The sequence below is a fragment of the Oncorhynchus kisutch genome, linkage group LG4 (genome assembly GCF_002021735.2).
Source record: "Oncorhynchus kisutch isolate 150728-3 linkage group LG4, Okis_V2, whole genome shotgun sequence".
NCBI classification, from domain to species: Eukaryota; Metazoa; Chordata; class Actinopteri; order Salmoniformes; family Salmonidae; genus Oncorhynchus; species Oncorhynchus kisutch.
The window spans coordinates 60,851,858-60,996,036 of NC_034177.2; the positions used below are offsets into that span (position 1 = coordinate 60,851,858).

Sequence of the window (144,179 nt, forward strand, 5' to 3'; positions counted from 1 at the left end):
AGGTTGAACAGGCTGGTAATAGGGGTTGCGACAATGGTGGCAGATAGTTTCAGAAATAGAGGGTCCAGATTGTCAAGCCCAGCTGATTTGTACGGGTCCAGGTTTTGCAGCTCTTTCAGAACATCTGCTATCTGGATTTGGGTAAAGGAGAACCTGGAGAGGCTTGGGCGAGGAGCTGCGGGGGGGGCGGAGCTGTTGGCCGAGGTTGAAGTAGCCAGGCGGAAGGCATGGCCAGCCGTTGAGAAATGCTTATTGAAGTTTTCGATAATCATGGATTTATCAGTGGTGACCGTGTTACCTAGCCTCAGTGCAGTGGGCAGCTGGGAGGAGGTGCTCTTGTTCTCCATGGACTTCACAGTGTCCCAGAACTTTTTGGAGTTGGAGCTACAGGATGCAAACTTCTGCATCCAAACTTCTGCATTTTTTGAACGGAGCATGCTTATCTAAAATGGTGAGGAAGTTACTTTTAAAGAATGACCAGGCATCCTCAACTGACGGGATGAGGTCAATGTCCTTCCAGGATACCCGGGCCAGGTCGATTAGAAAGGCCTGCTCACAGAAGTGTTTTAGGGAGCGTTTGACAGTGATGAGGGGTGGTCGTTTGACTGCGGCTCCGTAGCGGATACAGGCAATGAGGCAGTGATCGCTGAGATCCTGGTTGAAGACAGCGGAGGTGTATTTGGAGGGCCAGTTGGTCAGGATGACGTCTATGAGGGTGCCCTTGTTTACAGAGTTAGGGTTGTACCTGGTGGGTTCCTTGATGATTTGTGTGAGATTGAGGGCATCTAGTTTAGATTGTAGGACTGGCGGGGTGTTAAGCATATCCCAGTTTAGGTCACCTAACAGAACAAACTCTGAAGCTAGATGGGGGGCGATCAATTCACAAATGGTGTCCAGGGCACAGCTGGGAGCTGAGGGGGGTCGGTAGCAGGCGGCAACCGTGAGAGACTTATTTCTGGAGAGAGTAATTTTCAAAATTAGTAGTTCGAACTGTTTGGGTATGGACCTGGAAAGTATGACATTACTTTGCAGGCTATCTCTGCAGTAAACTGCAACTCCTCCCCCTTTGACAGTTCTATCTTGACGGAAGATGTTATAGTTGGGTATGGAAATCTCTGAATTTTTGTTGGCCTTCCCGAGCCAGGATTCAGACACAGCAAGGACATCAGGGTTAGCAGAGTGTGCTAAAGCAGTGAGTAAAACAAACTTAGGGAGGAGGCTTCTGATGTTGACATGCATGAAACCAAGGCTTTTTCGATCACAGAAGTCAACAAATGAGGGTGCCTGGGAACATGCAGGGCCTGGGTTTACCTCCACATCATCATCCACAAATGTGAAAATGTAATTGCAGTTTCACATATAAGAAAACTCCACATGTGAAAATGTGGAGTAGCAATGTTTCCACATATGGAATTGCAACTTCTGCAATGGCATTTTGTAAAAAGGCAACTTAGCCTATCTGAGTATCACCGGAGGCTGCTGAGGGGAGGACGGCTCATATTAATGTCTGGAATGGCGTAAATGGAATGGCATCAACACCATGTGTTTGATGTATTTGATACCATTCCTCTTATTCCACTTCAGCCATTCACATGAGCCCATTCTCCCCAATTAAGGTGCCACTAACCTCCTGTGCTGAGTATAATAATTCAAGTGCCTACATTTTTTACTATTTCTTATTTCTTATTATTTGATTATTTCTGAGCCATCTGTTCAGTGTTACTAATGCAGGAATTACCCCGCTCTTCTTCTTCCATTGATGAGTGACCGTTGGACGAAGCCCAGCGAAAAGAACAGAGAAGCGAGTTATCCGTGTCTCCTTGTTTCTCCTGTTTAAACTCTCAGTCAATTTGATTTGACATCGCATGGTTGTTTTTAGCTGCATAGATGATGTATTTCTGTGTGTGTTTTGAACACTTTCAGACAATGCAATTTTTTGGTGGACTTGGGTTAACTGATGAACTCTTACAGGGCTAATATTAACCTGTTGAAGAAAGTGTGTTTATCAATTTACCTGAGTTCGCTAACCATTAATATTCTTAAATTGCTGCTCCATTTGAGCAAATTTGTTTGACAGCCCTAGTGGACCTTAAAATGTGAAAATGTACGTATGACAGTGTAGTGGACATGACTTGGCGATGAAGTAGCCCCGCCTTCGACTTAAAAAGAAATATTGGCACTCTTGGTCAAAATTGTCAAGATTTTGGCTTCTCCCATGGGAGACCCAGGTTCGAATCCCAGCAGTTACAAAAGCACACGGGAAATGTATAATTTTGGGAAACGACTATGTGTCTGAGTCATTTGAAAAATCCATGTGAGACTTCAGACGTGACATTTGTTCACATGTGGAAAATGGATGTGAAACGTCACATGTATCCGAAAACCACGTGTCTGACCTGGGATTTTGTATAACATTTTTTACATGTGATTTTTTTTCACATGTGTTCTTTTCACATGTGTTCTTTTCATGTGTTCTTTTCACATATGAGTAACTATCACAACTTCTGCCAAAGTCGTTGCCTCTCCTTGTTCGGGCTGGGCTTGGCGGTCGACGTCACCGGTCGTTTTGTCTTGTCTTCCCACACACCTGTTTTCAATACCTGTTGTGTTATTAACCCTCTGTTTCCCCTCATGTCTTTGTCAGAGATTGTTTTATTGTCAGTGTATTTTTATGTTGTATAGGTGCGCGTCGGGTCCTCGTACCCATGTTTGTTTATGTCTGTACATTTTTGTGTTATGGAGCATGTTACGTGGTCAATTATTAAAAGACTCCATTTACACTCCATTTTGACTCTCCTGCGCCTGACTTCCCTGCCACCTATACACACGACGCTGACAGTAATTGGGTAATTAACCTACTAGTAACCTACTAGTTACCTACGCTGGGTAATTAACCTACTAGTTTATCAAACCGGGGTATTTTTCAATCCAGCTATTCACATAACACAAAGACACATTACCGTTGTCGGGTCAAGCTAATTGTAAATCGTCACGAGTTACTACAGCCACAAAGTCATAAAGGCTGTCTATTTCTACAATTTCACTTTTTCAAATTTGATTTTAAACCTAACCTTAACCACACTACTAACCTTATGCCTAACTCTAATCTTAAATTAAGACCAAAAATCTAATTTTATTTTCACATTATAGCTAATTGACACATGGCTTTGGTAACCCTAAATCTATGCTTCACATATGTGGACTGACTGTAGCTCCAGACTTGATTAGGTTAAGGCCAGTGACGCCATTACAAATTGTTGTTCACTGTATTACTCAGACATGAGTTAGCTACCACCATAGCTGCATCCATTAATTCGCTTTGCAATAGACAATACAAAATAATATTGTATGAACTACGACCTAACTTGGTTGTAATGAGGTAGCTAGCTTGCTATGCTACTGTTAGCTGAAACTTTAGCTAGCCTGCCTTGCTAGCTAACATTAGCTAGCCAGCCTCGCTTTATCAGAAAGGTCCTTATATTGCCAGCAGCTTACCACCCTGCATACCACTGCTGGCTTGCTTCTGAAACTAAGCAGGGTTGGTCCTGGTCAGTCCCTGGATGGGAGACCAGATCCTGCTGGAAGTGATGTTGGAGGGCCAGTAGGTGGCACTCTTTTCTCAGGTCAAAAAATATCCCAATGCCCCAGGCATCTTTCAGATGGGACGTTAAAAAGGTGTCTTGACTCTCTGAGATCATTAAAGATCCCATGGCACTTATCGTAAAAGTAGGGGTGTCCTGGCTGAATTCCTAATCTGCTGTAAATGAATTCTCAGTCAATTCTCAGTCAACTTACCTGGTAAAATAATTAATGAATTAATATTCCAGTATCTATGGTTATACTTACCACGACTGGTTGTTGCACAAAAGCTAGTGTTACTGGTTGTCACGCCCTGGCCAGAGCCGCCACCGTGGACAGACGCCCACCCAGACCCTCCCCTATGGGTTTAGGTGTGCGGCCGGGAGTCCACACCTTTGGGGGGGGGGGGGGGGGTTGTGTTCATTCTAGGTGTTTGTGTAAGTCTATGGTTGCCTAGATTGGTTCTCAATCAGAGGCAGGTGTTTATCGTTGTCTCTGATTGGGAACCATATTTAGGCAGCCATGTTCTTTGGGTATTTTGTGGGTGATTGTTTCTGTGTCTGTGTTTGTTTCACCACACGGTACTGTTTAGGTTTTCGTTCGTTTCCCTTTTATTGTTTTTGTATCAGTTGTGTTCATGTTGAGTATTTCTTATTAAAAGAACCATGGACACTTACCACGCCGCACATTGGTCCTCCGATCCTTCTCGCCTCTCCTCTTCAGATGAAGAGGATGAAAACCGTGACACTGGTGCAGACTTGTGGGCCGACAAACTCCAAGCACCTATTTCGACAGCATACGAGGGTCATTTGGCAGGGCATGCAAACCATAGAATGTTGGCTGTGGCGGTATGGCCAATCTGTTTAATGCCTGTGATCATTTGAACGTGTTGTGGGCGATGAAACAAAAGAGCCCCATTTAAGCGAAGTGGGTGGAGGGGCAATTTGCAAGTGGAGCTTGGCACAAGGGGGCATGATTTATGGACATAAGTGTCCAATTCCAAACCTAACTTTCCAGTTCACTGATGTTCCAAACTCCACTTTAGACTAGACTGACTTTATGAGCAAAATTATCCTATTTACACTTTGTAGTCAATAAATGTTTCTGACTCACATCAATGCCACATAGGCCAATTTCAAAGTGATTAGTTGTTTTTTTAGGGGCAGCCGACCCTTTAAGTTTCAAAAGCTGGTAATTCCACTTTGTTCAGTGGGAGTGAAAACAGCTTGGCTATGCAATAGTGGTGGTTTAATAATGGAACCAGAGGACTCTGGAGACAAGCCTGTTTCTCTGAGCAACAGAGAAAGTCCATTACCCTCAGTTCAAACTCTTACTCGCTTAATTCAAAAACAGAGCTGTATTATTGCTCAAAAGACGGAGAGCATAGACACATCCAGAGTTGTTTCTTTCAGCTGCCTCACCTCTGGAAAAGACTATTCTGAAAATAATATACCCGGAAAATATGAAATTCCTTTGGGTAGTGTCTCCTGTTCTTTTGGGTAGATTGTTTCATATTGTGTCTTATTGCTTCCTAAGAGAAACCATCTGAATGTCGTTTTTTCCCGAGGAATAATTTATGCGTAATATGTTCTGAAGCCTTGTAATGCTGGTTCATGGTCTACATATTAAAAACACATTTTTATTTAAGTTCAAATGGGTGTAAATATCAGGCGCTTTCCAAAAAATGTAATTACATTTTTCAGTCATAGACCATTGACCTAAACAGTTATACATATGCAGTCATTACTGTTCTATTACTAAAACAATGCCTCAACATCAACCAATATGTTGGATTTTCTGCTGATGACTTTGAACAGTGCTTATGTACAGTATATGTGCATTGTTCTTCGGAGCAACATGATTCAGTTGCATAATCCAGGTTATTTTGGACACCCACAACAAGCTTTAATTAGCAGTATGTTTAGTGAAGACTGAATGAGTGATGAGAATGAACGGGAGAAGCTTCATGAGGTTACTCCTCAATTTTTTTCCAGCAAGCTTCACCTATGTTTGAATAGGTAGGTTACTTACTTTTCTAACTATGTTTGAAAAGGGGGCTGTCATGACTTCTAACTACTCAGGAATTCCTCATCTGTATGTGCTATATGTTTTCTAGTCAATGACAGCTTCACTGAGTGTGACATTGCTATATGATGATTTTCAATTATATTCAGCCTTGGGGAATGTGAACATTAACCATCATGCTCATGCAACGTCATCATAGCGCCTTAGAGGGTGGTCTCGGGGAGAGAGTGTGTGTGAAAAGTTCTGAATTTAAAGCATTATAATTTTTAGATTTTTCATCCCCCACCTCCTTCATTAAACATTTTTTCATGAAGGAGGTAGGGGGATGAAAAATCTACAAATTATAATGTACAGAGGCATATTCATGACTTCATTGAACTAACTAAGTGTGACAAGTATAGAGCAGGAGCGACTGAGGGCAGGAAATCAGTAGCACAAAAAGCCCTTGGCCACTCTCAAAGGACATGACTGCCCCTGGTGCTCATGGGAGTTTTCATCTCAGCATTCTGTTAGGATTTTTCAAAACGGTTAGAGGTACTGTACACAGCATGAGACATAATCTGCTACATCCACGTTAGCCTGAGTCAACGCTAATACACTACCGGTCCAATTTTTTTAGAACACCTACTCATTGAAGGGTTTTTCTTTATTTTTACTATTTTCTACGTTGTAGAATAACAGTGAAAACTTCAAAACTAAGAAATAACACATATAGAATCATGAAGTAACCAAAAAAGTGTTAAACAAATCAAAATATATTTAATATTTGTGATTCTTAAATGTAGCCACCTTTTGCCTTGATGACAGCTTTGTACACTCTTGACATTCTCTCAACCAGCTTCACCTGGAATGCTTTTCCAAAACACTTGAAGGAGTTCCCACATATGCTGACCACATGTTGGCTGCTTTTCCTCCCAGGAAATGGAGAGCCGTGCACGCTACGATTCACATGGACGGAGCTGAAGTGGAGCAGGTCGAGAGCTTCAAGTTCCTTGGTGTCCACATCACTAAGGATCTATCATGGTCCACACACACACACACAGTTGTGTAGAGGACAATGCTTCTTCCCCCTCAGGAGGCTGAAAGGATTTCCAAATGATTGTCCAAAAGTTCTAAGTAAGTCACCTGGAATGATTTTCAATTAACAGGTGTGTCTTCTTAAAAGTGAATTTCTGGAATTTCTTTCCTTCTTAATGCATTTGAACTAATCAGTTGTGTTTTGACAAGGTGTGTGTGTGTGTGGGGGGGGGGGGTATACAGAAGATAGCCCTATTTGGTAAAAGACCAGTCCATATTATGGCAAGAACAGCTCAAATAAGCAAAGAGAAATGACAGTCCATCATTACTTTAAGACATGAAAGTCAGTCAATCCAGAAATTTTCAAGAACTTTAAAAGTTTCTTCTAGAGCAGTCACAAAAACCATCAAGCGCTATGATGAAACTGGCTCTCATGAGGACCGCCACAGGAATGGAAGACCCAGAGTTACCTCTGGTGCAGAGGATAAGTTCAGTAGAGTTACCAGCCTCAGATATTGCAGCCCAAATAAAAGCTTCACAGAGTTCAAATAACACACACATCTCAACATCAACTGTTCAGAGACTGTGTTAATCAGGCCTTCATGGTCGAATTGCTGCAAAGAAAACACTACTAAAGGACACCAATAAGAAGAAGAGAGTTGCTTGGGCCAAGAAACACAGGCAATGGGCATTCGTCTGGTGGAAATTTGTCCTTTGGTTTGGAGTCCAAATTTGAGATATTTGATTCCAACCTCCGTGTCTTTGTGAGATGTGGTGTTGGTGAACGGACGATCTCCGCATGTATATTTCCCACTGTATGGAGGAGGAGGTGTTATGGGGTGGGGGTGCTTTTCTGGTGACACTGTCTGTGATTTATTTAGAATTCAAGGCACACCTAACTAGAATGACTACCACATTATTCTACAGCGATAAGCCATCCCATCTGGTTTGGTCTTAGTGGGATTATCATTTGTTTTTCAACAGGACAGTGACTCAACACACCTCCAGGCTGTGTAAGGTCTATTTTACCAAGAAGGAGAGTGATGGAGTGCTGTATCAGATGACCTAGCCTCCACAATCCCCTCACCCCAACTAAATTGAGATGGTTTGGGATGAGTTGGACCGCAGTGTGAAGGAAATCGGCCAAGTGCTCAGCATATGTGGGAACTCTTTCAAGACTGTTGGAAAAGCATTCCAGGTGAAGCTGGTTGAGAGAATGCCAAGAGTGTGCAATGATGTAATCAAGGAAAACTGTAGCTATTTGAAGAATCTCAAATATTTGTTTAACACTTTTTTGGTAACTACATGATTCCATATGTGTTATTTCATTGTTTTGATGTCTTCATTATTATTCTACAATGTAGAAAATAGTAAAATAAAGAAAAACCCTTGAATGAGTAGGTGTTCTAAAACTTTTGACTGGTAGTGTACATGGCTAGTGATCAATTCACTGCCTCTTTACAGTTTGATGGATACAGCCCAAGAGCTATGACCTACAGCACAAGCCTATAAATATATGGCCATATACTGTATTTTCATGAGTTTAGAAAGACATGTGGACATACTGTACTCCAAACAAGCAGAAAAAAAAAACATATATGGACAGTGTCTTTAGTTCTAGCCTAAATTATGGTGCATGTACCTCATGCATAAGAATAAACTTAAGATAAGGACGGCTATATAGTAGATTCGATTTCTCCCTCAGGCCATCAGGAGACCCAAGATCTTCTTCTGGAATGAACTTTTCCTCCACTATTTCCTTTTTTCCTTTCGGTTATCAGCTTTTTAGAATGATCAGGCTAAGTTATCCCTATGTACACTATGTACATGATCAAAAGTATGTGGACACCTGCTCGCCGAACATCTCAACGGTCCCCCTTCTGGGAAGAATTTCCACTAGATGTTGGAACATTGCTGCGGGAACATGCTTCCATTCAGCCACAAGAGCATTAGTGAGGTCGGGCACTGATTTTGGTCGATTAGGCCTGGCTCTCAGTCGTTCCAATTAATCCCATAGGTGTTCGATGGGGTTGTGGTCAGGGCTTTGTGCAGACCAGGCAAGTTCTTCCAAACTGATCTCGACAAATAATTTCTGTATGGACCTTGCTTTGTGCACAGGGGCATTGTCATGCTGAAACAGGAAAGGGCCTTCCCCAAACTGTTGCCACGAAAGATGGTAGCACATAATTGCCTAGAATGTCATTGTATGTTGTAGCGTTGAGATTTCCCTTCCCTGGAACCTAGGGGCCTAGCCCGAACCATGAAAAACAGCCTCAGAACATTATTCCTCCACCAAACTTTACAGTTGCCACTATGCATTGGGGCAAGTAGCCTTCTCCTGGCTTCCGACAAACCCAAATCCATCTGTCGGACTGCCAGATGGTGAAGAGTGATTCATCAATCCAGAGAACGTATTTCCATTACTCCAAAGTCCAATGGCGGCGAGTTTACACCATTCCAGCTGATGCTTGGCATTACGCGTGATTATCTTATGCTTGTGTGCGGCTGCTCGGCCACGGAAACCCATTTCATTAAGCTCCCGACAAACAGTTATTGTGCTGACGTTGCTTCTAGAGACAGTATGGAACTCGGTATTGAGTGTTGCAACCAACAACAGACTCGGCGGTCGCGTTCTGTGAGGTTGTGTAGCCCACCAGTTCGCGGCTGAGCTGTTGTTGCTCCTAGACGTTTCCACTTCACAATAATGGCACTTACCATTGACCGGGGCAGCTTTAGCAGGGTAGACATTTTACGAATTTATTTGTTGGTAAGATGGCATCCTACGACGGTGCCACTTTGAAAGTCACTGAGCTTGGGCCTCCTGAGTGGCGCAGCGTTTAAGGCCTGCATCTCAGTGTTGTGGCGTCACTACAGCCCGGAGTTCGATCCCAGACTGTGTCACAACCGGCCATGGCTAGGAGTCCACCCAAGCATCAAGATCAGGATTGCCTGATCTGAAGATGCCATTCTGTGTCAACATCAGTCTTCAGCCAGTTGTCTGCTGGCTGAAAATAATCCCTGCCCAGGAGGAGAATCAATCCCACACACATTGCCTATGACAAAAACACTGAAATCATGACTTTGTTTTAATGACCCTCTGCGTCATAACATCTCCAAATTCCAAAGCTGTATTTCCTTCCAGATGAATGCAGCCTGTTCAGAGTAGTCAACGCTGCGTGGTAGTGTTTAGGCCCGGCACCATGAGATAAATGTGAGATTTAAATCATTTGCGAGACTGCAGAGGAGGAGAGAGAGAGGCAGACAAGCTGACTAATAACATAGGACTCTGACTGCTCCAAAGGAAACTATTTCTCACTCCAGAAATACCCATGTCCCTACCAAAAGGACTTTCATCCTGTGGCAGGGGGAGGGTTTCAATTCATTACCAGCTTTTCTTGCTCCAAAACTGGAATAAAAAATATATTCATTGAAATTAATGACGGAGTAACATGTAAGAGAAATGTTGACTGTGAAGTTATAAATAGGGCTGTGGGTGAAATTAAGTATTTGACATCGGGAGGAATGGACATTGCACTAATCTTCAATATTATTCTATGCCAGGGCAGATATAATGTATCTGACCTTAAAGGGGCACTATGGGATACATAAGACACCCCGCCATTTTGATCAAACAGGTGAGGAATGAGACTGGAGAATTGTAATCACTCTCAAATTCGTAGAGAGATCTATGGATGAAAGGACTGACCATCCATGATATCATAATTATAGTTTTAACCATGTTTTTTTGGGCTATACAGTGTTTGTTTACATTTACGTCGTTTACAAACAATGGGAGTAAAACAAGCTTACATTTTGGGTTCTGGTGGAGTACGACTGTTGAACTAAGCACATGAGGCACATGAGGCATTTCTAAGGTATATTGTTATATATATATATGTCATCATACCCATTATACCAACAACAACAAAGAAATCCCTGAAATGTATGTAGCAATTCCAGATTTCCCCTTTAAAGACATACTACTATGTATATCGACCTGGGAAAGGGTTTTAGTATTATTAAGGTAGGCCTATTCAGTATTTTTTTAAGTCACACACGTCATTTGAGACACCCTTGAGTGAACCACACTGTTAGAGACAGGCAGTGTCATTTTCACAGCACCGGTTATCAGAATAACTCTAATGAGGCTATTTTTGACACCCTTGAGTGAACCCCACTGTTAGAGACAGGCAGTGTCATTTTCACAGCACCGGTTATCAGAATCACTCTACTGAGACTATTTTTTTTAATCACAGCACTTTTAACATGTACTGTTCTTGGGGTGTTTACATTAGCTAAATCCAGTCTGAGTAAAAACCATCCATCATCACTATGACAGCCTATATTACAATGAATTATCTCGCAAGAGCATCAATAGACCTACATTTGGCCACAATAAACAATAGTGATTGAGATGACCATATAATTTATAAGATACTATTTCGTATTGAAGAGTTTCAATTTATTTACACAAACCTGAAATGGTATGTGATGTATCCAATGTATTTTTGCTCCACTGCACACAATGAAACAGCTCTTTGTAGGCAGCATAACAACATTACCAGATCAAGTCCTTCACAAATGAGCTATCCTTGTGTATCCAACTGACATCATTTTCTTTCTTCAAATTAAAAGTCAGCTATTTCATATATAGTCTCTTGTGTCAGACTGTCAGCACTATCTTTGATTGAATATTCAACATGCAACAACTTCAACTGTATTATATTATTGTCCCCATCCATAGTTGTTTTGTCCAAGAAAAGGGCCTTGGTAGTATCACATGTCCACAAGTCCTAATTGTAGGCCGACGTGTACTGTCAGGCTCCTGACTCCATCTAGTGATCATTTCTAAGTATTGCTGAACGTAATGCACAAAGTCAAAGACAATTCAATAAGTAGGCCCACTGTGCAGTGTGCAGACACACTGATGTGATCACATGTAGTATAGGCCTAGTTTTAAACATATTTTCTTATTTAGAATTTCCTACAAATTACAGGGGAGGTATTTTCTCCCAATTCCCCTTCCTTGACATAGATACTTTTTGTTCAATGTCACACACCACTCGAACCAGCCCTGAAGGCCAATACACTGTAGGCCTAAAAAACCATACCTATAAATTCACTTGAAGTGTTTTATAGCTACACTATACAGTATACAATTGAAATAAATTGTATCTTATTATTATTATCTCTCTCTCTGATTAAATCAGGTAGCCTAGTGGTTAGAGATTTGGGCCAGTTACCACAAGGTTGCTGGATTGAAACCCTGAACTGACAAGGTCAAAATCTGTCGTTCTACCCCTGAACAAGGCAGTTAGCCCACTGTTTCCCAGTAGACAGTCATTGTAAATAAGAATTTGTTCTTAACTGACGTGCCTAGTTAAATAAAGGTTACATTTAATTTTTTATCCTTGACTTCATTAAATACTTGAAAGGCTGCTCATCTTTCCAAGTCGGTAATTTGACCCCAGCAACCAACAATACCAGTCTCCAGGAAACAAGAGACGCAGAACAGTCATACCTGCCTTGACTTTGTCATAGTTAACCAACAAAGGCTCTGTGACTCAAGCGAAAGTGGGACTAATTCATGTTTTCTGTCGATCTGTCACCCGGTGTCTGACTTGAACGATGCCTGGAATGTGCGTTCCATCTGCGCCATCCTCTGCCGACTGATCAAATGTAAACTAAGCTGGTGCGAGATGGATCCAGAGGCAAAGGAACTTGTCCTCGATGGGACGATATGACTTTAACAGCTTACTAGAAAAAACGGGTAGTACATTCCTGAAATTCAACCCACTGGCCCAGCCTTCTGCCCACAATGCTCTCTTGGCACCTTTACGAGATGAGGTCTTGCTGATTGATTCATGCGATGGGCATCTAAGGCTGCGTTTACCCAGGCAGCCCAACTCTGATCTTTTTTTTCCCTCACAAATCTGACCAATCAGATCAGCTCTGAAAAATATCTAATGTGAAAAGATCTGATGTGATTGCTGATCAAAAGACCAATTAGTGGAACAAATTGGGCTGATGTGCAGGGGCTGAGGTGGATTTGGCAACTTAAGGAAGACATCGATTTATAGATATCCCTTATATTCCCTCTCGGTTATGGGTCGCCCCTGGTTCCAGAGAAAGGCCCCAGACACGGCCATCATAGGGACTTGCGACCTGTCAGAAAACAACACCTGGACATAAAATTTGAAGAAATTTAAGGCTAAATGTGAAGTACACTTATAAGGCTGGTAATTACCTACCCATAGGATTTCTCAAATGTATTTATTTTTGTTATTAAGATTTTATTATATGTACATTCAACATTTCACTGTAGCTTATGCCAAATAGGCTTACAGTTTCCCACACTTTAATAGCCTATAATGTCGCTATGCCACCTGGTCTCAAAGCATTTCATTTTATCCCGAGACACTCCATGTAGTATGCAATAGCCCATCCGTGTTAAGGATTGACGAGTTGTGCATTCCGAGGTGCCGTTTTGCACGCCACTGTTGTACTACGCGGTTATTTGTCTGTTTGTGGTCAGCCTGTTAGCTTGCACAATTCTTGCCATTCTCCTTAGACTTTTCTCATCAATAAACTGTTTTCGCCCACAGGACTGCCGCTCACTGGATGTTTTTTGTTTGTCAAACCATTCTCAGTGAACCTTGGACAACTGTTGTGTGTGAAAAGCCCAGGAGGGTGGCCGTTTCTTCAATACGGGATCCGACGCGCATGACACCGACGATCATGCCGCGCTCAAAGTTGTTTAGGCCTCTCATTTTGACATTCTAACGTTCAATCAAACAGTATCTGAATGCCTCGATGCCTGTCCGCCTGCTTTATGTAGCAAGCCACGGCTACGTTTGTAGGAGCGATCTATTTTCGTGGAACGGGGTGGTGTACCTAATAAACTGTCTGGTGAGTGTAACTAGGAATTAAATGAAACCGCAACAGGATAGACAATAAACAGTAGCAGCAGAATATGTGATGAATAAAAAAAGTTAGTGCTAAAAGGGTCAATGCAGGTACTATTTAATGAAGCTGCCAGTTGAGGACTTGTGAGGCGTCTGTTTCTCAAACTAGACACTCTAATGTTCTTGTCCTCTTGCTCAGTTGTGCACCGGGGCCTCCCACTCCTCTTTCTATTCTGGTTAGAGCCAGTTTGCGCTGTTCTGTGAGGGGAGTAGTACACAGCGTTGTGCAAGATCTTCAGTTTCTTGGCAATTTATCGCATGGAATAGCCTTCATTTCTCAGAACAAGAATAGACTGACGATTTTCAGAAGAAAGTTCTTTGTTTCTGGCCATTTTGAGCCTGTAATCGAACCCACAAATGCTGATTATCCAACCCATGGTAGTGGGTACCAGGCGCACCGGTTTGTGTCAAGAACTGCAACGTGGGTCAGCTTTCAACACCGTGTAGAGGGGAGGGCAACTCAGTATTAGGAAAGTGTTCCTAATGTTTGGTATACTCAGTGTATGTGAAACAAGTGTATTTACCCCCCCCCCCATTCACATTGGACAAGGCTTACCACTATAATCCATTAGAGGGCATCCTAAACTCAATAACATAATGTGCCTCAGGCTATGACTATGACTGTAAACCCCAGGGGATCCATGGACTTGCTCGGGATTGCACTGACAAGTCCTTGAAAACAAAATGAACGTTTTTAGGAGTGTACAACCAGCTTGTGAGGGACCTATGGTACCTTTATTGCACAAATTAATATTGTGTTTTCCCCTTGAGTTATATCAGTTCAGAACCACAGCAAGTAACAGAAAAGTTGTTGTTGTTGTTGTATGTTTTTATTTCAATAATAATCCTGCAAAAAATCTATACATTTTCTGCTTAAAATAAATGAATAACTGCCGTAGGTTATTCTGACAGGTGTGATTCAAAATTAGTTCCAAAGTAGAAACGACAAACGTGAAATGAAAATAAGTTACATTTATGTTTGTTAGTGAACTGTGGAAATGATGTCTCAAATAGAGTTTACAGCCTTCCTTTTAATCTGAAAAAAGCCATATTACAACCTGTGTGTGGTGATAATTGCGTTGTTTGCTCTATAACCTGTTCATTCATATGCCTTGCAACTGTGATATATATAGAGGCCTAAAGGCAGAGACAATAAGAAGACACAGTGGCAGAGTAAATTCAACCACACTTTTGTTTTATCACAAAACCGGACAGCACCCTCTGCCAGTGAAGTCCACAAAGCATATCGCATGTACAGTAACAGACAGCCTCCACTATTCCAGTACCATTTCAACTTCAACATTTCAACTACAGTGACAACTAAAATATACCATAAACAAGCTAAATATGATGTGGCTCTCCATGGGTCTGATTTCTCTCTCTGTGTGTGTGTGTGTGTGTGTGTGTGTGTGTGTGTGTGTGTGTGTGTGTGTGTGTGTGTGTGTGTGTGTGTGTGTGTGTGTGTGTGTGTGTGTGTGTGTGTGTGTGTGTGTGTGTGTGTGTGTGTGTGTGTGTGTGTGTGTGTGTGTGTGCGTGTGTGTGTGTATGTGTGTTCAGGAAAGTAGAACTTGTAGAGAAACACCAATGCCATCCTCCTCTCTTTCATGTTTTTCATGTTAATGAAACGGTCTATCACTCTGTCATACAGTACATGCTTTAATTATTTGTTGTCCTAGGCTACCTGGCTAAAATGCTTGCTCGCTAGCCTAACTTCCATTCATGGGCAACGTTAGCTATTTAACATTAGCCCTCTACATCTAGCTACATATTGAACTTCCATCCTCTCAGGCCAGGGACACAACAATGTATGAATTAATGGTTGGATCAGAATCATTGTTATAATCATTTGCCAGTACGGAGAATTAAGTAAAACCACAAGTCAAAATCCCTATCTCCATCCATGGCTAATTTAGGAAAGGGACCATTTTAGCTAGCTGGCTAGCTAACCACCGGAGGACAACAGCACAACGAGATGCAACAATTCAACTGTTTCTGTCACTGACGTATGCTCTCAATGGGATTTGATAGGAGTGATGCCAAATCCGAGCTGACTTCCCTTGACACTTTTGTTTTAGTGTGCCGGGACCAATCAGCTCAGTGCCGATTGGCAAATTTTTTATGCTTGTTTTGTTAATGGAGGCCAGATGCTCGCTGGCTTACTTTGTCTTCAATGCTATGGGTGGCAACAATGTCATACTCGTTTGGACCAGACTGCATCAGATAGATGGCCTACAGGTACAGTAGGGAGACAGAGGGGCGCTGTTTCGCTCTCTCGGATGCTTTCTCTTGTGATACATTCAACTACTTGCGAATTGAAGATAAATTATGAAACAGAGAGAGAGAGAGACGAAAAATACATTATTATTATGAATGATTTTTTTGGTCAATTTTTGGGGGAAGCCTGGCTTCTCTTGGCATCCATGAATATACGCCACTGGAGCTGCCAGTCGTATCACACAGTTTTTTGGAATCCACAAGATTGGATCCTACATGGCTACTTCTTTATCTAATGGAGAATTCGTATATTGGCTCAAGTTTTCCAAGTCTTGTCATACCATAGCAATTGTCTCAGCCTCCAGTATTTATGCTGCAGTAGTTTATGTGTCGGGGGGCTGGGGTCAGTTTGTTATATCTGGAGTACTTCTCCTGTCCTATTCGGTGTCCTGTGTGAATCTAAGTGTGCGTTCTCTAATTCTCTCCTTCTCTCTTTCTTTCTCTCTCTCGGAGGACCTGAGCCCTAGGACCATGCCCCAGGACTACCTGGCATGATGACTCCTTGCTGTCCCCAGTCCACCTGGCCATGCTGCTGTTCCAGTTTCAACTGACCTGAGCCCTAGGACCATGCCCCAGGACTACCTGACATGATGACTCCTTGCTGTCCCCAGTCCACCTGGCCATGCTGCTGCTCCAGTTTCAACTTCCACCTGACTGTGCTGCTGCTCCAGTTTCAACTGTTCTGCCTTATTATTATTCGACCATGCTGGTCATTTATGAACATTTGAACATCTTGGCCATGTTCTGTTATAATCTCCACCCGGCACAGCCAGAAGAGGACTGGCCACCCCACATAGCCTGGTTCCTCTCTAGGATTCTTCCTAGGTATTGGCCTTTCTAGGGAGTTTTTCCTAGCCACCGTGCTTCTACACCTGCATTGCTTGCTGTTTGGGGTTTTAGGCTGGGTTTCTGTACAGCACTTTGAGATATCAGCTGATGTACGAAGGGCTATATAAATAAATTTGATTTGATTTGATTTGAATTAGCACAAAGCAGAGTTTGGATTTCAGAATGTTATAAACGTTTTCCAAAGGGTCTCATGGTGTTTTTATAGCTTTCACAGTAATGTTGCCAGAACACAATCTGGATGTTTTTAGGGCCAAGTCTCTGTGTCTTTTTGTTTTTTTCCTTTCAATTAAGACCTAGACAACCAGGTGAGAGGAGTTATTTAGTCATTTGTGACCTTAATTCATCATTCAAGTACAAGGGGACGAGCAAAAACACGCAGACACTCGGCCCTCCGTGGAATGAGTTTGACACGTGGTTTAAGGGATAGTGCGAGATTCTGGCAATTAAGCCATTGTTCTACTTATCTAGAGCATGCTAGCGGTACCCATAGACTTCCAGTCATTGTGCTAATGCTAGTTAGCATTGCCGATCGAAACTACCTCCAACTTTCTTCAAACTGCACGCAGAGACATACAAATGGTATGCACAAGTTCATCTGACTGGGTATGCAGAAAAATGGCTTAATTGCAAGAATCTTGCATCCATTTAATGTGTCCCCAATATACCTATAGAAGGGGGGGGGGGGGGGGGGGGGGGGGGGGTTGTAAAAAACAAGTTTTTTTTTCATTTCACTTCACCAATTTGGACTATTTTGTTTGTGTCCGTTACATGAAATCCAAATAAAAATCCATTTAAATTACAGGTTGTAATGCAACAAAATAGGAAAAATGTCAAGGGGGATGAATACTTTTGCAAGGCACTGTAGAGCTCACCAGTAGTGGGTTTGGCGTCGAAAAGAGGAATCATATACAGAAAAGAACCCCATGCTTACTGTAAAATATGGTGGAGCTTTGAGGTTTTGGGGCTATTTTGTTTCCACTGCTGAACGTTACCCATTACCAGGACATTGTAGCCAAAAACTTGGTTGTGTTTGCCAGGAGGCTGAAGCTTGGCCACAAGAGGATCATCCAGCAAGACAATAACCCCATGCACACATCAAAATCCACAACGAAATTGTTAATTGACCACAAAATCAAAATTTGCACTGACAATTTTGCCTTCTCCAGACTTGAACCCCATTGAAAACCTATGGTTTTTATTGGCACTCCATAATATACCAAAGGATATCAAGGATCTAGAAAAATGTAGCCTATATATTCCCATAGATTTACAAAGTAGCCTGCTAATTACCATAATTTCTGACAATTTCTGTAACTATGGTCAATTACCGGGAGTTTTGCAAACCTACGATTGCAACATTTCCTAAACAAAAGTGGGTTCCTCAAATGACTATATTAGTCTTTCAGGAAAATTCATAGTCCATTGTTCAGATGAACTCCATGTGAAGTTTTGCTTCCCATGTTTCTGTGAGATCAACTGTACAAGTTAACACTTGTCAACATTTGTGTCGCTTTTGGAAATACAGTTGGTGGCTAGCACATGACAGTGTCACCTAAAAGACTAACAACGACAGTTGTGACACAGGAAAAACAATGGTTGACATTAGCACAGAGGGAGCAGAACCACACCACGAAAAGAAGGAAGTCTGGGAGAAAAATCAGGAAGAAAGAACCATTCATCATACTGCCAAACGTATCCAAGTTGTTTAAACGTTTAAGCGTTTTTTAATACTTATACATCATTTCAAACTTTTTTCATAGTGACCGAAACATGTATGCACTTTGTATGTGGAAATCAACATGAAACTCAGGTACACAAGCTTAAACTGTACTCAAATGACAAAAGAAGAAGGCCTGAACATAAATAATGATTAGGATTGGAACCTATATAGAAGTATCAAATGGAACATGTATTGCACACTTTAGGCTACAATTACAAATAAGCAGAGGAAAACCATCCCCCCCAAAGTCAGGGAGTCTTGTGTGTTGTCGAGGATGTAAAACCTGTTTCCTAGTTGGGCCCCAGTTGAGCGAATTTTACTGGCTTTTGGAGCACCTCTCTCCAGATGGTTGAATCCAGAGCAGCTCGTGGTAATGGTGGTTTTTCACAACCCAGATCCATTTTCCTGGTGCCCGACACCCTGTGAGATCTGTTTCCTCTACTGATTAAGCTGGCCTCCCATCTTTTTCCCACAAAAAGGTATCAGATGACTGATTATCAACGCCAACATTCAGAGGCCTCTGGACTCTGGCCTATACTGTTGTTCTGATGTGCTTTTCCCCTCCAATTATTTTTACAGTTTTGCTCAATTGCGTACAAGTGAACAATGTTGTCGATTTTTTTGTACTCAAAACACAGAACTCTGTGGCTTTTTGCCAACAGTAAATGCATTTTCAAAATGTACAGTAGTTGCCTTCACAAAACATAAATGCATTCATGAAAACTACATGATAAAGTGTAAAGAGCAGAACCAACTCACCTGCTTTTTACACTGATTTGACTATTGGATGTTCAATATTATTTTGTGGGGAAAAGGAATTACAAAGGAATAGTTTTACCACGTTAGAGTTCAGTTCAGGTCACAGGGTTGACCTTACACCTGAGACGTCAATGTCCAATGTTGGTGAAGTGAGGACTGTAAACTTAAGATGAACTCCATGTGAAGTTTTGCTTCCCGTTCATCATAACAATTGATTATCTCTTGAATTGTGCAACATTTTATTTTGTATGGTCAGAAAGAGTCACAGTTAAGGGAGTATGTGTTAGCATTCTGCTGTTAATATTATTTATGTTCTAAAACTAATGGCCTCGGTGTTGATGTGTTTCACAGGACCACTCAGGATCGATGGAATCCTCCCACTCATGCTCGCACTGCACCCCTGTCCAGAATGGTGACAACTGTGCCTCCACGAAACCCATTTACGCACCCCACACAACCAGTGTTTCCTATCTAATGATTCCTCAAGAACACATGAGAAATATTAAACAAAGCATATGAGAAAGTTTGGAAGGTGTCAGTGGCTCTTTTATGCCATCCAATCTGTATGTGTGAATAGATCTATAATGATGTGATGTAAATGACTGATTCTGGCTGAGTTGGAGAATAATGAGAGGCCTCATTGGCATAATATCCCTGATTTAGATGAGTGGTTTTGTGAATTCAGGGCTGTGAGGTTTTTGCTATCATTGTCCTCTTAGATTCCAGTGTGTGTGTGTGTGTGTGTGTGTGTGTGTGTGTGTGTGTGTGTGTGTGTGTGTGTGTGTGTGTGTGTGTGTGTGTGTGTGTGTGTGTGTGTGTGTGTGTGTGTGTGTGTGTGTGTGTGTGTGTGTGTGAATGCGTATGTATGTGAATGCGTGTGTCTGTCTGTCTGTATGCCTGTCCGAAAAATAATAGCGAGGGAGAGAGGAATAGGAAGATTTTTTTGTTGTTGCAATTTCCTTATCCTAGTTGTGAGGTGAAACCAAACGCATTTAGCCTACATCATGACAACATCACATGTAACATGTAGCCTAGCCATGTCTACACATTGCATTTGGGCAAAACAATCTGCGTTTTAACCATAAATAACATGCAACTGTTGTTTCCCTTCTCAAAGATCATACAACACTGAATCATTGATTAACACCTCATTGAAATTTGCCATGGTAGCCTGTTCCACCTCTGGGCAGCCTAACTAGCACATGTGCAGAAGGTACAATTGTTTAGCTATCGGGAAGAGGCACCCAGTGAATACAGTCAACACAGCTACTCAGAATTGGGAAAAAACATTAATGTCACGTGCACAAGTACAGTGAAATGCCTTTCTTGCAAGCTCTTAACTCAACAACTCAGTAATACATTTCAATGTATTATTAAAAATAACATGGTAGAACAAAAACACACAAGAAATAAAAATAAGAAATAAGAAGAACACTAAAAAGTAAGAAGCTACATACAGGATCAGTGCAGGGAAACTGTGGATATCAGTGGAGGCTCCTCAGAGGAGGAAGGGGAGGACCATCCTCCTCAGTGAATTTCATAAAAATAAAAATAGTGAAATATTTATCCTTTTTAGATAAAAGTATACTAAATATATTCATGTCACCAAATAATTGTTTTGCAATGAAAGTCTACAGTAGCCTCAGCAGCACTCTGTAGGGTAGCACCATGGTATAGCCGGAGGAGAGTTAGCTTCTGTTCTCCTCTGGGTACATTGACTTCAATACAAAACCTTGGAGTCTGATGGTTCACACCCCCTTCCATAAACTGACACAATAATTATGACAACTTCCGGAGGACATCCTTCAACTTATCAGAGCTTTTGCAGCAAGAACTGACATGTTGAGAAAGAGAGAGAGATTCCTATTTCGTAGTATATTTATTTTCACTTTCACTTACTTATCTACCATTGGATGCAGCAACGTGTGATCAAGGGTCTATTCGTTGCGCCGATTTTGTTTGAAAAATGTTTCTTAAACGGAAACAAACGGATTGAAACAGGGATAAAAATACCTGAATTTGTCCAGTAGAAACTCTAGATCAGCTAGATGCAGGCAAGAGTGTGCAAGGCGGTACTGAATGTGTTACTGTCTGTCACCTTGATTACTCAAAATTCTCTTGACCTGTGCACCTACGTTGTAAACTTTAATTCATAGGCTAGGTTGTAGCAACCTCATAATGGGTACAGGGAAAAATTGTAGTAGCCTAAACCTATCAATATTACATTGAGCTGGGTGTATGGAATATGAATGACAGTCATCCAATATGCTGTAATAGAAATAAGACCATGTTAATTAATACAAATTATATTCCTCCCTCATCGTAATAAGGATCTGACCCCTTTTTTTCAATTTTCGCCTAAAATGACATACCCAAATCTAACTGCCTGTAGCTCAGCACCTGAAGCAAGGATATGCATATTCTTGATATCATTTGAAAGGAAGTTGAAGTTTGTGGAAAAGTAAAAGTATTGTAGGAGAATATAACACATTAGATCTGATAAAAGATAATACAAAGGAAAAAACGTGTTTATTTTTTTTAATCATCTTTGAAATGCAGGAGAATTCAATTCAGATAGTCCGTATAACCATTTTGTTAGCTATTTAACAGTCTTATGGCTTGGGGATGAAAACTGTTCAGGAGTCTGTTGGTGTCAGATTTGATGCACCTGTACCACTTGCAGTGCGGCAGCAGAGAGAACGGCTTGGGTAGCTGGAGTCTTCAATTTTCCGGGCCTTCCTTTCACACCACTTGATATAGATATATAGTGAGAGCACTAACCAAGACTCAGTTCTTTAGGAAGTGTGTCGTCTACAATGACATCCCCCAAAGTGATGACTTGTACTGTAGGTGGGGTAGGTGGGGGTGGCATGCAGGCATACCACTTATTCGGTTAAGAGTGATACAAAAATAGGGGTTATTTTTGAAGTGCGTGCTTAGATCTGCAGTAAGATGAAAAGGAGACAGAGTGCTGGTGCAGGTTCATGTGTTGACAGGAAACTGGGATGTGCTGCTTTCCTGTCTCTTCTCCATTGTCTACCGTATGTTTCTGCGTTTAAAATCGTCTTGCCAGGATTTGACTTAGTGAGAGTGACTCGAATGTGCATGTTGCTACGTCTCCAAAGTAGTACAAATCATTCAAAGCAGTCTGTTGCACAGGGGTAGAAGAAATTGTAGGAAGGTTTTGAAGAAAATCACTGGGAACGCACCCCTAAAAAACAACACACTTTTACACGTCAAAATGATTTTACTCAGTTTCCACATGTTCTGCCTCAATACCACCCATGGTTATGCGCCATAATAAATGAAAATATTTTTCAATTAAATAATCAAACAGTACACAAGGATAGTTTTTGATCTAGATCCCCATTAGCTGTTGTACATGCAGCAGCTACTCTTCCTGGTGTCCACACAAAACATAAAATACATGACAGAGTAAAATAGTTATAGACAAGAACAACATAAGATAATATTACATTAAATAAAACATTTAAATATGATAAAAGATTCATACATTGATTGTACAAAACAATAGGAACCCCTGCTCTTTCCATGACATAGACTGACCAGGTGAATCCAGGTGAACCCTATGATCCCTTACTGATGTCACTTGTTAAATCCACTTCAATCAGTGTAGATGAAAGGGGAGGAGACGGGTTAAGGAAGGATTTAAAATAGTTAAGACAATTGAGACATGGATTGTGTATGTGTGCCATTCAGAGAGTAAATGGGCAAGACGAAACATTTAAGTGCCTTTAAAAGGGATATGGTAGTAGGTGCCAGGGGGCAATGGTTTGTGTTAAGAACTGCCACGTTGCTGGGTTTCTCAGGCTCAACAGTTTCCTGTGTGTATCAAGAATGGCGCCGGGGGAAATGGCTGCCGTTTTACGGGCTCCTAACCAATTGTGCTATTGTGTGTTTTTTAGCGTTATTTGTAACTTATTTTGTACATAATTTTCTGCCACTGTCTCTTATGCCTGAAAAGAGCTTCTGGACATCAGGACAGCGATTACTCGTACTGGATGAAGATTTTTTCTTTAACGAGTCGGACGCAAATGATTTACTTCAGACACCGGACAGGGCCCTCATCCCCGTCATTCGCATGAAGAAGAGACGGAGATATCGGGGACGTAGGTCAGTGTGCCTTGTAAGGATCTGACGGAGAGTGGGTAATCCACCTCTACCATCAGTCCTATTAGCCAACGTGCAATCATTGGATATTAAAATGGATGAGCTCCGATCAAGACTAACCTACCAACGGGACGTTAAAAACTGTAATATCTTTTGTTTCACCGACATTACATGTTTCACCGACACAGACATGGATAACATACAGCTGGCTGGGTTTTTCGTACATCGGCAAGATAGAACAGCTGCCTCCGTTAAGACAAGGTTTGGCGGTCTGTGTCTATTTGTAAATAACTGCTGGTGCACGAAATCTAATTAAGGAAGTCTCAAGGTTTTGCTCGCCTGAGGTAGAGTATCTCATGATAAGCTGTAGACCACACTATTTACCAAGAGAGTTTTCTTCTATATTTTTCAGTGCTGACTATTTACCACCGCATACTGATGCTGGCACTAAGACCGCACTCAACGAACTGTATAGGCCATAAGCAAACAAGAAAATGATGATCCATAGGTGGCGCTCCTAGTGTTCAGGGACTTTAATAATGGAAAACTTAAATCCGTTTTACCTGATTTCTACCAACATGTTATATGTGCAACCAGAGGAAAAACAACTCTAGACCCCCTTTACCCCACACACAGAGACGAGTACAAAGCTCTCCCTCGCCCCCTGACCAGAATTCTATGCCCCGAATTCCTGCTTATAAGCAAAAACTAAAGCAGGAAGTACCAGTGACTCGGTCAATAGGAAAGTGGTCAGATCACGCAGATTCTAAGCTACAGGAGTGCTTTGCTAGCACAGACTGGAATATGTTCCAGGATTCTTCCGATGGTATTGAGGAGTACAACACATCAGTCACTGACTTCATCAATAAGTGCATCGATGACATCGTTTCTGACAGTGACTGTAGGTACCCCAACCAGAAACCATGGATTACAGGCAACATCCGCACTGAACAAAAGGCTAGAGCTGCCGCTTTCAAGGAGCAGGACTCTAACCCAGATGCTTATAAGAAATCCCGCTATGCCCTCCGACGAACCATAAAACAGGCAGAGCCTCAATACTGTCATGCCCTGATCTGTTTCACCTGTCCTTTTGATTGTCTCCACCCCCTCCAGGTGTCGCTTATTTTCCCCAGTGTATTTATCCCTGTGTTTCCTGTCTCTCTGTGCCAGTTGGTCTTCTATGTTTCCAAATCAACCAGCTTTTTTCCCTTTCTCCTGCTTTTTGCATTCTCCTTTTTCTAGTCCTCCCGGTTTTGACCCTGGCCTGTTTCTGGACTTTGTACCCGCCTGACCATTCTGCCTGCCTTGACCACGAGCCTGTCTCCCACTCTGTAACTCCTGGACTCTGATCTGATTTTGACCTTTTGCCTGTCCACGACCATTCTCTTGCCTACCCCTTTGGATTAATTAACATTGTAAGACTCCAACCATCTGCCTCCTGTGTCTGCATTTGGGTCTCGCCTTGTGCCTTGATAAATGCAGGACTAAGATTTAATCGTACTACACACACAGACACTCGTCGGATGTGGCAGGACTTGTAAACTATTACAGATTACAAAGGGAAGCACAGCCGCGTGACAAGAGCCTACCAGACGAGCTAAATTACTTCTAGGCTCACTTTGACGCAAGCAACATTGAAGCATGCATGAGAGCACCAGCTCTTCCGGACGACTGTGTGATCAAGAGCTCTGAAGCTGATGTGAGTAAGACCTTTAAACAGGTCAACATTCACAAGGCAGCAGGACCAGACGGATTACCAGGACATGTACCCGGAGGATGCGCTGACTAACTGGCAAGTGTCTTCACTGACATTTTCATCCTGTCCCTGACCGAGTCTGTAATACCAACATGTTTCAAGCAGACCACCATAGTCCCTGTGCCCAAGAACACCAAGGTAACCTGCCTAAATTACTGCCGACCCGTAGCGCTCACATCTGTAGCCATGAAGTGCTTTGAAAGGCTGGTCATGGCTCACATCAACACCATTATCCCAGAAATCCTAGACCCACTCCAATTTGCATACCGCCCCAACAGATCCACAGATGACGCGATCTCACTCCACACTGCCCTTTCCCACCTGGACAAAAGGAAAACCTATGTGAGAATGCTATTCATTGACTACAGCTCAGCGTTCAACACCATAGTGCCCTCAAAGCTCATCACTAAGCTAAGGACCCTGTGACTCAACACCTCCCTCTGCAACTGAATCCTGGACTTCCTGACGGGCCGAAACCCCAGGTGGAAAGGGTAGGTAACAACACATCTGCCACACTGATCCTCAACACGGGGGCCCCTCAGGGGTGCATGCTCAGTCCCCTCCTGTACACCCTGTTCACCCATGACTGCATGACCAAACACGACTCCAACACCATCATTAAGTTTCCCGACGACAAAACAGTGATAGGCCTGATCACCGACAACAATAAGACAGCCTATAGGGAGGAGAGGGAACACCCCCCTATCCACATCGATGGAACAGTAGTGGAGAGGGTAGTAAGTTTTAAGTTCCTCGGCGTACACATCACAGACAAACTGAATTGGTCCACCCACACAGACAGCATCGTGAAGAAGGCGCAGCAGCGCCTCTTCAACCTCAGGAGGCTGAAGAAATTCGCCACCAAAAGCACTCACAAACTTCTACAGATGCACAATCGAGAGCATCCTGTCGGGCTGTATCACCGCCTGGTACGCCAACTGCTCCGCCCACAGCCGTAAGGCTCTCCAGAGGGTAGTGAGGTCTGCACAATGCATCACCGGGGGCAAACTACCTGCCCTCCAGGACACCTACACCACCCGATGTCACAGGAAGGCCACAAAGATCATCAAGGACAACAACCACCCGAGCCACTGCCTGTTCACCCCGCTTTCGTCCAGAAGGCGAGGTCAGTACAGGTGCATTAAAGCTGGGACCGAGAGACTGAAAAACAGCTTCTATCTCAAGGCCATCAGATTGTTAAACAGCCACCACTAACATTGAGTGGCTGCTGCCAACACACTGACTCAACTCCAGCCACTTTAATAATGGGAATTGATGGGAATTTATGTAAAATATATCACTAGCCACTTTAAACAATGCTACTTAATATAATGTTTACATACCCTACATTATTTATCTCATATGTATACGTATATACTGTACTCTATATCATCTACTGCATCTTTATGTAATACATGTATCACTAGCCACTTTAAACTATGCCACTTTGTTTACATACTCATCTCATATGTATATACTGTACTCGATACCATCTACTGCATCTTGCCTATGCCGCTCTGTACCATCACTCATTCATATATCTTTATGTACATATTCTTTATCCCTTTACACTTATGTGTATAAGGTAGTAGTTTTGGAATTGTTAGCTAGATTACTCGTTGGTTATTACTGCATTGTCGGAACTAGAAGCACAAGCATTTCGCTACACTCGTATTAACATCTGCTAACCATGTGTATGTGACAAATAAAATTTGATTTGATTTGTACTACGTACTATTTAGCATGTAATGTTTATAAAATGATGCAGTATGCCACAGCCAAAACTAAAACAAATGAGATTAGACTGGGAAAAATCTTGACATCGGTGTCCTTCAGGTTGGAGAAGTCATGGCTTTAGGATGATGCCCGAGTTTCTGACCCAAGATTTAAGTGCCTTTCAATGGGGTACGGTAGTAGGTGCCAGCTCGCACCGGTTTGAGTGTGACAAGAACTGCAACGCTGCTGCAACGCACACAGTTTCCCGTGTGTATCAAGAATGGTCCACCACCCAAAGGTTATCCAGCCAACTTGACACAACTGTGGGAAGCCTTGGAGTAAACATGAGCCAGCATCCCTGTGGAGCGCTTTCGACACCTTGTAGAGTCCATGCCCTGATGTTTGGTATACTCAGTGTACTATATATTGTCAAGGCATCATGACAGAACAACAACAAATGTCGTATACACTATTCATATAAACATATTCATACAGTATTAGATTTTTAGAAAGAGGAGAGGTGCTGTGATACAAGTGCTGTGTTTTTTTTTTTATAAAGATAAACTTCCTTTTTGCCTGAGTAACCTCTGGTGGCCGAGCATTCCATGATGTCATGTCTGATGGGGTATGTCTGTTTGAATTGTATGCAAATAGATTATACAAGTGGTTAGGGATTTTCAACACACAAATGTTTTTCAAAAATATTCCAGGGGAAGTAGTCCATTTCTCCTCAACCCTCAACCAGGAAAGACTTTCATTCTCACTGAGATAGTGTTTCCAAACCCTGGTCCTCGAGCACCCCCAACAGTACACAGTTTTGTTGTAGCCCTTGACAAACACCTCTCATTCAACTCATTGAGGGCTTGATGATTAGTTGACATGTTGAATCAGGTGTGCTTGTCCGGGGCTACAATAAAAATGTGTACTGTTGGGGTTAATCGAGGACCTGGGTTGGGAAACACTGGTCTATAACATGCTCACACTGAGGTAGCGCATGTATCTTAGTGTGAAGACGGGTGGGGCCTTAACCGCTTGACCAACCTCAAGCACTTTTTTTCTGTATAGACTTTTCATTCAACATTCCCCATTCACCCTTGTGTATACTTGTTACTGAGACACTAATCTTGGTTAACCCAGAACTAAGATCTTGCGGAATTTGGTCAGATGCTCGATTAAGGTACCAGAATGTTTACCTAGTCTGTCAACCAGAGATCACTGAGACAGCGAAAGCAAAAGTCTTCCTCTGTGCAGTCTTCTGTGCTTGATGTTAGTTAATAGCTGTGCCACTCTGGGTGTGGGCCTGTCTGCTGGACAGTAATTGATACGTGTTAACCACCGTTCAACTGTAGGGTTCTGCTCTGTTCCTGTCTTTGACTGAGGGAATCAGATGTCTATGACTAGCCTGGTCCCAGATCTGTTTGTCTTGCCAACTCTTATGGTCATTGTCACAAACAGACCTGGGACCAGGCGTCTTTTGACTAATCAATATATCTCAATGTCACAAGTATCAGTCTGTCTTACTTGTATTTGATAGAACCGCTTTCCAATCACAATTTCACAGCTAGAAATGTAAATTTTTAAATGAAAAGTTTAAATGAGTTTAGACTGTTTTCATCCCGTTTTTTACTGTGCAGTTTGTTACCAACCGCCATAGTAGCAGTTTAGCAGCAGACACTACAACTTTCCTAAGGCTTCATATACCCAGGCATGCTTGAGAGGCTGTGTGCTGAGACAATAAAAGCCCTCCAAAATTTAGATTTAAAAAAATAAAAATATCAACATGCCTCTTCATTGCCAAGGTGCATATTGATATTTGTGCTTTAGATATAAAAACAACATTCCTTTCCCACAAGGTTGCCAATGGACTGAATGTCATTATTGGTCCCCTTTTCAAAACAGGGTTACAAACACAATGACTGAATCACCCATTATCATTCAGGATCTCCTCAATGCCTGCCTAGCCAGGAGATTCATTTCTCTAACCTCATGTACATTTTTTTTTGTCTTCATTTCTCTATACAGAGGCTAAATGTCAAGCTTGCCTGACTCCTTCTAGTGACACATCCATTCCAGCAGATAATTACCAAAAGGAAAGTGATGCTTTAGTGTGCCGAGGGGAATTTAATTTACTCTGAAATAAAGAGTTTTTCACTTTCCAATTGACGTTTTAGATACATGTGACTATTTAATTTGATTACCGGTCTTGAACATCTTTGACTTATTAAGGTGTTGAAACCAATTAAGGGCTACATGCTGTTCGTGCTTCCAGATTATAAACTGTGAATACTGCTTAAAGATCCATGAAATAAGAAACTGGCTGAATATTTTGTTCATTAGTCTGTTGGCCACATAGAGATGCTGTTATTATGAGGCAATCCAGGTAATGATGTTTAATTACAGCAAAATGCTTTACAAAACATTGAAGAACCTAAAGCAGTGTAGGATTGTGTTTGGTGTATGTCGTCTGGTCTATGATGATCATGTATGTTAATGAAAGCCACTGTGTGAAATAAAACATTGCTATGAATCAGGGTTTCCCATTTGGCAGCACATGGTCCAAATTTGGCCCTTGGGTGATTTTATTTGGCCCTCCAAGTTTTCTGAGCAAAAAAAAATATATAGATTTTTTTTACATCGTTGTACACCAACAAATCAGCTCCAAGTGATTTTAATTTGTAAATATTTTCCCATGGATAATAGAGAGATACTGTATATGTGATTGTATACAAATGTAAACAAGGTTTGAAATGATTGTGTTTTAGTGAAATATTATAACTGTTTGGGCTTCTCGCGGCCAATTTGCAGTCTAAACTTTTTTTTTGTAATTATGTTCCTGGCCACTGACCATCAGCGCAAGAAAAAATCATATTGTCACGTTCTGACCTTAGTTCCTTTTGTTTTGTCTTTATGTTACGTGTGTGCGTTTTAGGTAGAGGTGTGTCTTTTCTGGACTTGGCACCCTGTGTTTTGGGTGGTCACTTTTACTGTCCGCGCGCCCTGTGTTGTTGGGCTTGTCTAATTTTGTGTGCCTTATGAAAGAGCACTTTTTTCCCCGTGGAACTCTCTGCGCCTGACTCCTTCGTCACCCACCTAGTCCCGCGTGACACATAAGGTGTAGAAAATGTTTAACTGACTGAAAAGGGCTTTTATCCAGTCAGGATAAAAACCATTTGTTTAAATACCCATGTTTATTCAATGTCTTTACAATGCATTATAACCCCATCAAAACGCATTCTACCTGTTGGCTTTATTAACGTTACTGAAAGTTTCAAAAATAGTGGTGGTCAAAAACAAAACTGTACCACCTGCAAACATTGTGACACAAACATTGGATTCAACCTCTCTTTAAACTAGACTGTGTCCTTGTGTCCTGGTGTAAGCCCCACACACGTTGAGTGAGAAGATCTGCTGTGTCACTGGGATAGGTTGGTATCTCTACGGCTGGGAAGACCATGCTCCTCTGCTGGTTATGATTGGAGCGTGCGTTGTCATGGGTCACGCCTCTGATCCAGGATTCCCTCTGTCTGGCCTCAGGTCAGGAGTTGGGCTATGGGGGGGCCTTTAACGCCATTACACAACTATTAACATTGGCTTCTCACTCACAGTAAGTTCCTTACTTGACCTGTACTGTAGCTGAAGATACTTTTATAGAGGCTGGATCAATATAACTCTTTTGGAGACTGTTGTAATCCATACTGACATGTGGAAACAGTAGACCAAAAAACACACACTCCTGTGAAAAGTTCCTCTTTTGCACCATGACCAGACCAACTGCCTGTGAATGTTATGCTGTTTTGTAGATAAGGGCTGCCTTCCACTGTAGGTGACTCAGCTATCCAGAACACGCTGCATCTCCACAGATAATACCACTCAGAAAGGTCCGAAAATAATGGGATAATGGGGAACAACTGTCACTTTTCTCCTAGCATACTTGCAGTAAAGATTCCCTGTCCCCGAAACGTCATTTAAGGTATTATAATGACAAAACATGGCAGACAAAATGAGCCCACTTGTTTGAATAAAATAAGAGGTATATTACTCAATATTTATTGACAATTTATATAATTATTAATCCACAAAAGATTTGGCTTTGAATAATTTGAGGCAATATCCTATTTGTGCATTCAACACTGTAATAAACCAATGTTCTGAACATGTTAGTTTAAAAAATAATAACATTTGACAAACTACTATGAATTCTGAGAAAAAGAAGAAAAGTTAATGTTCCCTAAACTATGTTGGCTGAAATGTTTCTACTATGTTGGCAGACTATGAATTCAATGCACTAGAAACAAAAAAATGCAATTATAGAGCGAAGAGAAAGGCAGTACTTCAAGAATTCATTCACCCTTGTGCACAGTCTGCCTGTGCAGGGACATGCCGAGGTATCCCTCAACATGGATGCAGCTGATTTACAGAGACACAGTATCATTGCATCAATGGGATGCTTGTCTTTATGAGTCTGTTTCAATTCTAATTAGGTGTTTTCGCACGTTACTTTTCTTCCCGTTATTCCAATGGCAGTGCTGCTTGGAAATAAATCATGTCAAATGACACTTCTAGAACAGATCATTGTCCTCAAACTCATCGACCTGATCTAGGCAGAGCTCATTTTTCTCTCTTTTCCCTATTTTACCTCAAAGGCATCTGTCCTACTTGAAAGGATGTACACAACGTGAAAACTTGGGTGATAGCCTTTTTAGGCATATAAGCCTATTAGCTTACATTCCCGAAATGTCATTAAATTATGAATTTTTTAAATAATGAAATAAGTGTTCAAATAGTATACAAGTATAGGTAAGTATATGAGACTGTATTCATTTGTTGATACATAAGCAAAAGGAAGGATGCAACTTTCTACAATGATTGTCGGCTGTTGTCAATGTAAGCAGTCACAACAGTTGTTCGAATATAATCGGGAAACCAACACAGTTTGTTATTTTAATCGCACTGTGGCTATTATAGCATGCCAGGACAGGTGACTGAAGGGGCGCTGCCAATGCAAGTGAGGAGTCCCCATCCTTCTCTACGAAGTAAATAAATAAACAATGAATCGTCCAGTCTCCTGTGCGCCCAGCCTGGTGCGCCTCATCCCATCTCATGCATGGCTGCCAGTAATGGTCTACTGGGTGTCAGCTTTTATTTGCAGGACACAAAGCAAGTGCCAAGGGCTGCTGCATCGAATCCCCGAGCAGACTCGGCCTCTGGATAAAAGCAAGCAAAATGCTTCAGTCGAGCACAGAAACATAGAAATGTTAGGCTGGAAAGAGGAAGTACAGTGGAGAGGGGAGGGACCGAGGGCAGAGTTCCATGGGGCTGCCGCGGCGCTTCGAACTTCTGCACATGGAGCGGGGGGGAGTTGGAAGAACTTCATATTGCAAACTCAAGGAATAGCAGGTAGAGTAACTTTCACGATGCTTGTTAAGTTCAATGTCATTTAAAGTGTTTATTCGTATTTCTAAATGGTAAGAAATGAAATATCGTTACTCTTTAAAAAACGAACTATGTTAAACAGATTGGAAAACATTGTCCTGACGTCTGGGGCAGGTGCGTGAGTGTGAGCGTCTGAAATCCTGTGACGCGAGTGGTGAATGTAACCGAGTTGACTAAATGAAGGAACATTTTAATGTTACATGAATGTTATACAGTTTTGATACGCATTATAATTAATATCGAATGTTTTTTCTTTGGAAAATAATGGAATAATGGAATATTTTCCTCCTTTCCCAAACATATTTTAGGAGATCACAGGAATTGCTCACAATTATCTTAACCATATCGAAGCGGTAGGCTATATGTCTTGCCATTGACAATTAAGCCTATTGGAATTAGGCTCAACATAAAAACAAAAAAATACATTTCCTTGGTTTCAAAGTTTTCTATCGACTCGTTTCACTTTTAGTGCCAGATTGCCACCTGTTGCAACTGTGCGCATCCAGAATGCATATCTGAAATCTACCAACCATTTTACATCATGACATTCAAGCTAGTTCTTATTTCAGAAGTCCACTTTCCATTATTACAAATGAAACCATGTCAATTTAAATAGCATGTATAAAATTGATCTGAACACTCCTCAATGAAAGCGACAGGAAATAGGCTATAACTGCGTTGCCGAGAGTATGAAAAACGTAATCTGTTTCTATGCCCTTTTCAAAGTTACATGAAAAAGACACACACTTCAAAATTCCTTTTCAAGATACCCAAGACGGTCTGAATTATTGGTTGATCTGATCCGAACCTGACATGTGTGTTGATAGTATTGGTGGGCAGGGCTCAAGTATAGCCTACTGTTAACATGTTGTGAAACTGACATTCAACAAGAACACCATAGAATATTAATTGTAAGGGAAATAATGGGGAAACAACTCCACAATACTTTCCTCACACATTTGTGCGCTGGGACAACATTTTACAAGCTTCAACGCGTATGATATTTTATTATTGTTATGTAGAACTATAACCATAAACAATGAAAAATCCTACTCAAGTCGGCTAATTAATTTGGTTAATATGGAATAATAAGATATCATATTTTCATTACTGCATTGTCTAGATTGTCCTCACAAAACTTCAAAAGCAATGTTGATCGTGTTTTAATTTGATTTTAATTTGTTGTTAACAATAGTATTTCCATTTTGTTGACAGTCCAAACTGATTTCAAAATCTTTTTATGTCTAGACAGACATCAGTTTCTGATATTCCATGATATATTTTAATCAACTGGCTTGTTCTTGTGTCAGGAAACTATACACCACATGAATCAGAAAACACCCTTGGCCATTTCTGAACAACTCAAGATTTATGACCAAATTCGTAGTTACTGCGTTTTGCCTTTATAGGGCAGCATAGCCTACCTCCTCATTCAGCATTGACATTTGACAAGGTTAGGCTACTCACCTTTTTTTTTTTTTTTAGGGCAGCCAAACACTTGCATTTCAATTTGATAGCAAGGTTTGCTCTTTTCAAGCAAACCACTGCCACCTCAAAGGTTTCTGTCCTACGGAAAAGATGAGAAAACAATGTGAAAACTTGGGCGATGGCCTTATTATGGTAGGAATTTGCTGAGTTCTTTTTTGAATGAAACGTTCATTTTAAAAACGAATCCAAAATTAAAAACACAGCAACCTGTACAAATGGACTCACCCTCAAGAAAAAAAAACATGATATATTTCAATTACTATTAGTAAATTAAGCAATGAATTGCAACCCGTTGCTAAGGCATGAGTGAGTTGTGGCACAAATACTGTTTTGTTTCACACTGGAATGAATGAGGTGGGTCTCAATACACAAAAAGTAATTCATATTCATTTTTACATCTCAGTATCAAAATATATGAAATGAATCAAGCTGATTACATTATTTTGGGGGGATAAATTAGCAACAACAGTCACTGTTCTTAATTTGTTGTCTAAATGAACGATTTTCTGGAGAAACAAATTATGATTTTCAAGTACCGTCTTGAATCACACTTCTCACAGAAGCAGCATATACTTATAATAGTTTGAGGGGGGAAAAACATTTCAATAATGATATCTGATATGATATAATTCTTGTTTGACTAAAAAGTTATTAGAAACTTAGCCTAATGTTCTATATCACCCCTCAGATTGTATTGACTGTTTTATTCATTCACATAGACCCCATATTATTCACATATGTTTTATGTTGATATTCCTGACATTTAAGGAGAAATATGTGTTGCCAAATTATAGTTTACATTATAAAATCCTGTCAGTCGGTTTTTACTTCCTCCCAGTATCCAAAGTTTGCTGTTGTTGTGCACTTTGGCTGTTTAACGGTTTGACTGTTTCAGTCTCCACCCTGCTCCCTGTCGTGTGTTCGCACCCTGCTCGGCACAGCCCTTCCACCCCACCCGCCATCCATCCCACACACACACACACACACACACACACACACACACACACACACACACACACACACACACACACACACACACACACACACACACACACACACACACACACACACACACACACACACACACACACACACACACACATACACACACACACACACACACACACTCCCTTGAGTTAGGACTGGGGGTGTTGTGAACCCACAGCCCTCATCCTGCCTCTCCTCCCCTTACTGAGCGCACTCAGACCCACTGCCATGACTCTTCCTGCCCTTTGTGAGGCACTTTCAGAAAGCAGGTGTTGCCCTTAGTGCCTTGTTTTGTCATATTTGACTAAGGTGGTGTCATTCTGAAATAATGGCTGAATGAAACCATCCACAAAACACAAAATATATTGAGAATTGTCAACAAGAAATGAACTACAACATAACATATCATTAAGATATTCAACTAATTGGGTTTTGTCACAAACACCTGTGGTTTATAATGAACCAGGAAACAAAACGATGATAAAACAAATCAAATCAAATAAATGTAATCTAGCATAACTAAAAGGAATAACAGTGTTACTTTGAGTGAATATACAGCTTCCTGAATGCCTTAACAACTGTGTTGTGGTTAAACATGGGAATGCATTTCTCACTTCTGTGAAAGTCCCCCACCAACACGATCAGTATTTCCCTTCGCACCATCCGCCCAGAAAAAAAGGCACATGAGAATACCACCCCCTCCCGACCTCCAAACTCCAGATGCTAAAGAATGATGGTGCCGGCAGGGCCTCCTAGTCCTGTATCGACACACCAGCATCTAACACCCACTGTGCTCGCTGCGCCAGCATCTTCTGCACCAATGACCTCTGCCCTTCCTACCCCCTCCCCAACCCACCACCACCTCCCCCACTTGGGTCCTGGGTGTTCGTGGGTTGTCGAACCTCTGACTTGACTCGCCTGTCCGCTGAACATTGGGCGTTGCGACCGCAGCAGGGGCTGCTTGGTGGCTTCCCACTATTTGTTCCAAATGTGTGGAGCCATCTGTCAGTAAAACAGGAAGGCCTAGGTTCCCCTTCTCCCTCGGGCTCGCTTCGCTATTTTAGGGAGCTTCACTTCTCCCTGTGTGGCTGGCTGGGCCGGGAAAGCGGCTCCACCAAGGGCCTTCTTGAAGTGGCGGAGCCGAGGCTGAGGCTGTTGTGCCCATCTGCTGCAGGCTTGAGGTGGATGCATTATTAATGGGGCCACGCGCACTGGTGACTCCTCAGATATGCAGCAGGCCCCTGGCCAGGGGATGTGCTCTTCTTCACTAAATTCCCTCCTCTTGTGCGAAAGAAACTTACTTTGGTGCCCCTTGGCCTTCTCCTTCCTCTATCTCTCTCTCTGTCCCCTGGTTCTCTCTCTTTACTTTCGCTCTATGATACACTCCCTGTCTGTCTTGGTTCCCTCCCCTCTCTATCTCTGTATCCCCCCTCTCTCCATCTCTGTCTCTATCTCTCTCTCGCGGTCCCTCTCTTTATTATCTTTCTCTCTCTCATCTCTCTTTGTTTCTGATGGTTGCACCTCTCGCACACGTCTTTGCTCGGGTAGTGGCGCGCTCAGCGGTGCATGCTCAGTAAATTAGAGTGAACATGAGCGTCGATCAGCTGGGCACGACAAACAGCCGTATCCTCAGTGACCTTGGGCCACTGAATTTTCTGCTTAATTTTGCGGCAGTCAGTATGCGTTTTTGGATGATTAGGTGGCAGGAAATTAACAATAAATAACAAATGTGGTCTGAAAGCTCCTCATCACCATAGCCCGTCATGCAGGGCCAAGCCACTCTCCCAGCCCATCCTCTCTGTCAGACATGTAATGAAAATGTCTGTAATTCGTTGTAATGTAATGGGACAGCGGTGTGTCTTTCGGTGTGACAAAAGGGATCTTGCCAGGGTGACAGAGTTGTAAAGAGAGAGGTCATAGCTTTCGTCAGTTGTGGCTTTTTATAATGTTGTCTTTTTCAGCCCTGCTGTGCCATTGATACAATTTAAACACATCTACATCTCTGTCTCTCTCTATCCCATTAGAGTACCTGCACCGAATGGAGACGGAGGAGGCACAGGAGATGTCTCAGACGCCAGGTAAAAGCCACTGTTTTCAGACCTCAGAGTGAGATGCACAGAGCCCAAGTCGAGTGGCACAATTCACAGCACATATAATGGATTATAGATGATTACGGTTCTACCATATGAGCAATAACGAACCATGTTCTGGTGACTAATGGGTGTTTTCTGGTGTTTACCCATGCAGGCAGGGACAGCCCCCCTCCCAATGATGTGTCTGAGGACCAAGACGAGGCCATGCCCGTCCCAGAGGACCTGTCTGCCAGCTCCAATTTACAGCACAACAATAGGGGTGACAAAGGAGGCATGGGTGAGTGACAGTTCCTATAAGTCTGTGCCACATATGTTTAAATGTGCCACTCCCACATCAGTAGGCCTATAAACAGTTATTACACCTAGACCAGTATAGCCATCAAACCTTCACCCGTGTGCTCCAAAACCTAGCAGTTTCCATAGGAACTTCAGAAATATGTATACCATCACAAGGACAAAAGCAGTAGTATGGTCCATACTACTCATAATGAAAATAAAAATAACAATTATCATAATATATTAATAAATGCCATATGATGAATACATCTACAATAATTACATGCCTGTTACAGCTGCCTGCACTAGATATACAACAACAAAAGTTCCACCCTCTTATTTTTTTTTACGGTAAAATAAACCAAAACTACATTTCATAAAAACAAATGTGTCGGTAACTTAACTATTTTGTGTTAGTAAAATAACAATTTTGTAACGGTATCCCAACCAGTAGTTAGCACATGAACAACAAATCCCTTAGTTCCACTCATTAGTTGCAATCTAGCGCTTAATCGAGCTTAGTCCTTTTGAACATGTAGTCTTGATGCATTTAGGTCATTGGCAGGAACGGTTGGACATTTCTCTCATCCGTCACATGATGTGCAAAACCTTAAGGAATGGCTAATGTGGCCTTGATATGAGGATGTAACTAAATTAAGCCAGGGAATACCATTATCTGATCTACAAGTTAATTGAAACTCGGGACATGACTGGCATGTCAGGGGACACCAGGCAGCATTTACCAGATGAAGTTCTGGAATTCCATTTTTTTGCTTCATGAGAACATCTGTGAACCCCCCCCATATCATGTTGTATACGTAAAAGTACAACATCTCATACAACCAATATCTATGGTAGGTTTATGGGACGTGTTAGTGGTTGTGATAACTGGGGTACACGATAAGTGTTACTATAATTTGTGGTGTAAAAATGGAACGTCCTTTCATATTAGCTCCAGATAGCTGTGTGGTGTAGTTTACCCTTGTGCGTCGAGGCTGCATTTAGTCAGAAACAACATGTCGGAGCAGAGGAAACTGAAATAGGATGTGCAAGAGTTTCCTAAGAAGAACTTGCCATCAGGCAGTTTCAACACTCCAGGAGATAAAGACTTCAGGAGCAGAGCCAAGATTCGGAGATCAGCATTGCACATCACCAGTGCATCTCACCACCACACAGCCAGCGCACCTGCAAACACACTCACCACTTTCACTTCAACTGTCAAGCTTTTAACTCAGCAGCACACATAAGGAACTCCAACCCTCGCCAGCATGCCATAGTTTACGACATGCGCCAGGAATCTTTTGTAACTGCCCTGCTGACCATGAAGTGCACATTTATCCTCATCAAAAGTCACTTAGTCAATGTGACAACATCTGTCAGCATTGAGGTGAAATCATCGTAAAATATTTTGAGGCTTTCACCTCCTGCAGCTGCAGTTCCAAGGTTTATCCATGAGCCACCAATTGATTGACTTTCTGAAGCATTACATGGACTATACTTATTTTGTTTATCATAAATGCTCCTTTTGTAGGGCTTTGTGCAAGTTTGCAGTTGAGCTAGCGCTGGAAGAGGAGGCCATAGGTTCAGTCCAGTCAGGCTGTTCTTTCTCCATATGACTGTCTTTGTGGTTGAGCCATTTCACTCGCCGGATTTGACATAACTAGGGAAAACTGCTCAAATGACTAAAATATTCACTGATGCACAATGGGGACCATGCCATAGGGATTTCAGTCAGACAGTCAACATTTTTTACATACCTAAGAAAAATGTGTGTGTGTGTGTGTGTGTGTGTGTGTGTGTGTGTGTGTGTGTGTGTGTGTGTGTGTGTGTGTGTGTGTGTGTGTGTGTGTGTGTGTGTGTGTGTGTGTGTGTGTGTGTGTGTTTGTTTGTAAGTGTTTGTCTTTGAGTGTGGGTGAGTGTAAGTGTTTTTGAGTATGTGTTGCTCTGCACTCCCTAAAGATCTAATCACCACTGTGAGAGGAAGTGGCTGTTATGCTGTATCTATGCAATGCATCACTGGCTCTCTGATAAACCCCAAATGCATCAGGGAGTTATTATTATCTGTTAGGATCATGTGGTACAAAGGCTATTGGCCTGAAGTGCAGGACGCAAGCAGGACTGTGTAACTGAGACAAGGAGGCTGCAACTATAACGGAAGCTCAAGACCTCAAAGCCAGGTTGTTTGTTGCAGTTTTCCATTCACTTTCCAATGCTAACATACTGTAGGTTTGTCCTACACAGCTTCTCTAGTTTCATCCTACACAGCCTTCATCATACGATTCAAAAAGCCCCAAAAGGATTTCCCTTGTGTGGGAAGGACAAGACACATTGTCACAAAAGGTTGCCTTACTGAATGGAATTGTCTGAAAATATTTTTTGTCAGTACAGTCACACAGACACCTAGTTTCCTGAATCTGGGTCGCAAATGACATGTCACAGTATGCCTGTCCGGTGACACAATTTCTCTTTCAGTAGGTATGAGTAATTAGGGCTATCCAGTCTTCACTACAATCCTGTCTATTTCAGACTGAAGTGGTAAGCTTTTGAGTTCCCGAAAATGCTAGGTTAGAGTTTCGAAAGAGTGGGGAAAAGTACACTTTGTTTTTGGGGCTCCTTATCGAAACCGACACACCCAATGGAATTGTGTTCAGTATGGCGTCTACGTGGATTTACACACATGTGGTTGGTCCCACAGCGGAGTTAGCACACACTGGGCTATTTTCATCAGACACTGAGAAAAGCAGCTCTGTTGCAGGAACCTCCAACAGGCTCTTTTTAACTTCCACACTGCATAACTGAGCCATCATCAATGGCTTGTTATCAGTTACCTGTGTTTCCTTTTTTTGTTGTTGCTAGTTCAGTCAGAGTAGATTGTGCGTTTCAGTGGGTGGTCTCTTTTGTACCTGTGAATCCAATCAATGACACTGGAGCTGTCACTAAGTATATGGTAGCCTACAATGTTGAAAATTATGTCTTTAGTTAAACTTTTTTTATTTTATTTTATTTTTTTAAACTTCCAAGCAAAGTAAATAAGCCTAGGGTTTTGTCACAGAAGGTCTCTGGAAAGATACTTCAGTTTCAGTGGTCTACACCAACCCTCATGTTGTCATTCTGGCCCCTCTTTAACCCACCTCCTCATAGCTGAGCTAGACAGCGTTGACATCAGCAAGGCCGAGGGAACGACTGCTGCTGTGCTGCAACTTCTCAGGGACATATGGGGAAGTTGTGACTAAATTGGAGATGGGAAGAAGGGCTTGTACTTTATATCATGCTTGTCACACATCCTGATTTACTCGTTTTGGGAAGCAAGTGTCAAATCTCACAGGAAAGGACCAAACAAAGAGATAGAGCAATAAACCAACAACAGTGAATCACTAGATCCGACTCTCGATTTCAACGCCAGACATTTAAGTCGAATGAACGATGCATTTTTTACTATGAATAATATCGAACCAAAAGGCAACAGAAAGTCTCAGTGAGATTCTAAAGGGTAACACCACTGCAACAAGAGTACTTTCTGTGAGTGAAATCTTTTTTCTCTCTCATTACCGTAATCACATAGACGTTTAAAAAGAAAATGGTTGTGTTCATGTTGTAGCCAAACAACCCAGTAATCCTCAGGTCTATGATTCTGGCTGACCAGTAGGCCTAACATGCTTGGGGAGATGCAGGCCTTAACTCAGCACCTGTGGTTAGTGATAATATGCTCTTTAAGGTTATCAGTTATCAGGTGTTCTCTCTATGTCAGTAGTAATCTGTGCCTTTTCTGCTTTCATCTAGCTAACTTCCTTTGTGCCGGGTGTGCGATTTCTATAAGCATATGGTTTGTGTTTCCCTCATCTCGCCTGCTCGGCAGAAAGACATGTCGTGGTCTATGTGTCCACTCGCAAAGAAAAGTCGCAACAGGCAAACAGACAAAATGTTGTGTGGTGAGGGAGGAGCAGTTTCTTTTCACAAGGCTGCCCTGGACCTAGAGTATTTCAGCAGTTAGCATAACGTAAATAATTGTAACGTTATTTTGGTCTTTGGTCTGTCCACTATCACCAAGGTGGCGCTTAAGTGTATTATTTGAGTAGTTAGCGTAGTACTGTATACCAAAGGCTGATTTTATGCAGTATCACCAAGATGGTATTCAGTTAATACTGAAGTATCATCTGAGAGCAAAAAAAGAGTTCACCCAAGTTGCCTTTCCTATCTCACTGGATGAATCATGCATTACGGGAGCTTGTTCCCTAGGAGTGTCAGTGAAAACAAGAGTCCCCACAAAAGACGGTTTCAGTTACACTGTTTTACAATTCCTTGTCTGCGCTTCCCTTTCTGTCACTTCACCATAATGATTGGTATTTCAGTTAGGTAGGCCCTGTGTCTGAAGCTTCTCCTTTTTCCCTATAGATTCCTATATTTCATTATTTCCACTCCTTCCTCTTCGGGTGTACAAACAAGTTAGACACATGAGGAAATCAACCAACATGACATGCAAATCACAGGCTAATAGTTGAGGGATTGTCGAGGCTTTAAGTGGTTAAAAGTAAAGTCCAACAAATTGAGGAACCAGTCACTTGACCTGATATCCCTCCAATACTCAATCAGATGCCTGTCGTCACATTTCCTTTACATCTGCTGCTTTTTATAGTTGTGCTTATTGGGATGATAGATGTTGATTAAATTATGGTTAAACAAAATATTTGTGCAAATGGATTGTCATGCCATAGTCTGGTTACAAAGTTAGTGAAAAGAACAGTTCCCACTGGACAAAAAAACTGGTTGAATCAATGTTGTTTCCACATGATTTCAACAAAAATTGAACGTGAGGATATTGAATTAATGTGGGAAACGAATTGAATTCGCAAGACGTTAGCAGCATAAGGGCATTTCATCTTTTTTTCACCCAACTTTTAACCTAAATCCAATGACATGGTGAATTTCTTTGTTGATTTCACGGTGAATTCATGTTAGTTGACAATTAAACCAAATGTTAATCAAAACTAGATGTTGAACTGACGTCTGTGCCCAGTGGGTTATATCTATAAACCAAACATTGATGGTGTTACACTTAGAATGCAAGCATTTTTGGATTATCACTGACATTTTTTACATTTATTATTTCTCCCTTACTTGTTTGGTGTGCGAGTGTTAGTGTGTGTGTGTTTGTTTACCGTAGTTTGTTGGACTAGTTTACACCGCTGCCGTCCCTCGTTTCACACAACTTCCTGTGTCTCTGTTTCCTGTTTATCTTGCTGTCATTTTCACAGTGTGTGATGATGAGAGATGCAGTATGAGTTTCCCTATTTCCTTTAGCAAAAAGTAAAAAAAAAATATATATATATATATATATATGTTTCCTTCGCCCTAGTGTGCTCAGCCAATCAAGTTGAATTGAGGATAGCTGCACAGAAAGTGCTGATTTACATGCTCTCACTCTGCAATGAACTTTTGCTATCAGTAAGTTCATTGGAGGTGAGGTATACCACCACAGATACATATTCATAGACTAAAACAACCATTCAAGTAGAGGGAGAAACAGACACATGCCCTTAAACTAATAGTCACATATTGACCCATAGACAGTCAAAGATAAACATGTACTCCAATAGTAACATAGTAATGTACTCATATTTCTACACAGTAATGTAGGCTATAGTCCCCCAGAAACATGCTCCTATTCTAAACAGTGGCCCACTGCCCTCTTTTCCAGCCTGTAACATTAAAGTTGAGGCTCGCAGTGACGAGGAGAATGGGCTCGCCTTTGACATGATGATGAATGGCGAGGAGGAGGAGGAGGAGTGTGCGGAAGACTTGCGCGTGCTCGATGCCTCGGGGGCCAAAGTGAACGGCTCCCATGCAGGCGGCCCCGACAGCAAGGGCCCCTACTCCTCGGCCGGGGCTATTCGCCTGCCCAACGGGAAGCTCAAGTGTGATATCTGTGGGATAGTTTGCATTGGCCCCAATGTGCTGATGGTGCACAAGCGAAGCCACACTGGTAAGCCATCTGCGATACCCATCGCCCTTACTTTGCACCCACGCTCACTGGTAGGTAGCCTTACAGAGAGATCATGTGTATGTGGAGTGGAGAAGCTGAGATGGATTCTGTCAGTGTCTTTATCTTCACTTCAGACACTGAGAGCAGTAGACAGAGCACTGTTAGGGTAAATCTTTGCTCAAAAGTTTTACTCCAAAGTTGTCCGCAAAGCATAGGCTACAACACAAGTCATTGGGTTTTCACACTATTTTACAGAAATGAATTACATGCTTATCACCTAATAAGTATGTTTTTGTATATTGGAGAGCTAAGCACCACTAAGTAGGATACCATGCTACAGTGCTAGGTATCCACCAATTGTGTTGAATTCTGTAAGATAAGGACCTGGAGGTGCTAACTGTTACCATGTACTTTCTCAGTAAGTGAGGTGCAATGAAGCAGTTGAATACTCGTTTGGTAAAAGTTATTGCTTAACCAATAGGAGTTAATTGATGATGGAAGAGCTTAACATGAGGAGATCAATTCCATTTAGTTGATGTGGATAATATAGAGCTTTCGTTGGTTTGTAGTGGTCAAATGGGTTTCAGAGGTGTATTTTCACATAGTTACTGTGCTATAGTCAATATATTGGTCTGTAATGTTGGCAACAGGAGTTTTAGAGTAAAATATAGAAGTATTAGTTAAGTACGTCATGTGTCATGTGTAGTATCTAGATATTCTGTATGGGTGACTTTTGGGTGACTCATTCTCTGAGTGTCCTTCTAAATTATTACAAGAGAGAAAATGCTTGTGGTCGGTCTATTTGTTGTGTGATAAAATAAAAACGTAAGATGAATATAGTCCCTAAACATGACCTTAAATCACAGTTGAAAAACAGGATATCAGCAGCAATGAAAAGGAATCTTCACAAAATGGCAATTATCCAAGTATTACAACTTTTTCAAAATTCAAAATTGATATTCTATTGAAATGAACCCAAACCAGTGGGGGGGAACACTTTTTAAAAAGGCACTTAACTGCCAAGCTTTAGAAACTAATGAAACCCAAAATGGAAGAAAGGAACACTAGACTAAATGTAAATGCAAAAGAACGTATAATAAAATATATAATGAAGTGCCTCCTATTTAAATAGAAAATATTCTGTGGTGAGTCTGCTCCTGAAATGCATTTTTAATGAGTTTCCTTTTTTCTATATTTTTGCTGCTTCACTGGTGAGTCTTATTTTATGGGGGCCTTTTGAAAAAAAAAGCCATATTAAAACCTTCTCACAGAATGCCACAACACACGGAGAGGATGGATATTGGTTTATTCCAGAACCACTGATCAGGAAGACTGGCTCTCAACACAAAGTGTTTCCTTCGCTTTATTCAAATTAGCTTGAATTTGCATTGTGATGGGCCGCTCTTATTTTAGAGCCAAAGAAGAGGGGGAAAAAATTAGATTTTCAGATCAAATTGACCCAGGCACTGGTGCATTACGAAACTGGCAGCCTTAGTCTGAAAGGCTCTTGTTCGATCAGAGTGGTACTCGGCTCTGAGGTGCAGGGCCAGGGAGAGCACGGAGAAATGGAGTGTCACTCCGCTTTCAAACCCTCCTAGGCTGGTTGATTGGGTTGTGCTCCGAGTTCCTCCATCATCCACTGTGTTCAAGTACTCGGGATTCTTTTAGTACAGTGACCCCGAATTCACATCCACAGTGGCGCTATTTGGGATGCTTTAGTTCCTGCATCCACGTAGCAAAATTCAGACAATGGCTTTATACCTAGCCTATTATTGTCTGAGGAGTATCTGTTCGCGTTGAGCTGAGCTGACATTGGTGTATCTCAAAGCAAACTAGAAACTTCCAATGGTTGATAAACTGATACAAACTACAAATTGGTCCATCTCATGCTGTAGGATGACAAAAAAGAAAGCCCATTCGTACATTCACCTTACACTGTCAACACTCTGCATTAACCCTCGTTTATCTAAAACAAATAGAATTCCATTCATACGTCCACTTTGACATTATGGGTGTGACTCTTATGACTCTTACAAATAAAATACTCATTTGCTATATTATTGTAATTTTGTGTCTGAGCTCACAACACAAGATTTTGCTGAAAATGTTCCTATTTAATGTTAGCACCTACATAACTTACAGATGCCTATACTCCAGTTGTGTGTTTGTGAGATTACAAAAGTGTGCTTGTTAGTGAAAAATATCCAAACACTCATTTGCAATCTGCCAATTACATTTAAAGTGTTGATACTGTAGATGAGTGGCAGCTGTACCTGTGTGAGGGCCCTCACAGCGTGCTGTGTGGTGTTTCTTGTCCTCAGGAGAACGTCCGTTCCAGTGCAGCCAGTGTGGTGCTTCTTTCACCCAGAAAGGCAATCTGCTGCGCCACATCAAGCTCCACTCAGGAGAGAAGCCCTTCAAGTGTCACCTGTGCAACTACGCCTGTCGCAGGAGAGATGCCCTCAGCGGTCACCTGCGCACCCACTCTGGTGAGTTAGGAGGGTAGGAGTAGTGGTCAGTGTGCTGTGGAAATGGGCTGTGTTCATTAGGGCATGCATTTTTAAAACCATTTTGCAACAGAAAATGAATTTCTCTTATTGGACAAGTCAATGTAGTCCCTTCCTGTTTCAGTCAGTTTTCTTCTATTTAGGGCCAAATTAACACGGCCATGGTAATTACCAGGTGGAATTGTGAGAGAACACCTACAGCGTACTCTGTGAGATGGATATCTTGTCTTATTGTGGAGTGGGAGACATATCTGTCATCTGCAATGAAATGATTGTAAAACCATTACATTTATCATGTGAATGAAACATGTGCCTGGGTGTATTGGGGAATGAAAAACAACCCCGTCATAACTCAAAATACAACATACAGTACACACCACTCCACAATATGGACAGTACTATGGAACCGCTCACATGCACTTGAACACCGCTCTCAATAAATTGCTGTCAGTACTCACCGCTCTAGCAATGTCACATCTTACAGTTGGAAAGCCCCACAAGTGTGCCTACTGTGGGCGGAGCTACAAGCAGCGTAGCTCTCTGGAGGAACACAAGGAGCGGTGCCACAACTACCTCCAGTGTATGGGGCTGCAGAACAGCATCTATACAGGTTAGTGTCTGTCTCTCACCTCCGCCCACGCTGTTGACCTACTGTGCACTGTAGTTGACTCAGGACTCTCTCTGGTAGCAACGTTAATGAACCAACAATGTTGCAATTAGAACAATGCTCCTAGCAGGTCAGGACAACATTTTATGACATGTATCTGCACGATAAATGCTGTATCTCTATCAGTAAGGCTTCCATAATGCATTGGACAAGGGCTTTTGGCTGTTTCTGTTGACTCATAACCCAGTTATTCTAAAAGGGGGAGAAAAAAAAAAAAATATTCAGTAAAGAATACATTTTCTTGGATGCCGGATCTTTAGGTTTTACTACTTCATTCTGTGAATCAACGAACCATAAATAAGAGTCTGACGTCTTTTCCCTTGTAATCTTTTCAGTTCGTGTTTTGTAAAAATAAATAAAAATGAATGGACAGTTCTGCTTAAATCTAATAATAATTTCCTGAATGTGGAACATGGCTTAAAGTTAAGTATAGTGAGAGAATGTGGCTTTTGCTCACGTTAAAATACCTCTTATACAAATGATCCATTGAAGGTGGATGTACATGTAACCTACTGATCTGACAACATTAGGAAGTGGGCCGAGAGAGCAGAGGTTTGTATTATTATAAGAGGAAATTATCAGACAGGTTTATCACTCTCCTTTGCTTAGTCAGTGTGTGCCTTCAGAAAGTATTCACACTCCTTGAATTTTTTCACATTTTGTTGTTTTACAGCCTGAATTTTAAATGGATTAAATGGAGATTTTGTGTCACAGGCCTACACACAATACCCCATAATGTCAAAGTGGACATTTTTAGAAATGTTTACAAATTAATAAAAAAATGAAAAGCTGAAATGTCTTGAGCCAATCATTTGGAAGGTGTATCAATACACCCAGTCGCTACAAAGATACAGGCATCCTTCCTAGCTCAGTTGCTGGGGAAGAAGGAAACCGCTCAGGGCCAATAGTCCCTTTGAAACAGTTACAGAATTTAATGGCTGTGATATACTATTCTTCAGATATACAGTTCGACATATTCTATACATATACTGTCCATATTATCTATACATCCCATCACACACACATATACAATGCATTCGAAAAGTATTCAGACTCCTTGACTTTTTCCCAAAAAATTTATGTTACATTAAATTAATGTTTTTCCTCATTAATCTACAAACAATACCCCATAATGACAAAGTGAAAACCGTTTTTTAAAACATTTTTGTAAATGTATTAAAAATAAAAAACAGAAATACCTTATTTACATAAGTATTCAAACCCTTTGCTATGAGACTTCGAAATTGAGCTCAGGTGCATCCTGTTTGCATTGATCATCCTTGAGATGTTTCTACAACTTGATTGGAGTCCACCTGTGGTCAATTCAATTGATTGGACACGATTTGGAAGGGCACACACACCTGTCTATATAAGGTCCCACATTTGACAATGCATGTCAGAACAAAAACCAAGCCATGAGGTTCGAAGGAATTGTCTGTAGAGCTCTGAGACAGGATTGTGTCAAGGCACAGATCTAGGGAAGGGTACCAAAAAATGTCTGTAGTATTGAAGGTCCCAAGAACACAGTGGCATTCATCATTCTTAAATGGAAGAAGTTTGGAACCACCAGACTCTTCCTAGAACTGGCCACACGGCCAAACCTAGCGATCGGGGGAGAAGGGCCTTGGTCATGTAGTTGATCAACAACCTGATGGTTACTCCGACAAAGTTCTTCTGTGGAGAAGGGAGAACCTTCCAGAAGGACAACCATCTCTGCAGCACTCCACCAATCAGGCCTTTATGGTAGATTGAATAGATGGAAGCCACTCCTCAGTAAAAGGCACATGATGGGCCGGTTTGGAGTTTCCCAAAAAGCACCTAAAGGACTCCCATACCATGAGAAACAAGATGCTCTGGTCTGGTGAAACCAAGATTGAACTCTTTGACCTGAATGCCAAGCGTCATATCTGGAGTAAACTTGGCACCATCCCTACGGTGAAGCATGGTGGTGGCAGCATCATGCTGTGGGGATGTTTTTCAGCGGTAGGGACTGGGAGACTAGTCAGGACTGAGGGAAAGATGAATGGAGCAAAGTACAGTGAGATCCTTGATGAAAACCTGTTCCAGAGCGCTCAGGACCTCAGGCTGGAGCGAAGTTTCCTCTTCCAACAGGACAACAACCCTAAGCACACAGCCAAGACAATGCAGGAGTTGCTTCGGGACAAGTCTCTGAATGTCCTTGAGGGGCCCAGCAGAGCCCGGACTTGAACCCAATCGAACATCTCTGGAGAGACCTGTAAATAGCTAGCAGCAACCCTCCCCATCCAACCTGACAAAGCTTGAGAGGATCTGAAGAGAACAATGGGTGAAACTCCCCAAATCAAATCAAATTAGTCACATGCGCCGAATACAACAGGTATTACACTGCCATGCTTAATTACGAGCCCCTAACCGACAGTGCAGTTTCAAAAAATACGGACAAGAATAAGAGATAAAAGTAACAAGTAATTGAAGAGGAGCAGTAAAAAAGAACAATATATACAGGGGGGTGCCAGTACAGAGACAAATACAGGAGTGCCAAGCTTGAAGTGTCATAACCAAGAAAACCCGAGGCTGTAATCGCTGCCAAAAGTGCTTCTACAAAGTACTGAGTAAAGGTTCTGAATACTTATGTAAATGTGATATTCCCGTTTTTTGTTGTGGGGTATGTCCTTTGTCATTATGGGGTATTGTGTGTAGATTGATGAGGATTTTTTTTTTTAATTTAATCAATTTTAGATGAAGCTGAAGCATAACAAACTGTGGAAAAAGTGAAGGGGTCTGAATACTTTCCGAATGCAATAAATGTATTCAGTATATACAGTACCAGTCAAAAGTTTGGACACACTTACTCATTCTGGGGGTTTTCTTTATTTTTACTATTTTATACATACAATAATAGTGACGACATCAAAACTATGAAATGACACATATGGAATCATGTACTAACTAAAAAAGTGTTAAACAAACCTAAATATAGATTTTAGATTCTTCAATGTGGCCACCCTTTACCTTGATGACAGCTTTGCACACTCTTGGTATTCTCTAAACCAGCTTTATGAGGTAGTCACCTGGAATGCATTTCAATTAACAGCTGTGATTTGTTAAAAGTTCATTTTTGGAATTTATCAGTTGTGTTGTGACAAGGTAGGGGTGGTATACAGAAGATAGCCCTATTTGGTAAATGAACAAGTCCATATTATGGCAAGAGCAGCTCAACCCTGGAATGAGTAGGTGTATCCAAACTTTTGACTGGTACTATATATATATTTATACTCTTACTTTTTAGATTTGTGTGTATTGTTGTGTATTAGATATTACTGAACTTTTGGATCTAGGAACACAAGATTTTGCTACACCCGCAATAACATCTGCTAGATATGTGTATGCGACCAATAAAATGTGATTTGATAGGAGAAAACAGAGGATGGACTAACAACATTGTAGTTACACCACAATACTAACCTAAATGACAGAGTGAAAAGATGGAAGCCTGTACAAAATAAAAATACTCCAAAACATGCATTTTGTTTGCAATAAAGCACTAAAATAAAACAAAAAAATGTGGCAAAGAAATCAACGTTATGTCCTAAATATACAATGCTTTATATTTGGGGCAAATCCAACACATTATATCACTGAGTATCACTCTTCAAATGTTCAAGCATTGTGGGGGCTGCATCAGGTTATGGGTATGCTTGTCATCTGCAAAGGAGGTTTTAAGGATGAAAATAAACCAATAAGAGCTAAGCACAGGCAAAATCCCTGAGGAAAACCTGGATTAGTCTGCTTTCCAACAGACACTGGGAGACAAATTCACCTTTCAGCAGGACAATGACCTAAAACACAAGGCCAAATACACTGGAGTTGTTAACCAAGGTGACATTGAATGTTCCTGAGTGACCTAGTTACAGTTTTGACTTAAATTGGCTTGAAAATCTACAGCAAGACTTGAAAATGTCTGTCTAGCAATGATCAACAACCAACTTGAGAGAGCTTTAAGAATTTTTCTAAGTTGTAAATATTGTAGGAACCAGGTGTGCAAAGCTCTTAGAGTCTGACCCAGAAAGACTCAAATCTGTAATTGCTGCCAAATGTGATTCTAAAATGTGTTGACTCAAGGGTGTGAATACTTACAGTTGAAGTCGGAAGTTTACATACACCTTAGCCAAATACATTTAAACTCAGTTTTTCGCAATTCCTGACATTTAATCCTAGTAAAAAATTCCCTGTCTTAGGTCAGTTAGGATCACAACTTTATTTTAAGAATGTGAAACATCAGAATAATAGTAGAAAGAATTATTTATTTCAGGTTGTATTTCTTTCATCACATTCCCAGTGGGTCAGAAGTTTACATACACTCAATGAGTATTTGGAAGCTTTGCCTTTACAAACGTTTCGGGTAGCCTTCCACAAGCTTCCCACAATAAGTTGAGTGAATTTTGGCCCATTCCTCCCGACAGAGCTAGTGTAACTGAGTCAGGTTTGTAGGCCTCCTTGCTCGTACACGCTTTTTCAGTTCTGCCCACAAATTTTCTATAGGATTGAGGTCAAGGCTTTGTGATGGCCACTCCAATACCTTGACTTTGTTGTCCTTAAGCTATTTAGCCACAACTTTGGAAGTATGCTTGGGGTCATTGTCCATTTGGAAGACCCATTTGTGACAAAGGTTTAACTTCCTGACTGATGTCTTGAGATGTTGCTTCAATACATCCCCATAATTTTCTGTCCTCATGATGCCATCTATTTTGTGAAGTGCATCAGTCCCTCCTGCAGCAAAGCACCCCCACAACTGGATGCTGCCACCCCCGTGCTTCACAGTTGGGATGGTGTTCTTCGGCTTGCAAGCGTCCCCCAAACATAACAATGGTCATTATGGCCAAACAGTTCTATTTTTGTTTCATCAGACCAGAGGACATTTCTCCAAAAAGTATGATTTTTGTCCCCATGTGCAGTTTCAAACTGTAGTCTGGTGTTTTTATGGCGGTTTTGGAGCAGTGGCTTCTTCCTTGCCGAGCGGCCTTTAAGGTTATGTCGATATAGGACTCGTTTTACTGTGGATATAGATACTTTGTACCTGTTTCCTCCAGCATCTTCACAGGGTCCTTTGCCGTCGTTCTGGGATTGATTTGCACTTTTCGCACCGAATTACGTTAATCTCTAGGAGACAAAACGCGTCTCCTTCCTGAGCGGTATGACGGCTGCGTGGTCCCATGGTGTTTTTCTTGCAGACTATTATTTGTACAGATGAACATGGTCCCTTCAGGCATTTGGAAATTGCTCACAAGGATGAACCAGACTTGTAGCTGATTTCTTTTGATTTTCCCATGATGTTAAGCAAAGAGGCACTGAGTTTGTCAGTAGGCCTTGAAATACATAATATGTCTGTAAAGAATTTTGGGGAAAATGACTTGCACAAAGTATATGTCCTAACCGACTTGCCCAAACTATAGTTCGTTAACAAGAAATTTGTGGAGAGGTTGAAAAACAAGTTTTACTTGCTCCAAACTAAGTGTATGTAAACTTCCGACTTCAACTGTATGTAAATTTGATATTTCTGTATTTAATTTTCAATACATTCGCAAAAAAATCACTTTGTCATTATGGGTTACTCTGTGTAGATGGGTGAGATCAAAAAAATCGCTATAATAAATTTTGAATTCAGGCCGTAACACAATAAAACGTAGAATAAGTCAAGGGGGATAGATACTTTCTGAAGGTACTGTACACCAACTGTCTCTCAATAAAAGCATCCTCATCATTGCGCCCTGTAAGAAATCAACTTTCAGGGATGCTTAAGCCAATATTAGCAAGATCCTGTTATACAATAATCCTACATTTGATCGGGTCAGATTTTACTACTTTGATTCTGAAACCTACTTTTCTGTCTTGCTTTCCAGTAGTAAAGGAAGAAAGCAACCAGAATGAGCAGAGGGAAGACTTAAGCCAGACGGGATCTGAGAGAGTCTTGGTGCTAGAAAGACTAGCTAATAATGTAGCCAAACGTAAGAGCACTATGCCACAGAAGTTTGTAGGTAAGGGATAAAGTCTGCTTCCTTTGTATACCAACAAACATTGCTTTAACTGCAAAGCACACGACTTCGGTTCCTAATGTGAGAATTGCGTATTTCAGTTTGATGCATTCTGATTTGCCACGATTGTGCTGCAGAATATGCTATTTAATAAAACAACACATATTCAGCATGATCACCCTTGTGCCTGGAATCTGTTATCATTAGAACAATGTTTGAGCTTTATTTAAGTTGATCAATCATAATATTTCCATTGAATTCAACTTTAACGCTTTGTGTATTATACATTTATTTGAAGATGACTCTTACTTAAATTAAATTAAGTAAATATATTAATAAAAATATGCTGACAAAACATGTAAAAAATTACAACAAATAAAACAAAGTAATCAGCCATGAGACACTAAGGAGAACAATGTAAAGAATGGAAAACTCGAAATAAGGAGAATCACCAATCAATATCAGTAAAATTGTGACCAATCCATTTTGGGGCGGCAGGTAGCTTAGCATTGGACTAGTAACCGAAAGGTTGCAAGATCAAATCCCCAAGCTGACAAGGTAAAAATCTGTCGTTCTGTCCCTGAACAAGGCAGTTAACCCACTGTTCCTAGGCCATCATTGAAAATAAGAATTTGTTCTTAACTGACTTGCCTAGTTAGATAAAGATTTTTTTTTTTTTTAAATCCCAAAAATGTGACCCCTAGAACTACAGAGAAACATTAGTGTTTGATATAAGGGATCTGAGGATTTTCTATTTGAATTGAACATTGGTAATTCATCTGTTTTCCCTTTCTAATCCTCAGGTGGGAAGCGTCTCTCCGACCTCTCATTCGAGGGCAACCCCGGGGAACTGATGCAGCCTCATGTCATCGACCAGGCCATCAACAGCGCCATCAGCTACCTGGGTGCCGAGTCCCTGCGACCTCTCATCCAGACCTCCCCAACCTCCTCTGAAGTGGGGGGCATTGGCTCCATGTACCCCCTCCACAAGCTACCTCCAGAGGGACAAGGGGCGGGGGGCCACGGCCTGTCAGCCAAGGACAGAGCAGCTGAGAATTTGCTGCTGCTCGCCAAGTCCAAATCAGCCTCCAGCGAGAGGGACGGCTCCCCCAACCACAGTGGCCACGATTCCACTGACACGGAGAGCAACAATGAAGAGAGGGCAGGTGGCGGGGCATCGGGCCTCATCTACCTGAACAACCACATCACGCCTGTGGTGCGTAATGGCGTGTTGCCCCTGGCAAAGGAGGAACAGCAGCGGCAGTACGAGGCCATGCGGGCCAGCATCGAGATGGCCTCAGAGGGGTTCAAGGTGCTGAGTGGAGAGGGGGAGCAGTTGAGGGCATATTGCTGTGAACACTGCCGCATCCTCTTCCTAGACCACGTGATGTACACCATCCACATGGGCTGCCACGGCTTCCGAGACCCCTTTGAGTGTAACCTCTGTGGCCACCGCAGTCAGGACCGATACGAGTTTTCCTCACACATGACCCGAGGGGAGCATTGCTACTGAATGGCCCACTGAACACACACTACCACACGAACACACACACACACGCTCACACAGACATACCCCCACAAACACTTGCTTATTTGAAAGTGGCGATTTTTATACATTGTCAAGAAATTGCATGTTTGAAAAACAAAGAACAAGACTAGTTTATGTTAACTTCACATGTTCAGGAGGAAAAGGGAAACAATTCCTCCATCTGCTTTTTAGAAAACAAAAGGTGGTAAAATAACTGTTCAGTGAACAAAACAAACAACTTAAAAAATGATTGTGCTTCAGCAGTAAGTATCATGTGTCACATACGGTATAGTTTTAAGTCTTTGATCTACCCTTTGATGTCTGTATACATCAAATAAATGTCTCTGTTTTCTGATAGCCTACCTGGAGAAATATCTGATAGCCTACCTGGAGAAATATCTGATAGACTACCTGGAGAAATATCTGATAGACTACCTGGAGAAATATCTGATAGACTACCTGGAGAAATATCTGTATATTTTATTCTAAAGAATACAAACACACAATAAAGTTGTTTTTTAAATGGCAAGGTATTGCTTGACATTTACGTAAGGGATAATCAACAAGAGGCTATGCGTTCTATGGAAAATAATGAAAGATGTGGAAGGTGTGTTCCACAACGCGGCGGAGGAGTGGAACTAAACCTTCCACTGAGTTGCATTATTATCCAGAGAACGCATAGAGCACCAAGTTGAATATCTCTTTCATACCATCGCTGTAATTTAGCACATTTGACACAAGACATGTGTTACTTTGCAGGTAGAAATGTGTTCGACATTCACTGTAGATTTTACTATAACTACAGCAGTTGCTGTGGTAACTAAACAAACAGACTTTTAAAATTTAACCAGGCAAGTCAGTTAAGAACCAATTCTTATTTACAATGACTGCCTACACCGACCAAACCCAGACAACGCTGGCCCAATCGTACACCGCCCTATGGAACTCAAAATCATGGCCGGTTGTGATACAGCCTGGATTCGAACCAGGGTGTCTGTAATTAGACCCCTGCCCCACTCAGGAGCCCATGCTTGTTTAGCTAACCAAACCATCAGTCCTAGCTTGCTATTATGAAAATTGGGAATTCAACAATACCAACATTGTTTTCAATTTGACTTTTGCTTTCAAAATGAGTTCAAACAAAACATGCAAGAATGAACTATAGAATGAACTACATCCATAAGCAGTATATGTAATATACCGTGCATTATTTAACCAATAACAAAAAAAACACGCCCGAGGGGGTGCTATATATGGTCAATATACCACAACCCCCGAGGTGCCTTATTGCTATTACAAACTGCTTACCAACATAATTAGAACAGTAAAAATAAATATTTGGTCATACCCGTGATGTACCATGGCTTTCAGCCAATGAGCATTCAGGGCTCGAACCACCCAGTTTATAAAGGCAATTATAAACTGGGTGGTTCGAATGTTGATTGGCTGACAGCTGTGGTATATCAGTCTGTATACCACGGGTATGACAAAACATTTATATTTACTGCTCTCATTACGTTGGTAACCAGTTTATAATATCAATAAAGCACCTCGGGGGTTTGTGGTATATGGCCAATATACTATACCACGGCTAAGGGTTGTATCCAGGCATCCCGTGTTGCATCGTGCTTAAGAACAGCCCTTAGCCGTGGTATATTGGCCATATACTGTACCACACCCCCTCTGGCCTTATTGCTTAAATAATGCACGCTCTAGAATGCCCTTCAAGCCAATCAGAAATGAGAATTCAACAATGCCATGGTATAAAGTTTTTTATACATTATTTATGCTGTGTACACATGCATGTGTTTCTTTTTGTAATTTATTAGTTGGTGTTAGGGTTTCCTATGTTTGATTTGTTCAGTTCAAACATTCCCTACCATTAATCAAATGTGATAGATGGATTTGAGTTGAATAAATGAATGACTGAACTCGAGTGTTATTTACTGAAATATATTTTTGTTTGATATAAAGTATGGATGGTATTCAGTTTTGTCCCAGCTTTTGAGAAAATGTTACTCTCAATTTGAACTGAACTTTTAAAGTAACTTTACTCATACTGTATATCATGCTTGCAAATATCAATAAAGGATATTTTACATACCCCAAAATAATACTGATATTTGGTATTTTTTCATAGTAAGATTCACCAGTGGCAGGTAAAATAGAGGATGCATTGTATTTTCCCGCTGGACTCATGTCCATAGCAAACGTTTCACACTATTCCATTTCTACACGTGGATATTTGAATGAAAATGAATTGTAGTTATTAAAAGCAATTCAGAATCATCAGGGTGCAACATCTGGTACATTTATACATTTAAAGCAAATAATATTGATCTGACAATATACCGTGGAATAGAGAGTTGTGTTTGCTCTGTACATTTCACTCATTGAGAATAGCCTATAGGCAAAACTAGACGTGCAGTACATGACCCGAAACACTTGAGTGAGCAAACCTCTCAATACATTCATTACTGCCATGATAACCAAATGGATAAATACATTTATAGAAATATGAAATGTAATTGCACTTTCTCAAACGTTCCTAAATCGGTAAGTTCACAACGGGCCAGTCATTCAAAATGTAGCCACTACTTGTCACGGAAAAAAAGATTGAATGATTGACATTCATATTCCAGGTGAAAATATATATATATTTTTTCCAACGCAAAAACATTGCAGCCAACTTGAATTAATGCTGAATAAATGAATGCTTATTGTATTTAAACTACGCGCATGATACTTTTCATGACTTCTAACTCCAACATGGGCTTGCTAAAGGGTCCTGACTATATCAGGTTAAAATAGAAATAGATTAATGATATAATGAAACCACATGAACACCAAGCAGCGGTACACTAGGGCTTGAAGGACAGAGGATTTGATTAGGTCATTTACTGTAGTTCAAAAAGATCTAGCAATAGAGGAGTAAGGCTCAGAATTCAGGAAAATATCTACAAGGCAGGGCACTGAACACTGGACATGATCACCTGAGAGAAAAGAGTGCTTACACACAGAACCAGACAGAATGACTGCCGGGGTTGGGGGGAGGGGATGCTTACACACAGAACCAGACAGAATGACTGCCGGGGTTGGGGGGAGGGGATGCTAACACACAGAACCAGACAGAATGACTGCCGGGGTTGGGGGGGGGGGATGCTTACACACAGAACCAGACAGAATGACTGCCGGGGTTGGGGGGAGGGGATGCTAACACACAGAACCAGACAGAATGACTGCCGGGGTTGGGGGGAGGGGATGCTAACACACAGAACCAGACAGAATGACTGCCGGGGTTGGGGGGAGGGGATGCTAACACACAGAACCAGACAGAATGACTGCCGGGGTTGGGGGGATGCTAACACACAGAACCAGACAGAATGACTGCCAGGGGGGGGGGGGATGTTAACAACCAGAACCAGACAGAATGACTGCCGGGGTTGGGGGGGGAGATGCTAACACCCAGAACCAGACAGAATGACTGCCGGGGTAGGGGGGGGGGGGGGTGCTAACACACAGAGGACCAGAGAAAGGAATGCCAGGCCAGAGAGAAGATGTGGGTGAATGCTACATATAGCACAGAGATAACCTAGAAGAGTGAAATACATGACCAGGGGGGGACACAGAACAAGAGAGTGGACAACTAGCTAGCACACTGAGGATGAGGCAGTGGAGCATGAGGCTAGGGCCAGGGCTCAGAGGACCAGGCCTAGCTTCCTGGAGAGAGAGGCGAGGCCCAGCAGAGGAGCTCATCAGGGCTGTGCAGCGACAACGGTGTCCTTCCAGATGGCTACTATGTGATTCTGCAGAAATGGGAAGCAGCTGTGGGCAGCACCGAGGCTCCCTCCACGCTTCACTGGGACCTAACAGGGGAGGGAGGACATTTGCATAAAAGGGATAATCTGGCCAACACACTCCCCCCCCTGCCAGAATCCCAAATGTCACTTCCCCTTTCGGACAGTTTACTGAAATAGGCCTACTCTACCATTTAAGAATCAGTGAACTATTCCATTAGGGAGGATCCTATTTGACCATGCCAGATTATGTCCAGAGTAAAAGATCATGGAAAAAGCATCACAATTTAACATGCCCACAAGTCATATCTGTTAATCTTAGGAATTGTTGGGAAAGCGTTTATCCATGGACTGCAAATGTCATACTGGTCCTCACGGGTTTAGATTACATGCGCAGACCGTGGGCGACCGTGATCATAGCTCAAACTGGGACAAATAAAAGGGCATAATACTGTGAAACATGGATTTATGGGCCTATTTGGCCGTCAGCAACTAAAATAATACATAAGACATGTTTATCGCCAGTGTATCATCTTATATCCTCTTGACAGGGATAATTTTCCTTTGTAGCCTAGTACTGTTCAACTTCAATTCAAAGCCAAAACTCAACCCAACATTCCTAGACATATAACATAAGGTGTTAAAGATACATGACGGTAGAAGATGACATTATTCTTGGTGTCAAGTGGCTGGATCTGCCAGCGCCTGAGGAATTCTGTGCATCTGGCCCGGTCCAGCTGCGGGGAGCCCCGCTGTTCTGACAAGCTTCCACCAGCCCTCTGGGATATGCTCAGTACTTGCATTGCTGGCTAATTTTACAAAGTTTCAACACTGAAGCCAGCCCCAGAACTCTGAAATATTAATCAGCGACTTGACAAAAAGATGAAAAATACATGAAATACTTTTTTCATGGTCTTCCAGTTTTTCAAAGATTGTTTCATGAAAATTACATTACAATTTCATTTCATGTGTGCACAATCTATAATCGTCTACTCCTCGACCAGTGGCAGTCTATGTCCAGAAAGGCGTTCAACTGAAAAGGAGATCAACTACATTCAAAATCTCTGTTGACGCCTTGTGCATCTGGAGGACCAAGAATTGGCAGAGAAGGAAAAAAGTTGTGGCTTTCAGGAGAGGACAGTCTTGCATTTGGTGAAACCTGACTAAATAGCTTTGTGAGATCAGCAGGATACCAAAAGTACTTGTTTTGGGATAATTCAAATATGGATTCTTACACAAACATTAAATGAGTTTTCCTGTTTTGTCAAGTACCAGTTTAATAGCACATAGTCACTGTGGCAGGAAGAGAGGCAATACAAGGCAGATCTGTGGGCAAGCCTTAACATGAGACCAGGATACTCTCAGCGTTAACCAACTTCCCCAGCCATGGTTGGCACATCCATTAGTTAAAGGCCCCTTACGGTTATCTTTTTTTACAATGAAAATGGTCAAAAAAGGAGAAAAAAAAATGCTTCTTAGCAAAGACCAATTTCTTAAGCAAGAATTTAGCTAGGTCTGTCTGGGAGTTGTCTGAGTGAGAAGCCTAGTTGCATGAGCCTAATGGAAGGGATCAGTAACCTGAAAACTAGCTGTTATTGGTAGAGAGGTTTGAAACACTCTTTGTTATTCATCTATTAAAACTTTTTGGGCGACCGACCAGACTCACATAGAAATATGCGTTATAGATTTGTCATTCTAATTTAAAGTCTAAGAAGCAGTAGATCTGTTCTGTGCTACATTTCTATGCCTCTCATTCTTAAGTTTAATTTCTTCGTCTTTTACTTTCAGTTTTGTACACCAGCTTTAAACAGCTGAAAATAAATATTTTTTCCAAAACCAAAAATATTGTCACAGTGGTTTAGATGGCACAACAATTCTCTACACTAGACTTGTTTTGTCACAAACTGAAATTAGGCAAAGTATTAGAATTTTTAAAACCAGCAAATGGCAAGGCGATTTCTGCATAGTGTACCTTTATCTTATACCGCCTGGTGATCTCGCCAGGCAGGCCAAAACTCCACCAAACCAGGCTCAAATTTCAGGTGGTCTTCTCAAACAGCCTTTACACTAAAAGGGCATTATCATCATCTTCACAGTATTACTCCAACCCCTTAGTGTGGAAATATATATAAAACTCAGTAAATAGACCAATAAGAGTTTCAAACCTCTCTGCCAATAACAGCTAGTTTTCCCCTCCCCACTCAGACCACTCCCTGACAGTCCTAGCTAAATTATTACTTTAGAAATTGCTATGTGATAAGCGATCTTTATTTCTTTTTTTTTAACCATTTTAATTGAAAACAAATCACAGTAAGGTACTTCATTTTTACCCAGAAATTACTTGATAAGAGATAAAAACAGCTGCATTGGACCTTAAACAAACCGAGTTGATGAGAAACTGATAGCTGATGTAGGCCTATATTCATCTACTTCGGATAAACAGGTAGCAAATGGAGTGAAAAGGGAACATATGGCCACATGGCCCCATAACCCACCCTCAGAAAAACGCTTTGCCACATTTCCTCTCTGTGTACAAAAGGAAAAGCTGTTAGCAATGCATTACCATAGAAAAAAATTCTGCAACTTTATTAAGAACATATTACTTAGACCAAAATCTTATTTAGTGAATCCAAGTGTAAATAAACTAATAACATATATTTGTGAATAGATATACTGTGCCATGGATCAGTAAGTCAAAAATCAAGTTAACACTCAGAAATAATATTTTAAAAAGCCTCATCTTATGGTAGTCTGTCGCAGGAAAACTAACATTTAAATGAAAGGTCATTTACTGAACAAAACAAATGAAATATATCCCCAACAGCAGTAAATGTTAAATATAGGCTGATATTTGTAATGCGAGTCTATACTGCTGCCCAGATCAACGACCACAACCAAAAGTCTTGTTCCACCCCTCAAAGAGCTCCAGGTCTTTGGCTGAGGCGCTGGGCCTTACTGTCCTCAGGGCCTCCTGGAAGTCACAGTGGAGGATGGGCCGCACCTGGTCGGGGGTGATGGTGGCGATGTCACGGAGCTGGATGCTTCGGATGGGGCCAAGCGCTGCCTCCCGAAACAACAGAAAAGCCCTCCGTCCCTGTGACCACGGTCTCCAGCTCGTCCTCTCCCAGCTGGCTCTTCTCGCGGGCCATGAGGTGAGAGACTATCTGCCGTCGGGCAGCTGCCTCGGGGAGGGGCATGTAGAGACGCTTGGCAAGGCAGCGCCGGGCCGCTTCGTCTATCTCCTGAGGGCGGTTGGTGGCCCCCACCACCAGGACGCGGTCGTCGGCTGAGATGGCTACCCCGTCCAGCTGAATCAGGAACTCTGTCTTTATCCGTCGGGATGAGTCGTGCTCACCGTCCGTACGCTGGGACAGAAGAGTCGATCTCGTCGATGAAGATAAAAGCTGGCTGATGGCAGCGGACGATGGCGAAGAGTGCTCTAACCATCTTCTCTCCCTCCCCCACCCACTTCGAGGTGAGAGACGAGGCACTGATGCTGAAGAAGGTGGCCCCTGACTGGCAAGCAATGCACTTCTCGATCAGAGTTTTTCCTGTGCCCGGGGCCCGAATAGGAGGATGCCTTTGGATGGACCACGGAGGCCAGTGAAGATGTCAGGCCGGAGCATAGGCCACACCACAATCTCCTTGATCGTGGCCTTTGCAAACTCCAGGCCAGCGATGTCGTCCCAGGCTATGGGCGGTCCATCGTCCATAATTTCACTGATGATAAGCTCGATGATCTTGGGCTCAAAGTTTTTCAGATGCTCGTCTACTGGCTGAGTCTCCTGAGCATTGCTGCTACCGACAACACTCTCTTTGTCCTCTGGCCTCGACATGGGGGACACAAATTTGGAAAATGTCCCGTGGTCTGTTGGCCCCCAGTGACTTCTTAGTGGCACCCCTGATGGCAGCTGCCATCGCAGGGGGCTGCTGGGCTCTCTGGGACTGGTGGGGGTGTTTTTTCTGCTGATCAACAATAAACTGCTCCCTTGCCGTTTTGAAGTTTGTGCCACCACCATGGGTCTTGCCTTACCTGTCCTCCAGATGCCCCCCCTCTGCCATTCTCTCCACCAGAGTTGTAAAACATCTTCCTCTTGGAGGTGTTAGAGTTTAAGACAGACTCGTGACCTGCAGGGGCTGGGTTTGGTTGTGGTGGAGCTGAGGAGTGCTGGCAAAACAGAGACTGAGCCCATGCTGAGGGGCCAGCAGAGGAAGGGGGGTAGCTGGGGACTCCCTGAGCACCTCTTGGTCTTTCTGCTGTAGCACTATGTAAAATGCTGAAAGTGCTGTTGCCCTCAGGCTTGGGCCATGATGGGGTCCCAATGCTTTGAATGGAGTCTCTGCAGCTTCGAGTCCAGTGGAAGGAAGAGACAGGGCGCTGCCTCTGTTCTCTTGTCCAACAAAGATGTTAACATCTGCAGGTGCCACAAGGGACTTTCCACCCCGTCCCAGCCCGAAGCATCTTCCGCACGCAAGGCAGCTCCAGCACACCCGCAGTTGTCAGGGACGATTCCCATTTGTTGCTGTGGTTCCTCTGACTACAGGCCAGGTTCAGTACGCTCTCTGCATAGTTGTTAAGCCCCGTGCGAGGTTCTTCCGAGTCCAGCACTGCAGCATAGCGCTCCGAGTAGGTCCTGAGCAGGCTGCCCGTGCCGGCCTGAGAGAGCTGGGCGCTCGCCCATGCATACTGTATGGCAAGGATGTGCACCCGATAGGCGTCTGCAGTCTGTTCAGGTGTGCAGGTGCCAGATGAAATGTCAAAGGATCTCCTCTGCCACTCGCCCAGGTGTGCACCACTCATGCCTGGCGTGCTCCCGCCTGTTTGAGGAATGGGGGACAGGAGTCATTAAAAATGCATGACACAAGAAGCAGCCAAGCAAACAACAAAACACACACATTTTATAAGAGTCTTAAAAAAAGACATCACCACATTATAATACTTATTCAATATAAGTCATGTCTAGACTTACAAGTAGCTAAACTTACATAGCCAGCTATGACATATTGTGATGATGAATATACCGATAAGTGAAAGATAACGTAGTGTCAAATATGTACCCCTTAGCATTGGCTCCAGCCTGTGGCAGAAGCCAGCTAGCTGTTTCCCCTAAATTACTGTTGTCATTTCTCACTCACGCTGCGCATATTCTCATAACAAAGCCTTGATAAATGCTGCGCGACTGAAACAAAACTACTTGGAACACAATTTACATTTAGGATGCTCATTTTCTCAGGAAAGAGGGATGCGCTAGCCCGGGTTTCCCCCGAACCAGCGCCAAATTCGAGCTATGCCATGGAAACGGGGCTCCATTGTTGGCTAACGTTAGCTCACTGTTCCTAGACTGTTTAGCTAACTACTGTAGTACCGGCTAAACTACTGTAGTACCGGCTAAGATAGCAAGATCCAAGTTAGCCAGTTGACTTAGCTACTAACCTACTGTAACTGTCGTGTTCGACATATCTCGACTTACCACAGATAAGTAACAAACAGTTGTAGCTTGGAAAATAGAGAGCATAACTTTTTGCACCACGGAAAAGTTGTTATATCAATATCACATTCGCAGCTGGAAGTACAAAAAATTATTCCCGCGCCAACTCTTTGAAATCACCCCTATGTTATTTTTGGGACGTCAGGTGACCTTTCTTCTTCATTTTTAAAATTATTTTTATGTCTTCTTCTTCAATGATATCAAACAAACTTTAAAGTGCATGCTGCCATCTATTGTGCTGGAATGTATTCTGCCCAATTCTATACTATTTTTTAAAAATATCTATTTTTATTTAACCTTTATTTAACTATGGAAGTCAGTTAAAAAAAATTAAATTGACCATTTATGGCCAAACCCAGACAATGCTGGGCCAATTGTGCGCCGCCCTATCGGACTCCCAATCATGGCCGGATGTGATACAGTCTGGATTCAAACCAGGGACTGTAGTGACACCTCTTGCACTGAGATGCAGTGCCTTAGACCGCTGCACCACACATACTGCCATGAAAATAAATTTCTAAACCAAATAAATCCCTACCAACTCCCCAACCCCCTAACCCCATTAAACTTGATCTAAATCATGCTGAAAAACTCCACCCTTGTTCAGCATGTCAACAGCCATATCAACAGTAACATCTGTTACCCCCAATATCACTTTTGCCGTCTCCACAATAACCTTCAACCTGGCATTTCTGCTTTCCACAACCCAAATCTTATTGATAACCTTACCAATAGAAGCTATGAAGTCAACATTGGCACCGCACATTCATGAACGCAAGATTTCGGAACCATGCCAGGACCATCAGAAGCACCAGCCCCAACAGTAGGTCCACTTACTACAGGAACATCCTTATAAGCTCCATCAGTCCGCGTTGTAGTTCTACCAATCTGTCTTACAGCCTCTGCATATAATACATCATGACTGATCCTATATCTCTGAGCCGCTCTAGCGTCTCTCTGCACCTGTCATCCACCAAATGCTACACTGAGTTCTCCCCACAATTACAGCACTTAACCTTCACATTGCTTCAACATTCACCGTAATTATGGCACATATTTTCTTTCCTTTACAATGAGCAGCTACATGTCCCATTCTTTGGCATCTAAAACATTGCAGTGCATATGGGACAAATTCTCTAACATTGAAACTAAGGAATCCTATATGTACTTTTCCAGGAAAACTTCCTCAAACCTCAGCATCCCTGATAAGCTTTCACTTCTTTGACCCTCTTTCCTACTGATCAACCTTTAGGACTCAATCACTCTGCCTCCCTTCAAATTTTCTTTAACATCATCTATGGACATAGATATTGGAACCCCAGTGATGACTCCCCCCAATATACCATGGGGGTCCTGAGTGGCACAGCAGTCTAAGGCACTGCATCTCAGGGCTAGAGGTGTCACTACAGATGCCCTGGTTTGAATCCAGGCTGTATCACAACCGGCTGTGATTGGGAGTCCCATAGGGCGGCGCACAATTGGCCCATCGTCTGGGTTTGACCGTTGTAGGCCGTCATTGTAAATAAGAATTTGTTCTTAACTGATTTGCCTAGTTAGATATAAATAAAACTTGGTTTTATTGGCAGACTCCATCCAAAAAGCTGTATTGCCTCCACCAACTGGGTGGGGTAAAATACTTTAACGAAAATAAATTATAAAAATAATAATAAATAAATAAAGCTAAACAAAAATCTATGTAATCTTTCACTTACTAAAATGTACTTAGATCCCTACACAGGCTCTGGGGCCTGAGAGGGGGAAGCATCTTCAGAAAATTAAATCTAGAATTGGCTTCCTATTTCGCTACAAATCATCCTTCACTCATGCTGCCAAACATACCCTCGTAAAACTGACTATCCTACCGATCCTCAACTTCGGTGATGTAATTTACAAAATAGACTCCAACACTCTACTAAACAAATTGGATGTAGTCTATCACAGTGCCATCCATTTTGTCACCAAAGCCCCATATACTACCCACCACTGCGACCTGTATGCTCTCGTTGGCTGGCCCTCGCTTCATACTTGTCGCCAAACCCACTGGCTCCAGGTCATTTGCTAGGTAAAGCCCGGCCTTATCTCAGTTCACTGGTCACCATAGCAGCACCCACCCGCAGCACGCGCTCCAGCAGGTATATTTCACTGGTCAACCCTAAAGCCAATTCCTACTTTGGCCGCCTCTCCTTCCAGTTCTCTGCTGCCAATGACTGGAACAAACTGCAAAAAGCACTGAAGCTGGAGAGTCTTATCTCCCTCTCTAACTTCAAGCACCAGCTGTTAGAACAGCTCACAGATCATTACACCTGTACATAGCCCACCTGTAAATAGCTCATCCAACTACCTCATCCCCATACTGTTATTTATTTATTTTGCTCCTTTGCACCCCAGTACTAGCACATTCATCTTCTGCACATCTATCACTCCAGTGATTAATTGCTATATCGTAATTACCTCGCCACTATGGCCTATTTATTGCCTTACCTCCCTTATCTTACCTCATTTGCACACACTGTATATATACATACTTTTTTCCCTACTGTATTACTGACTGTATGTTTGTTTATTCCATGTGTAACTCTGTGTTGTTGTATGTGTCAAACTGCTTTGCTTTATATTGGCCAGGTCGCAGTTGTAAAGGAGAACTTGTTCTCAACTAGCCTACCTGGTTAAATAAAGGTGAAATAAATCAAATAAAAAAAGACAGTATTGTCTGCAATGTTTCAGCTGTGAAATCTTGGAGATCAAAGAACCTTTTAGACACTTTCACAATGATTTCCAGTTTCTTAGATTTTTTGTTCAATTGTCCTGTACAAATAATCACTAGAGCAATAAACGCAACAAAATCAACCTTCTTCACAATTAATATTTCAGGATCATCGACTGACTGACATCCACAGACTGTTGGGCATCGTCCACTGCCATAGCAGTGTGTTTCCAGCTACTCTTCTGGACTGTGAGTTCATTACGCTTTGTAAAGAAATTGCCCTACCAACTAACCCTACACCCATTAAAAAACCTCTCCACTATTCCACTACTTGGCCCAAACTGATGCTACACCAGGCCGGCAGCCTGGGAGGACAGGACACTATCACTCAACACAGCTTGTAACTCTTCTGCAGTAAAATCTTGTACACCAAAGTACATCTCTGCAGCTGCCACCAACACAGCTGCTATCTGTGATTTGTTCCTGCTGAGGCAGGTAGCCTAGTGGTTAAGAGTATTGGGCCAGTAACTTAAAGGTCACTGGTTCGAATTGCTGCAACACAACCATAAGCTTGGCATACGTAAGGTGATGTCACTCCTACGCAACACTCGTTTCTCAATCATGCAGGGATTTGTAGATCTATGTAGCTATACGTAGGGCTAGATTGGACTTATGTTTACACCTCCTGTGAACACTTGTGTAAGGGAGGTAAGGCACTATAGTCTAGGGTACAATTCGAACTGGGCCTAACCCTGAGCCCTCCCCTCTCAAATCAAGTGCATGACGCCATCTGGTGGTGAAGATATGGCTAATACCAGAAAACTGCTACTGTACTTTGGAAATTAAAATATGTTCCGTTTAATTAGGGATAGTCTTGGCAAGTCCAGAAAATCCAGTCCAATAAGTTCAGTTCAAGTTCAGTCAGTCCAGGCCAATTAGTCCAGTCAAGTATACTCCAGTCCAGTCTAGTCAGTCAAGTCTATATACGGTACCAGTCAAAAGTTTGGACACACCTACTCATTCAAAAGGTTTTTCTTTATTTTTACTATTTTCTACATTGTAGAATAATAGTGAAGACATCAAAACTATGAAATAATACAAGTGGAATCACGTAGTAAGCAAAAAAGTGTTAAACAAATCAAAATATATTTTATATTTGAGGTTCTTCAGGGTAGTCACCCTTTGCCTTGATGACAACTATGCAAACTCTTGGGATTTTCTCAACCAGCTTCATGAGGTAGACACCTATAATGCATTTAAATTAACAGGTGTACCTTGTTAAAAGTTAATTTGTGGAATTTATTTTCTTCTTAATGCGTTTGAGCCAATCAGTTGTGTTGTGACAAGGTAGGGGTGGTATACAGAAGACAGCCCTATTTGGTAAAAGACTAAGTCCATATTATGGAAAGAACAGCTCAAATAAGCAAAGAGAAATGACAGTCCATCATTAGTTTAAGAAATGAAGGTCAGTCAAGGTGTAACATTTGAAGAACTTTGAAAGTTTCTTCAAGTGCAATCGCAAAAACCATCAAGCGCTATGATGAAACTGGCTCTCATGAGGACCGCCATAAGAAAGGAAGACCCAGAGTTACCTCTGCTGCAGAGGATTAGTTCATTAGAGTTACCAGTTTCAGAAATTGCAGCCTTCATGGTCGAATTGCTGCAAAGAAACCACTACTAAAAGACACAGATAAAAGGAAGAGACATGCTTTTGCCAAGAAACACGAGCATTGGACATTAGACCGGTGGAAATCTGTCCTTTGATCTGATGAGTCAAATTAGAAATGTTTGGTTCCGCTGTGTCTTTGAGAGACGCATACAGTAGTAGGTGTGGTTCCCACTGTGAAGCATGGAGGATATGATAGTGTGGGGGTGCTTTGCTGGTGACACTGTCAATTATTTATTTAGAATTCAAGGCACACTTAACCATGGCTACCACAAGATTCTGTAGCGATATACTATCCCATCTGGTTTGCGCTTGGTAGGACTACATCTGTTTTTCAACAGGACAATGACCCACACCACACCTCCAGGCCTTATTTGACCTAGAAGGAGAGTGATGGTGCCGCATCAGATGACCTGGCCTCCACAATCACCTGACCTCAATCCAATTGAGATGGTTTGGGATGAGTTGGACTGCAGAGTGAAGTAAAAGCAGCCAACAAGTGCTCAGCATATGTGAGAATTCCTTCAAGACTGTTGGAAAAGCATTCCTGAAGCTGGTTGAGAGAATGCCAAGAGTGTGCAAAGCTGTCATCATGGCAAATGGTGGCTATATTTTGATTTGTTTAACACTTTCTTGGCTACTACATGATTCCATGTGTTATTTCATAGTTTTTATGTCTTCACTATTATTATACAATGTAGAAAATAGTCAAAATAAAGAAAAACACTAGGCGTGTCCAAACTTTTGACTGGTACTGTATGTCCAAACAGTGTTGGACCCCGGACATTGCTCTGCATTGCATTTAACTTTATAATGTTATGTCTCATTATTTAATTAATATAATCTGCTGGGTATTGAATAGGAGGCAAGTTCATCTGACCATTATGAGGCCCATGCTTTCAAGTGAATGAGACACATTCAATCTGGACACTTGTTCAGGGGTTACATCTGTATCAATTTCAAACAATCAAAATAGAGGCTTCTCTTTGACCAAAAATAAATGTTTCTCTACCAAAACCTATGGCCCTTAAATCTCTGCCCTTACCCTTTAAAATATATTATATGCTTTCTGGGATATACAGTTACATCAATATTTTCGTTATACACAAATTGAAATAGAAATTAAAAGTTACCTTATTGCTTTTTGCTCTACAGAAGGTATTTAATCTGATAACCTCAAGTGAGGTACCAGAATAGAAAGACTACATCAACCACAATCCATTGCAGGTCATGTTTATCCACGTTTCATGTGACGACAGATGATGGATGACAGCTGTGGGCCAAGAATAAAAGGACCGTTGATCTGCAACAGAACATTATGGATATCTTCTGTTTGGTCGTTTTGTCCTCAAATTGAACAGCTGAAATCTTAGCAAAGTAGCAGTTTACGTAGTTAACCAGTCAAACTAAAAATTCTGAAGAAAAATATCCAGCTACCAGGGTAATCGACAGCAATATACTGCTTTGACAGCTAAGCTAGCTAGTTAGCACACCAGATAGGTTCTCGACCAGACGTGTGACCAAGTAGTCACACCCTAATCTGGGGCAACATGAGTGAAATGTAGACCAGAGTAATGCAACATGTAGTAGGACTTTTGTCATCGTGAAAGACATTCATATTTTTCAGAATCTGGACATGGCTGCCTCATCATGCTACAGCCGCCCGCGAGATAGCGCTTGCCAGCCAGTCTGCTAAATCAACTAGCTACATCGGAGCTTGAAAACAATTCGTTTTTTTGTTGCACATATAATATTGTGGTATTATGAATTCACCCATGTATACATTTGTCGCCCGAGACGACAACAGTACTATTTATGCTGAAGTTTCCAAAATTCTCGTCGCTACTGGACAATGGAAGAGACTGAAAAAGGATAATCCCCGATTCAACTTGATGTTGGGCGAACGGAACAGACTGCCATTTGGACGGCTTGGTAAGCGTTAACACTTTTGGCATACGCAGTAAATGGTCTTACATTGCATTGAATGCGTTTTGTTGCAGTGTCAGTATTCTTGTTCTCGCCCTCGAGCTAAACCCATGAATTGTGTCGCATGAAACCGCTGATGTAGACCTCTGATGGAGGCCCATAGGCTGATACACATCACAAGTGCTAATCTGGCACTCACTGCAATGCGCCCAGTCTCCTTGGGAGTCAAACCAAGACCTCTACATTATGCAAAAGTAAAAAGAAAGTTACTCCCTTAAACCACTGATAATTTTCCAGAATTATTCATTTGTGGCCCACCCCTGTCTCAGTTTATGATCAAGAGTTTGGCCTTGACTATCCTGGAGCTTATTGTCTATTGCTACTTTGTTACAAAATTATAACCATATTTTGGTGATATCACTGTATCCACATGCATCCTTGGTCACTGAATGCCACAAGTAGGCTATATTGGACACACTGAAATGCCCTGTTTGACCTCGGAGAGGGAGAAGGACCTAAACAAATTCTTGTTTACACCGCCCTATTGTAATTACTTTCATACTTTTTTTTCTGCATGCGTTTGTTTCTCCTCCACAGGTCATGAGCCTGGACTGATGCAACTGGTGAATTATTACAGAGGAGCAGACAAGTTGTGCCGCAAAGCATCTTTAGTCAAGTAGGCATTTTCAAACCTTGAGTTGAAAAGGTTCCAGTGTAATAATTTTCACTTTAATGCTGTAATTTTCACTAAATCCTGCTGATACTGTAAATATCATCAATATCCGCTTACTTTGCATTGTGCAGGTTAATCAAGACTAGCCCGGAGCTTCCAGATCCCGGCAACTGGTTGCCTGAATCGTATATCATCTATCCTACTAACCTCAACACTCCCATTGCGCCTGCAAAGAATGGCATAAGCCACCTGAAAAGTAACCCCAAGACGGATGAAAGAGAAGTTTTCCTGGCCTCTTATCACTCAAGGAAGGAAAGCGGAGAGGGAACAGTGTGGATCGCCAAGTCATCTGCTGGAGCAAAAGGTACCAAACAGTCATCATGTCTAGAGGCTCATATTTCTACTAACAGCTAGTACTGCTAGGTTCTGTAGTCATTTGGTATTATGGGGCTGGTGTGTTATAGTATTGCTGCCTAAAGAAGCTCTCTTTTTAAGCTAATGCATGCCTCATATTTTTTGAAGTTTCCTTTGACTACCCAGGGAGTTACAAACACTTTGTTGGCTAAATATCTATTCCAAGGATTGTATACAAAGATGAGGCTTGGGTTGGTTTTCTTGTTCCAGGTGCTGGGATTTTGATATCCCACGATGCAAATCAATTGCTGGAGTTCATTGATAATCAAGGGCAGGTTCATGTCATTCAGAAGTACCTAGAAAGACCACTACTGTTGCAACCTGGCAACCGTAAATTTGACATCAGGTAAGCAGCTGATACTAATACCTTTGAGTGATAGCACATCTAGTGTGTTTATTACACATTTATTACCAACAAAGACCATATAGGCTTCTAATACACAATTCAAGCTGTCTGAGGAACAGCAAAATAAGAAATGTTATCGCTGGTGTTTTTCCCAGTAATCTGACTCTGCGGGTTTGCTGTTGTGTTCTTAGGAGCTGGGTGCTCGTGGACCATCAGTACAACATCTACCTTTACCGGGAGGGTGTGCTGCGGACGGCCTCGGAGCCCTACGACAGCTCCAACTTCCAGGACGTGACCAGCCACCTGACCAACCACTGCATCCAGAAAGAGCACTCGCAGAACTATGGCCGCTACGAGGAGGGCAACGAGATGTTCTTCGACGAGTTCCGGCAGTACCTGCTGAGCACTCACAACATAGTGCTGGAGACCAACATTTTACCTCAGATAAAGCAGATTATAAGGTAGCTACTTCTCCTCCGGTGCTGTTTTTTTACTTTGTTGAAGGAGATGGAAAAATACAGTTTTGTTCAATTACCTTAAACGTGGCCATTCCATTAACATTGCGAAGTTCTACAAATAGTTATTTATAGATATTTGCTTCACAACTAGGCTATACTCTACTTAGACTCCTGACAATGGTTGTTCTGTCTGGTCTCCTAGGAGCTGTCTGACATGCATTGAACCTGCCATCAGCACTAAGCACTTGTCCTATCAGAGCTTCCAGCTCTTCGGCTTTGACTTCATGGTGGATGAGAGCTTCAAGGTGTGGCTGATAGAGATCAATGGAGCTCCGGCCTGCGCACAGTCAGTCCTATTTTATATTCTTCTCCCAGTGGTCATAAAAACGTAGCAGGTAGTAATAGGCTATAAAACTGTGTCTCTTATATTGTCCTGTTTAGCCTCTTGCCTGCACTCGGTTGGGTCATCCTCTCTACATCCGTTAGACTGTTATTCATTGCATTTTATTCATAGAATCTTTGTTGATTTAAATGATTTGAGACCTGTGCATGGTGTGCTATACTCCGACTGACCGGCAGTTGTTTGTTCATTCACGCCAAGAGGTTTGGGCTGAAATGTTAATTCCTTTGAAAATGTTTTCCATTGTTCAAGGCTTAGAGTGCTTTAATAACTTTTCATGTTAGGATTTAATGGGTGTTTTATTTTAAGATCTCTGACTTCCCGGTGAATCTGAATGTGCTTGAGTGTAAAATTGTCCTTTGAATTGATTTTCCATGCTAGATAAAGTTTCTGGACTCTTGACCATTAATTCCTCCCTATATAATCTGTCTGGCATGGCATCTTATTAATTGCGCTGTTAACTCTCCCTCTAGGAAACTCTACCCGGAGCTATGCCAAGGTATCGTGGACGTGGCCATCTCCACTGTCTTCACACTGAACAACGATTCCGAACCACGATCATCTTCCTCCTCCCCTGCTCCCTACTCCTCCTCCCCCTCATTTTCTGCTCTCACCTCATCCTCTTGTTCCTCTCCGAAACTGAGAGGACCTCTCCACGTGGGCCCATTCACCCGATTGTAAGTGTACCCCCCCCCCCCCCCCCCCCGCTTCAGAAGTTCCACCCTCCACTCCTCACTTCTAGGCTTTTCTGAGAGGTCCCACAGGTCTGGAAACTTGCCACCTCATTGGTTCTTGTTTGGCAAGTCTCAAAGTGGTTTGCCCTTGTGATTGACTGAAGATTGAATGTGGGACCTTCTCATATGTGATACCAGATTTTCCTCTCTCATACACCACAATGGAAGGGCATTCCAGAGGAAAGCCTGGGCAGACATGCAGAATATGAATGTGGAGACTTGGTGAATGTTTGGGTGATGATGAATGGGCGACAGACTGATGACCGGTTTGGGGGTCCCAGAGCAATGAGAGAAGCCCTTGTGTTCCAGTGCTGCCACTGAGGCTCCCCTAGACTGTGTATGGATGACCTCTGAAGATGGAGGGGATGCTTTACTTATTATACAGACTAGTGCCTTACATCTCCACCCATACCCACTTAAAGATGCAACCTGACGAATTAGCATAGCATTTCTGCTACTGTGTGTTACGTGAGCCAGTGTATTGTCGGTCAGGCAAGTGTGTGTATGTGCGATGTAGGTTTTTTTTTTTTTTTTTTTTTTTTTCTCTCTCTCTGGGTTTGTAGATCTTTGGGTTTATCCACAAAAGTTAGCATTCCTACATCTTTGTTTCATATCATGGTTATTCACAAAGCCCCGGAGAGTTTTGTGTACTGCAGTTTAAAAAAGTATTAAAGCAAAAAAAATAGGAGGCATCCAGTTTCTATTTTATTGCTATGTAAATTGTATTATAGCTATTTGATAGCTATTATTCTGCGCATGCCGTGTAGTTTTAGGTCTTCGATTTGAGACTTTTTTCTTTTTTTTTTCCCCAAGTTAATTTAGCCAGTGTTAATTCCCCCTTGTATAAGAGAAGATTCATAGACAGATTACTTATATTTCTGTCAACAAAGAGTATTTGTAGAATGACAAGAGATAAAATTCCCTGTCCAACAGACTAGATTTGCAACTTTCTAACATTTCAAACTATTTTGAACCTATGGTTCTGCCAGTAAAACTGTTAGATTTAGAATCAGTCACTTTTATTCTCCCAAGTACATTTACATATAGGCCTACTTGGAATTTGATTCGGTGAAATGGTGCTGCCACAGTAAACAGAATATAGATGATAAACATATACAGATGGAATATATTGACAAGGAATTTACGAATCCATGTACACTACACAGTTACGCACAGGGGACCTCCGCTACAGCTGTAAATCAGTTTGTCATCTTAAGAGGGACTGCATGTTGGTGTGGATGCATGTCAGTGTCTTATCTCCTAATGCAAGTAGGCCTACACTCCCCTTTTGCCTCTAGTACTGAGAGTTCTTAGCCAAGCACTTCCTTTAAAATGGTCTCTTTATACTTTTTACCTTCCCAATAGGTCCATGAGACGCACCTGTTTGTCAAGAACTGCATTGCATTTTGACACCAGATGTTTTGAAATAGATTTGCCTAGTTTTGCGTAGTTCTGCACCAATTGCTTTTGCAGAAATGTTGGTTTAGTGTGTGTGTTGGTGATGCTTGCTCAAAGAAAATGTGGTTCTTGTTAGTTTTTGCCTGTTTATTTAAAACATGTAGTGAACTTGAATTAAACGTAGTAGCTTCAACCCCAGAATTGACTTAATGTCAATGCAAGTTTTTTTTTTTTTAAGCGGCAATCCATAGCAGTGAAACGGCCACGTCCATTTGCGATCTTACAACAACAGACGAACACTGTTTCCCCCCTCGGACATCATTGCATGCGCGATAGAACAGCAGTACTGAGTTTTTTTAAATTTTTTACCACGATGCTGGATGCTCCTTTCTTCAAAATGATAACAAATGCGCCTGGGGCGGATCTCAGATTTAAGTGTGTTTTATTTTTTAAGTAGTTTAAGACTATAAACACAGTCAGTTAGGTTTAACACAGCTTCCATCATGTTAAGTGAACTTGTGATACCTGCCTGCTAGAAAGTTGTTTTCCCTGCCCTTGTCTGTTTCTGTGTTTACACTGTGATATTCAATGTAGAACACCTGACCACATTTAGTTTACAGATGCTTTGTAGCATTATCACCCACAGTTATCCCATAGATTAAGTTACCTTGTCCTATGTTAAACTTTGTTTTTAAGTATGAGTTAGTCCCTTAACCACCAACTCCTTTCTTCAATATCACACATTTTCAAATATTTTTAGTTGAGGAAATGCTTCAACGTATTTTGAGTGAAACACTACTTAAGGGACAACATTGAGACATTTAATCACTGTCTTTTTTTTACTGTTTAAAGATTGCTATGAAGTATGGTGTGAATGACTGCTTGAATAGTATCTGTTTGATATGCACATGGTCAAAGCATACAATGTTTATGAATCATAATCTATTTGTGGTTAAATGTTCGGTTACTTTGTATATCAGAGGGGCACAAAAAAAAGGTGTTGGTTTCTAGATTGTTTTGCAAAATAAAAAAGACCAACTGTATTATTCAACACATTGCTTGGGAAAACAACCAAAGGAAATGATCAGTATTATTATTATTATTATTATTATTATTATTATACAAATTGGGGAAATGTCTTTCCATCAAAGGGAAGGGGTGCCTTAGTGGGAATTGCCTCTTGATGTTTGGAAGAAGCAATAGACCTCCTGCATATAAATGCACCTTTCATTTGTTTGATTGTAAAGATGTGAATTTGCCTATTGCTATTTAGCATATGTGACTGTTTTTAATTGTTCAATCTTTTGTAATGTCTGGTTGTACTCATGCAGAGTTTCTTTGCACTGAACGTTTCCCCATTTTTAATGACCTGCTTGGTAGGTTATGAATTCTTATTTCTTATCAATGAGAACTTGTTTGTATGTCTAAAATCAATCCCCCCTCAGTATTACTTCCCCAGCTATGAAATCTGTGGGTTTGATGTATTTCAAGTCCTTTATAGTGCAATCTGTATCTTCCTTTGAGTGTATCATGGCCATGGGAGACAAAGAAGTTAGATTGCAACTTTAAATCAATCATTATCAAACATTTTCACTAAACCAAGGCAGCCAAGAATAAATAAATCGGTTGACACAACAGCAGCATTGGCACATTGAAATGTTAACCTCTCCCCCAGTCAATGATTTAACTGTATTTAGTCAGATGAATGCCTGTTTCTTTTAGCTAATGTTTATCAAACTTTTGCATGAAAACTGTCACATTTATCATGGAGAATAAAATGTATCGTTGATCTGAGTCTCCTGACTTCTCTTGTGGCGTAAACTGATAAGACCCAGGGATTAACACTAGATATGACATGAAAGAAAATCATATAGATGTTATAAATGATTGCCAGCATTGACTTTATCCAACTGAATGGCAGTCATGATGACTGCAATCGACCAACACAAAGGGCGAGTTCGACATTGCATCCGACTTTAAAGGCGAGTCGAGATTGACAGATCTCCAAATGTCCTTGCATCGTAAATAACTACTCTGTTGGTGCGTTCCTTTGCCAAATTTTACAATTCCTGGATAGGTGTTTTAAGTATCGGCTAACCACAAATGTTAGCAATCTGTCAGTTATTGACAGACGTGTTGGTCAAGTTCCCCTGATCAGATGTTGGATGCATCAACCAATGGTTGTGTGCGACGTCAGACTGACAGAATTATATAACATGATGTGGTTGGCTTATGTAAAATACCTATCCAGACATTGTAAGATCTGGCAGGCGACGGCTGGGAAGAGAAACACGCCCATTGTCAGTCAGTCACAATTTACCCATTTATCACGGTTTTGATGCTCTCGAACACGGCCACAATCAATACATAGAGCAACTGAGATCTGATATCTATAGACCTCTAGCTGTTTGGTTACAGTGGACATTATCTTTGATGCTGAAACTGATTTAGACATAGCATTACACTTTAGATGCTGTTTGGTAATTCTTTTTTCTCACTTCTATGAATAGTCAACCAAACTAATACAATTACATTCAACAAGACGGTTTGATTTTGTTTGATAGCTCTGAAAATTGGATGCTGTCCCTTTAAAGGAATTGACCTTTCACTCACTTCCTATTACAACGATTGTACTTCCTGTGTAACTATGCGCATGTGTTAAACAAGAATAAGCATGGATTTTGCGAGTAAGTGGAGTAGTTTACTGACAAGTCCAAGCCTTAAACATTTAACAGAAGCAGGCTACGGCATACCGAAGGAAAAACAACATGCCGCTGTTCAGGACCTAACGAAGGCTCATATTGAGTCGTTTGACCAAGCAGTTTCAGAAGGACTGTGTCGTGCTGTACAGGTAGGCGAACTTTCACGTGGGACAGTCAGTGCTGTGTCAGCCGTGCCTCCCCAAGCCACAATGTTGGCCAAACGTATCTTTTTAATGTCTTGTGTCCACTTGCAAGTGGTGCGTTTAGGATTTAGAAAATGCTCCATTATTGAAAGAAATCAATATTTTGCTCCATGAAGTAATCAAATCAAAGTTTATTTGTCACGTGAGCCGAATACAACAACCTTACAGTGAAATGCTTACAGGCTTTAACCAATAGTGCAAAAAAAGGTGTTAGGTTAATAATAAGGAAAATAAATAAAACAGTAAAAAGACAGGCACCGGTTAGTCAGGCTAATTGAGGTAGTATGTACATGTAGATATGGTTAAAGTGACTATGCATATATGATGAACAGAGAGTAGCAGTAGCGTTAAAGAGGGGTTGGCGGGTGGTGTGACACAATGCAGATAGCCCGGGTAGCCACTGTGCGGGAGCACTGGTTGGTAGTCCCAGTTGAGCTAGACTTGGCACTACGGTACCGCTTGCCATGCGGTACTAGAGAGAACAGTCTGTGGCTGGGGTCTTTGACACATTTTTGGACCTTCCTCTGAAACCGCCTAGAGGTCCTGGATGGCAGGCAGCTTAGCTCCAGTGATGTACTTGTCTGTATGCAGTACCCTCTGTAGTGCCTTGCGGTCAGAGGCCGAGCAATGGCCGTACCAGGCAGTGATGCAACCAGTCAGGTTGCTCTTGGCATTGCAGCTGTAGAAGTCGTCTGCAAACTTAATGATGGTGTTGGAGTCGTGCTTGGCCATGCAGTCGTGGGTGAACAGGGAGTACAGGAGGGGACTGAGCACGGACACCTGTGGAGCTCCAGTGTTGAGTATCAGCGTTGCAGATGTGTTGCTACCTACCCTCACTACCAGAATCCAGTTGCAGAGGGAGGTGTATAGTCCCCAGATCCTTAGCTTAGTGATGAGCTTTGAGGGTACTATGGTGTTGAACGCTGAGTCAATGAATAGCATTCTCACATAATTGTTCCTTTTGTCCAGGTGGGAAAGGGCAGTGTGGAGTGCAATAGAGATTGCATTATCTGTGGATCTGTTTGGGCGGTATGTAAATTAGAGTGGGTCTAGGGTTTCTGGGATAATGGTGTTGATGTGAGCCATTACCAACCTTTCAAAGCACTTCATGGCTTTGTATGTGAGTGCTACGGGTCTGTAGTCATTTAGGCTGGTTGCCTTTGTGTTCCTGGGCACAGGGACTGTGGTGGTCTGCTTGAAACATGTTGGTATTACAGACTCAATCAGGGACATGCTGAAAATGTCAGTGAAGACACCTGACAGTTGGTCAGCACATGCCCGGAGAACACGTCCTGGTAATCTGTCTGGCCCCGCAGCCTTGTGTATGTTGACCTGTTTAAAGATATTACCAACGTTGGCTACGGAGTGCGTGATCACACAGTCGTCCGGAACAGCTAAATGCTCTCATGCATGCCTCAGTCTTGCTTGCCTCGAAGCCAGCTAAGAAGTGATTTGGCTCATCTGGTTGGCTCGTGTCACTTGGCAGCTCGCAGCTGTGCTTCCCTTTGTAGTCTGTAATAGTTTGCAAGCCCTGCCACATCCGACGAGCGTCGGTGCCGGTGTAGTATGATTCAATCTTAGCCCTGTATTGACGCTTTGCCTGTTTGATGGTTCATCGCAGGGCATAGCTGGATTTCTTGTAAGCTTCCGGGTTAGAGTCCTGGTTGGGGTATTTACGTACAGTCACTTTGGGGGGGACGTCCTCGATGCACTTATTGATTAAGCCAGTGACTGATGTGGTGTACTCCTCAATGCCATCGGAGGAATCCCAGAACATGTTCCAGTCTGTGCTAGCAAAACAGTCCTGTAGCTTAGCATCTGCTTCATCTGACCACTTTCTTTTTTATAGACCGAGTCACTGGTGCATCCTGCTTTAATTTTCGCTTGTAAGCAGGAATCAGGAGGATAGAGTTGTGGTCGGATTTACCAAATGGAGGGCGAGGGAGTGCTTTGTACGCGTCTCTGTGTGTGGAGTACAGATCTAGAATTTGCACATTTAACATGTTGGTAGAACTTATTTAAGTTTCCCTGTATTAAAGTATCTGGCCACTAGGAGTGCTCCCTCTGGGTGAGTGGTTTCCTGTTTGCTTATTTCCATATACAGCTCACTGAGTGCGGCCTTAGTGCCAGCATCTGTCTGTGGTGGTAAATAAACAGCCACGAAAAGTATAGCTGAAAACTCTCTAGGCACCCCTCATCTTACCTGAGTTTGCTGTTCTATCTTGCCAGTGCAGAGTATATCCCGCTAGCTGAATATCCATGTCGTCATCCAGCCACGATTCCGTGAAACATAGGATATTACAGTTTTTCATGTCCCGTTGGTAGGATATTCGTGATTGTACCTCGTCTAATTTATTGTCCAATGATTGCACTTTGGCGGGTAGTATTGATGGTAACGGCACCTTTCCTAGTCGCCTTCTCCGGGTCCTGACCAGGCATCCGTCTCTTTGTCCTCTGTACCTGCGTCGCTTCCTCTTGCAAATAACGGGGTTGTCAGTCCTTTGGGGTGTTTGGAGAATGTCTTGTGCATTGTCTTTGTTGTAGAAAAAATCTTTGTCTAATCCTAGGTGAGTGATCGCTGTCCTGATATCCAGAAGCAATTTTTTGCCGTAAGATACGGTTGCAGAAACATTACGTACAAAATAAGTTGCAAATAACGCGAAAAAAACCCACATAATAGCACAATTGGTTAGGAGACCGTAAAACTGCCATTTCTTCTGGCGCCATTTTGTTAATCCAACAACTTGTACACCGCCATCTTGTCTATTTAAAATCTTGTCATTGATTAAGACAGGGGCGTCATGACATGCGGCACTTTGGGGAAGACCCACCTGTTTCAATCAATGAGAGATTTGAAATTGACATGGTCAAGGTTGGTTGAAAATGATGTGCTACACAACCGTACCTAACCTGTAATTCACAGTAATGGATACCAAAGTTTTTTGGTTGTTACACCAGATAATGTGAGTTAATCTGTAACTATGCAGCAACCTGGTTGTAGTTGATATCTGTCATGCAAAACCATGGGTTTGGAGAGTTCATGTAAAAATGTTTGTTCCATTTCTCCTTTTCAGGCCATCCGTCCCTTGGAGTTTATGTTTAAAAATGACCGGATCAGCCTGGCATTTGTGGAGGCCACCATCTTTAAACCAGTGGTGGGCAAAGGAAGCATCTGCCGGGACTTGAGGGTGTTCCCAGCAGAGTGCAGAGGGAGGCGCTGCTCCTACCGGGGGAAGCTTGTGGTAAGCTTGCCTGCAAACCCAACACCTGTACCATATGGATTGTACTGTATATGATGGTCAAGATGTGGTCTTTCTACAATCTATCACAAGACTTGCCCATTGTTAAGTTTTGTGCTGTGATTCTTCACAGGCAGATGTCAGCTGGTCCGTGAATGGGGTTCCCAAAGGCATCATCAAGCAGTCTCTGGGCCAGTTGCCCATCATGGTGAAGTCTAGGCTGTGTAACCTACATGGGCTCCCTCCCAAAGAGCTCATTGAGCACCATGAGGAGGCTGAGGTAGGAGAATGGCACGCTTCCTACCCGTGCTGTGGCAGGGTTTCCTTTAGCCGGTAATAGCTGGCTTTTGGGCGTAAAAAAATAAAGCAGTTAAATAAAATTGCCATAGGCCAATTGTCTGGGAGAAGAAAGAAAAAATCCCATTGCGAAATAAGGCTTTTTAGCCTATTCATTGATAGAAATACAAGTTTATGTAAATACATTTGACCAGTCATGCTTGTCGGTCTATGAGTTAATTTGCATAAATCCGTGGAATTAAATTGCCATGTGTGCATATTAGTTATCTTATCACATGGGCACGGCATACAGATACAGAGCCTTTGAACGGAAAATCTGTCAGGCAGCACTTTTACAAGCCCAGTCATTGTGCAACGATTCTAAATGCACTCGTGTGTTCAAAATAGCTAATATTTTTATTTCTCAACTGGTAATTGAAGCGGCCTCTCCAATCGCCATTCAAATGCATAGTCAACAGAAGGCAGGCTTCATCAGTGCGTCACACGCCACTTAGCAATGAGCTGGAGGCAGTATGCATTTTGAAAACCTTTAGCTACTTAATTGTTTGAAACATTAACGTTTTAGTACATATTATGAGGCATGTTTTACCTTGCTTTAAAGTAACCTAGGAAAAATCTGACCAAATACGTGAAGGCAGTTATTTCATAGACTTAATGCCATTGAAACCAGTAGCCTAATTCTAATTTTCTATTGGTTTTCAACTATCTTTCATTGTCCAGTAGCCAAATGCATTACTGCGCTGCTGATGTTAAGAAGTAATAGTTTATCAACATTTTTAAACTAAACGTTCTGATCTGATGCAGCCGATATATTGCTTTTTAACATTTAATTTTTTTCATGTAGCCTAGGCCTACTGGTTGTGTGAATTTGTCCCTGAGTCTGTTTTGGCTATTTCCTTCTAGGCAAGCTGACCAATAGAATATATAAACTTTTCTTCTATGGAGATAGTAGACCAACATAGGCTCATAGGAGTTATTATTAGCCTAAATTATGACTATTCTGTCTACTTATCACATTATGAATAGTAATCCTGCAAATGCGATAATACATGGAATGCTTTTTTAAATGGTGGATTTTTATGGTGAAATTCATTCCCCAAACTCTAACGTCACGCTCCCTGGGTGGCCACCCTAATCAGGTTATGTACCCAATGCATATATGTCCGGTAAATTAAAATGCTGCCGGTCAAATGTCCTGCGCTACATTTTCATAACGGAAAACCCTGATCTGTGGGAACCAGTCAATCTGATCATTTATGCTTCGACGCAAAAATCAAGGCACATTTTTCTGCTTTTACACTTACATTTACAGTTTGCATTGAGTCTTTACATTTCTTTAGATTCAATCTCTCTTTCTCTCCATCCTCATTGAAACAGGAAATGGGTGGTTATTTTATTGTGAATGGGAACGAGAAGGTTATTCGCATGCTGATCATGCCAAGGAGGAACTACCCTATCGCTATGTCAAGGCCGAAGTGGAAGAACAGAGGCCAGGGATACACTCAGTATGGTACGCAAGGCAGTTAATGTACACAATGTGCAGGGTGTTAATGTACAAGCTGAACATTGCATTGTTGGAGCAGTTGAGTCCCATGGCCTACTATAAGTAGCCTAACATTTGATTATCGCAGTCCGATCGCCTTGATGCAGACATAAGCTAAAGCTATTCTTTGTCTGTCTCCCCAGGTGTCTCAATGCACTGTGTGAAGGAGGAGCACACCGCTATCAATATGAACCTGCATTACCTGGACAATGGGACTGTGATGCTCAACTTCATATACCAGAAAGAGCTCTTCTTCCTCCCCCTGGGCTTTGCACTAAAGGTGAGATGGAGCAGTGATATTTGGAATAGGAACTTGCATGTGACATTAAAGTCTGTCCACTAGGTTTTTATGCACGCGACACATAATAATGTTATGAGAATTGGGCCATATGGCCTATACTGTATGAAATTACAGTATATATTTAACATTTTAACCACATTGCCTTTCTGTTTTGGCCAGGCTCTAGTGGACTTCACAGACTTCCAGATTTACCAGGAACTGATCAAAGGTCGTGAGGCGAACTCCTTCTACAAGAGCTGTGTGTCTGAGATGCTGCGACTCGTCATGGAGGAGGGATGCATCACCCGCGGCAAGGTGCTCAACTACCTGGGCGAGCGCTTCCGGGTCAAGATGAACCTGCCAGAGTGGTACACCCATGAACAGTGTGCCAACTACCTGCTAGAGTAAGTGTGTGTTATTAAAAATTTCACCATGCTCAAAGTGATATTCAATGTCTGCTTTTTTTTTTTTTTTACCCATCTACCAATAGGTGCACTTCTTTGCGAGGCATTGGAAAACCTCCCTGGTCTTTACAGTTGTGTTTTTACAGTTGAATCTGTGTTTGAAATTCACGGCTCGACTGAGGAACCTTACAATTATTTGTATGTGTGGGGTACAGAGATGAGGTAGTCATTCAAAAAGTAATGCAGTCCATGCAACTTATGTGACTTGTTAAGCAAATCTTTACTCTTGAACTTATTTAGGCTTGTCATAAAAAAGGGGTTGAATTCTTATTGACTCAAGACATTTCAGCTTTTCATTTAGCTTTTAGTTGCATTCTAAAGACATTGACCGGGTCAGCTCTAGCAGGGCAGAAATTTGGTGAACTGAATTGTTGGAAAGGTGCCATCCTGTGACGGTGCCACGTTGAAAGTCACTGAGCTCTTCAGTACGTGCCATTCTACCTCCAATGTTGGTCTATGGCGATTGCATGGCGGTGTGCTCGATTGTTATACACCTGTCCGCCACTGGTGTAGCTGAAATAGCTGAATACACTAATTTGAAGGAGTGTCCACATACTTTTGGCCATGTAGTGAATGCCTATAGCAGACACTTATTATGATGACTTAGTCATGAGTGGGTCTTTTTTTGTTGTTGGTGTATGGGTGGTCCTTGGAATCTAACCAACTATCCTGACGTTGCAAGCACCATGCTCTACCAACACACACACACTCTTTATGGAATGTGTCGTGTCTCTCTCTGTTCAGCCAGTGCATCTGTATCCACCTGAGGTCGGACGTGGAGAAGTTCTACCTGCTGTGTCTGATGACGCGGAAGCTATTCACCTTTGCCAAGCAGGAGTGCATGGAGGAGAACCCGGACAGTCTGATGTGTCAGGAGGTGCTCACGCCAGGACGGCTCTACCTAATGTTTCTCAAGGTCAGTTCAGACATCAGGACAGCCCTGCGCTGGACTACTGAGAAATGATGAACAGTTCTGGATCTGACGTATTGGTGAATCAAAAGCAATTTATTGTCAAGATACTACAACATTGTGGGGCAACAGAAGTTGTCGTGTTTGGCATGGGTAATGTAAAAACACCACAATGTCAGGCCAGAATGCTAGCGGTGAAACCTTGACTGTAAGGCCTTGGTATTAAAATCATACTCTAGTTGTCCTCCAGGTCATATAATTCCTCTGTAGGATGTGTTTTAACCATTTGCAATGTGATGATAGGAGAAGATGGCTGCCTGGATGGTGTCTGTGAAACTGTCTATAGACAAGAAGGCCCATAGGCTGACTGGTGGGGTGAGCTCTGATAATCTGGTGAAGATGTTCAACATGGGCTCTGATGTTACTCATCCGTTTGAGTATCTGCTAGCCACTGGGAATCTCACTTCAAAGACTGGTATGCTGTGATACAAAACATTCTACTTATTTGTCATTACAACGTATCCACTGTTCTATTTTACTTGGAGTTATGCAGATATACATGACATGTATAAGTTACCTAGAAACACATGCTGGTCTTGAGATTCTGTTCCTCTTCCCTCCTGCCGTCAGGTCTGGGCATGGTCCAGAACACGGGACTCTGTGTGGTGGCCGACAAGCTCAACTTCATCCGCTACCTGTCCCACTTCCGCTGTGTGCACAGAGGTGCAGCCTTTGCCAAGATGAGGACCACCTCCGTACGTCGTCTGCTGCCCGAGTCCTGGGGCTTCCTGTGCCCCGTGCACACCCCCGATGGAGAGCCCTGCGGCCTCATGAACCACATGACGGCCCACTGTGAAATCATAGCCCCGGCACTGCCCACCACCACCCTCCCTGCCCTGCTCTGCTCCCTCGGTGAGTACAGACAAACCTGGGAATTGTGAATGTGTAGCTAGCTGCCTCACTATGGCGTCCTCCATGTCGTAGCCCGTGTTGGAGATCAGAGACGATGCTGTTCCAATGGGGTAGTTGTACATGACAAACACTGAACATGTGTCCAAAGTAAAACACAAAGGCCTGGGATTGAACGTGACAGGATATCCAAGGATCAAATCAAATCAAATGTTATTTGTCACATACACGTGGTTAGCAGATGTTAATGCGAGTCTAGCGAAATGCTTGTGCTTCTAGTTCCGACAATGCAGTAATAATCCAACAAGTAATCTAACAATTCAAAAAATATATATATATACTGTCTTATACACAGTGTAAGGGGATAAAGAATATGTACATAAAGATATATGAATGAGTGATGGTACAGAGCAGCTTAGGCAAGATACAGTAGATGGTATCGAGTACAGTATATACATATGAGATGAGTATGTAAACAAAGTGGCATAGTTAAAGTGGCTAGTGATACATGTATTACATAAGGATGCAGTAGATGATATAGAGTACAGTATATACGTATACATATGAGATGAATAATGTAGGGTATGTAAACATTATATTAGGTAGCATTGTTTAAAGTGGCTAGTGATATATTTTACATTTCCCATCAATTCCCATTATTAAAGTGGCTGGAGTTGAGTCAGTGTGTTGGCAGCAGCCACTCAATGTTAGTGGTGGCTGTTTAACAGTCTGATGGGCTTGAGATAGAGACTGAAAAACAGCTTCTCGGTCTGAGCTTTGATGCACCTGTACTGACCTCGCCTTCTGGATAATAGCGGGGTGAACAGGCAGTGGCTCGGGTGGTTGTTGTCCTTGATGATCTTTATGGCCTTCCTGTAACATCGGGTGGTGTAGGTGTCCTGGAGGGCAGGTAGTTTGCCCCCGGTGATGCGTTGTGCAGACCTCACTACCCTCTGGAGAGCCTTCCGGTTGTGGGCGGAGCAGTTGCCGTACCAGGCGGTGATACAGCCCGCCAGGATGCTCTCGATTGCATCTGTAGAAGTTTGAGTGCTTTTGGTGACAAGCCAAATTTCTTCAGCCTCCTGAGGTTGAAGAGGCGCTGCTGCGCCTTCTTCACGATGCTGTCTGTGTGAGTGGACCAATTCAGTTTGTCTGTGATGTGTATGCCGAGGAACTTAAAACTTACTACCCTCTCCACTACTGTTCCATCGATGTGGATAGGGGGGTGTTCCCTCTGCTGTTTCCTGAAGTCTACAATCATCTCCTTAGTTTTGTTGACGTTGAGTGTGAGGTTATTTTCCTGACACCACACTCCGAGGGCCCTCACCTCCTCCCTGTAGGCCGTCTCGTCGTTGTTGGTAATCAAGCCTACCACTGTTGTGTCGTCCGAAAACTTGATGATTGAGTTGGAGGCGTGCGTGGCCACGCAGTCGTGGGTGAACAGGGAGTACAGGAGAGGGCTCAGAACGCACCCTTGTGGGGCCCCAGTGTTGAGGATCAGCGGGGTGGAGATGTTGTTGCCTACCCTCACCACCTGGGGGTGGCCCGTCAGGAAGTCCAGTACCCAGTTGCACAGGGCGGGGTCGAGACCCAGCTTGATGACTAGCTTGGAGGGTACTATGGTGTTGAATGTCGAGCTGTAGTCGATGAACAGCATTCTCACATAGGTATTCCTCTTGTCCAGATGGGTTAGGGCAGTGTGGTTGAGATTGCATCGTCTGTGGACCTATTTGGGCGGTAAGCAAATTGGAGTGGGTCTAGGGTGTCAGGTAGGGTGGAGGTGATATGGTCCTTGACTAGTCTCTCAAAGCACTTCATGATGACGGAAGTGAGTGCTACGGGGCGGTAGTCGTTTAGCTCAGTTACCTTAGCTTTCTTGGGAACAGGAACAATGGTGGCCCTCTTGAAGCATGTGGGAACAGCAGACTGGTATAGGGATTGATTGAATATGTCCGTGAACACACCGGCCAGCTGGTCTGCGCATGCTCTGAGGGCGTGGCTGTGGATGCCGTCTGGGCCTGCAGCCTTGCGAGGGTTAACACGTTTAAATGTTTTACTCACCTCGGCTGCAGTGAAGGAGAGTTCGCATGTTTTCGTTGCAGGCCGTGTCAGTGGCACTGTATTGTCCTCAAATCGGGCAAAAAAGTTATTTAGTCTGCCTGGGAGCAAGACATCCTGGTCCGTGACTGGGCTGGTTTTCTTCTTGTAGTCCGTGATTGACTGTAGACCCTGCCACATACCTCTTGCGTCTGAGCCGTTGAATTGAGATTCTACTTTGTCTCTATACTTGTTTGATAGCTTGTTTGATAGCCTTGCGGAGGGAATAGCTGCACTGTTTGTATTCGGTCATGTTACCAGTCACCTTGCCCTGATTAAAAGCAGTGGTTCGCGCTTTCAGTTTCATGCGAATGCTGCCATCAATCCACGGTTTCTGGTTAGGGAATGTTTTAATCGTTGCTATGGGAACGACATCTTCAACGCACGTTCTAATGAACTCGCACACCGAATCAGCGTATTCGTCAATGTTATCTGACGCAATACGAAACATATCCCAGTCCACGTGATGGAAGCAGTCTTGGAGTGTGGAATCAGCTTGGTCGGACCAGCGTTGGACAGACCTCAGCGTGGGAGCTTCTTGTTTTAGTTTCTGTCTGTAGGCAGGGAGCAACAAAATGGAGTCGTGGTCAGCTTTTCCGAAAGGAGGGCGGGGCAGGGCCTTATATGCGTTGCGGAAGTTAGAGTAACAATGATCCAAGGTTTTTTCAGCCCTAGTTGCTCAATCGATATGCTGATACAATTTAGGGAGTCTTGTTTTCAGATTAGCCTTGTTAAAATCCCCAGCTACAATGAATGCAGCCTCAGGATGTAGAGATTCCAGTTTGCAAAGAGTCAAATAAAGTTTGTTCAGAGCCATCGATGTGTCTGCTTGGGGGGGAATATATATGGCTGTGATTATAATCGAAGAGAATTCTCTTGGTAGATAATGCGGTCGACATTTGATTGTGAGGAATTCTAAATCAGGTGAACAGAAGGATTTGACTTCCTGTATGTTTCTGTGATCACACCACGTCTCGTTAGCCATAAGGCATACATAAGGCATACGCCCCCGCCCCATGTTTGTTTCTGTCGGCGCGATGCGTGGAGAAACCCGCTGGCTGCACCGCCTCCGATAGCGTCTCTCCAGTGAGCCATGTTTCCGTGGAATGGAATGCTACCCGTGCTCGGATTTCATCTACCTTGTTGTCAAGAGACTGGACATTGGCGAGAAGAATGCTAGGGAGTGGTGCACGATGTGCCCGTCTCCGGAGTCTGACCAGAAGACCGCCTCGTTTCCCTCTTTTACGGCGTTGTTTTTTGGGGTCGCCGGCTGGGATCCATTCCGTTGTCCTGGTTGAAAGGCAGAACACAGGATCCGCTTCGTGAAAATCATATTCTTGGTCGTACTGATGGTGAGTTGACGCTGATCTTATATTCGGTAGTTCTTCTCGACTGTATGTAATGAAACCTAAGATGACCTGGGGTACTAATGTAAGAAATAACACGTAAAAAAAACAAAAACTGCATAGTTTCCTAGGAACGCGAAGCGAGGCGGCCATCTCTGTCGCCGCCAGCTGCGATTGGCATGCAGCTGGAACCTATTGGGTCCTAAGGTTTATTCGTACATACTGTGTGTCGATGTGTGAAAATGCGCAGTCGTTTATATGCGGTTGTGTTGCCCCATCGTTCTCCTCCAGGTGTGACTCCTGTGGATGGTTCTCCTGGCAGGGCCTACACTGACTGCTATCCTGTGCTCCTGGATGGTGCCATGGTGGGTTGGGTAGAGACTGATCTGGCCCCCTTCCTCGCAGACTCCCTCCGCAGGTTCAAGGTATGGCAGGGCGTCTCCCAACCATCTGCAGTTATAACATGGGTTTGATCATCACTCACTTATGTAATAGGTTAATTCATCGCACATGAATAGTGGCAGCTAGTTAGGTTTTTCTGCCTCTTACTCATTCTAGTTCATGCCACTCTCTTGCAGGTGTTGAAGGAGAAGAAGATCCCTCCCTGGACTGAGATAGTTCTGGTTCCCCAGACCAGCAAGGCCAGCATGTACCCAGGCCTGTACCTCTTCACCACTCCCTGCCGCATGGTGCGGCCTGTCCACAACCTGGCCCTGGGCCAGCAGGAACTGATCGGCACCTTTGAACAGGTACTACAGTCGCAAGCTGCTTAAAATGTCTCAATTCCTGGGCATCCTTAGTAAACCCCCTAGTTACTAATCGTAGCCTCTGGGACAAGGAGGGATGCTAGATCAAACTAGTTTTCAAGCTGAGGGTCTTGTCAGTGATTCTTTGTTTTGTCAACTCTAGGACAGTCATTACAGTAATTGTTGGAAGTTGTTTCTTGAGTTTTGTTGGTAGTGTCATGTCAGTACCTAGTTACTTGTAGATGGTTAGTCTGACCGTGGCTTCAGAAAGTATTCATACCACTTGACTTATTACACATTTTGTTGTAATAAAAAAAAAATAAAAAATTCACCCATCTACACACAATACCCCACAATGACAAAGTGAAAATATTTTGTTATAAATGTATTAAATGAAATACAGAAATCACATTTACATAACATTTTCACACCCCTGAGTCAATACATGTTAGAATCACCTAGCTTTCTGGGTACATCTGTCTTAGAGCTTTGCACACCTGGATTGTACAATATTTGCACATTTTGTTCTTTTTTAAGTTCTTCAATCTCTATGAAGTTGGTGGTTGATCATTTTTAGACAGACATTTTCAAATCTTGCCATAGATTTTCAAACAGATTTATGGCAAAACTGTAACTAGTCCACTCAGGAACATTAATGTTGTCTTGGTAAGCAAGTCCAGTGTATATTTGGCCTTGTGTTTTAGGTTATTGTCCTGCTGAAAGGTGAATTTGTCTCCCAGTGTTTGGGTGTTGTTGAGCAGCTAATAAGTAGAATCAGATGTGTTAAATTAGGGTTGGACTGAAAACCCACAGGACGGTAGATCTCCAGGAAGAGGGTTGGGCAGCCCTGCTCTCAGGTTGAATGGGGAGCATTGCTGCACAGCTACAGTGGGCAAAAAAGTATTTAGTCAGCCACCAATTGTGCAAGTTCTCCCACTTAAAAAGATGAGAGGTCTGTAATTTTCATCATAGGTACACTTCAACTATGACAGACAAAATGAGAGAAAAAAATCCAGAAAATCACATTGTGGGATTTTAATTAATTTATTTGCAAATTATGGTGGAAAATAAGTATTTGGTCACCTACAAACAAGCAAGATTTCTGGCTCTCACAGACCTGTAACTTCTTCTTTAAGAAGCTCTTCTGTCCTCCACTCGTTACCTGTATTAATGGCACCTGTTTGAACTTCTTATCAGTATAAAAGACACCTGTCCACAACCTCAAACAGCCACACTCCAAACTCCACTATGGCCAAGACCAAAGAGCTGTCAAAGGACACCAGAAACAAAATTGTACACCTGCATCAGGCTGGGAAGACTGAATCTGCAATAGGTAAGCAGCTTGGTTTGAAGAAATCAACTGTGGGAGCAATTATTAGGAAATGGAAGTCACACAAGACCACTGATAATCTCCCTCGATCTGGGTCTCCACGCAAGATCTCACCCGTGGGGTCAAAATGATCGCAAGAACGGTGAGCAAAAATCCCAGAACCACACAGGGGGACCTATAGAATGACCTGCAGAGAGCTTGGACCAAGGTAACAAAGCCTACCATCAGTAACACACTACGCCGCCAGGGACTCAGATCCTGCAGTGCCAGACTTGTCCCCCTGCTTAAGCCAGTACATGTCCAGGCCCGTCGGAAGTTTGCTAGAGAGCATTTGGATGATCCAGAAGAAGATTGGGAGAATGTCATATGGTCAGATGAAACCAAAATATAACTTTTTGGTAAACTCAACTCGTCGTGTTTGGAGGACAAAGAATGCTGAGTTGCATCCAAAGAACACCATACCTACTGTGAAGCATGGAGGTGGAAACATCATGCTTTGGGGCTGTTTTTCTGCAACGGGACCAGGACGACTGATCCGTGTAAAGGAAAGAATGAATGGGGCCATGTATTGTGAGATTTTGAGTGAAAACCTCCTTCCATCAGCAAGGGCATTGAAGATGAAACGTGGCTGGGTCTTTCAGCATGACAATGATCCCAAACACACCGCCCGGGCAACGAAGGAGTGGCTTTGTAAGAAGCATTTCAAGGTCCTGGAGTGGCCTAGCCAGTGTCCAGATCTCAACCCCATAGAAAATCTTTGGAGGGAGTTGAAAGTCCGTGTTGCCCAGCAACAGCCCCAAAACATCACTGCTCTAGAGGAGATCTGCATAGAGGAATGGGCCAAAATACCTGCAACAGTGTGTGAACCTTGTGAATACTTACAGAAAACGTTTGACCTCTGTCATTGCCAACAAAGGGTATATAACAAAGTATTGAGAAACTTTTGTTATTGACCAAATACTTATTTTCCACCATAATTTGCAAATAAATTCATTAAAAATCCCACAATGTGATTTTCTGGATTTTTTTTTTTCTCATTTTGTCTGTCATAGTTGAAGTGTACCTATGATGAAAATTACAGACCTCATCTTTTTAAGTGGGGGAACATGCACAATTGGTGGCTGACTACATACTTTTTTGTCCCACTGTATGTTCAGGTCTCTCCAGAGATGTTGGATTGGGTTAAAGTCCAGTCTCTGGCTGGCCCACTCAAGGACATTGAGACTTGTCCCGAAGCCACTCCTGCATTGTCATGGCTGTGTGCTTAGGGTTGTTGTCCTGTTGGAAGGTGAGCCGTCACCCCAGTCTGTGGTCCTGAGAATTCAGGAGCAGGTTTTCATCAAGGATCTCTGTACTTTACTCCGTTCATCTTTCCTTCGACCATATGGCGTGATTTTTGCTCTGATAGTTACTGTCAACTGTGGGACCTTTATATAGACAGGTGTGTGCCTTTTCAAATCATGTTCAGTTAATTGAATTTACCACAGGTGGCCTCCAATTTAAGTTGTAGAAAGGATGATGAATGGAAACAGGAGGCACCTGAGCTCAATTTCGATTCTCATAGCAAAGGGTCTGAATACTTACAGTACCTGTCAAGTTTGTACACACCTTCTCATTCAACGGTTTTTCTTTATTTTTACTATTTTTTACATTGTAGAATAATAGTGAAGAAATCAAAACTATGAAATAACTCTTATAGCATTATGTAGTAACCAAAAAAGTGTTAAACAAATCCAAATATATTTTATGAGTTTCTTCAAAGTAGCCACACTTTGCCTTGATGACAGCTTTGCACACTCTTGGCATTCTCTCAACCTGCTTCATGAGGTAGTCACCTGGAATTGATTTCAATTAACAGGTGTGCCTTGTTAAAAGGTCATTTGTGGAAGTTCTTTCCTTAATGCGTTTTGAGCCAATCAATTGTGTTGTGACAAGGTAGGGATGGTCTACAGAAGATGGCTCTATTTGATAAAAGCCCAAGTCCGTATTATGGCAAGAACAGCACAAATAAGCAAAGAGAAATGACAGTCCATTACTTTAAGACATGAAGGTCAGTCAATCCCCAAAAATGTGAAGACCTTTGAAAGTTTCTATAAGTGCAGTCACAAAAACCATCAGGCGCTATGATGAAATTGGATTAAATTGGCTCTCATGAGGACCACCACAGGAAAGGAAGACCCAGAGTTACCTCTGCTGCAGAGGATAAGTTCATTGGAGTTAACTGCACCACAGATTGCAACTCCAAAAAATGCTTCACAGAATTCAAGTAATTTACACATCTCAGTTGCACTTAGTCCCACTTTCATTTGTTTTTTTTTTAAAGGCACTGACCCAAACCCCACCTCCATGCTGTGTAATGGCTATTTGACCGAGGAGAGTGATGAAGTGCAGCATTTTTTAAATTTTTTATTCACCTTTATTTAACCAGGTAGGCTAGTTGTGAACAAGTTCTCATTTGCAACTGCGGCCTGGCCAAGATAAAGCATAGCAGTTCGACACATACAACAACACATAGTTACACATGGAATGAACAAAACAGTCCATAATACAGTAGAAAAAAAGAAAAACAGTCTATATACAGTGAGTGCAAATTAGGTCAAATAAGGGAGTAAAGGCAATAAATGGGCCACGGTGGCAAAGTAATTACAATATGGCAATTAAACATTGGAATGGTAGATGTGCAAAAGATGGATGTGCAAATAGAGAGACTGTGGTGCAAAATAAATGAGTACAATGTGGGAATGAGGTAGATGGGCTGTATACAGATGGGCTATGAACAGGTGCAGTGATCTGTGAGCTGCTCTGACAGCTGGTTCTTAAAGCTAGTGAGGGAGATGGGAATCTCCAGCTGCATCAGATGACCTGGCCTCCACAATCACCCAACCTCAACCAAATTGAGATGGTTTGGGATGAGTTGGACCGCAGAGTGAAGTAAAAGCAGCCAACAAGTGCTCCGCATATGTGAGAACTCCTTCAAGACTGTTGGAAAAGCATTCCTCATGCAGCTGGTTGAGAGAATGCCAAGATTGTGCAAAGGGTGGCTACTTTGAAGAATCTAAAATGTATTTTAGATGTTGTTTATGTTACTACATGATTTCATGTTATTTCATAGTTTTGATATTTTCACCTGTATTCTACAATTTAGAAAATAGTAAAAAATGTAAAACCCTGAATAAGTAGGTGGCAACCTTTGACTGGTACAGTATGTGAAAATGGTATTTCTGTTTTCTATGTTTAATACATTTGGTAAAATGTCTAAACCTGTTTTCGCTTTGTCATTATGGTGTGTAGATTGCTGAGGATAATATATATATTTTTTATCCATTTAAAAAAAAAAGGCTAACTTACCATTTTGCAAAACTTTCCTGGTCTTTGTTGTTGAATTTTTGAAATTCACTGCTCGACTGAGGGTCCTTACAATTATTTGTATGTGTGGGGTACAGCGATGAAGTATTCATTCAAACAGCCATGCAGTCCATGCAACTTATGTGATTTGTTACGCAGATTTTTACTCCTGAACTTATTTAGGCTTGTCATAACAAAGGGGTTGAATACTTATTGACTCAAGGCATTTCAGCTATTTAATTTTTAATTAATTTGTAAACATTTCTGTAGGCTAGTGACACCTAAATGTACTCCATTTTTAAATTCAGGTTGCAACACAACAAAATGTGCTAAAAGTAAAGGGTTGTGAATACTTTCTGAAGGACTGTATATGTTTTAGTCCTAATTCCTTAGAGGCTTGTGGTATGGTGTAGCCGCTCCTTCCGACTTAACTTAATTATTTTAAGCAATAAGGCCCAAGGTGGTCTGGCCAATATACCACAGCTAAGGGCTGTCCTTATGCAGGACGCAACGTGGAGAGCCTGGATACAGCCCTTAACCATGGGATATTGGCAATATACCACAAACCTCGAGGTGCCTTATCGCTATTATAAGCTGGTTACAAATGTAATTAGAGCATTTAAGAAAAGTTTTGGCACACCTGTGGTATACGGTCTGATGTACCTCAGCGTTCAGCCAATCAGCATCCAGGGCTGGAACTACCCAGTTTATAATCTCATTTATACACCCAAATCTACAGTATGCTGTGATGTTTGCTTCTTGTGTGGACAGTTTGAGACAGTACCTTATTCTGTTCGAGTACACGGAAAAATTTGTGAATCAAGCTTCTCTCTCCTGTTTGACAGCTCTACATCAACGTGGGCATCAGTGAGGATGAGATCGAGCCGGGTGTGACCACCCACCAGGAGCTCTTCCTCCACAGCATGCTGAGCGTGGTGGCTAACTTCATCCCTTACTCGGACCACAACCAGAGTCCCAGGAACATGTACCAGTGCCAGATGGGTAAGGGTGCACCAAGTTTTCAGAAGCAGGCATCTCTGGTGTTTTCTGAGTTCAGATACCCTTAAATACCTTTTTTTTTTCAGCTAGTTCCTATACAGAGAACACTACATGTGAAAAAATTTGCTTTATTCTTCTAGAATGCCTGACTTTAAAAAAAAATGATCCCGTAGATGTTGGTGTAACTCATCTTCTCCTCCACAGGTAAACAGACCATGGGCTTCCCCCTCCACTCGTTCCAGGACCGCTCGGACAACAAGCTGTACCGCCTTCAGACCCCTCAGAGCCCTCTGGTCAGGCCTGTCATGTACGACCACTACAACATGGACAACTACCCCATCGGCACCAACGCCATTGTCGCTGTGATCTCCTACACTGGCTACGATATGGAGGACGCCATGGTGAGACAGCTAGCTCTACATAAATTCACTTTTTATTTACCCATTGACTGATTTCACTGTACCAGGTGTGTGTAGAATACATGTATACGGTGTGTGTGTGTATATTCGTACGTGTTCTATTTTAATTCCGTTTGCGCCTAGATCCTGAACAAGTCGTCATGGGAGAGGGGCTTTGGTCATGGCTGTGTTTACAAGACTGAGCTGGTGGACCTGGCACAGAAGATGAAGGGCGAGGACAACCTGGTGTTTGGGGTCAAACCCGGTGACCCCAAGGTAATGGACAAACTGGACGCTGATGGGCTGCCCTCCATCGGCGCAGTGCTACAACATGGAGACCCCTTCTACAGCTACATCAACCTCAACACCGGACAGACCTTTGTCAACTTTTACAAGTGAGTTATCCAGTTTGGCCTAATGTTCTTTCCATTGTCATACCATAGTGTTGACTATTTCTCTACTCTATGATGATGAGTTGGCCAGATGCAGCGGCTAATGCAATTTTATAACCTGCTGTCTTTCCCTCGCTTTCGTAGGAGTCAAGAAAGCTGTGTAGTAGACAACATCAAGGTGTGCAGCAATGACGTGGGCTCTGGCCGCTTCAAGCGTGTCTGCATCACCGTGCGAGTGCCCCGTAACCCCACCATCGGGGACAAGTTCGCCAGCCGCCACGGGCAGAAGGGTATCCTGAGCCGCCTGTGGCCTGCCGAGGACATGCCCTTCACAGAGAGCGGGATGACCCCCGACATTCTGTTCAACCCTCACGGCTTCCCCTCCCGCATGACCATCGGCATGCTCATCGAGAGCATGGCCGGCAAGTCGGGCGCCCTCCACGGCCTGTGCCACGACGCCACTCCCTTCACTTTCTCCGAGGAGAACTCGGCACTGGAGCATTTTGGGGATATGTTGCGCGCTGCCGGCTACAACCACTATGGCACAGAGCGCCTTTACAGCGGCCTCAGCGGCCTGGAGCTAGAGGCGGACATCTTCATCGGCGTGGTCTACTACCAGAGGCTGCGTCACATGGTCTCCGACAAGTTCCAGGTGAGGACCACTGGCGCGCGGGACAAGGTGACCAACCAGCCGGTGGGCGGAAGGAACATCCAGGGGGGCATCCGCTTCGGGGAGATGGAGCGCGACGCCCTGCTGGCCCACGGGACCTCCTTCCTGCTCCACGACCGCCTCTTCAACTGCTCTGATCGCTCTGTGGCACAGGTGTGTGTGGACTGTGGTAGCCTACTGTCCCCTCTACTGGAGAAACCACCACCCTACTGGTCGGCCACACGCCACCGCAAGACTGTCTGCCTCCTCTGCGGCAAGAGTGACTCCATCGATACGGTGTCTGTGCCATACGTCTTCCGCTACTTTGTTGCCGAGCTGGCGGCGATGAACATCAAAATCAAATTGGACGTGAAGTGAATTCAATGTGAAGTTTGTTCAGTCTACCTACCAACCACAGACAGTGCTGTATTGTGCACAGGAAGTTTGTCTTCTCCCGTGTGACTGGCAGTGTTCAGATATTAGGCCTTATGTTTTGTATTAAACGCTTTATCTCCAAATATATAATCTGTCACATGTAAAAGTAAAAAATATGATTGCAAAGAACTTACTGGAGTTTACACAATTACCTGAACTACAAAGCCATACTGCTCACCAGAATGGCCAAGTGCTTGAGGTTTACCCTCTTGTTGTCCAGAATGGTCTCTACCTATCATAAGTTATGGCTAAATTGAGACTTGGGTCAAGGATGGATAGAACTTTCCCAAAATTTTCAGAAGTTACAAAGATATTGTACAGTAACTGTACACAATATCGTTTTGTAAATCCGTATATTTAGAGTGAAATCCTCTATGAAAATACATTGTGATGGTGTACATTGCGCATGAGACAGTCGATTGTGACCAGTAGGTAATAAAAGGTTTGTCAATGACTAACTACACTTTACTCTTCACTGACAATCGATACACATTCAAGTTGTTCCTGTCATAACCAGCACTTTGAAGGAGACAATGTTGTTCACAGGGCTTTAGCTTCTTGTGTCCTGTTTCTTATACCTACCAGAAGATGATGGTGGGAGGAGCTGTAGGAGGACAGGCTCATTATAATGGCTGGAATGGAATCAATGGAACGAAGCGTTGTTTCCATTGGTTTGATTCCGTTCCAGCCATTTACAATGAGCCGCTCCTCCCACCAGCCCACTGCTACCTACTTCCCCCAACAGATAAAGTAGTCAGATGTATAATATTTTTTATTTTAAGAGTAGACAATGAACAATGCAATAGGCCACGTCATTTGGTATGTAAACACAATTATTACACCCTTTCACCCACATTGAAGATGAAAGAAAAGCAGCTGATTTGATTTTCACAATTCCCTTTTTACAAGAAACCCATGTCATTAATGCAGGCCTTTGGAAACTATCTTAATTTACCGTACATTTGGAAAGTATTCAGACCCCTTGACTATTTCCACATTTTGTTACATTAAAGCCTTATTCTAACATTGAGGGGGGATTTTTTTTTTAATCAATCTACACACAATACCCCATAATAACAAAGCAAAACAGTTTTCATTTTATTTTTACATTTGCAATTCTATTAAAAATAAAAACGTAATCACATTTACATAAGTATTCAAACTATGTACTTTGTTGAAGCGCCTTTGGCAGAGATTACAGATTTGAGTCTTGGGTATAACGGTACAAGCTTGGCACACCTGTATTTGGGGAGTTTCTCGCATTATTTTCTGCCGATCCTCGCAAGCTCTGTCAGGTTGGATGGGGAGCGTCGCTGCACCTGGAGCAGGTTTTCAAGAATCTCTGTACTTTGCTCCGTTCATCATTTCCTCGATCCTGACAAGTCTCCCAGCCCCTGAAAAACATCCCCACAGCAGGATGCTACCACCACCATGCTTCACCGTAGGGATGGTATTGGCCAGATGATGAGCGGTGCCTAGTTTCCTCTAGACGTGATGCTTGGCATTCAGGCCAAAGAGTTCAAACTTGGTTTCATCAGACTTGGGCTGTGGCGGTCACAAAATTGTCAGCCCGTGACTGTTAACATACACATTTAGCATCTCCTGGCTTCCACACAGCCTACAAACCACTGAAGCAGACCTTTGGAACATCTACAGTATAATAAATCCATGTAATATAGCCTACATCTTTACAATAAATCCATGATTTATTTTGGACAGGTCTAAAGAAGCATGATATGATGAAAATGTAGTCTGTTTCAGAAGAGGTAGTGTACTCTGAGTTGTCCTAATGTGGCTATGCCAAATGGCTGTGGGCTACACTAGTTCATTCAGAATTCCATGGCATTATTTATATTACTTTATAGTATGAAGAATACAATTGAACAAAGCTGAATAAAATAAATTCTACAAACTACACTGGACCTGAACAGATGTGACATTTGTGTACACCTCTAATCTCACTTCTACAAGTATAATCTCAATCACAATGGCCATATCCAATTTGCATTACGAAGCATTGACATATTTTGATAGTTATTTAAAAATATGCACTGCTCAAAAAAATAAAGGGAACACTAAAATAACACATCCTAGATCTGAATGAATGAAATATTCTTATTAATACTTTTTTCTTTACATAGTTGAATGTGCTGACAACAAAATCACACAAAAATGATCAATGGAAATCAAATTTATCAACCCATGGAGGTCTGGATTTGGAGTCCCACTCAAAAATTAAAGTGGAAAACCACACTACAGGCTGATCAAACTTTGATGTAATGTCCTTAAAACAAGTCAAAATGAGGCTCAGTAGTGTGTGTGGCCTCCACGTGCCTGTATGACCTCCCTACAACGCCTGGGCATGCTCCTGATGAGGTGGCGGATGGTCTCCTGAGAGATCTCCTCCCAGACCTGGACTAAAGCATCCGCCAACCCCTGGACAGTCTGTGGTGCAACGTGGCGTTGGTGAATGGAGTGAGACATGATATCCCAGATGTGCTCAATTGGATTCAGGTCTGGGGAACGGGCGGGCCAGTCCATAGCATCAATGCCTTCCTCTTGCAGGAACTGCTGATACACTCCAGCCACATGAGGTCTAGCATTGTCTTGCATTAGGAGGGACCCAGGGCCAACCGCACCAGCATATGGTCTCACAAGAGGTTTGAGGATCTCATCTCGGTACCTAATGGCAGTCAGGCTACCTCTGGCGAGCACATGGAGGGCTGTGCGGCCCCCCAAAGAATTGCCACCCCACACCATGACTGACCCACCGCCAAACCGGTCATGCTGGAGGATGTTGCAGGCAGCAGAACGTTCTCCACGGCGTCTCCAGACTGTCACGTCTGTCACATGTGCTCAGTGTGAATCTGCTTTCATCTGTGAAGAGCACAGGGCGCCAGTGGCGAATTAGCCAATCTTGGTGTTCTCTGGCAAATGCCAAACGTCCTGCACGGTGTTGGGCTGTAAGCACAACCCCCACCTGTGGACGTTGGGCCCTCATTACCACCCTCATGGAGTCTGTTTCTGACCGTTTGAGCAGACACATGCACATTTGTGGCCTACTGGAGGTCATTTTGCAGGGCTCTGGCAGTGCTCCTCCTGCTCCTCCTTGCACAAAGGCGGAGGTAGCGGTCCTGCTGCTGGGTTGTTGCCCTCCTACGGCCTACACCACGTCTCCTGATGTACTGGCCTGTCTCCTGGTAGCGCCTCCATGCTCTGGACACTACACTGACAGACACAGCAAACCTTCTTGCCACAGCTCGCATTGATGTACCATCCTGGATGAGCTGCACTACTTGAGCCACTTGTGTGGGTTGTAGACTCCGTCTCATGCTACCACTAGAGTGAAAGCACCACCAGCATTCAAAAGTGACCAAAACATCAGCCAGGAAGCATAGGAACTGAGAAGTGGTCTGTAGTCACCACCTGCAGAACCACTCCTTTATTGGGGGTGTCTTGCTAATTGCCTATAATTTCCACCTGTTGTCTATTCCATTTGCACAACAACATGTGAAATTTATTGTCAATCAGTGTTGCTTCCTAAGTGGACAGTTTGATTTCACAGAAGTGTGATTGACTTGGAGTTACATTGGGTTGTTTAAGTGTTCCCCTTATTTTTTTGAGCAGTGTATTTGAGGGAGTGCGCACATGCGGCTATTCTGTGTTGAGCGGTTAAAGAAATAGGTCATCCTATATCTAGATGATTAATTTAGAGTTACTAATGTAACTTTAGTTGATCTACAAACATTGGGCTATATGTTTTAAAAAAAAATACATTTTAAGGATGCAAAAGGTCGCTTGCAAGGCTCTGCTTTGTTTTTTATACCCCTTTTTTCTCCCCAATTTCATGGTATCCAATTGGTAGTAGTTACAGTCTTGTCTCATCGCTGCAACTCCCGTACGGACTCTGGAGAGGCGAAGGTTGAGAGCCATGAGTCCTCCGAAACACAACCCAGCCTAGCCACACTGCACATCCAACCCGGAAGCCAGCCGCACCAATGTGTCGGAGGAAACACCATACACCTGGCGACCTGGTCAGCATGCGCTGCACCCGGCCCGTCACAGGAGTCGCTAGTGTGCGATGAGACAAGGATATCCCTGCCGGCCAAGCCCTCCCTAACCCGGACGCCGCTGGGCCAATCGTGTGTCGCCCCATGGACCTCCCGGTCGCGGCCGGCTGCGTCAGAGCCTTGGCTCAAACCTAGAATCTCTGGTGGCACAGCTAGAGTGCTTTAGACCACTGCGCCAATCGGGAGGCCCCCTGCGCATGTCCTTATTAGAGGTCGACCGATTAATCAGAATGGCTGATTAATTAGGGCCGATTTCAAGTTTTCATAACAATCGGAAATTGGTCGATTTTGCAGATTAGATTTTTTACACCTTTATTTGATCTTTATTTAACTAGGCAAGTTGGTTAAGAACACATTCTTATTTTCAATGACGGCCTAGGAATGGTGGGTTAACTGCCTTTTTCAGTGTCGAACGACAGATTTTTACCTAGTCAGCTCAGGGATTCAATCTTGCAACCTTACGGTTAACTAGTCCAACGCTCAAACCACCTGCCTCAAGAGGAGCCCGCCTGTTACGCGAATGCAGTAAGAAGCCAAGGTGAGTTGCTAGCTAGCCTTAAACTTAATCAATCATAATCTCTAGTTATAACTACACATGGTTGATGATATTACTAGTTTATCTAGCGTGTCCTGTGTTGCATATTATCGATGCAGTGCGCATTCGCGAAAAAGGACTGTAGTTGCTCCAACGTGTACCTAACCATAAACATCAATGCCTTTCTTAAAATCAATACACAGAAGTATATATTTTTAAACCTGCATATTTAGCTAAAAGAAATCCAGGTTAGCCGGCAATATTAACTAGGTGAAATTGTGTCACTTCTCTTGCGTTCATTGCACGCAGAGTCAGGGTATATGCAACAGTTTGGGTCGCCTGGCTCATTGCAAACTAATTTGCCAAAATTTTACTTAATTATGAAATAGCATTGAAGGTTGGGCAATGTAACAAGAATATTTAGACTTATGGATGCCACCTGTTAGATAAAATACGGAACGGTTCCGTATTTCACTGAGAGAAATGTTTTGTTTTCGAGATGATAGTTTCCGGATTCGACCATATTAATGACCTAAAGCACGTATTTCTGTGTGTTATTATGTTATAATTAAGTCTATGACTTGATAGAGCAGTCTGACTGAGCGATGGTGGGCACCAGCAGGCTCATAAGCATTCATTCAAATAGCACTTTTGTGCGTTTTGCCAGCAGCTCTGCTGTTTATGAATTCAAGCCTATCAACTCCCAAGATTAGGCTGGTGTAACGATGTGAAATGGCTAGCTAGTTAGCGGGGTGCGCGCTAATAGTGTTTCAAACGTCACTCGCTCTGAGACTTGGAGTAGTTGTTCCCCTTGCTCTGCATGGGTAACGCTGGTTCGAGGGTGGCTGTTGTCGTTGTGGTGCTGGTTCGAGCCCAGGGAGGAGCGAGGAGAGGGACGGAAGTTATACTGTTACACTGGCAATACTAAAGTGCCTATAAGAACATCCAATAGTCAAAGGTTAATGAAATACAAATGGTATAGAGGGAAGTAGTCCTATAATAACTACAACCTAAAACTTCTTACCTGGGAATATTGAAGACTCATGTTAAAAGGAACCACCAGCTTTCATATGTTCTCATGTTCTGAGCAAGGAACTTAAACGTTTAGCTGTCTTACATGGCACATATTTCACTTTTACTTTCTTCTCCAACACTTTGTTTTTGCGTTATTTAAACCAAATTGAACATGTTTCATTATTTATTTGAGGCTAAATTGATTTTATTGATGTATTATATTAAGTTAAAATAAGTGTTCATTCAGTATTGTTGTAATTGTCATTATTACAAATAAATGTAAAAAGAATCGGCCGATTAATCGGTATCGGCTTTTTTCCCCTCCAATAATCGATATCGGTATCAGCATTGAAAAATCATAATCGGTCGACCTCTAGTCCTTATCCAACTCCAAGGTGCATATTGAAGATATTGGAAGAACTGTCCACATTTACTTTTCATCAGCCAACAAGATGAGTAGGCATAACGAACCGCGAAAGCACTAGCCTGTGTCAATCTACTATCACCCATAGTACAAAAGTCAACCTATTCTGTGCGAGAAATAAATATTCCAAACATAGTCTGGGACACTTCACATAAGTACAGCAATGTGCACATGGCAGTAGGCTATAAGCGGGAATATTCCATTAGTGGGAAAACACCATTATCAAAAGTGACCGCCAATTTTTTATGGGGATAGTAGATTTTTATGGGGAAAATTATTTTCCCCAAACTTGAAACACAAGCTGCTTATGTATGCCAGTTAGGCTCTAAACCCCTTGTAAAGCAGGTTAATGTGCTCAATTTTAATAGGTGATACAAACCTTATAAAAACGTATAGGCCTATGGGCTCGGCTACATGAGGTGTGTGACTATGATTTGAAAAAGTATTTTTTTTTAAAGGCTGTTTCCTATGCTGGGCATCATTCACAAGTGATAACATATTTTTTATTTAACCAGGCTAGTCAATTCTAATTTACAATGATGACCTAGGAACTGCCTTGTTCAGGGGCAGAATGACAGATTTTTACCTTGTCAGTTCAGGGATTCGATCTAGCAACTTTTTGGTTACTGGTCCAATGCTCAAACCACTAGGCTACCCGCTGCCCCTTCACAAATGATAGGCTAATATTGTCACCCATCAGACTATTCTTGATTTAATCTTGTCTTTACATATACTAAATAATATATGTGTGAAATTTGTTTTGATTTAGAATGGACCATTATCATGCACCTGTCTCGAAACAGGGGCAGGGGGGAAATATGCACTTAAATAGCAGATGGAGAACGCTTTTCCAGTGATTTTTCATGCCAGCCAGGTTGGCTATACTCCTGTTGTAAAGATAAGCAATGTGCTTAAAATGAGCAACGTTGAGAAATAAATATAGTAGGCCTAATCTATAGAAAGCTGATGGAATCCTCCTATGTAGTAGAGGCCATCACTGTTTTCTCACACAATTGCATAGCCTATAGAAACGTTGACCTCATGGGCTCTCGTGAACTGTTTGAAACTATTTGCATTGATGTCAGAGTGATTAGAGGGACAATAGAGTGCTGAGTGCCGGGCAGTTAGCACGTTTGGTAGGCTACTAATGACCATAAACTGCATCAGAGCTTGGAGAAGCCTAATTACCCGGAGAAATTTGACTCCCTTCATGACTCATGACCGCCGGTGTTGCGGTAATAAGGTCACCACAACAGGATTACCTTGGCGTGACGTTTTGATAACGTTTTGATAAACGTGTAATTCTCTCTTGGTCAACGAGGTTTTATCAATATATTTCCCTAGTTCTACTCTCCAAAATGTTAATTAGGAACAGAGAAGACTACGAGGCTCCTGCATGTCATCTCTTGTTTACACGGTCAGCGACAGAACCGTTCACCTGCGCGAGCAAAAATGTGCCCAACTCGTGACGAATCCATGCCCTGTATCGAAATGAATTGAATAAACTAGCCACTGAACTAGCCACTGACTACACTTTAGCTAGCTAGTTAGAGGACTAGATCAACAAATATTTTTGTATTACTTAGCCTAGATAATTGTACTGTATGTCGACTTTGGTGTCTATTTCAGGGATGAGCATAAGAGCATTAAAAGGGGGAGAAGACCACTAGAAGTCTGGTCATGTGGAGAAGACCACTAGAAGTCTGGCCACTGGAGAGGTGCAGCTATGGTGAAGGGCCAATTTACTGGTTTGGTCAGGACCAGCATGAGGGTTAAAGTTTATACTGTGTCGGTGAGTGTAGCTATTAAGTTAAGTTTCAGCATCTTAGCAATACAATGTGTTCTATACAGCTGTCCACATTCCACAAGGAAAGAGCCACTTAATCAATGATATAACCATCAAGCAGATTACCCCGGATACCAGACTTCGATTAAGCAATAGGGCCCAAGGTGGTGTGGAATGGCCAATACACCACTGCTAAGTGGGATATTGGCAATATACCACAAACCCCTGAGGTGCCTTATTGCTATTATAAACTAATGTAAATCGAGCAGTAAAAATAAATGTTTTATCATACCCGTGGTATACGGTCTGATATACCACAGCTGGCAGCCAATCAGGGCTCGAACTACCCAGTTTATAATGAGTGATAACTCAGTTTTAGAATGTTGTCATTGATGAGAATTCATCTAAAAATCTTTTGACATCCACAATTGACTTTGTTTAGACATCCAGCCTGTATAGTAGTTTCATGACCAGAAACAAATATTCAAAGGCAAAGTATTTATTTATTCGGAGTGGTACATGCATTCACACAGTCTTGATTTATATGATCCTTCCCATATGATATATCAAGTGTTAAAATCACAAGTTGTCAATTAGGTTAAGGAAAAACTGCACTTCCTCATGAAAATGACAGTTTATTAAATATTCTACATCTGTAACGGCATCGATCAAATCAAACTTCATATATGTAGCACATTTCTTACAACAAATGTATTTCAAGGTGTTTAAAGTCACGCATTGAAAGGCATGTGGCACATTCCTCTGGCCAGGTCTCTATAGGTGACCAGGGGATTCTCTCTACCACATGCGAAGGCCTCTGTGGAGCTCATAAGTGCAGCCATGCAGCTTCATTTGGCGGTTCACAATATCAGTGGTACGGATATAGAATGCGAGTGGAGGGAGCCAGCCGTGCCCAACCAGTTGCAGTCAGTGGAGGACCCGTACACGGGCACCTGGGGCATGGAGGAATTTCTGGCTGGCATGGCGCTGTCGGTGGAACAGCAGGAGGCTATACGGCAGGCAACAGTTGGACAGCTCACCAACACCAACTGGCACACCATGAGGAGAGGGAGGTTGACGGCCAGCAATTTTGGAGCAGTGGTCAGGGCCAAGTGCGTTACTCTGTCGCTGCTAAAAGAGGGTCCTCAGATCTGTAAAGTGGGGCACAGATAACGAAGAGGAGGGCATCAAGGCATTCAAAATGGCTACAGAGATGGATGTGCAGGAGTCAGGCCTTTTGGTTCACGGGGTCTGGGATCCTGGGTGCCTTACCGGATCGTCTGCTGGGCACCACAGTAGTGATAGAGGTCAAGTGTCCCTATGGTGCAAGGGACCTTACCATTGAAGAGGCAGTGAGGCAGACTCATATTGCTCCTCCTGTCAGTACCTGTTTTCAGGGAAGCCAGTGGTCCAAAAATATTCCACATAGTTCATACACACACACTAGGCTCTCAGAATAGGTTATATTACATAGAGGCTTTGCTCAAAGCAGCCAACTAAAGTAATGTAATTAACTTTATCATGGGCACAATGGGAATTTATATATGTGATGTTCTAATTATTTCTTACCCCGTGTGTCTTACTTTCTGAAGGCCCCAGTCATCCCAGACATTGTTGAAAAACAAGTTAACAATGATTAAAGATCATACACAAACAATAGGCTCCTAGAATAGGTTATATTACATTCAAGTTTTGCTCCAAGCAGCCAACTACAGTAATGTTGTTAACCTAAGTTCAATTACAAAGGCTGGTCGGAGTGCATCTCCTCAGTTTCATTCAGTATTACAACACAATTCACATTGCATTTCATCAGTGGGAATTTATATCTTTGATGTTTAAATGATTTCTTATCCCCAGAGTGAGAGAGTACGTCACCTCCAGCAGATATCCTTGCCGACGGTGGCGTTGATCATGCACTGCTTCTCGTGGGGTGTGCCTGATGTTCCGCATGTCACGCCTCATGTCTTAAACATGGGGGGGGGGCATAAAGTCAAAATTCTACAAATTCCATGTTTTACTAAATATTGTTTCATATTTGAGTTACTGACCTGTCCATCCACAGGCTCAATGTGCTGTAGTCTCCACAACTGAACGCTCGCTCTCGAATCACACTGGTGTAGCACATGGTGATGTATGAAACTTACACCTCAGCCTTAAGTGTCCCGCGCTTGCGTTGCCTCATTAGCTAGCTTTTCACGTGGCGCTGACTGGTAAGACGCTTAAGGAGGGCGCTCACGGCAGAGGTCCCAAGTTTGCACCAGATATGGGCCGAATCGGGAGGAAGTGGTCCTTCACAGTGATGCCTAGTGACTCGGATGTACAGTTGCACTCAGCTAAATGTTGCTGTTGAGTGAGTTTGAGGGGTGAATGTAGCACATGGGGATGTGTGAAACTTACTCTGCAGCCTTAAGTGTTCTGGTCGCTGTCACCTCATTAGCAATGTTCCCTCCAATTTTTTGGAGCACTGAGCAAATTTTAAGTCTCATGATCAGAAACTTGAATGCTGTGAGAATTTTGTGCCACCTCCGGCGCTCGTTTACAGTGAACACTGAGGCTGTAACCTTACAGTTTTAGACAGTAGCCAATAGGCTATTGTAGCTATTTGAGCATAATATAGGCCTACCAACAAAAAAAACAAGGAGCAAATCCCGTAACATTTTCACATAGAAATAGCTTTTGATTTCTATGATTTCTATGATGTATATGTGGTGTTCAATGCAAGCCTACATTGCATGATACTTTTTTACATTATGAAGGGCTTGACATTAATTAATGATTTTTTTTACTTGGTCTGTAAACACCACGGGCCAAATAGGTGACTGTAAATTGCATTGTGTTTGATGATGCAAGAAACCACTTTACAAAAATCAAAAAGGTACATATTTTTTTCCTTTATTTAACTAGGCAAGTAAATTAAGAACAAATTCTTATTTACAATGACGGCCTAGGAACAGTGGGTTAACTGCCTTGTTCAGGGGCAGAATGCCAGATTTGTACCTTGTCAGTTTGGGGATTATATCTTGCAACCTTTCATTTACAAATCTAGGCTACCTGCCACTGATTATTATTATTACCATACAGGTAATTAGACAATGTAGGCTACCCCTCTGCCTATTGGCTTATTTGCATATTCAAGCCTGTCTCAAAATATAACACTGCCTCTTTAATTAAGACATAAGCTTTTTACCTGACTGTCTTTTCAAAGAAAAGCTTGAAATGTAGCCTACACATTTTGTGCTCTTGTAGAGAGCAATAACTCCCCATTGCTTACCTATGCTTATCTATAACTGGGCTAATAACTTGCTAACTAGCAAACACTATCAACAAATGTACATATGCACAGCTCTGCCCTCTGACCTCAGTGAAGGTTTTTACATTTATTTAACTAGGCAAGTCACTTAAGAACAAATTCTTATTTACAACGGCGCTGGGCAAATTGTGCGCCACCCTATGGGACTCCCAATCACGGCCGGATGAGATACAGCCTGGATTCAAACCAGGGACTGTAGTGACGCCTCTTGCACTGAGATGCAGTGCCTTAGACAGCTGCGTGTGGCAGTCCTGGAGGAGGTGTGTGGCCACGCATGCACAGTTTAGAGGGAACATTGCTCACAAGCTAGCTTTTGAGGTTTCGCGATTGCCTAGGATGCAAGTGTGTTGGTGAAGCAGAGGTCCCGAGTTTACGCCAGGAATGGGCCGAATCGGGAGGTAGTGGTACTTGCTAAGCAAGCAATGTGACGTCCTTTACACTGACACAGGATGTCGACACCCAATCTTAAGTCATGAGAACCATACAAACACTGCACAGATATACAGTATCTACAAATTCATTGATGCATCACATTTGAGTAACTGACCTGTCAGTCCACAGGCTTGATCTGCTGTAGTCTCTACAATGGGACGCTTGCGCTCGGATCACACTGCCACAGGATATCCATGCACCTGATGGTCTGAGGGATGTACTCTTGTTGGACTGGAAAACAAAGAGACATTTGGTCAGTGCTGGGTCTTTTTCAATGCTGTATAAACATCTTTATCTGGATAGAAGATGCATTGTTTATCATAAAAATGCATTGTCACCTTGGACAATGTGACAAGTGGTCCCCCAACACCCAATCCTCATGCCTCATTGTTTGTTCTTGCTTCCCAATCAACTGTCTGTATCTTCTTCTTCTGCCATGGCAGCTACAGACCTGAGTGTTGTCACTGGATTTCCGGTCCACCCATCTGAAAGACAAAAAAAAAACATTTTTGCCAGCTAAAATGATTACTAAAATAGTAACATCTATATTAAAATACCATATCCCACAGACTTGACTATAGTAATGGTAAAATAGACTGGACTTGCTTTTGATCTGCTCATCAAAAATCCTACTATGTTGATGGGACATTTCTGCTGGGATGGAAGAATTGTCTGGAATACTATTTGCCCAAAGAGGTGAAGTATTACGAGGAGCTATATGACTGTACTTCTGACAGCCATGAGATCACTGAGGAGGACCAACAGTGATGCAGGGATGTAACATCAGGATTTTGGGCACTGGCCAGCAGACCACAATTTCTACACTGTGGTCCTAAATCTGTGGCATGCAATGTTTTTAAAGGCTAGTTTGGCACATTGTCTACTAGCCTAGTCTGAAAAGTACTAGCCTTGGGTTAGCTTAATTTATATCCCTGCTGACATTTCTAACTGACTTCACAGGCCATTTGATTAGTCCTGTACAACAGATGCACTCGTGGAACAAAACTGTTTCTGTGTTTTGTTTGGGGAAATGTTTTAGCCCACAAGTTCTTTGTGAGCTAGCTAGTCAACTTTAGCTAATGTAGCTAACTATCCAACTAAGGTGCCTAACTAGCTAGCCCACCAGGCGATATTTAGTTAGCTAGCTAGTTAACATTAGCTCAGCGTTCATGTAGTGACACTTTTCTAATTGGTGACATGCTAGCTAATAAACTATCCTTGCCACGGTGCCAGCCTAACGTTAGCTAGCAAGTCTGACTACACGAATGGTGAGTTAACATTAACTAGCTATACAAATATCCCTTCCCTGATGGGCTAACGTTAGCTAACATGTCACCACGTGAAAAAAGTAGCTTGCTAACTCACTGAAGACTTGACAATAAAAAGGTCACAACAGTCATTATGTTAGCCTATGCTGGTTTTCTTTTTACTTCAAATCAAATTTTATCACATTTTATTGGTTACATACACATGGTTAGCAGATGTTATTGCGAGTGTAGCGAAATGCTTGTGCTTCTAGTTCCGACAGTGCAGCAATATCTAACATGAAATCTAACAATTCCACAACAACTACCTAATACACACAAATCTAAGTAAAGGAATGGAATAAGAATATATACATATAAATATGCAATGACAGAGCGGCATAAGCGAGATGCAATAGATGGTATAAAATACATATGAGATGAGTAGCAAGATATGTAAACATTATTCAAGTGGCATTATTAAAGTGACTAGTGATCCATTTATTAAAGTTGCCAATGATTTCAAGTCTTTATGTAGGCTGCAGCCTCTCTATTAGTGATGGCTGTGTAACAGTGATGGCCTTGAGATAGAAGCTGTTTTACGGTCTCTCGGTCCCAGCTTTGATGCACCTGTACTGACCTCGCCTTCTGGATGGTAGCGGGGTGAACAGGCAGTGGCTCGGGTAGTTGTTCTCCTTGATGATCTTTTTGGCCTTCCTGTGACGTCGGGTGCTGTAGGTGTCCTGGAGGGCAGGTAGTATGCCCCTGGTGATGCGTTGTGCAGACTGCACCACCCTCTGGAGATCCTTGCGGTTGTGGGCGGTGCAGTTGCCGTACCATGCGGTGATGCAGCATGACCGGATGCTCTCAATTGTGCATCTGTAAAAGTTTGTGAGGGTTTTAGGTGACAAGCCAAATTTCTTCAGCCTCCTAAGTTTGAAGAGGCGTTGGTGCGCCTTCTTCACCACACTGTCTATGTGGGTGGACCGTTTCAGTTTGTCCGTGATGTGTACTTCGAGGAACTTAACTTTTAAGGAAAGTAATGTGCGTTGTACGCTTTACTACAGTCGGTGGGTATCTAGCTAATTTTCATAAGCACATAGCTAACCACAGATCTTTGACCTAACCAAAATAGATAGCAAACAGGGCTTACCTTATCACACACGACTCAAGTGGTGCCTCTCGATTACAGAGTTCGGAAAATGAAAAATTAGGGTATTGGTTACAATCCAGTTCATAGCACAGAGCCATCCTTGCTTCTGATCGACGGAGAGACCGAACGTTAGCTAGTTTTCTACAAAGGCCAGAGGGTAATTCAAAAAAATTATAGTAATTAGAAAATGCTATGGTAGCTAGCTAGGTATTTTGAAAAATGGTAAACAAGAATACACATGACTAATACACAATATCAATTATTTACAGGAGAAACTAAAAAGGCTATAATATCTACATGCTAGGTTACTTGCTACCTCTCAATGAGTTTGCATGGAGAAATATCCCTTGAGGGATGACTTCAGCTTGAGTCAGGATGTGTAGTTCTGTATGATAGCCACATTAGTGGGGGGGGGGGGTTACAGGTGAATATATTGCTAAAAGTGACCTTGTCCGAGAGATCTGTATTGTTATCAAAACGTCACGCCAGGGTAACCCTACATGAAACACGATTGGACCCTTTTATGGGTTTTATCGCTAGGTTTTATGGGTATTATGACTCATACTGTAGTACTCAATATGGCAACCGGAGTATGGGCGAGTGGGTGTGTCGAAAGGAAAGCAGTGGGGTTGTGCAAAGGAGTGAGTGTTTTGAAAGGAAAGGAGTGGGTGTATGGAAAGGAGTGGGTATATCACAGGAGGTTGGTGGCTCATTAATTGGGGAGGATGGGCTCGTGGTAATGGCTGGAGTGGAATTGGTGGAATGGTATCAAATACAAGAAACAGATTGTTTCAATGTGTTTGATGCCATTCCATTTGCTATCCTTCCAGCCATTATTGTGAGCCGTCCTTCCCTCAGCAGCCTCCACTGTTAGTCGAAAGGTTAGATGGTTTTGATTTCACCGTTTTTTTTCTTCTGTTTCTTACAAAGCAACTATCGTACTCTGAGTTACCATACCTCGAGAGTTTGGTCTGAGTATAACTGACAATTGTTTATTTTGGATTAAAAGTATTGATGGTGGGTGTATTGTTGCTTCATGCATTGTATGCATGTGTGTGCTTCAGTGGAGGCTGGTGGGAAGAGCTATAAGAGGACAGGCTCATTGTAATGGCTGGAATGGAATTAATGGAACCGAGTCAAACTTGGTTTCCATGTTTGATACCGTTCCATTAATTCTATTCCAGCCATTACAATGAGCCTGTCCTCCTATAGCTCCTCCCACCAGTCTCCTCTGGTGTGCTTACTGTGAATGTCTCCCTGATATTGGCTACTAGGTAGCCCCACTTTGTTGTTGGACTGTAGTGCTTGTCAAGCTGGAGCGAAGGGCACTATGTCACGTTGTTGTTGCAGTTCACGTCCTTCCCATTGAGTAGTATACTGTGGGTGTTTCTCAAAAATGAATACTACTGTGCTCCGAGCACGCAAATTGGAGTATGGGAGGGTCGGAGTCAGAGCATTGGGGCGACTGAGTGGTTGGAAATCCAGCTCATCAGGCTCCTACCCTCCATGTCTTTTCCTACCACTCCACTAAAAAGCGCTCTGCGGTCACAGAAAATAAAAATGGCACTCCAAATTGGTTTTAAAATATTGAAACTAAACCATATGGATTTCAATGAAAAGTATTTTAATAAACATGAAAATGTGAATGTAAGATGCGAACATAATTTCAAATAGGCTACATGTCATATTAAACAGCATATAAACACTCTAAATAAGTCAGGAGCCAGTCAGGGAGCCTAAGAAGGAAGGCACATTTATTATTTAGGCTATGTTATTTCAAGGCTATAGCCTACAAAGAAATACATTGTGAAGCATTTGCAAGTGCAACACATTAGGCTGGTAGGGACATAAACCACTCAGCATTAAAACAACATTTTGTTTTATTAAATCATTATAGTCTCTAAATTGTGTATATAGGCTGCGACTTACTTAGAATTATATACAAATTAAACAAAAAATGACTTATTAGTGCCTTTTGAATTCATTTTTAGAAACAGGAGTTTGGCCAGTCTATTGCTTCAGGCAAATGCGATGGTGCCTGGGGAGCCGGCCAGCAGCAGACAATATTCTCTCCACATTTTCAGAGCCACTGGGAATGCTAAGCACCCTTTTGGCCACTCTTGCCAGGTTGGGCAGAGATGCGGAGTTGTTTCATTTTTTTTTGTCAATAGGTAGGCCTGAAGGTTTTAAAACAAAATAACCCAATCAAAATGGAAGGCACCTTGATTATGCCTTATTGTAGATAATAGAACAACATCTTTGAAGAGATCAGATGTTTGTCTATAAATACTTTGCTACAATGATACACTTCTCTATATACCCACCACGTTCCTTTCTTTTACCATGTGCACATGGTAAGTACACCATCATGCTTTTTGGATAAGTGTCTTTTCAGATTCCACATTGATTCTGTAGTTGTGGACACTGCATCACCGCACTCCGTTTCTTGCTCTTGGTCCTCATCTTTGTAAGTCACCTTGATTTTGCACTGTGTGTTTTATCAGCTTCTTTATGAAAATATTTAGCAAACTCCATGACAGTAGCTAAATTGGAAGGCCAAATCTCGCTCCACGCTCCAGACAAATTGGGCACGCACAGCTCCTGGCTCTGCTGCAGCTTTGTTCTGCTCAGTAGGAAGCACTTCAAGTCAGCAGGCACATTGATACAACACAGGTGTGTGCACTGGTCGACTCGTCGTGCAGCCCAATCGGAATGGCAACAAATCTGCCCAATTAGCTGATTCGCTTTCCATACACCCACTCCTTTTGACATACCCACTCGCCCATACTCCCCTGCACTCATCCTTCCTTTTCTGGCATTTCTTTGTGTTCTTCTTCAGGTAGTTTCAGTTTGTCCTTTTAATGGCACCCGTTCAAAGTGGATGGCCCTTGATAATGGCCCTCTCACCTTACAGTCCATTATGTCTTTGTCCATTTTCCTACCGGTACACCAGCAGCATGAGAGAAGTTTGGACTGGATCTCTCTCCATGCTCACTCTACATGGACTCATGTCGCACTCCTGAGAGAAAAAAGCACGAGACAAAATGCAGTTGTTAGCTTCTGGGTGCTGTGTACAGGTTGCTGGCTCGGACTCAGGTCTGAACGTCATTTTCACAATTTTCAGGCGGTTTAGATGGGGTGTTGAGGTTCACAGTGTTCTGTTCTCGGCCAAATTATCTTCCATGCATCTAGATACCATCTGTGGTCACCTTCGCCATAACCTCGAGAGAGGACAGACCATAACAACAGTTTAGTTTAGGGCATTTGTAGTTCAGGAAATCCAGACTTCTAAGAAGTCTTAGAGAATAACAACACAAAGTTGAACCCCCCCCCCCCCCCCCCCCCAAAAAGAAAATTGGCTTATACTCCCCTATCATCGAGGCGATCTCACTGCAGAGTTACAGGCCAGGGAGTCAGAGGGCTAATCCTTAGAGAGAAATCCCAACCATCCAGCAGACCCAATCTGGGGAGATTTGTTATTGAAGCAGGACAAAACAAAGAAAAGAAATGAAAACAACAACAGCAATACACATCACTCGGGGTGGGGAAAACGTCAAATTATTTTGGAGTAACTCAACCATTACAAACATTTATTTTTCTCTTTTACAGGCATGCATGTGAAGAAAATCTATTTTTATATTTACCAAAGGGCCCCAGGGGACTGGTAATTCCCCGTTTGGACACATGACTCACATCGTGATTCACGCATTCCCCCCCAAAAAAACTGCCTGTTAAATCAAAATAAACAAAATAGAATAACAAATTGAATTATCTCTTGATAAACTCCATAAGGAAATAATTGTATCCCATAAGGTAATGGAAAAATTATTATAATAAAACTTGGTAGCGAACATTTCATCAGTCCTGAAAGAAAGAAAATAAACATGTACTTAGTTTTCACTATGCTACATTTTAATCAGTCCCTTTAAAATCATTAATCGAGTTTACTGCATCTTGGGCAGGAAGTCTCAATAAGTCCATGCGTATACAGAATTATACTTCAGACATATTTATACTTCAGACATATCAGATGATATGGAGGGAGGGGGTGCGTCACCTGAGTGGGTTGATTCACTGTTGTGGTCATCCTGTCTGGGTTGGCGCCCCCCCCCCCCCCCCCTTGGGTTGTGCCGTGGCGGAGATCTTTGTGGGCTATACTCAGCCTTGTCTCAGGATGGTAAGTTGGTGGTTGAAGATATCCCTCTAGTGGTGTGGGGGCTGTGCTTTGGCAAAGTGGGTGGGGTTATATCCTTCCTGTTTGGCCCTGTCCGGGGGTGTCCTCGGATGGGGCCACAGTGTCTCCTGACCCCTCCTGTCTCAGCCTCCAGTATTTATGCTGCAGTAGTTTATGTGTCGGGGGGCTGGGGTCAGTTTGTTATATCTGGAGTACTTCTCCTGTCCTATTCGGTGTCCTGTGTGAATCTAAGTGTGCGTTCTCTAATTCTCTCCTTCTCTCTTTCTTTCTCTCTCTCGGAGGACCTGAGCCCTAGGACCATGCCCCAGGACTACCTGACATGATGACTCCTTGCTGTCCCCAGTCCACCTGGCCATGCTGCTGTTCCAGTTTCAACTGACCTGAGCCCTAGGACCATGCCCCAGGACTACCTGACATGATGACTCCTTGCTGTCCCCAGTCTACCTGGCCATGCTGCTGCTCCAGTTTCAACTTCCACCTGACTGTGCTGCTGCTCTAGTTTCAACTGTTCTGCCTTATTATTATTCGACCATGCTGGTCATTTATGAACATTGAACATCTTGACCATGTTCTGTTATAATCTCCACCCGGCACAGCCAGAAGAGGACTGGCCACCCCACATAGCCTGGTTCCTCTCTAGGTTTCTTCCTAGGTATTGGCCTTTCTAGGGAGTTTTTCCTAGCCACCGTGCTTCTCCACCTGCATTGCTTGCTGTTTGGGGTTTTAGGCTGGGTTTCTGTACAGCACTTTGAGATATCAGCTGATGTACGAAGGGCTATATAAATAAATTTGATTTGATTTGATTTGATGATACGGTGTCCCGTAAAGCTGAATTGCGCCCCTTCTAAAGTAAACAACTCTCATGTAATCGTAATCTCTTTGACCTGTTGCATTGACGTACAATTGCGTATAAACTGTCCCTAACTTCCCCATTGTGTCTCTCACAGCCTGTTTGAGTTCAGTGTGTACTGGCGGGTATCTATTGTTCCGCAGAAAGGTTATCTCAAACCCAAACAACAGATGACTTAAACACGAGAGCAGTGGACCAGGCTTTGAAGAGTGAGAAACATCTAATTTAATATCAATCCCAATGTTCAATCCCTCTGTTTTACTCCTTCAAATTACAAAAAATATTGCATTGTTGGATTGCTACCTGAAAGCCAATTACAATTCAATTCAATTTACTTTCCCTTGTCTCCATAATATGTTTCCTTCAACTAAAACCCCTCTACTCTTTCCAGTAGAAAAAAACATTCTCAATTACTACTCCTAGTACACACCGATCACTCTCAAACAATGTTCTGCCTTTTCCCCTAATGCAAGATTTGTAACAAACATGATAACTTTCTCCATATTGGAAGGCATTATTTTAATCTGAGTATACCTTCAAAAATATACTCTTATATTTTTATTACCAATCTCTGTTGGATATTCACTTTCTGCTTCAATATTTATTAAATGTCTATTATTTTAAGATTGATATGGAAGGCTTTTGGAGGGATCAATATGTATTAACTGGGTTGGGACGGTCTCAGTCCCTAGGTAGATGTCATGCTCTGTCCATAATAAGTCTGGCACCTGAGACAACAGGGAAACAGATGCATGTCTCCATTTTGCCTACTCACGAATTGGTTTAGAATGTTATAATTTGGGATATCAACGAAAAGTCCATCGGGAGTACAATAAATTGTTTCCTTTTAAGTTTAGTAAACAGAAAATAATGTTCAACATTCATTGGTTCTATTTAACAAAATGCATTACCAGGGTGGAGGAAATCTTTTAAGCGTTCATTAGTTATATTGGTTAGGGGTAAGTAAGTGTTCATTGACACCAAATTCTAGTAGAAATTCTCATTCAGGGACACTCAAAGTCAATCTTAAATGAATCATTGTTTATTGTCAGCAAGCTGGAGGGGTTCCAACCAACTCAATGCACCATAGTACACATGTCAATCAGGGGCTCTACCTGGGCAGTCCCAGAAGTTGTTTTATATATGGCTATACACAGACAAGTTATATTTGCATGATTTAGCATAATTAATTCATCATTACCATCTTGTTTCATTCATGTGACTGACCAATACTGGTACATAACATGTGACGACCAATACCTCACACACCAATACCTCACAAGACCTTGAAACTGAGATATCTTTAGTTCGTTTTTAAAACAAAGTCTGGGCGTACCGCCAAATTGCAGATACTGATAAGTGAGTATTCGTTAAATCAGTCACTTTCATGAACACATCAATTGGTTATTAAAACAGTACTTGAATATAACACAGAAATGAGTTATAAGAAAAATACAAACATTAAAATTCCCATTACAATAGTCTACGCAGGTCCCTTTTAACTTGTAGGTTTAGATTATGTTGGTAATTTCCTATTTGATCGTAAAACTTGATTCTGTACATACCTCATTGTCATTCAAGACTGATATACTTACACAATGAGCCATTGAAACCAATAACCATGTGTGCGTGTTGTAATAATCAGTTCTGGTCAGTGATATGGTATCATCAAAATTAGCAAGCTAGCTAAGTAACTGGCTAACATCAAACATAGTCATAGAAAGGGCAAGTTATGATAAAGAAAAATCCCGCAAGCCAGCCACCTTCCATAGTATTGCAGCTGCATGACCGCAAGACTTCGACCTGCCCTGCAACAGAAGAACACCCTGCAGTCTCCACCGTGTCGACATATGATACAAGAAACCAGGCAGAATGATTGTGTGTTTTTGTAGCTCCTCATCGCTGAGCCATCCACACATGTCGCGGAGAACGTAATTGACCAGAGCCTGGAACACTGCTGGGGTGTTGGTAAAGCCAAATGGCATGACCAGATATTCGTAGTGACCGCTGGCCGTGTTGAAGGCAGTCTACCACTCGTCCCACTCCCGTATCCGCTCCAGATGGTAGGCGTTCCGCAGGTCTTGTTTGTCCGGTACCATTGCCCCACCTCTAGTTTACTGACCCTTGCCTGCCTTGACCTGTCTTTTGCCTGCCCCTGTTGGATTATTAAACCATTGTTAATTCGACGCTGTCTGCATCTGGGTCTTACCTTCATACCTGATAGTACGAACTGGCCATGACTGACCCAGCAGACTCGGGCCAGCTGCGCAATGTCATCTCCTCCCAAGGACCCTCTGTTGGTAGGCACAAGGAATTGCTTCGTGGTCTTCTGGAGGGGGTCCAAACGTTGGCTGAGCGCCATGACCGGGCATTGGACATGCTGCTGGAGCAATTCCGCAGGTTATCTGGGGGGCAGCCTGCCACGGTGGTAACCCCACCACTCCTCAGGAACTAGGCAGTAAGCAGCGCCGCCCCACCGGCCACTCCACCTTTCCAGGAGCCCCGTTTACTTCCTCAGAAATGCTTTATTGGAAAGCTGAGCACCTGTCGGGCGTTCTTAGCTCAGTGTGCCCTCACTTTTGAGTTTCAGCCCTCCTCCTTCCCCTCGGATCGCTCCAAGAGAGCCTACCTCATCAGATTGATGTCTGGGAGTGCTCTCACCTGGGCTACCGCTGTATGGGAACAACAGCCGGCCATGTGCGTGAGTCTGGAGGGGTTCATGGGACAGGTGAGGAAGGTTTTTGATACCCCGTTCTCCGGGAGAGAAGCTGCCCGGAAGCTAATCCAGCTCCGGCAGGTCGCCCGCAGAGTGGCCAACTATGCGGTGGATTTCCGCATGTTAGCAGCGAAGAGTGCGTGGAACCAGGAAACACTGTTCAATATGTTCCTGCACGGCATCTCGGAGGAGGTTAAGAACGAGCTTGCTGCTCTGGAGTTACCCACCAATCTTGAATCCCTCATCTATTTGACCATCCACATTGATGGGCGATTGCGGGAATGATGGATGACAGGAAATTCGATTTCGCTCGCATGTCCAGGTATTCCACCTCGCCTCTGAGTCATCCCGGAAGTCCCCTACGGTCTAGTTGCTCAGAGCACCCACGGTTTCCTGGCGTTCCTCGAGAGTCACTGTGGGGAAACCAGCCCAAATCTCCCCGGGTCCTCATTGACTCTAGGACTGATGAGATCTTTTTGGACGCCACACTGACTTCCGAGCTGAACATCCCCACTCATCTCCTCTCTATTCCCGTAGATGTTAGAGCACTGTACGGGCGCTCTATAGGTAGGGTCACCTATAACACCACTCCCACCAACCTACGTGTGTCAGGGAATCACAGCGAGACCATTCAATTTCTGCTCATCAAGTCCCCCCAGATTTCCATGGTTTTGGGATTCTCCTGGTTCCAGCAACACAATCCTCTCATCAACTGGTCTACGGGTGCTATCATGGGCTGGATTCCGTTCTGCCATGCCCATTGTCTGAATTCGGTAAAACCTGCCCCGGGACGTCTTCCTGGAGGTTCGGAAGTTGTTCTGGACCTATCCGGGTCTCTTCGCCCTTTGAGTGTTCCTTGGGATATCAGCCTCCTTTCTTCCCCGAGCAAGAGGAGGAAGTCAGCAATCCCTCTGCCCAGATGTTCAGCCTCCGCCGTACCTGGAAAGGAGCCCGGGCCGCTCTGTTGAAGACCACTTCCAGTTATAGGCGACAAGCGGATCGCCACAGGACCACTGCTCCACGCTATCGGCTCGGGCAGAGAGTAAGGCTCTCCACCCGGGAACTGCCCCTCCAGGTGGAGTCCTGTAAACTTTCCCCCCATTTCATCGGCCCGTTCCCCATCTCTAGAGTCATTAGCCCCACTGCTGTTCGTCTTTTGTTACCCCGTACCCTCCGTATTCACCTTACTTTCCATGTGTCTAGGATTAAGCCCGTGTCTCACAGCCCTTTGTCTTCTGTTTCCAGGCCCACTCCTCCTCCCCATGTCATCGATGGCCATTCGGCATACACGGTGAGATGCTTCCTGCCACTTCATATGTTTACATTCCCTACATTACTCATCTCATATGTATATACTGTACTCTATACCATCTACTGCATCTTGCCATCTTGATGTAATACATGTATCACTAGCCACTTTAAACAATGCCACTTTTATATGTTTACATACCCTACATTACTCATCTCATATGTACAGTGGGGGAAAAAGTATTTGCGTGGAGCCCCAGATCGAGGGAGATTATCAGTGGTCTTGTATGTCTTCCATTTCCTAATAATTGCTCCCACAGTTGATTTCTTCAAACCAAGCTGCTTACCTATTGCAGATTCATTCTTCCCAGCCTGGTGCAGGTCTACAATTTTGTTTCTGGTGTCCTTTGACAGCTCTTTGGTCTTGGTAATAGTGGAGTTTGGAGTGTGACTGTTTGAGGTTGTGGTCAGGTGTCTTTTATACTGATAACAAGTTCAAATAGGTGCCATTAATACAGGTAATGAGTGGAGGACAGAGGAGCCTCTTAAAGAAGAAGTTACAGGTCTGTGAGAGCCAGAAATCTTGCTTGTTTGTAGATGACCAAATACTTATTTTCCACCATATTTTGCAAATAAATTCATTAAAAATCCTACAATGTGATTTTCTGGATTTTTTTTCTCATTTTGTCTGTCAGAGTTGAAGTGTACCCATGATGAAAATTACAGGCCTATCTCATCTTTTTAAGTGGGAGAACTTGCACAATTGGTGGCTGACTAAATACTTTTTTTGCCCCACTGTAGGTCTGTAACAGTTTGGGTCTAGAGTGTCTTCCCCGTTTGAAGAGGGGGATGACCGCGGCAGCTTTCCAATCTTTGGGGATCTCAGATGATACAAAAGAGAGGTTGAACAGGCTAGTAATAGGGGTTGCAACAATTACGGAGGATCATTTAATAAAGAGAGGGTCCAGATTGTCTAGCCCAGCTGATTTGTAGGGGTCCAGATTTTGCAGCTTATTCAGAACATCGGCTATCTGAATTTGTGTGAAGGAGAAATGGGGGAGGCTTGGGTGAGTTGATGTGGGGGGTGCAGGGCTGTTGACCAGGGTAGTGGTAGCCAGGTGGAAAGCATGGCCAGCTGTAGAAAAATGCTTATTGAAATTCTCAATTATCATGGATTTATCTGTGGTGACAGTGTTTCCTAGCCTCAGTACAGTGGTCAGCTGGGAGGATGTGCTCTTATTCTCCTTGGACTTTACAGTGTCCTGGAACTTTTTGGAGTTTGTGTTACAGGATGCAAATTTCTGTTTGAAAAAGCTAGACTTTGCTTTCCTAACTGCCTGTGTATATTGTTTCCTAACTTCCCTGAAAAGTTGCATATCGCGGGGGCAATTCAATGCTAATGCAGTACGCCACAGGATGTTTTTGTGCTGGTCAAGGGCAGTCAGATTTGGAGTGAACCCAGGGCTATATCTGTTCCTGGTTAAAACATTTTTAAATGGGATATGCTTATTTAATATGGTGAGGAAAGCACTTTTAAAGAATAACCAGGCATCCTCTACTGACAGAATGAGGTTAATATCCTTTCAGGATACCCGGGCTAGGTCGATTAGAAAGGCCTGCTTGCTAAAGTGCTTTAGGGAGCGTTTGACAGTGATGAGGGGTGGTCGTTTGACCATGGACCCATTACGGACTCGGGCAATGAGGCAGTGATTGCTGAGATCCTGGTTGAAGATAGCAGAGGTGTGTTTGGAGGGCAGGTTGGTTTGGATGATATCTATGAGGGTGCCCGTGTTTACGGATCTGGGGTTGTACCTGGTAGGTTCATTGATAATTTGTGTGAGATTGAGGGCATGTAGCTTAGATTGTAGGATGGCTGTTGTGTTAAGGATGTCTCAGTTTAGGTCACTTAACAGTATGAGCTCTGACGATAGATGGGGGGCAATGAATTCACATATTGTGTCCAGGGCACAGCTGGGGGCAGAAGGTGGTCTATAGCAAGCGGCAACGGTGAGAGACTTGTTTCTGAAAAGGTGGATTTTTAAAAGTAGAAGCTCACATTGTATGGGCACAGACCTGGATAGTAAGACAGAACTCTGCAGGCTATCTCTGCAGTATATTGCAACTTCGCCCCCTTTGGCAGTTCTAACTTGTCAGAAAATGTTATAGTTAGTTATGGAAATTTCAAAGGTATTTGGAGGCCTTCCTAAGCCAGGATTCAGACACAGCTAGGACATCCAGGTTGGCAGAATGTGCTAAAGCAGTGAATTAAACAAACTTAGGGAGGAGGCTTCTAATGTTAACATGCATGAAACCAAGGCTTTTATGGTTACAGAAGTCAACAAATGAGAGCGCCTGGGGAATGGGAGTGGAGCTAGGCACTGCAGGGCCTGGGTTAACCTCTACATCACCAGAGGAACAGAGGAGGAGTAGGATAAGGGTAAGGCTAAAGGCGATAAGAACTGGTCGTCTAGTGCGATCGGAACAGAGAGTAAAAGGAGAAGGTTTCTGGGCACCGAAGAATAGATTCAAGGCATAATGTACAGACAAGGGTATGGTAGGATGTGAATACAGTGGATGTAAACCTAGGCATTGAGTGACAATGAGAGAGGTTTTGTCTCTAGAGACACCATTTAAACCAGGTGAGCCTCCTCTGGCTTTTACGTCAGCAGACTAGTCGTGATGAATCGGCAGGGTTCCATGTATGTAAAAGGATCCAGGCCAATTAGCAAAATAGGTATTGTAGCCCAAGAAAATTGGCTGATGGATGTCTTCAGCTAACAGTCCGATATGCTCTAGACAGCTATTGGGCCATGGCTAGCAGGCTAGCAGATGGGCATTCAGGGGGCGTCGCAACGGAGGAGCCTGTTGAAAACCCCCTCAGGTGGATTACGTCGGTAGACCAGTTGTGAAGGATCGGTGGGGCTCTGTATCGGAAGTAACAGGGGTCCAGGCCAATTGGCAAAATAGGTTGATGGGCCTCTTCAGCTAGCCGGGAGATGGGCCTCTTCAGCTAGCCGGGAGATGGGCCTAGCATAGGCTAGCTCCAGGCTAATTGGTGCTTGCTTCGGGACAGAGACGTTAGCCAGGAGTAGCCACTCGGATAGCAGCTAGCAAGCTGTGATGATCCAGGTGAATAGGTTCAGAGCTTGCGGTAGGAATCCGGAGATGTGGGGAAAAGACTCCGGTATGCTTTGAGTTGAATCGCGCTGTGCAGACTGGCAGGAGTACTCCGGGCTAAAGGTTAGCTGATGACTGATAGTTAGCTGGCTAGCTTCTGTTGGGGGTTACGGTTCTAAAGTAAAGAAAATAGCAGGTCCATACCACATTGGGTGAGGCAGGTTGCGGGAGAGTATGTTGGAGTTGAGGTTAAAAATATATACGAAATATATGTGAAGAAAAAAATATATATACACGACAAGACAAAGACAAAGACATCTGACTGCTACGCCATCTTGGAGTACTTGACATTACAGTCCATTGCAGCTACTTATATCAATAGGTTACACAGAAAGTAAATGTTAGTAAAGCTTTGACTAGTTGAAGCGGGCTACTAGCTAGCTACTGTAAATGCATGCCTTCAATGCAGAAATGTTGTCGATAAATAAAAGCATTATGGGAACTGTAGGTTTTCAGAGAAACAAATTTTTCGTTTTGTCCACTAGAGGGTGGCAATACATCACTTAACACAATGTATACATTACAGACACATAGATCTAAATGCAATCCATTTTAACCCAGATAATCACACTTGACATCATGGTTCTTCCTTTACTAATTGCTACCATATATGTGGCACGAGCTAAAGAAAGAAGTGGTGAAAGTGACTGAAACATTTTAACGAGCAAGTGTGTCCTAATACTGGTAAGCTGCACAGGCTGCAGACCAGGGCCTTGGAAGGGAGAGTCCTGCTGCCCTAATGGACCACATCAAGTGGAGGGGAAACAATGGTGAAACAGAACACTCAATAAAAAAAGGGAAGCCTCATATAACAGTTTCCAGCCAGCGGTTGACTGGCCAATTTTTCCAGCCACGATCAATGGGGAATTAAGGTGGTTGTCCTTGGGGGATACCCTGAGAAAGAGAATGCTTTATTAAAATCACAGGTAAAAAAAATACATGTTAAATTGAGCTTTTAAGGTGATTTTGTTGGTTTCCCAGATGGACTTTTCCACTTGTCTATATTATGTTCACCAGATGACAGCTTTCATGTTTTATCAACATGTAATCCCATCAAATCATGATGGACCTCTGGAAACTGTGACAGAAAGATTGCCAGCAGTCATCATCTCATATAGACCAAGGACTCCCACAAAATATGTGTTGTTTCCCGTAGTTTTGGCATCAGTTATCGGGCTGATACTGTAGCTACATTCCTCTCCTCCTAGAGCAGCATTTCCCAAACTTGGTCCTCGGGATCCCAAGGGGTGCACATTTACTTTTTTGCGCTTACTTTTTTAAATGAGCTGTGTAGCGCTAGGGGGAAGGGACAAAAAGTGCACCACTTGGGGTTCCAAGGGACCGAGTTTGGGAAACCCTGTCCTAGAGCCTACCTGCAGTATGGCAGTAGCAAGTTTCCAATCTAAACAAGACATGTATTGCAGCATTGCACCATTTTCCTGGAGGGTGAATGATAATAAAAGCTATGGTTTATAGCTATGGTATTTAGATGGATGTATAGCATTGGATTTATAGCCTTCACATGTGGTAATTGTTTGGTCCGGGTTGATCGTTTTATCGGAGCTGGGCTCAAGCTATCGACACTCTCTGCTGGTAAAATATGGAGGTGCATCAGATTTGCGCTGGACACTCACACTACTTATCACAGGCTTTATCTTCTCCAGAGAGGAGGAAAATGAATATACTGTAGAACATTTACTCTCCACAGTTCCAGCACTCTGGCTGACTAGATGGAGGAGTGTAATGTTATGGCATTGTAAATCCCCCCTCTCTCTCCCTCTTTTACACACACACACACACACACACACACACACACACACACACACACACACACACACACACACACACACACACACACACACACACACACACACAATTAAATTCCTACACATTATGTAACCAGTTCCTATTTGCTTTGCGTGCTCTCACACCTGGACAGGTGCCAAAGGTTCACACGCAAAAATGTGATGCATACTCTTCCCTTACCTAACCCAATCAGAAATCATAGCTCACATGTTTGGCTCTGTGTAACAATTCCACTTATGTCAATTACCTTGGGCTAAAACACAAAGTAATATAAACTTTACATCAGGGAATGGTGTGTGAAATACTACCCTACCTTCATCTAGAAGTACAAACAATGCCTGCAGGTTGCATGCGAAGGAGGAATATGGTTGTATAAATGACAGACTACCAAATTAACTCCAAGCTGTTATCGTTAGTCTATAGAAGTAAGAGGAATATAAACAGTGGATACATAAAGAATGTATGAATATGAAACGGAATTTCCCCGCTAATAAAAAAAATAAATTCTCCCAATACTTCATCATGAGTTCTAAGAAACTACAGGCATCTAAAGGAGTCATGGAGCCTGTTTTCTTTATCTACTCTGCTTGCAGACAGACACCATCATTCCCCTTTTATCTCTGTGGGTGGTTATGGCTGCACAGTCACACACCATCTCTTCTCTCTGCTGGGCACTTCCCTCTCCCAAACTGATAATGCTACTCCATATGTAACACACCACATCTTATCCAGAATATTTAGATAAAAACCTGGACATCTGTCTCTCTTTTTCCAGACTCAGATCACTGATAGAGAAAAGGTAACTGGCGAAGCACACGCGGAGGTCGGGCACCCCAGATAGCATATGAACGTGTCATAAGCCATATGTCTTAAGCTCAAAGATTCTTGAAAGTCGGGATGTTCCGGCAGGGAAACTTGGATGGATTTTGTTGCATTATTTGAGTTTAAAATATACATTTAGTGGAATTATATAAGGAAAATATTTCTTATTCGAATTTTCCAAATACTTTCAATATTATTAATTTCCATGTCCGGTCTATGCTTGGAGCAAAGAATCCACAATTTCAAACTCTTAAAAAAGGTGTTTAAGGCTCTGACGGAGTTGACAACAGATATTCAAAACAAACACATTTTTACCTCAAAAAAGAAAAGTTCAATAAAAACTGAAGTAAAATATGGAAAATTGTTTATTTGAAAATCCCCAATAAAAACATATCTTTACAGACCATGAATGGTCTTGTTGCACTACATGTAATGATGACACAACTGCTTCCCACAGTTGTGTCAAGTTGGCTGGATGTCCTTTGGGTGGTGGACCATTCCTGATTCACACGGGAAACTGTTGAGCGTGAAAAACCTAGCAGTGTTACCATTATTGACAAAAATCGGTGTGCCTGCACCTACTACCATTCAAAGGTACTTGCATTTTTTGTTTTGCCCATTCATCCTCTGAATGGCACACATATACAATCCATTTCTCAATGCTTAAAAATGTCTCAATGCTTAATAAGTAGTTTTTTGGGGTATCTATACTTTAATTTACTATATACATTTTTTACAACTTTTACTTCACTACTTTCCTGAAGAAAAAAATGTACTTTTTACTCCATACATTTTCCCTGTCAACCAAAAGTACTCGTTACATTTCGATTGCTTAGCAGGACAGGAAAATGGTCAAATTCACTCTCTTATCAACAGAACACGTGGTCATCCCTACTGCCTCTGATCTGAGTGACTCACTAAACACAAATGCATAATTTGTAAATAATATCTGAGTGTTGAAGTGTGTCCCTGGCTATCCATACATTTTAAAAACAAGAAAATGGTGCTGCCTGCTTTGCTTTTTATAAGTATTTTTTAAAGGATTTATACTTTTACTTTTGATACTTAAGTATATTTAAAACCATATGCTTTTAGACTTTTACTAAAGTAGTATTTTACTAGATGACTTTCACTTGAGTAACTTTCTATTAAGGTATCTATACTTTTACTCAAGTATGACAATTGGGTACTTATTCCACCGGCAAGTCGGTTAGGACATCTACTTTGTTCATGACACAAGTAACTTTTCCAACAATTGTTTACAGACAGATTGTTATATAAGTATAAACACCATGAGACCACGTAGCCATCATACCGCTCAGGAAGGAGTCACGTTATGTCTTGTAGAGATGAACGTAGTTTGGTGCGAAAAGTGCAAATCAATCCCAGAACAACAGCAAAGGACCTTGTGAAGATGTTGGAGGAAACAGGTACAAAAGTATCTATATCCACTGTAAAACGAGTCCTATACCGACATAACCTGAAAGGCTGCTCTGCAAGCTCGAAAACCGCCATAAAAAAGCCAGACTATGGTTTGCAACTGCACATTGGGACAAGGATCGTACTTTTTGAAGAAATGTCCTCCAGTCTGATGAAATAAAAATAGAACTGTTTGGCAATAATGACCATTGTTATGTTTGGAGGAAAAAGGGGGAGGCTTGCAAGCCGAAGAACACCATCCCAACCGCAAAGCACGGGGGTGGCCGCATCATGTTGTGGGGGTGCTCTGCTGCAGGAGGGACTGGTGCACGTCACAAAATAGATGGCATCACGAGGAGGGGAAATTATGTGGATGGAAAATGATGTGGATATATTGAAGCAACATCTAAAGACATCAGTCAGGAAGTTAAAGCTTGGTTGCAAATGGGTCTTCCAAATGGACAATGACCCCAAGCATACTTTCAAAGTTGTGGCAAAATGTCTTAAGGACAACAAAGTCAAGGTATTGGAGTGATCATCACAAAGCCCTGACCTCAATCCAATAGAACATTTGTGGGCAGATCTGAAAAAGCGTGTGTGAGCAAGGAGGCCTCAGTTACACCATCTCTGTCAGGAGGAATGGGACAAAATTCACCCAATTTATTGTGGGAAGCTTGTGGAAGGCTACCCGAAACGTTTGACCCAAGTAAACAATTTAAAGGCAATGCTACCAAATACTAATTGAGTGTATGCAAACTTCTGACCCACTGGGAATGTGATGAAAGAAAAAAAAGCTGAAAAAAATCATCCTCTCTACTATTATGAAATTTCACATTCTTAAAATAAGTGGTGATCTTAACTGACCTAAGACAGGGACTTTTTACTGGGATAAAATTTCAGGAATTGTGAAAAAATGAGTTTAAATGTATTTGACTAAGGTGCATGTGAACTTCCGACATCAACTGTAAGTGTTGTGTACTGTCTCAGCTGTACCAAACTGCCTGAGTAAGAGGACATTCCCAAGGCAGTTTGTGTTGGGCAAATAACACAACTCACCAGTAAATAGCTTCTGTAAACTCATAGAAGAAGAATGTTTCAATAGCACCGAACCGACTCACAGAAGAGGTATGCGTTTCCTAAAGTAAGGGCTAGATTCAACCTGTAGCAGAAGCTCTGCATTATAGAGCAATTTAAATGTAAAGATCATTTCAGATTGGGCCGACATATGCAGCATTTACCGTGAATGCAGTCTCCACGAACCTAGAAACATTGGCTTTACATTTAAATCTTGGATATTTTAACAATATGCATTGAATCCAGGCCTTAATCTACTTCTGACCACCTGAGATTGAACTACTTCTTGGCCCTGAATTTGATGACAGTCACACCACCAGAGGAGCTGGATCAAACCACAGCACCCCAAGGGGCCAATTTTCAAGCTGACTGGCCAATGTTTGGACAGGCTCAGGCAGGTGACTGGAAGAGGTGTGTGTCTCAGAGCCTTTGATGCTCTTCATTGACACGCTAACAACACAAAGCATTCAAACCCAAACACATCCAAACCCAAACACACCCAAACACATCCATGTCTACTGTTGCATTGTTTTGTTTGATTTCGAGGGCAATCCAAAAGTTTAAGGACTAGTGGTAGACTGGTAACACCATACACTGCAACTTCTGGGCAAAAGGGAGTGTGGTCCCCTGGTTTATCAAGAGCATAGATACGGGGGCCATCTTGAGCCATTCCATTCTCTCTGTCCGAGTGTAAATAAGTCTCCCCACTGATGTACCCCGTCAAGGGTTGATTACGGTTTACAATAGACATTTCTTTTTCACAATGGTACTCCTCTCAAGGATTGGAAAACAAACCAAGTAAAGTCCCTATTGCTTACACTATGATTGGACCAAGATGTGTACGAGTCGCTTCAATGCAGAAATCCTTGGGATATGGGAGTGGAGGATGAATGGGCAAATGGAACGGCTGCTTTATGTGTACAGTGGTTCAATCACTTTTACAATCCAATCTTTTTTCCGTCAGTAGAGTAGGAAAGGACTGTTTCGAGACATGCCCAATGCCAAGTGTGGTGGTTTTAGGAGTTCTCTAGATGAATAGTCTTCATGTTGACGTGTAGCAGATGTGATGCCATGTGAATGCTGTGTGTCACTCCTCTAGTCATGCTCAGAGCTGAGGCTCCACTATGATGTCGCTCAATTCTTACACTCTTAAGGGTTATTCAGCTATCCCCATAGGAGAACCCTTTTTGGTTGAAGGTAGAACCCTTTTGGGTTCCATGTAGAACCCTCTGTGGAAAGGTTTCTACATGGAACCCAATAGGGTTCTACCTGCAACCTAAATGGTTCTACCTGGAACCAAAAAGGGTTCTTCAAAGGGGTCTCCTATGGGTACAGCCGAAGAACCCTTTTATGTTCCAGATGGCAACTTTTTTCTAAGACTGTACCTCTGACATATGACTTAGAGTTAAAGGCTGCAATTTTGTAAGCTGTACTTAATTCCTTAATTCCGATCTAGGCGGCTGTTGCCGAATAAAATACAAATGCGCTCAAACACCCGCTATACAATGAGTGTACAAAACATTCTCTTTCCATGACACAGATTGACCAGGTGAATCCAGGTGAAAGCTATGATTCCTTATTGATGCCACCTGTTAAATTCACTTCAATCAGTGTAGATTTTTAAGCCTTGAGACAATTGAGACATGGATTGTGTATGTGTGCCATTCAGAGGGTGAACGGGCAAGACAAAAGATTTCAGTGCCTTTGACCGGGGTATGGTAGTAGGTAGCAGGCGCATCGGTTTGAGTGTGTCAAGAACTCCAACACTGCTTTGTTTTTCACGTTCAGCAGTTTCCCGTGTGTATCAAGACTGGTCCACCACACAAAGGACAAAGGAGGCTGACACAAATTGTGCAGAGCAACAGATGGGCTACAGTTAATCAACTGACAGTCCAGTATAAAATAACTTGTCGTCCCTTGACACGAATGGGGTATGGTAGCCGAATACCTTATAGAGTTCCACTTCTTTCAGCAAAAAACAAGAAGCTGCGATTGCAGTGGGCTAAGGAACAAAAACACTGGACACTGGAGAATTGGAAAACAATTGCCTGGTCTGATGAATCCCAGATCCTGCTGTTTCACGCTGCTGGGAGGACTAAGGTATGGAGAAAACCACAAGTACATGTATCCATCATGTTACATGTCAACATTGCAGGCTGGTGATGGTGTGGGGTGTGTTTTCATGGCACACATTGGGCCTCTTGATAAAAGTGGAGTAATGTTTGAATGCCACAGGATATCTGAACATCATTACCAATTGGTCGCATCCCTTCAGGGCAGCAGTGTATCCATCTGCAAATGTATTTCTTCAGGAGGATAATGCCCCATGCCACAAGGATTGTCCAGGAATTGTTCCACGAACAACAGTGAATTCAGCTTACACCAGATCTCAATCAAATTGAGGATCTGTGGGATGAGATGGAACGAACTATTCGGATTCCTAGTCTCTGGCAGTGTTCGGAACTGCTGATCTGCAGTATGTTGCCCTTCAGTGCCTACACTTTTTGGCCCAAACGGAGACATGTATTTTTCCCAAGAGAACACTGCTACTCCGCTACGATGAAGGGAAACGGAACTATTAATTGCATTGAGGAAGTTGATCCTGTATGACATGACAAATTGATTTCAGACTTACAGTGCCACCTCTGTAGTAGCAACAGGCTATGAATCAGAGATTGTGGGAAGAGTTTGTTGCCATCAATACAAATACAGTACACGTGGCTAACTATATCGATCAAGTATTTTTGCCTATCTGTGCATACATTTGAAACATATACTGAGTGTACAAAACATTAGGAACACCTTGTAATATTGAGCTGCATCCCCTTTTTTCCCTCAGAACAGCCTCAATTCGTCAGGGAATGGACTAGAAGGTGTCGAAAGTGTCCCCACCATGGTCCCGTGTGGCTCAGTTGGTACAGCATGTCACTTGCAATGCCAGAGTTGTAGGTTTGATTCCCACAGGGAATGGCTCTGGACAAGTGCTTCTGCTAAATGACAAAAAAATGTAATTCAGGGTAGATGAAGGGCATGAGACAGTAGAAAATGGATAAATGAATGGCTACAAATAAAATCCATGTAAAATACACTGAACAAAAATATAAACCCCTACATGTAAAGTGTTGGTCCAATGTTTCATGAGCTAAAATAAAAGATCCCAGAAATGTTCCATAAGCTTATTTGTCTCAAATGTTTTTCACAAATTTGTTTACATCCCTGTTAGTGAGCGTTTCCCCTTTGCCAAAATAATCCATAGACCTGACAGGTTTGACATATCAAGAAGCTGATTAAACAGCATGATCATTACACAGGTGCACCTTGTGGTGGGGACAAGAAAAGCCCACTCTGAAATGTGCCGTTTCTTAGCACAACACAATACCACAGATGTCACAAGTTTTGAGGGAGCGTGCAATTGGCATGCTGACTGCAGGAATGTCCACCAGAGCTGTTGTCAGATAATTGTATGTTAATTTTTCTACCGTAAGCCGTCTACAATGTTGTTTTAGATTATTTGGCACCACGTCTAACCGGCCTCACAACCTCAAACCACGCGTATGCTGTTGTGTCGGCGAGCGGTTTGCTGATGTCAACGTGGTGAACAGAGTGCCTCATGGTGGCAGTGGGGCTATGGTATGAGCAGGCAGAAGCTATGGACAACAAACACAATTGTGTTTTAATCAATGGCAATTTGAATGCACAGAAATACTGGGACGAGATCCCGAAGCCCATTGTGAGACCTATTGTTTTCAAGGTATCTGTGCCCAATAGATGAATATCTGTATTCCCAGTCATGTGAAATCCATAGATTAGGGCCTAATGAATTTATTTCAGTTGACTGATTTCCTCATATGAACTGTAACTCAGGATAATCTTAGAAATTGTTGTGTGTTGCGTTTATATTTTTGTTCGGTATAATTATCAGCTTTTCTCAAAAACAAAACGAGTATGACATCCGGGCATTTAAAGTATACTCGATTTTCTATATATAAAACATATTTTTTTTACATACTGAAACATCCTACTATTTAGGATGCAAGTATGGGTATTTGGACGAGGCCACAGTCATACAAGCTACTTACCCAACTGTCACTACTGTACTACCAATAGACTGTGAGACACATATAGTATAACAACCCACAAACACTAAGCGGCAGGCAGCAGTCAAATAGTAAACACACACACAATATAGTGAAAGCAGTGTACATTAGTTGTCAGGCATGATTACTGGGAGCTTATATTTCTCTGTGGCCAGTCCCTGGACACATACCTCCCAACAATAGCTGGAAAGAGCTGGTCCGTGACAACTACATATGTATAGTGATGATGCACAATGGTGCATATTATTTGTGATGATGGAGGAGTGACGATCCATGCATGGGGTAGTATTCCATGTATCCTTACACTGTAGGGAGTGGGAAAAGTCTGCAAAGAATTCTCCTTCTGGGAGTGACGACAAGGCTTATGACATTACATAATTGGGATCAACTGGATTTAGTTACCAGGGTGCTACAGGTACAGTATGGCTCAATATACAACATCACTACTGACAAAGTAGCCTACTTCTTCTAGCCTATCTGAACAAACTGAGAGAAAGCTCTGACATCATGACATGAACGCCTGTATAAAATAGTGAATAACAGCCCCATTGACACAGGCTCTTCTTTTCAGATGGAGGCTGAATGATAAAATGAGGCATGTCCTTGGTACCCCAACACTATACTACACAGCAAATATAGATATGAGAAAGAGAGAGAGAGTTCAAGAGGAATAGGGAGCCCCTCATTTATCTCAAGCAGACACATTCCACTGAACTGGACTTCCCAGGGGCTCTTGGGGGGGGGGGGGTCTCATGGGGTGCTCTTTCATGGCTCAGAGTCCCGGACAGACCCCAAGGAACCTGATAAGGCCTGACAACAGATGGCTATTACCCGTAGTGAGGCTGATAGCCTGACTGCTCCTTATCTCACCTAGCGGATGGGAACAGGACCTCCAACCCCTAGAAGGTCCCCAAAGGAGCTTTGTTGTCAGCATGACCGAGCAGAAGGTCAAACAAAGAGGCCCTCTATTTTTACCAGGTGGTGGTGGAACGATTCTGGAGGAGGACAATCACACCTGTGTCTATGTGTCACAGTATAGAGTAAGCCGAAGTACCAGTAGATAGATGTATTGTGTAAAGGCCTATTTGTTGCAAATATATGTTGAAAATGTTTCCTAGTTATTTTGAAATGCACATAATAACAGTGTAAACTACTTCCTTCTGATGGAAATGAGGATGGAATCAACGTCTGCAGAGCCTGAATGTGATGATAGAAGATAAAATAGGAGCAGATCACGAGTTTTGGGTGATTGGGAACATCCATTTTGTATGTTTAATTTAAATAAATAACAGCTCCATGTCCACTCAGAGCACTAAACCTTGTAAGGGGCTAAACCAATCAGAAACAGGAGTGGTGAGGTCATGGTATAATGGCACCGGAGGAGATGGCTGCCGTTTTACGGTCCCCTAACCAATAGTGCTATTGTGTGTTTTTGAGTTATTTGTAACTTATTTTGTACATAATGTTTCTGCCACCGTCTCTTATGCCTGAAAAGAGCTATGAGATATCAGGACAGCGATTACTCATCCCGTACTGCAAGAATAGTTTATTCATTTAACGAGTCAGACGCAAAGGGTTTACTCCAGACAAGGCCCTCATCCTCATCATTCGCAGGAGAAAGAAATGGAGATATCGGGGACGTAGGTCTGGGTGCCTTGAAAGCATCCGACGGTGAGTGGGTAATCTAATCTGCCAACGTAAAATCACTGGATAATAAAATAGATGAACAACAAGCACGTATATCTTACCAACGGGACATAATTTTTTTTTATATCTTATGTTTCACCGAGTCGTGGCTGAACAACGACATGAATAACATACAGCTGGCGGGTTTTACACTTTTTCAGCACGATACAACAGCTGTTGGACGAAATCTAAGGAAGTCTCTAGGTTTTGCTCTCCTGAGGTAGAGTATCTCATGATAAGCTGTAGACCACACTATTTACTAAGAGAGTTCATCTGTATTCTTTGTAGCTGTCTATTTACCACCACCGATAATGTCACAAAGACTGCACTCAACGAGCTGTATTAGTCCATAAGCCAACAGGAAAATGCTCATCCAGAGGTGGCGCTCCTAGTGTCCGGGGACTTTAATGGAGGGAAACTTAAATCCATTTGACCTCATTTCTACCAGCATGTTACGTGTGCACCAGAAGGAAAAAAAACTCTAGACCACCTTTACTCCACACACAGAGGCGCGTACAAAGCCCTCCTTTTTTATTGACCGAGTCACTGGTGCTTTCTGCTTTAGTTTTTGCTTGTAATCAGAAAACAGGAGGATAGAATTATGGTCAGATTTGCCTAATGGAGGGCAAATCTGGCAAATCTGACCATAATTCTATCCTCCTGTTTTCTGATTACAAGCAAAAACTAAAGCAGAAAGCACCAGTGACTCGGTCAATAAAAAAGTGGTCAGATGAAGCCGATGCTTAGCTACAGGACTGTTTTGCTATCATAGACTGGAATATGTTCCGAGATTCTTCCGATGGCATTCAGGAGTACACCACATCAGTCACTGGCTTCATCAATAAGTGCATTGATGACGTCGTCCCCACAGTGACTGTATGTACATACCCCAACCATAAGCCATGGATTACAGGCAACATCTGCACTGAGCTAAAGGCTAGAGCTGCCGCTTTCAAGGAGTGGGACTCTAATCTGGAAGCTAATATGAAATCCCGTTATGCCATCAAACAGGCAAAACGTCAATACAGGACTAAGATCGAATCGTACTACACTGGCTCTGATGCTCGTCAGATGATGCAGGGCTTGCAAACTATTACAGACTACAAAGGGAAGGACATCCGCGAGCTGCCCAATGACATGAGCCTACCAGACAAGCTAAATGACTTCTATGCTCGCTTCGAGGCAAGTAACATTGAAACATGCATGAGAACACCAGCTGTTCTGGACGACTGTGTGATCACGCTCTCTGTAGCCGATGTGAGTAAGACCTTGTGGCCAATGTGAGTAAGACGGGTCGCCCCCAGATGGTAAGGGTAGGTAACTACACATCTACCACACTGATCCTCAACACGGGGCCCCCTCAGGGATGCATTCTCAGTCCCCTCCTGTACAACCTGTTCACTCATGACTGCCGATGACAACAGTGGTAGGCCTGATCACCAACAGCGATGAGACAGTCTATAGGGAAGAGGTCAGTGACCTGGCCGTGTGGTGCCAGGACAACAACCTCTCCCTCAATGTGATCAAGACAAAGGAGATGATTGTGGACTACAAGAAAAGGAAGACCGAGCATGCCCCATTCTCATTGATGGGGCTGTAGTGGAGCATGTTGAGAGCTTCAAGTTCCTTAGTGTCCACATCACCAACAAACTATCATGGTACAAACACACCAAGACAGTCATGAAGAGGGCACAACAAAGCCTTTTCCCCCTCAGGAGACAGGAAATATTTGTCATGGGTCCTCAGATCCTCTAAAAGTTAAACAGCTGCTCCATCGGGAGCATCACTGCCTGGTATGGCAACTGCTCGGCCTCCGACTGCAAGGCACTACAGAGAGAAGTGCGTATGGCCCAGTACATCACTGGGGCCAAGCGTCCTGCCATCCAGGACCTCTATACCAGGAAGTGTCAGAGGAAGGCCCTAAAAATCTTCAAAGACTCCAGCCACCCTAGTTATAGACTGTTCTCTCTGCTACCGCACAGCAAGTGCGGAGCACCAAGTCTAGGTCCAAAAGTCTTCTTAACAGCTTCTTCCCCCAAGCCTTAAGATTCCTGAACAGCTAATCAAATAGCTACCCAGATTATTGGCATCCCCCCCCCCCCCCGCTTTTACGTTACTGCTACTCTCTGTTTATTATCTATGCGTAGTCACTTTAACTCTACCTACATGTACATATTTTACTCAATTACCCCAACTAACTATTGCTCCGCACACTGACTCTGTACCGGTACCCCCTGTATATAGCCTCACTATTGCTATTTTACTGCTGCTCTTTAGTTATTTGTTACTATCAAACTACTTTCTTAACCAACAATGTATTTTTAAGAAAAATAAGTGTTAAGTGCTTGTAAGTAAATATTTCACTGTAAAGTCTACAACTGTTGTATTTGGCGCATGTGACAAATAACATTTGATTTGATTGATTTGATTTGACATGGCTCCTTGATATCACTCTAAACAAAGGAAGATCTAGCCTGAGCAGTGGACCTTGGTGGGAGGAGCTATAGGAGGGCTCATTGTAATGTCTGGAATGAATCATTGGAACGGAGTTAAACACATTGTTTCTGTGTGTTTGATGTTTGATACCATTCCATTTATACCATTCCAGCCATTACAATGAGCCTGTCCTCCTATAGCTCCTCCCACCAGCCTTCTATGAGCCTGAGGTACCATAAGGTACGGTGTGTGTTGAAAGGGTTTTGGGCTTGGGTACATTTTTCCATGAGTCAGGATGAGTATGGAACTAACCCTGTAATGATGTGTTGCATTCTGCCCACAGGTAGGCAGGCCTACAGTATGCAGGTGAGCTAATGATGATCCCCATCTCAGAGGAAGATTTCCAGGATACAAATAATGTGAGTGACTCAATTTGGGTCATAGATGGAAAACAGTATGTTTGGAGCACAGGTATTTGCTGGCTCTAGTCACTCCCCGCTGCATCTTCATCTTGAAATAGTGACCTCTGGTTGACCTTCCGAATCGTCCACATCTGTAAAGCACTCAAACATCCCTTGAGTCCAAATAAAGGAAAGTTCTTAAAAGTAACCTGAGAGCTTAAAAGTATGATAGGAACATTATGCATGAATCTCAAGCCACTTTCTCCCTTAAATTAAAGCAAGAATTGACAACTATAGAGGAAGTTTGTTAAAAATATGTATTTTCTATTAATCCTATTTAAGGGCCATGTCTACACAGCAAATTCTCCAATGCTAAAATCAATTCTGAGATTGTTAAATGTAACACTTTTCCAGTCTTCAGTGTATATAAGTCCACACAGATGCAATAAGTCCTACCACTTAAAGATCAGATTAGTTTAGAAAAAGGTATGTTATTCATCTTTGTGTTGTACAAGATTAATCAATCAATCAAGGCAAAAACATAGATATTGGAAACAAACAATTCCAAAAAATCAACCTGCAACAGAGCATGCTGAGAAATTTGATATTGTGTCCCCTCCCATGTATTTTTTACTCTGAGAGAGTTAATGGGAATGAACTCAACTCTGGAAATGTAACACTTGGTAAATAGTGGATTTCACCCTCTGGAGAGGGACATAGGTATCTGAGGCCGTATTTAATCAACTCTGGAATGAACACCTTACAACTCTAGAAATGTTACACTGAAAATACTAGCCGACATCTGCATAGCGGTTGTTTTGGCGGTGCCTGAGGTGGAACTGTGTTAGAGCTGTCAAATCCACATGCGGGTCCTTGCAATTCCTTATTGAGGACACTGCCATTGGATGCAACGAAACCATACACAAATTAATATCTGACAAATCCCATACAGCCGAGTTAGAATTCATGCAGCCGTGTTACAAGTTCAAACACTCAAAAACATTCAAGACACCTGCTATTTTCATGACATGTACTGACCAGGTGAATCCAGTTGAAAGCTATGATCCCTTATTGATGTCACCTGTTAAATCCACTTCAATCAGTGTAGATGAAGGGGAGGAGACAGGTGAAAGAAGGATTTTTAAGCCTTGAGACAATTGAGTCATGGATTGTGTATGTGTGCCATTCAGATGGTGAATGGGCAAGACAAAGATTTAAGTGCCTTTGAACGAGGTATGGTAGTGGGTGCCAGGCGTACCAGTTTGTGTCAAGAACTGCAACGCTGCTGAGTTTTTCACACTCAACAGTTTCCCATGTGTATGAAGAATGGTCCACCACCCAAAGGACATCCAGCCAACTTCAAACAACTGTGGGAAACTTTGGAGTCAACATGGGCCAGCATCTCTTTGGAATGGTTTCGACACCTTGTAGAGTCCAAGCCCCGACGAATTGAGGCTGTTCTTAGGGCAACTCAATATTAGGGCAACTTAATGTTTTGTACACGTCGATGTGCACGGGTGTGCACGATGTGCACGGGTGCGAGGTAATTGAGGTAGCTACGCACATATAGGTAGGGGTAAATTGACTAAGCAACAGGATAGATAATAGACAGTAGCAGCAGCGTATGTGGTGAAAGTGTGTGTGTGAGTATGTGTGTGATGTCAGTATGCATGTGTGTGCATGTTATGTGTGTGTGGGTGTATGTAGGGCGTGTTGTCCTGAGTCTGCACAACTCTGCCAGGACCTAGGATCAAGGGAGACAATCAAGTTTTTAAATTCTATATCTCAAGATACATTGATGAAAATAATCATGGCCTCTAAAACTTCAAGCTGCTTACTGGACCCTATTCCAACTAAACTACTGAAAAATCTGCTTTGTGTGCTTGGCCCTCCTATGTTGAACATAATAAATGTCTCTCTATCCACTGGATGTGTACCAAACTCACTAAAAGTGGCAGTAATAAAGCCTCTCTTGAAAAAGCCAAACCTTGACCCAGAAAATATAAAAAACTATCCCGCCACTCGGACATGTAAACTTCAGTGGTCTCCGGGATTCTTCGGAGGCAAGGTGGGAATCAAGGGAGACAGGGAACATATTCCCTCTCCCTCCTACGTTCTCGATGCCGCCCATCGATCCGGATGGTTAAGGCTATGGGGGAGTCATGGTTCATGGGCAGCTCCCGGGCTTCAAGCTCATTTTTGATCACCTCCGATAATCCATGAAGGAACATGTCGAACAATGCTCAGCCGCCAATGTGCAAAAATCCACCTCACTGTCAGCCACACTACGGGAGTCTTGATGTAGCTGGAGCAGCTTATGAGCAGCCTCTCTCCCGGACAACTGAGAATCAAAACACCTTCTGAACTTCCGCCACAAACTCCTCCAGACTGAGGCAGATGGCGGACTGTTGCTCCCACACCACCGTGGCCCAGGCGAGTGCCCTCCTGGACATCAGCATTATGATGTACACTATCCTCGAGTGGTCCGAGGAGAACAAAGAACGCTGCAGCTCGAAAATGAAGGAGCACTGGAAGAGAAAAGCCTGCCAGTTTCCGGAATCTCCAGTGTAGCGCTCTGGAGGAGGTAAACAGCGTTTTCGGGACAATGTGGTAGGCTGGGAGATTATGGGTGTGTCCCGCTGCCCAGTGGGGAATTTGCGGAATTGCTTCAGCAAAGTTTGAACGCCAGATCATGGCATTCTGCCAGGTTATGGAGTCCCTCCAAAAGACTTTGAAGTAACTCCTCATGTCGTCCAGTGGTGGCTCCTTGCAGGGAGACAGCATTGTGGAGCTGGTCTGAGTCTGCTTCGTCGGTCATGGCCAGTTCGTACTATCACGTTTAGGAAGACTCAGATGCAGACAGTGTTAAAGTAACAAAAGTTTATTACTAGAGCAGGGCGCAGGCGAAACGACAGGTCAATGAGAGGCAGAGGTCGGTATTCCAGATCAGCAGTCTCAGGGTCAGGGCAGGCAGAGGTCAATAATCCAGTCTGGTTGGGCAAGGTACAGGACGGCAGGCAGGCTCAGGGTCAGGGCAGGCAGAATGGTCAAAACCGGGAAAACTAGAAAACAGGAACTATAGAAAAGACACGAGCAAGGGGAAAAACGCTGGTAGGCTTGACGAACAAAACGAACTGGCAACAGACAAACAGAGAGCACAGGTATAAATACACAGGGGATAATAAGGGGAGATGGGAGACACCTGATGGGGGGTGGGGGGGTGGAGACAAGCACAAAGACAGGTCAAACAGATCAGGGTGTGACAAATTGGTACCATTCCTTCACTTCATTATAACATCTTCGGTCTGACATACGCTTACATGACACCCAGAATGCATTGTATAATGTCAACAAACATGGCGCCACACATAGATGGCAAATCGCTTAGCATTAGCTCATTATAATCAGTACAACCTTCAAAAAAGTATTTTACACACATCATAGGTGTCCATTATGCAATAATAGGAAAGCTTTATTTGTCACCAGTACTTGAAAACATGTGAATAAAACTGTAAATACATTATGCTTCATACATACAGTGCATTCTGAAAGTTCTCAGACCCCTTGACTTTTTCCACATTTAGTTACGTTACAGCCGTAAATCTAAAATGGAAAAATAAATTTTTCACTCATCGATCTACACACGATATCCCATAATGGCAAAGCGAAAAATATATATTTTTATTTGTGCAAATATATAAATTTTTTAAAACAGAAATACCTTATTTACATACTCTATTCAGACTCTTTGCTATGATACTTGAAATTGATCTCAGGTGCATCGTGTTTCCATTGATCATCCTTGAGATGTTTCCACATCTTGATTTGAGTACATCTGTGGTAAATTCAACTGATTGGACATGATTTGGAATGGTACACACATGGGTTGCAAAGGGTCAAAAACTTTCCGGTAAATTTCCGGAATTCTTCCAGACATTTTCCATGGAACGTTAAGTCCGGGAACTTGGGGAATTTTGCTTAAATTCATAAGAAAAAAGTTAGCATATAAGAGTGAACCTTTTTTGTGGGATACACATAAGGCAATTCTTGGTCTTGTGGCATACTTTGGTTAAACTATCCCCAATTCAATAGAATTCCAACCCTCTGCATGCACGGTGCATTCTTCCATCACATGTTCAGTGCACTCTTCCATCACATGTACAGCTGATTCTCAAGATCTTGCACACTAATGAGATGCTATTGAGCCCACGCTGTCTGAGCCAATGACTACATGCTTTCTGGTAAGTTTTGATTACAATAGTGGGTGGGGTGTATATTTTATATGACATACATGATTTTTTGTTAACTACTTATCTGTATATGGAATTGTATTTTGTTTTTTTAACTCATTTTTTTCTAATCTTTACAGGAAAATGCCACGGGCACCATCTGCTGTGTGGAGACATTTCACTGGCCCTAATGTAGAAGGAAAATCTGTGTACATTTGCAAATACTGTGCCAAATCCTATGTGAAGAATCCAACAAAGATGCAGAATCATCTGGTCATGTGCATAAAGTTCCCTCAGCGCTCACAACAAGTAACCTCTGACAAAAGTCCCTCTACTTCTATTCGAGGTGAAAATTATGAATCAGACACCTTATCGATGGCGACAGCTCATGGTCCTCCTGGAATCAGACGTTTTTGTGACTCAATGGAGGAACATAGTCAGAGAAATGCTGATGAATGTCTTGCTCGAGCTGTGTATGCAGCTGGTTCACCTCTGATGCTCACAGGCAATGTGTATTGGAAGAGATTTCTGAATGTTCTTCACCCAGCCTACACCTCTCCAACCAGACATGCTTAATCTACTCATTTTCTGGATGCAGAGTTCAACAGAGTTCAAGTTAAGGTCAAGCAAATCATAGAGAAAGCAGACTGTATTGCAATCATCTCTGATTGGTGGTCCAATGTTCGTGGGTAAGGAATAATTAACTACATCATCTCCACCCCTCCACCAGTTTTCTACAAGAGCATAAACACAAGGGACAACAGACACACCAGTCTCTGCATTGCAGACGAGCTGAAGGCAGTCATCAATGACCTTGGACCACAGAAGGTATTTGCACTGGTGACAAACAATACTACGAACATGAAGGCTGCTTGGTCTAAAGTGGAGGAGTCCTACCCTCACATCACATCCATTGGCTGTGCTGCTCATGCATTGAATTTCACTGTTGCTCCAAGCAGAGGAAACTGCAGTTCTGAAATACATCAAAAGCGTGAAGACTTCTGCCTGTTGCCCATACATGCCGCAGTGTACATGTTGGACCCCAAGTTTGCTGGCAAGAGCAATCTTTCTAGTGCAGAGATCAACAAGGCCTATGGTGTCATCACTACCTTGTCTCGCCACTTTGGCCTGGATGAGGGCAAGGTTCTTGGCTGTCTGGCAAAGTACACTTTCAAGCAAGGGCTTTGGGATGGAGATGCAATATGGCAGTCGTGCCAACATATTTAATCAGCCACCTGGTGGAAGGGACTGTTGGTCATGTTGCACTTCCTAAGGCTTCCACTAGATGTGGATCTGAGGCTCTTTCCCCTGTTACCTCCATCATCCTCTAAATCCCATCAACATCAGCCACCTCAGAGTGCAACTGGTCCTTGTTTGGGAACACACACACCAAAGCACGCAACAGGTTAACCAATACAAGGGTTGAAAAATTGGTGGCCACCCGGGCAAATTTGAGTCTTTTTGAGCTTGACAACGAGATAACACGAAATACTAAGGCCAGGGCGTGACAATGATAAGGTGAAGGTTTATGTTTCTGTGTCCGTATGATATGGTAAATATATCCAATGCAAAAAAACAACATTTAAATGGTCTTAATATTAATTTGCATATAGTAAGAGTGTCAATGATTGAGTCTTTGAATGAAGAGATTGAGATAAAACTGTCCAGTTTGAGTGTTTGTTGGAGCTCGTTACAGTCGCTAGCTGCAGCGAACTGAAAAGAGGGGCAACCCAGGGATGTGTGTGCTTTGGGGACCTTTAACAGAATGTGACTGGCAGAATGGGTATCTTCTCTGGGATGGTAGCGTCCCACCCCGCCAACAGCCAGTGAAAGTGCAGGGTGCCAAATTCAAAACAACAAAAATCTCATAATTAAAATTCCTCAAGCATACAAGTATTTTACACCATTTTAAAGATAAAATCTCATTAATCCAGCCACAGTGTCTGATTTCAAAAAGGCTTTACAGCGAAAGCACCACAAACGATTATGTTAGGTCACCACCAAATCACAGAAAAACAGCCATTTTTCCAGCAAAAGAGAGGAGTCACAAAAAGCAGAAATATAGATCAAATTAATCACTAACCTTTGATGATCTTCATCAGATGACACTCATTGGACTTCATGTTACACAATACATGTATGTTTTGTTCGATAATGTGCATAATTGTATCCAAAAATCTCATTTTACATTGGCGTGTGTTCAGTAGTTCCAAAATATGCAGTGATTTTGCAGAGAGCCACATCAATTTACAGAAATACTCATAATAAACATTGATAAAAGATACAACTATTATACATGGAACTTTAGATAAATTTCTCCTTAATGCAATCGCTGTGTCAGATTTTTTTTAAACTTTACAGAAAAAACACACTATGCAATAATCTGAGTACGGCGCTCAGAGACCTAAACAGCCAAAGAGATATCCGCCATGTTGTGGAGTCAACATTAGTCAGAAATAGCATTATAAATATTCACTTACCTTTGATGATCTTCATCAGAATGCCCTCCCAGGAATCCCAGTTCCACTATAAATGTTTGATTTGTTCGATAAAGTTCATCATCTATGTCCAAATACCTTCCTTTGTTAGGGCGTTTGGTAAAAAAATCCAAATGCGATTGCAAGTCAAGCCGAGAAGTCGGACGAAAAGGCCAAAAGGTTATATGACAGGTCGTAGAAACATGTCAAACTAAATATAGAATCAATCTTTAGGATGTTTCTCACATAAATCTTCAAAAAGCAATGGAACGCAAGCCAACTTTCACATGACCACGCATCACTAGCTTGTGGCAATCTGCCAGACACCTGACTCATTCCCCTCTCATTCGGCCCCACTTCACAGTAGAAGCATCAAACAAGGTTCTAAAGACTGTTGACATCTAGTGGAAGCCTTAGGAAGTGCAACATGACCAATATCCCACTGTATCTTCAATAGGGAATGAGTTGAAAAATGACCAACCTCAAATTTCCCACTTCCTGGTTGGATTTCTTCTCAGGTTTTCGCCTGCCACATGAGTTCTGTTATACTCAAAGACATCATTCAAACAGTTTAAGAAACTTCAGAGTGTTTTCTATCCAAATATACTAAGTATATGCATATTCGCTTCTATGGCTGAGTAGAAGGCAGTTTACTCTGGGCACCTTATTCATCCAAGCTACTCAATACTGCCCCCAGTCACCAAGAAGATAAAGGAGCATTGGTGGAAAATCAGATGGCCGAATGGTAAAGAACATCTAGCCGCTCGAGAGCACCCTTACCTGCCGATCTATAAATTATGTCTCCGTGATCTAGCATGGGTGGGTAGGATGGTCATCTCAATCAGGGTTAGTTTGGCAGCTGGGGTGAAAGAGGAATGATTACGACAGAGGAAACCAAGTCTAGATTTAACTCTAGCCTGCAGTTTTGATATGTACTAAGAGAAGGACAGTGCAACGTCTAGCCATACTCTCAAGTACTTGTATGCAGTGACTACCTAATAACACCTGTGGGAAGAGGGGCATTCTTCTTACCAAACCACATGACCTTTGTTTTGGAGGTGTTCAGAACAACATTAACCTCTCTGGGATATGTGGGACGCTAGCGTCCAGAGCGCCAAATTCAAATAAATTACTATAAAAATCAACACTTTCATGAAATCACACATGCATGAAATTACACATGCAAGATAGCAAATTAAAGCTACACTTGTTGTGAATCCAGCTAACATGTCATATTTCAAAAAGGCTTTTCAGCGAAAGCAAACGATGCTATTATGTGAGGATAGCAACAGAGTAAACGACACAAAACTCAGAAATAAAAATATAATTCATGCCTTACCTTTGACAAGCTTCTTTTGTTGGCACTCCAATATGTCCCATAAACATCACAAATGATCCTTTTGTTTGATTAATTCCGTCGATATATATCCAAAATGTCAATTTATTTGGCGCGTTTGATCCAGAAAAACACCAGTTTCAACATGCGCAACGTGACTACAAAATATCTCTTTAGGTAACAATCGGTAGC

The 144,179-nt window shown here is 42.6% G+C and overlaps 3 protein-coding genes, 1 long non-coding RNA gene and 1 pseudogene across 9 annotated transcripts; 3 read left to right on the top strand and 2 right to left on the bottom strand.

The window, feature by feature from the left end:
• Positions 1-29,960: 29,960 nt before the first annotated feature.
• Positions 29,961-36,950, bottom strand: LOC109889792 (uncharacterized). Its single transcript, XR_002255327.2, has 2 exons — positions 33,692-36,950; positions 29,961-30,350 (listed from the first exon to the last, which is right to left on the bottom strand). It is a non-coding gene; the product is annotated as an uncharacterized LOC109889792 (long non-coding RNA).
• LOC109889791 (DNA-binding protein Ikaros) lies at positions 31,940-55,875 on the top strand. Of its 6 annotated transcripts, none has more exons than XM_020481508.2 (8): positions 31,940-32,188; positions 36,724-36,777; positions 36,947-37,069; positions 42,764-43,048; positions 45,370-45,537; positions 46,040-46,165; positions 52,102-52,236; positions 53,037-55,875. In XM_020481508.2, the coding sequence occupies exons 1-8, from the start codon at positions 32,044-32,046 to the stop codon at positions 53,744-53,746; spliced, it is 1,746 nt and encodes a 581-aa protein (XP_020337097.2). In that variant the 5' UTR covers positions 31,940-32,043; the 3' UTR covers positions 53,747-55,875. The 6 variants fall into 6 exon arrangements, with proteins under 6 accessions (XP_020337097.2, XP_031679213.1, XP_031679215.1 ...); XM_031823353.1 differs by having other exon boundaries at positions 52,105-52,236; XM_031823355.1 differs by lacking the exon at positions 42,764-43,048 and having other exon boundaries at positions 31,946-32,188; positions 52,105-52,236.
• Positions 55,876-58,805: 2,930 nt separating this feature from the next.
• LOC109889796 (fidgetin-like protein 1) lies at positions 58,806-63,197 on the bottom strand (annotated as a pseudogene).
• A 5,456-nt stretch (positions 63,198-68,653) lies between these two features.
• LOC109889794 (tubulin--tyrosine ligase) lies at positions 68,654-75,560 on the top strand. Its single transcript, XM_020481512.2, has 7 exons — positions 68,654-69,349; positions 69,941-70,019; positions 70,148-70,380; positions 70,641-70,776; positions 70,968-71,237; positions 71,437-71,580; positions 72,108-75,560. The coding sequence occupies exons 1-7, from the start codon at positions 69,181-69,183 to the stop codon at positions 72,313-72,315; spliced, it is 1,239 nt and encodes a 412-aa protein (XP_020337101.1). The 5' UTR covers positions 68,654-69,180; the 3' UTR covers positions 72,316-75,560.
• Positions 75,561-76,007: 447 nt separating this feature from the next.
• Positions 76,008-97,004, top strand: LOC109889797 (DNA-directed RNA polymerase I subunit RPA2). Its single transcript, XM_020481514.2, has 15 exons — positions 76,008-76,617; positions 79,746-79,913; positions 80,044-80,190; positions 81,585-81,717; positions 81,894-82,030; positions 82,211-82,434; positions 83,239-83,410; positions 83,708-83,879; positions 84,035-84,316; positions 88,048-88,181; positions 88,335-88,505; positions 94,023-94,179; positions 94,381-94,577; positions 94,719-94,969; positions 95,111-97,004. Exons 1-15 carry the CDS (start codon positions 76,441-76,443, stop codon positions 95,991-95,993), a joined length of 3,405 nt encoding a protein of 1,134 aa, XP_020337103.1. The 5' UTR covers positions 76,008-76,440; the 3' UTR covers positions 95,994-97,004.
• The last annotated feature ends 47,175 nt before the right edge of the window (positions 97,005-144,179 follow it).

What these genes read in the sequence shown, in the direction of transcription:
- LOC109889797 (XM_020481514.2), top strand. Translation starts at nt 76,441, where the DNA reads ATGGATTTTGCGAGTAAGTGGAGTAGTTTACTGACAAGTCCAAGCCTT. An exon ending in TCTACCTAATGTTTCTCAAG is followed by an intron (nt 83,411 to 83,707) that starts GTCAGTTCAGAC and finishes ATGTGATGATAG; the next exon opens with GAGAAGATGGCTGCCTGGAT. An exon ending in TGCCCTGCTCTGCTCCCTCG is followed by an intron (nt 84,317 to 88,047) that starts GTGAGTACAGAC and finishes GTTCTCCTCCAG; the next exon opens with GTGTGACTCCTGTGGATGGT.
- LOC109889791 (XM_020481508.2), top strand. Translation starts at nt 32,044, where the DNA reads ATGTTAGGCTGGAAAGAGGAAGTACAGTGGAGAGGGGAGGGACCGAGG. An exon ending in TCACCTGCGCACCCACTCTG is followed by an intron (nt 45,538 to 46,039) that starts GTGAGTTAGGAG and finishes CACATCTTACAG; the next exon opens with TTGGAAAGCCCCACAAGTGT. An exon ending in GCAGAACAGCATCTATACAG is followed by an intron (nt 46,166 to 52,101) that starts GTTAGTGTCTGT and finishes CTTGCTTTCCAG; the next exon opens with TAGTAAAGGAAGAAAGCAAC.
- LOC109889794 (XM_020481512.2), top strand. Translation starts at nt 69,181, where the DNA reads ATGAATTCACCCATGTATACATTTGTCGCCCGAGACGACAACAGTACT. An exon ending in AACCGTAAATTTGACATCAG is followed by an intron (nt 70,777 to 70,967) that starts GTAAGCAGCTGA and finishes TTGTGTTCTTAG; the next exon opens with GAGCTGGGTGCTCGTGGACC. An exon ending in CAGATAAAGCAGATTATAAG is followed by an intron (nt 71,238 to 71,436) that starts GTAGCTACTTCT and finishes CTGGTCTCCTAG; the next exon opens with GAGCTGTCTGACATGCATTG.